The sequence below is a fragment of the Microtus pennsylvanicus genome, chromosome 5 (genome assembly GCF_037038515.1).
Source record: "Microtus pennsylvanicus isolate mMicPen1 chromosome 5, mMicPen1.hap1, whole genome shotgun sequence".
NCBI classification, from domain to species: domain Eukaryota; kingdom Metazoa; phylum Chordata; class Mammalia; order Rodentia; family Cricetidae; genus Microtus; species Microtus pennsylvanicus.
The window spans coordinates 134509136-134653314 of NC_134583.1; the positions used below are offsets into that span (position 1 = coordinate 134509136).

Consider the following 144179-nt stretch of genomic DNA (forward strand, 5'->3'; position numbering starts at 1 on the left):
CATCCTTCTAATTATAACCTTAACTAAAAACTTTAAAAGGTTTAAAACATCAAAACAATTGAAAATATTTTAAGCTTGGTCAACTGAGAACAGTTAAATCATGCCACCACAACCCTTTCCACTCTGTCTAACCTGGACCTTTTACCTCCCCAACAAAGTGAAATCCAAGCTCACACAAATGAGGCTCATGATGAGTATCTTTCTCATGATTAAAATCATTGTTAACTAACTGACCTTACTGAGAAAAGGCATCAAGCCACATGGCTAAACATAGACAAAAATTATGGGTTAATTAAAGTTGTAAGAACTAGTTAATAATAAGCCTGAGCTAATAGGCCAAACAATTTATAATATAAGCCTCCGTGTATTTATTTGGAACTAATGGCTGAGGGACTAGGTGGGACTGATACTTCCATCTACAGATGGCACTCAATGTGGGAGCAAGAAATTCCACATAAAGCCCGAGACAAACATAACAGACAAAAACAAAGTGCAGCTTCTTGGTAACCATCCTTACTCCAGTAGGTTCTGTTTGCTGGTGGTGAGCAGAGGCAGAATCATTTAAGAAAGGCTTCTTGAATCAGTGTTACCAGCAAAAACCTGGCAGCTCTTTTAAGAGCCCTGCCACCAAACACTTAAATGGTGTTTATGAACAGTCAGCAGCATGCTTCTTGGTGGTGGCAGAGACCTAGAAACTCCACAGAGTTGTGGCAATAAACCTGGCTCTTGCCAGTACATCCACCATAAAGCTAGACTCCCATGAAGCCAAGGAATGGGTGGACCCAGTCACCAAAACAGCAGCTTTAATCCTAGCCATGCTTCTTAGCAGATTAAAACCTCATGTTCTCAGAAAAAGATAGATATATACAGTAAAGACAGATTCAAATGGAAAAAATAACCTTTAAATGATTTACAGTGTGTTTAGTAATATATGTAGTCTTGGGAGAGAAAAGAAAAAGGATAGAGAAAGTCCTTTAAAATTGAAATAGAGTAGTTGGGTGTGGAAGCGCACACCTTTAATTCCAGCACTCAGGTGGCAGAGGCAGGTTGATCTCTGTGCGTTCAAAGTCAGTCTGGTCTACTGGGTGAGTTCCAGGATGGCCAAAAATACACAGAGAAACCCTGTCTCAATAAAACAATAACTAAAAAATAAAGATATAGAAGAAAAAGCCGTGTATAGACAGAAAATAAAAGAGAATCTGGATGTTGTATGTTATTGTGTTGACTTTGAATGTTTGAAAGCTGAAGAAGGAGCAACAATTGCTAAAAGACATTTGATTATAAATGCTGCTGGATTAATTCAACTTAAAGTTATTGAAAATGCCTTAACTTCAAAATTTAAGTCAAAAGGTATGTTATTTTGGAGAAGAGGATTTACTTTTGTTTTCACAGGAAATGAGAGGCTGTGGGTTCATTCTGGGTTAAGAAAATAAAGCTTGATTGAGGAAGACCCCCTGAAAAATCTCCAATGGAAATGGGTGGCTCAGATGGTCCAACATTTCAGAGTACATTTGTTACAGTTTCCTCTGAGCTCTACATCCAGAATTGCCTCAAGACTGCTGGCTGAGATGATCCAGCCTCAAAGAATACTCCAGTCAGGACTTAACCATAATCCTAAATTTTCTCTGGGTCCCCATAAGATTATCAGTGCCCCTAATTAGCAGGAAGTAGCCTAGAAAACCACACCCACATTCTTAAAAAATGGATTATGGATGTTTGTCTTGGTTTAGATTGTTGGCTAATATAGGATTCCCCTCTGTATACTGTGATTACCATTAATGAATAAAGAAACTGCTTTGAACCTATAGCAGGGCAGAACTTAGCTAGGCAGGGAACACTAAACTGAATGCTGGAAGAAAGGAGGCAGAGTCAGAGAGAAGCCATGTGGCCGCGGGAGACAGATGCTGGGAACTTTACCCAATAAGCCGCAGCCATGTGGTGATACACAGATTACTAGAAATGGGTTAAATTAAGATGTAAGTGTTAGCAAATAAAAAGATAGAGCTAATGGGCCAAACAGTGTTTTAAATAATATAGTTTCTGTGTAATTATTTCAGGTCTGAGCTGCTGGGCAGCCAGGAAACAAACAAGTGACCCTCCCTGCAACAGTTGGCTATAAATTGTTATGGATAATGGTCAGAAAAAAAGCTAAACAAAGGAAATTAGATTTGAGTTCTTGTTTTTTTATTTATTTATTTTTTATTGAAAAAAATTTCCGCCTTCTCCCAGCCTCCCATTTCCCTCCCCTCCTCCTACTCCTCTCCCCCTCCCTGCACTCCTCTCTCCCTCCCTCTCCAGTCCGAAGAGCAGTCAGGGTTCCCTGCCCTGTGGAAAGTTCAAGGTCCCCCACCCTCCATCCAGATCTAGGAAGGTGAGCATCCAAACTGGTTAGGCTCCCACAAAGCCAGAACATGAAGTAGGATCAAAACCCAGTGCCATTGTCCTTGGCTTCTCATCAGCCCTCATTGTCCGCCATGTTCAGAGAGTTCAGTTTTATCCCATGCTTTTTTAGTCACAGTCCAGCTGGCCTTGGTGAGCTCCCAATAGATGAGTCCCACTTTCTCAGTGGGTGGGTACACCCCTCACGATCCTGACTTCCTTGCTCATGTTCTCCCTCCTTCTGCTCCTCATTGGGACCTTGGGAGCTCAGTCCGGTGCTCCAGTGTGGGTCTCTGTCTCTATCTCCATCCATCGCCAGATGAAGGTTCTATGGTGATATGCAAGATATTCATCAGTATGGCTATAGGATAGGGTCATTTCAGTTTCCCTATCCTCAGCTGCCCAAGGAACTAACTGGGGACATCGCCCTGGGCACCTGGGATCCCCTCTAGGTTCAAGTCTCTTGCCAACCCTAAGATGGCTCCCTTAATTAAAATATGTGCTTCCCTGCTCCCATATCCACCCTTCCTTTATCCCAATCATTCCCTTTCCCCAAGTTCCCCCCATCCTCCCCTTCTTACTTTTCTCTCCCCATCTCCTCTTTCCCCCATCCCACCCCATCCCCAAGATCCCAATTTTTTGCCCAGCAATCTTGTCTACTTCCCATATATAGGAAAATAACTATATGTTTTTCTTTGGGTTCACCTTCTTATTTAGCTTCTTTAGGATCAAAAATTATAGACTCAATGATCTTTATTTATGGCTAGAAACCAATTATGAGTGAGTACATCCCATGTTCATCTTTTTGGGTCAGGGTTATCTCACTCAGGATAGTGTTTTCTATTTCCATCCATTTGCATGCAAAATTTGAGAAGTCATTGTTTTTTACCGCTGAGTAGTACTCTAATGTGTATATATTCCACACTTTCTTCATCCATTCTTCCATTGAAGGACATCTAGCTGGCAGCTAACATCAAATTAAACGGAGAGAAACTCAAAGCCATCCCACTAAAATCAGGAACAGGATAAGGCTGTCCACTCTCTCCATACCTCTTCAATATAGTGTTTGAAGTTTTAGCAATAGCAATAAGACAACATAAGGGGATCAAGGGGATTCGAATTGGAAAGGAAGAAGTTAAACTTTCGTTATTTGCAGATGATATGATAGTGTACATAAGTGACCCCAAAAACTCCACCAAAGAACTCCTACAGCTGATAAACACCTTTAGTAATGTAGCAGGATACAAGATCAACTCCAAAAAAATCAGTCGCCCTCCTATACACAAAGGATATAAGTTCTTGTTTTGAAAAGAAAAAAGGGAGAAATGTTGTTGGACAATGCTCTAATACACTGTAAAGATTTGTCACTCATGTTGGTTTAATAAAACCAATGATTGGCCAGTAGGTAGGCAGGAAGTATAGGCAGGGCAACCAGACTAAGAGAATTCTGAGAAGAGGAGAAACAGAGATAGTTATCAGTCAGACGCAGAGGAAGCGAGATGAAAATGCCTTACTGAGAAAAAAATACTAAGCCATGTGGCTAAATATACACAAGAATTATGGGTAAATTTAAGTTGTAAGGGCTAGTTAATAATAACTCTGAGCTAATAGACCAGTTTATAATTAATATAGGCCTCTGTGTGTTTATTTGGGACTGAATGGCTGTGGGACTGGGTAGGACAGAAACCTTTGTCTACAGCAAAGTATAAAATTGTTTTAAAAAATTAAGTCTACTAAAAAGAAAACGAAATGACAAAATCCATCAAAAGATGATTTAATAACATCTATATTAATTTTTATTTAAGAATGCATATCATATAAAAGTTTTATTTCATATTACTTTTGGTCTAGTATCCATTATCATGAATCTTTTTGGTTTCCTCCTATCAGGTTGCTGAAGATTACTATTGCCTCCACGGAGAAAGAATGAAGAATTAAAGGCATGGGGAAGACGCCCTCTCAGCTGTCCCTGAGGAATCTGAGAGGATTCAGTAGCATGGATACAGTATTCAAAGATGAGTTGAGAAACACAGTCCTGAGACTGCTTTCATAAGATGCATTTCCTGTTGGCTTAGATTTAACCATCAACACCTGCTGACTCTTCCGCAACAGCATCAGTATCCAGCCTCCAGTCTCCACTCTCTAAAGCACTTCTCCATCGCGTTCCGGGACTTAAAGCTGCCGACATTTACGGTGGGAATGATTTTCTGTGGTTTCAGCCACTGGACAAAACGTTTCATTTCTAGGTAACTGCTGTGTTCACTGTAGGGGATTCCTGTAAGGCCCAAAGGAAGAGATTATTTACTAGAAACCAAAATAATAAAAGTAAAAGAAAATAGAAAAGCAGTACAGAATATTGCTGTTAAAAAATTCTGGTGCTAGCTGGGAAATGGTGGTGCATGCCTTTAATCCCAACACTCGGGAGGCAGAGACAGGCATATCTCTGTGAGTCTGAGGTCAACCTGGTTTACAAGAGCTAGTTCCAGGACAGGCTCCAAAGCCACAGAGAAACCCTGTCTCAAAAAAAAAAATTCAGTGCTTTAGTTATGATAATAAAACTTGATGTTTTTATGATTAATAAAGATTAAAACATAAACAGAAAACTCAGGGCACACATGCAGATACACACACAAAACCCCAAAACAAAACTTTTAAATGCACATACCTAAAAAGTATTCTAGAATTATATTTAATTGGAATGTTTGGCCTCTAAACCAGTGGTTCTCAACCTGTGGGCTGCGACCCCTCTGAGGGTTGAAGAACCTTTTCACAGAGGTCACCTAAGACCTCCAGAAAACACAGGTATTTATTAGGATTCATAATAGTAGCAAAATCACAGTTATGAAGCAGCAAAGAAAATAAATTTCTGGCTGGGGTCAACACAACATGAGGAACGGTATTAAAGGGTCGCAGTGCTAGGAAGGTTGGCACCACGGCTCCAAACACTTCACTCACTGTGAATGTCAGGGCAATCAGAGGAAATGTGAGACAATGAGAAGGACGGCGAGCAGGAGACTTTTTGTTTCTAGCGAAAGCCAATGCCAGGGCCAAGCTTTACATACATAAAAAGCAAGAAGCAAAAAAAGAGGATTCTAAAAATCCCTTTGTGTCTTTTACAGTTAAAGTCCCACGGAGGAGGGTCATGGGAGTCTCTGAATGAAAGTCCTCAGTGGTCTGGAGACACAGCGCATGTCTCCCAAGGGACTAACAAAGGCAAGCCTGCACCAGCTGTCACCCCTAAGTCCCCACATCTAACCCACCTCTTCCTGTCACGACCTCACCACTTCCTGCCAGCTAAACTTGTCTATAAAACCACAGCATTGTCCTTTCGAGTACTTCTATCATTTCCTCTACTACCCTGACTACAGCATGTAGTGATCTGCCTTAGCCACCATGAGAATGTCACCAACTCTAGTTTGCTGGCTTGCAGGACTGGATAGGAATTCAGGGTTGTGGAGAGCCTCGAAACTCTAGAGCTGCTAAATTCTTTGCTGTTTTCCTTGGTTCTTAATTTCATAATGCTTTTAAGGAATGAACAGTAACAAACATTACAGTGAGAAATTCTGGACCAGAATGACAGTTCAGTGGGTTAGGACACTTGCTGCCATGGCTTATGATCCAAGTTTGATCCCCAGGACCCACAGGGTAGAAGGAGAGCTGACCCTGCAAGCTGTCTTTGAGCTCCATGGCTCCACATGGTATACTCGCACAAATAAAGATATAATAGAAAAGGAGAAATTGACGAAAATGAGAAACTTGAACAACTTTACCATATATTGATATATTTCCTTTCGTCTGGGGAGTGATATCCGCTATGCTTGTTATGTTATTGGAATGTGTCCATCCTGTAGGTCGAAAAGCCAAAATCTGATCATATTTCCCACCACACTTCTTCAGGTGACTCTGTAAGCCCTGTCAAATGAGAACAGTTGGTTTGCTGGTCAGCGTCAGCAGAAAGAGACCGCGTGGGGTCAAAGGGCGAGATGAGAGAGCAGCACTGGCAGCCACAGGCAGGCCTGCTGTTAAGAATCGTGTGCAGCAGCCCAGAGCCAGGCTTCTAGGAAGACAGACATGGGAAACACACACACAGCTTCTCTTTTTGACTTTCCTAAACAAGTAAGGCAACGCCTGGGGAAAGGTACAATTAATTGTTTGCAAGTTAAGTAACGGAGTCAAATAAATTATGACTGAGTTAACTACAAAATCCCACCTCTTCCCAAACCCCACATACAGAGACATTAATATTATAACAACAAGCATAAATGCAGCATAAGTCTTCGTGTGTAAGCTGACAAGGACACAGACGTCTCCAGCTAAGAGTGGTACTGTACGCAGCACGGATCCACACTTTAAAAATGTACCTAGCATTCCTCTTGGGCACTTGCTTTTCACCCTCAAATGTGAACTGGGCTCATCTTCAGTCTTCAGGCCCTGTAATCAGGAGTACCATGCTTCTTATCACTGTTCTATGGTTGTGAAGAGACGCCACAACCAAGGCAACGCCTATCGAATAAAATGCTTAACTGGGGCATCTTTACAGTTTCCGAGGCTCAGTACAGTATCGCTGTGGCAGGGAGCCGGTGCAGGTACGCATGGCCCTGGAGAAATAGCTAAGAATTCTACATCCTCAAACAGAAGCAGGGATACTAGCTTGGGTTTCTGAAGCCTCAAAGCCCACCCCCCAGTGACACACCTACTCCAACAAGGCCACACCGCCTAATCTTTTCAATAGTGCCACTCCCTGGTAACTAAGCGTTCAAATACGTGAGTCTAAAGGGACTATACTTATTTAAACCACCACATTCCACTCTTAGACCCCATTGGTTTGTAACCATATCATAATGCAAGTGTATTTTGTTTAACTTCAAAAGTTTCCATACTCTGACAGTCTCAATAATATTCAAAAATCCAAACTTCATAAGTTTCTTCTGAGATTCATGACATCTCCTAACTGTAATCCCCTATAAAATCAAAATTTAAAAACAAATCACATACTTCTAAAATACAATGGCACAGAATGCATATTGCCATTCCAAAAGAGAGGAAAAGGAGCATAGTGAGGAAATACCGGACCAAAGCAAGACTGGAAACTCAGCAGGCCAATCTCCAAACTCTGCAGCTTCATGTCTGATGTCAAGCACTCTTCAGATCTCCAGTGCCTTCCAGCTTTGTTGACTACAACACACTTCTTCCTCTTGAGCTGATTCCACTCTCCTTTCCTTGGCAGGTCTCCCACAACCTGGCATTTCCAACATTTTGGGGTCTCCAAGGCAGTCTAGGCTCCACCGTCACAGCTTCACACATGGCCTCTGTGGACCTCCACGCAGGGACACTCCTGACACACGCCTGGCTATGGAGGGGATTCCACACATTGTTCTTTTCTTGGATTCTTGACTCTAAAGCCAGAACCATGTGACGGAAGCTGCCATGTTCTGCTGCTTACTGGGCCTGGAACATGGCCCCCTCATTCAACAGCATCTTCATCAGCTTTCTGTTGTAGATGGTTTCCCTCACTGTGGAAGCTCTATTTCTTTTCAGAAGTTGGAAGCTAGCTGGGTGGAGTCTTGCCCTGAGGTCAGCACTCCCTTTCTTCCAGTACTATCAGGCTTTTCTTTACACTTTTCACCTCCTTGAGCACTGGACTTAGCGCCATTGCACTTCCTGGTGCTCTCTCTCCTCAGACTGTACATTTGTATTTTCCTTTGCTCAGTTTGTTCATATTCATTATAGAACTGCATATGAGTGACAACTAATGATCGCACAACACAGTCAATACTAGGCTGTCTTAAAACTTCCTCTGCCAATGCCATCAATTCAAAACTCTTTAACTTAGCCTCAGGAAGACTTTTTTTAGGACAAGGGCAAAGAGCAGCCATGTTCATTGCCAAAATACCACAAGAATGGTCCTAGGCCATTTACTGATAAGCTTGACCTCTGAACCTCCGGGAGCTGGAACCACACAGATCGATTGCCCTCAGCACTGTCTTCTAGGCCCTCCTGGGATGACCCAGTAACCCTTGCTCAAAGCACCCAACTATTTTTCTAGTCCAAACTCCCAAAGCCTTCCATATTTCTCTGACAAGCATCAATACCCAGTTTCTGGTACCAACTTCTGTCTTAGTTACTGTTCTATGATTACACCATATCAAGGAAAATTTAATAAAAGAAAGCCTTTAATTGGGGGCTTGCTTACAGTTTCAGAGGTTCAGTCCTTTGACATCAAGATAGGGAGCACAGCAGCAGGCAAGGCAGCCATGGTGCTGGAGAAGTAGTTGAGAGCTACATCCTGATCCACAGAGACAGAGGGACTGGGCCTTTTGAAGTCTTGAAGCCCACCCCCAATGAGGCACTTCCTCCAACAAGGCCACACCTTCTAGTCCTTATCAAAGAGTGTCACTTCCTGATGACTATGTATTCAAATATATGAGTCTATAGGAGCCACCCTTATCCAAACCACCACACATGCTCTTCTTGTAAGAGCTGAGTAGAATAAAGTGCCTCAGTTAAAGTCATAATGAGCTATGGCATTTGAAAACCCTCTGAGAATCCATTCCAAGGCCAGGCGGTGGTGGTGCACACCTTTAATCCCAGCACTTGGGAGGCAGAGGCAGATGAATTCTGTGAGTTCGAGGCCAGCCTGGTCTACAGAGTGAGTTCCAGGATAGGCTCTAAAGCTACAGAGAAACCCTGTCTTAGAAAACAAAACAAACAAAAGAATCTATTCCAAGTCAAATCTTTGAAAAGTGGTAAGAATGGGAATGGTAACATAAGGGGATTTTTTTTAAGGTCAACATTTCTGATTTTCAGATTGAAACCTAGGATTTCAAAAGCTTAGAATGAATCAAAATGCACTTCATTGATGAAATAGCCTCATTTTCGTGTGTGCGTGTGTGTGTGCCCATGCACGTGTGGAGGACATGGGTATCTTGCTCTGCCATGCTCTGCCTTGTTCCCTTGAGTCAGGGTCAGTCACTGAACCCGGAACAGGCTTGTGGCCAGCAGCCCCTGTCACCTTCACGTCTCTGCCCCACAGCACTAGGGTTGTTGATATATGACACTCCCACATCACACTTGCACCTATACCTGGCTTTTACATGGGCTCTGGATTTGAACCCAGGGCCACATGTTTAGGCAGCAAGTGCTCTTATTTGCTGAGTCCTCTTCCCAGCCTCCCCTCCACTGCCTTTGTAACAACCAAAACCTTTCATTAATGTGAAGCAAATATAAAGGTATCTATCATGAACAACTTGTATTTCTAATCAACTCCTGTAGCAGGAGCTACAGACATTTAAGTTTCCATTACATCCCTGGCATTGCCAATTAACAAGTTTTTGTTTTGGTTATTTTCTTATTTACTATTTTTTCTCACTTTGTGCTCCAGAAGAAAGGAAGCAACAGTAAACAGAGACTGTGAATAAGTATAATATATACATCATTCCATAAACTGGGGATAATAAGTATAATATATGCATCATCCCATAAACTGTGGATAATAAGTATAATATATGCATGGTCCCATAAACTGTGGATAATAAGTATAATATATACATCGTCCCATAAACTGTGGATAATAAGTATAATATATGCATGGTCCCGTAAACTGTGGATAATAAGTATAATATATGCATGGTCCCATAAACTGTGGATAATAAGTATAATATATACATCATCCCATAAACTGTGGATAATAAGTATAATATATGCATGGTCCTGTAAACTGTGGATAATAAGTATAATATATGCATGGTCCTGTAAACTGTGGATAATAAGTATAATATATGCATGGTCCCATAAACTGTGGATAATAAGTATAATATATACATCATCCCATAAACTGTGGATAATAAGTATAATATATGCATGGTCCTGTAAACTGTGGATAATAAGTATAATATATGCATGGTCCCATAAACTGTGGATAATAAGTATAATATATGCATGGTCCTGTAAACTGTGGATAATAAGTATAATATATGCATCATCCCGTAAACTGGAGATAAGTATAATATATGCATAGTCCCGTAAACTGTGGATAATAAGTATAATATATGCATGGTCCTGTAAACTGTGGATAATAAGTATAATATATGCATCATCCCGTAAACTGGAGATAAGTATAATATATGCATAGTCCCGTAAACTGGGGGATAATAAGTATAATATATGCATAGTCCCGTAAACTGGGGGATAATAAGTATAATATATGCATGGTCCCGTAAACTGTGGATAATAAGTATAATACATGCATGGTCCCGTAAAGTATGGATAATAAGTATAATATGTGCATCATCCCGTAAACTGGGGATAAGTATAATATATGCATAGTCCCGTAAACTGTGGATAATAAGTATAATATATGCATGGTCCCGTAAACTGGGGTTGGGTTTGCAGCATCGCTACCAACTTACCCACTTCTATTTGTTTCTTCAAGACTACCTGAAAGAATTAAATGAGAACCTAGGAGACAAATCGGTTATTCTAAAAATAGCATGTGATATAAACCAGTGCTACAAATAGAAAGCCATGGTTCCATGAGCCAAATCTGCAGAGAAGGCTGCCAGCAACCACTAGCTGTACGCTAGCTACAACTGCAGGACTTCTCACGAGGAAAGCTATTATAAACTATTCGGTCAACACAAAGTCCCTGACTTATGACTGTCTCTCTCTGTTTATTAGTAACCAGTTTGTGAGGAAAACGCCTTGGTAATGTCACCAGTTTCCTTCAGAAGGCCAACCATCCCCCACAGCATCCGTAGATCGTGTCTTACCACATTTAGACAATACGGGTTAAGTCTGAGGTGGCAGTCAACCATATGACGCCTGTAAGACCTTGGCATGAGCCAGAGTGTGAATTAAGCATCATTTGCAGGATTTCAGCCTTAACTTTCAGATACGAGAGTGCAAGTGATCGTGTATGTGTTCAGGTATGTGTTGTGCTTGTGCAGGCCAGAGGGTCATCTTGTGTATTGTTCATTGGGCTCCATCTGCTTTTAAAACAGGCTTTCTCACTATCTGAAGCTTGCCAAGTCGCCTCAGCTAGCTGGTCAGGGAGGTCTAGAGACTCCCCTGTCTGCTTCCCAGGGCTAAGACTGCAAAGCACATACAGGGCTCAAGTCTCCCCAGGCCCTCTCAACAGTAGTTACTGTCTGTCTGTTTCACTATAGCCATCCAAACGTGAGCAGGGGTTATTTCACTGTGGTTAGGGTCTGTAATGTCCTGACAGCTTACAGCACTGGGCCTCCTCCATCCGTGTGTGCCTTCTTTGGACGGTCTTCTCACTCCTTCCTTAGCTCCCTCCCATCGTGACTGCACTGCACAGCCCCTGTGCTGGTCAGCACGGCTGCTCTAGTCACAGTCTGCTTTCCTTCCCTCTGGCCTTCTCTGCAGCAGACAGCATCTGGGAACACCCTTTTGAAAAGTTCTAACCCCCCAACCTCCATTACACTAACTAGCCACCCTGACAATCTGCTCAGATGAAACAAACCAAGTAGGGAATTAAAAAGTGCTGCCTGTTGTCCAGGACAGTGCCACGCATCCTTCAGAGTAACCAGCGTCCCCTGAGACTCTCCACCAGGTAAGACAGTGCCACGCATCCTTCAGAGTAACCAGCGTCCCCTGAGACTCTCCACCAGGTAAGACAGTGCCACGCATCCTTCAGAGTAACCAGCGTCCCCTGAGACTCTCCACCAGGTAAGACAGTGCCACGCATCCTTCAGAGTAACCAGCGTCCCCTGAGACTCTCCACCAGGCAGAGCAGTGCCACGCATCCTTCAGAATAACCAGCGTCCCCTGAGACTCTCCACCAGGTAAGACAGTGCCACGCATCCTTCAGAGTAACCAGCGTCCCCTGAGACTCTCCACCAGGTAAGACAGTGCCGTGCATCCTTCAGAGTAACCAGCGTCCCCTGAGACTCTCCACCAGGTAAGACAGTGCCATGCATCCTTCAGAGTAACCAGCGTCCCCTGAGACTCTCCACCAGGTAAGACAGTGCCGTGCATCCTTCAGAGTAACCAGCGTCCCCTGAGACTCTCCACCAGGTAAGACAGTGCCACGCATCCTTCAGAGTAACCAGCATCCCCTGAGACTCTCCACCAGGTAAGACAGTGCCGTGCATCCTTCAGAGTAACCAGCGTCCCCTGAGACTCTCCACCAGGTAAGACAGTGCCGTGCATCCTTCAGAGTAACCAGCGTCCCCTGAGACTCTCCACCAGGTAAGACAGTGCCGTGCATCCTTCAGAGTAACCAGCGTCCCCTGAGACTCTCCATCAGGCAGGACAGTGCCACGCATCCTTCAGAGTAACCAGCGTCCCCTGAGACTCTCCACCAGGTAAGACAGTGCCATGCATCCTTCAGAGTAACCAGCGTCCCCTGAGACTCTCCACCAGGTAAGACAGTGCCGTGCATCCTTCAGAGTAACCAGCGTCCCCTGAGACTCTCCACCAGGTAAGACAGTGCCACGCATCCTTCAGAGTAACCAGCGTCCCCTGAGACTCTCCACCAGGTAAGACAGTGCCGTGCATCCTTCAGAGTAACCAGCGTCCCCTGAGACTCTCCACCAGGTAAGACAGTGCCGTGCATCCTTCAGAGTAACCAGCGTCCCCTGAGACTCTCCATCAGGCAGGACAGTGCCACGCATCCTTCAGAGTAACCAGCGTCCCCTGAGACTCTCCACCAGGCAGGACAGTGCCGTGCATCCTTCAGAGTAACCAGCTTCCCCTGAGACTCTCCACCAGGTAAGACAGTGCCGTGCATCCTTCAGAGTAACCAGCGTCCCCTGAGACTCTCCACCAGGTAAGACAGTGCCGTGCATCCTTCAGAATAACCAGCATCCCCTGAGACTCTCCACCAGGTAAGACAGTGCCGTGCATCCTTCAGAGTAACCAGCGTCCCCTGAGACTCTCCACCAGGTAAGACAGTGCCACGCATCCTTCAGAGTAACCAGCGTCCCCTGAGACTCTCCACCAGGTAAGACAGTGCCATGAATCCTTCAGAGTAACCAGCGTCCCCTGAGACTCTCCACCAGGCAGGCAGCTCCCAAACTTAATACACTCACAGGGATGACTCAATTAGCAATGTGCAAAACCCTGCCTTGGCGAAACCTGAAAATGTATGGATGACAAACCCAGAAAAATAGGTCCTAAACTTATCCTTTCACCTCCTGCGCAAAGGTGTGCGGGGAGAATCCCCGCTCAGGAAGTAGCATTCATTTTCTTGATAGCTTGTTATTTGTAAGGCACAGGCTTCCTAGTTTAAAAAGCTTCAGAAAAGCTACGATTAATAAAATTCCAGAGTCAGATACTGGGGTTCAACCTTAAGGTCAGAAAAGCAAAACAGCCAGCCACTGGCTCTTACCTCTACCTCAAACCGCAATGGGGCAAGATCCAGTCTCCACGAATCCTCAAACTCCACACCACCCCCGAGTTCCTGTCTCCTCCCCTATATATTCCTCTCTCCACCCAGCCATATGGCTCTTGTCTCTACCTCCCTAGTGCTGGGATTAAAGGTGTGTGATCCCAAGTGTTGGGATCACCTTATGTTTCTCTTTTAGACAGATTCAATTTTCTGTAGCCTAGAGTGGCCTTGAATTCCCAGAGACCCGTCTGCTTCTGTCTCCCGAGTCCTGGGATTGAAGGTGTGTGCCACCACTCCCTGGCCTGTATGGCTCACTAGTATGGCTAGTTTACTCTTTGATCTTCAGGCAAGCTTTATTTATTAAAAACAAATAATATGCCACTATTTCCTTTTTTGTCTAAAATAAAAAAGGCTATAACTAATATAAGAAAAACTATATACAATAAGTACAATAACTATATACCATAGAGGCAGTAAGTACATCAACAGTGTCTAGTCCATTTGCATTTGATAAGTTCAGAGAAAACACTCCATATCTATCCTATCTTGGTGAGTCCAAAGTCTTGTACCAAATTGACTTTCTATCGTAACTTGCTTTCTGCATCTGGTAAACTATAACTACAACTATCTAACCTTCAACCCCTCAGGACCTAAGAAGGAAATAATAACTCATTCAGGAGACACCAGTGTCTAATGACCAGGGCTGAATATCAGAACTGAACAGGACAGGCTTGAGGGGATGAACTTACACCTGTCTAACCCCCTCCCTCACCCTAGGAAGCATGGTCCTGGTACAGAAGTCTGGATAGCCAGATGGAGACACGTGATTCTGTTTGTGTGCCTTCCTTTGGGCTAATACTCTAGTGTTTAAATTCCTTGTAGGCATGTAAATTACTCTACAGAGGTACTCACACAGAAAAGCTAAAAGCATTAAATACTTCCCTTGGGGGGAACTTCATTCTTTCAGAATTCCTTAGAGTCAAATACTCTTTGCTGGTTCATCCTAAAAGACACACATCGCGAGTGCTTACCTTAAAATTAATTTGCATCATTGGGAGGAGGTGAACTGAAGAACTGGACATGTCTGTAGTTATGAGGGAACTGACTTCTGGTATATTGAGGCTCTGTAAAGTCCTATATTTTTCTTGGGACATGCCCACCTTTGAACCCAAAACATCAGCAACGGCTGTAGGCAAGCAAGAGATGAAAAACAATAAAATCATGGTTTGTTAAATAAACAGGGTTATAACTTACTCAAATTAAAAAAAAATAACTTACCAAATAAAAAACAAATTCACAAAAATAAACATTCACACTTTCATCACAAATAGCCAAATGACTTTGCTCTTTAGTTAGTGGAATTAGCAACCAAAGCCAAAGATTTATTTTTAAAGGTCTATACTTATTTAAAAACCACAGAAGTATAGAAGGCAGAGATGCAGAAAGGGCTCAGTGGTTAGGGGTGCATATCACTCTTGCAGAGGGCCCAAGTTTGTCCTCAGCATCCTAGATGGCGACTCACAACCACGTGTAATTCCAGCTCCAAGGCAATTGGGTGCCTGTCGTGGGCACCTGTACTCACGTGTACAAATATGTATACACGTACACATGATTAAAGATAAAATTAGTCATAAAAAAGTAAGCGGTAGTTGGAAAGGAAGACATGTTGAACCCTGGCCATATCATTCCATCTCTTGGAAGCTGACATAGTATGGTCATATTTAATAAGAAATGGGGAGCACTCCGCAGAGACAAAACAACACATCACCTATACAAACTACAGGAAGACAGGAGAAACCACTCAAGAGTGAAAGTTGTATTACTCTCCGACAGTTTGCTGGTGGTTACTGCAGGAATGGCGCAATAGGCTGTGCAGTAAGCCCCTTTCCGAGCTAATTAAAATCACAATGCTACACAGATTTTGCTGACAAACAGTCTGTACATAAGTGTCAACGTAATGCACTTATCAAATGTTTCTATAAATTTTAGCCTTCTGGTTTAAATTTATCAAACGCTACCCATCTTCCCTTTAACTTCAAAGGTAATACTGGATCATTTCAGAAAATAAATATCAAATGCAAGAGCAGAGACTGAAAGGGCCCTTTGCAAGAGAATCTGATCTTTATAATATATTAATGCAAATTAGACACCGCTTGCACCCACCTAGGAAGACTTTCTCCTTTCCGATACAGTACGTGCCACAGACAACAAGAGCTCGAGGGTTTAGAGTTACGGCCTCAAAGGCAGTGTTGATGGCAAACTGGATAACCTCCTGCTGGGACGGGAAGGTAAATTCTGGGCTGCAGTATCTGTGACAAGGAAACGCAGTTCTCGTTAACAGGGGAATATGAAACTGGCTCTATTGGATGCTGCTTTAGAGGAAAACAAACCAGCCAGTTACATTCTCCGCGAGTACCCAGTATTCAAAGGACTGCCTCACACTGCCTAGAATGAAAATGCTCATTTCCAGTCACTGCCAATTTATGGTAGGGTAAGAGTTTTTCACAGATATTTTAATTATGCTTTTATCATCCTCAAAGAAATTTCCTGTTGGAATATTTTCTTCTCAATAAGAATATTTCCACCCAGTTACCTATTTTAACTATGAATGATAAACCTCAGTACCTATTTTTAAAACCCAAATAACTATCAAAGAAAATATAATTGAAAGAGATTATATTTGTAGGAAAGAATTCTGACTTAATAAATAGGAAACTTAACATGAATTTTAATGTGGCATTTCACATTAACGGTGATGTCCACACGGCTATCACCTTTCACAGATATATAAATGCATACATCACAAGAATACAGCAGACATGGGGCTGGAGAGATGGCTCAGGGGTTAAGAGGACATGCTGTTCTTCCAGGGGACCGGAGTTCAGTTCCCAGCACCCATATCAGTCAGATGCCAGCCTAGCCTGTGACGCCAGCTCCAGGGGATCCAGTGTCGTAGGTCCCCACTGGCACTGCACTCAACTGCATACTCACACAGACACACAATTAAAAATAATGAAACAAATCATTTAAAAAATACAACAGCTCTATCTGGACCCAGATACAAAACACCCACTGAAGAACTGGCCCCCAGCTGTTATCTGCATATATTTTAAGATGAAAAGAGTGATTTTGCTAAAATATAACATACTGTAAACACCAAACAAATGATTTCCCATGACTTTCAGAATTGTTTTTGCTATTCAGCCATCAAAAACAGGAATCTGGATACTTTCTCTTATGAAAACTCACAAAGACATTCAGAACCATACGAAGAATAAACACTTCTTTATCTATTACTTAAAGGACACAGGAGGACACAACATCACTATGAGCCACTGGCTGGGACTTAGAGACACAGCGTCACTGTGAGCCACTGGCTAGGACTTAGAGACACAACATCACTATGAGCCACTGGCTGGGACTTAGGGACACAGGAGGAAACAGTGTCACTGTGAGCCACTATCTGTGGGAAGGCTTGTCCTTTGTGTGTCTGCTTTTTATATCTCATCCAAAAAACCCTAGAAATGTTTAATAGAATTAATTCCCAACAAATCAATGGGTTATTTTAATATATGACATTACATTGTATATAATAAATATTTATAATTTTGTCAATTACATCTTAATAAAGCTGAGACTACATAATTCAAATATAATCTCTTATGCAATTATATTTGTATCACTGAAGAATTCAAAGGTGCTACTTAAAAATTACCTTTTTAAGAAAAGAACAAAAGTAATTCCAATAGTCACAAACAAAACTACATTGTAGCCCATTTCCCCTTCACAATTATACCCAACAACTATACAGACCTTTGGAAAAAGAATAATTTAAAGGGGATTTTCTTAAAAATCTATTTTCCAAATTTTCTGGTTTTAGTAACAGAATTGTCCTATAAACATTTTCAAAAATAAAATAACAATAAATTATGACATTTAATTCTAAATTTGCCTTTTAGCAGGTATATTTTTAATGGCATCCTTTTGATAAACAGTCTTAAAAATAATTGGCTGTAAACCATCACTTTAATTATCTAAGCAAAAGCTTAAATTACCCATCAGATGTAGAGCAGAGCTCTCGGTGAGGAGAGAGCACCCAAAGAAAGCATGTCTTACGTGGTGTCTAAGTAGAGCGTGTGGACTCTGTGGCCTGCAAGAAGAGAGCGCTCCATGCTGGGGTTGGCTCGGAAGTCTCCCGTGTGCAGTATGACAGGGCCATTGGGAAGACGGAAAAGGATCATGGTAGCACCTGGACAGCTGGACAAAGACATCTTAGAGGAGCACAGAAAAAGCACTTGGACCAAGGGCATTTCTTTCAGCATCAGTGGGAGCATGAACTTTATGAGCTGAGCACAGGTATATGGTGGGGGGAATTATTGGCGGGGGAAGCTGCCCAGGCCTACAGGTAAACAGTCCTAAGAAGTCCTGGTTCTAGGACAGGCTGGCCCCTCAGCCCTCGGGACAGTTTCTAATTGATGAAAAGATACTAGCTTGAACAGTTATGTGAACTATGTCATATGTGGTAAATATTTCAATAACATCAACTCCAAAAAATATCAGAACTCAAACTGGCCATGAACAAAAGGAATACTAGCAAGGCTGGACAACAACTTTTTTTTCTTTTAAAGAATCTAACATGCTAATATAATATTGGCCTGGACTTCAGCAAATCTAGATTTAGCCTTTCTTCTTTCTCTAAATACCCGTGATCTCTATGGATAGGCTCACAGCCCAGAAGGAAGCACAGCTGGTAGCTGTGTTTGGGCGACATGAATCTTGATGGTACATTATACAGTCATAGAGAGGTGAAAAGATCGCACAGAGGGAGGGAGGGAGAAGAAAAAGAAAGAGACAGGTAGGGGAGAACAACAGAGACAGAGGAAAAAAACCCTATTTCCATGGGAAAAAGAAACATTCCAAATCTTTACAGTCTAAAATTGAATTATTATTATTTATTATTTAGCTTAAAATCATTTAGTTTAGGGTGGGAAGCAAGGCACCAATCCTCTGGTATCCAAATAGAATATAAGATTTCACTTTATGCAAATTATATTTAAGAACATGGAAAACATCTCTGAAGAACAGTGACAACGTACTTTTTAAAAAGATTAAGTGTCATAAGTCAACATCGGTTGACAACATGGGTTAGATAACAGATTCTCTCTATACTTAATCTGATACTAAAATTATTTTTTCAAAAGTAGAAATAGGATTTACTCCAGTTAAGAGCCAAGTTTGTTAGCTCCAGGCTCTAGACCAAGCCCGCCACTGTTTCCTTTGTCAACACTTTAAAACAAGCACCCTGCATGAGACTGCTGTCCTGCCTTCTGCGTCAAGTGAGAGGACGAAGGACTTCACACTTACTGATTGGCATCCAGCAAAACAACCTTGACACCGTCCACTACACACTCAGTGTCCATCGGCAACTGATGGACGTACTGCTCTTGCACACGGAGCTTCTTCTTCAACAAGTTGCCGGTTATCTGCAGATGGTGAATTTGTTACTGCGGCAGCAGGACAGAGAGCTGTGTGTCACCGCAGCTGAGAACCATGCTGTCTCGATAATCTCAGTCTCCCCACTTAGATGCCTGTGAAGGCTCCATCCACACCAGGAAAGAGTCTGTAAGACAGCCTTGCTACTCTTCTGCCTGCTCACCTGGGAAAGCTCGCTGTTCCCTGCAGGAGGCACAAAATGCTTCCTCACCTGGTCACGGCCCACTAGTATGGGTTTTCCCGTGTTTCTTCCTGGTATGTGGTGGAGACTCTGAACTTTCTGGAAACCTAAAGTACACATTTCTGAGGTGCCTGTGCTTCTCCACAAACTACCCGAGAGGACACTTCATGTCTGCTGTGAGGATCAAATCAAAATCCAGAAAAAGCCCCTGGGAACCGGAATTACAATGTTCACCGTCTAACAGGCAGTTGAAGGTATTCTGTACGGTGAAACTCCCTCTCTCTTTGGCTGGGGACAGGGTCTGAGGTAGCTCTGTTGCAGAACAGCCCCACCTTAGCATTATCTGTGGATGTTAGCCCTGGAAGCTACAAGTCCTCTGTGGTTAAGTGTACTGCCTGTATATCGGTTAGGCACTCCAAAGAGTGTTTGCTGAGTAAAACTATCGAGTGTACTGTGGGAACGTTTATTATTCTCACATAATAAAATTCATTGGTAAAAGCAGGTTGTAATTGTTGAGAGTGACAGTTGGATCTGCTTTATCCACCTTCTCCACTATAATGCTGGCTCACCTAGTTTTCAATATTCTATTTTCTTTGTTTTTTTTTTTTTTTACCATGCTTCTCAAAGTCACAACATTGCACCGAGCCAGAGTTTAAAACGCTAAAACTTACCTCACTACAGTAAATTGGGAACGTGGAGTCCTTAGACAAGCCGGCATAGTGATCAGAATGGAAATGCGTGAGGAAATAGGCGGTGCAGCCTTCAACCTCGCCGTACTGGAAAGCGTCCACGGTGAAGCCAGTTCCTGCAACGAGATGCCCCCGTGGGATGAACAGGAGCTAAGGTGGTCATGCATGTGTCTGGGTTCCCTCAAAGATCAGGCCCCTCTGATCGGTACTCTCATTTAACCCTCAATTTAACTAGGATTTACTTAAAACGTAAATTTACCAAAAGGTAAGAATAACTTTCGTGTCTACTAAACATCCCAGTATAGAGGCTTGGGCATAGTCTCACCAAAAACAATTAGTTAAAAGACACTAAGTTACAAACCAATCATTTCTTTGCCCCAATTAATACTTTTACAATGCTGATACTTAGGGGGCAATTGAAATCTCTCATTTCTACAAAGCAGTGAACGGAGAATGACTTAGAGGTCCAAAACCATGAATTCCCCATGGGATGACAATTATTCACTTCTCTAGGGTTGGAAATGGTAGGGGCCAAAGGCATTACAAAGGTTGCAGTTCTCCCTTGTAGGGCCACAGTAAGAGACAGACAGGGCTATCTACAGTCCTTGTTTCGTTTCAGGGTAGTGGGGAGTAAGGAAAGAAGAAGGGATCGCCTCAAGAGTCTCCCCAGAGGAACAATAACAAAAATTAAGTTGAGAAATACTGTTCCGATATGAGCTTATGGAAGAAAGAGCCGAGGGTGCCGGCAGGTGATGCGTGGGTAAAGACTCAGCTTCACATTTCTGCTGAGGCCACCAATACACAGCACACAGAGTGCAAAAGCAAATCGCAATCATCGCTGCAAACAAAACATCAGTGACGCATTTTTATGTGGTATTTAGAAGCTGAGGATATTACTGCTGTCTTATTGTATGCCACTGAAGAGTTAGTGGTTTCTTTAGTAACAGAATTCATTTCCATGCGCATTTTTGTATGAACTCATCTGTGAAGGCCTGGGCAGATACTCATTTGGAATATATAAACACACGAGTTCTGATTGCTCCGAAACTGGCACTTGAGGCAGCACAGCCTGCTATCCTCCCCTTCTCTTGAGCCGCTGTGCCGCCTCGGCAGTGCTCAGCCACGGGATTTTATGATATGTGCACTGACGTCGTCTTTTCTTTCCGGCTAAATGGAACCTCCACTGCTCACTGGCCTTCCTGTAATCTATAACAGCTACCTAATCATTACAGAAGCATATAGAAAATAAATGCTTGATAAAATTCTGGTGATAATGGAGAAACAAAAACAAAAAACAAAAGCCTCAATTCTGCTAAAAGATTCATAAAGTGTTATAAAGAGCAAATAAAATATATGCTGAACACTAATTATTTCAAATATATCCACCCAGGGACAAGGAAAGTGAAGTTAAACACTGCTGTGTCTCCGCTGGGAAGCTGAAGTCAGTATTTCAACTTACCGGGGATTCTCTTATAGAACGGACAGGTTCTTCTCGCTTCCCTGGCACCAGATGACTCTGAAATGCCTCTGCTCCCTCTCTGCCGCCTGTCAAGAGTCCGGCTTACAAAGGCTTTGCTTTGGTTTAAACTGACTGCTCCCACTTCTAACCTCTGAGGTGCTCCTTCCCACGGTGAATCTGACTTTTTATGTCTCTTCCTTTGACGTTGTGTCCTCTCTTGGGACAGTTCTATAGAGTGCTGACTCTCATTTAAATTCCCTGAATCCAATTCTAAGTCACTTAGGGAGTTTTCCGCTTTCCTCTTGCGCGGTGGGCGCCTCTTGTCCTTAGGACTTACACCTGGACTGGCATTTGGCCCACCTACCGCACTTGCCCTCGGGGACGGCTCTGCTTGTTTTTTGGGTGGTAATCCAAAAAACACACCTATGTCCATCTGCTTCATTGCCTTCTTGGAAGGTTGACTGGCATTGCACTTGGGACTGGAAGGCAAAGTGCTCAAAGATTTGGCGAGAGGCGCACCAGAAGGCTTTTCTCCCTTTCTGCAGGTACAGGCCGAGTTAGCGATGGTAGCACCCAAGCCCTTACTCCCTAACCCTCTTATTTGACTTTGGGTCTGATGCAAAGGCAGGTGATCTCCCTCCTTTTCAGGCGGCTTTGACATGGCACTTGTACGGAAAGGCAGAGAGACCTGACTGCTAACAGCTGACGTTTCAATTTTCTGTGTCTGATGGCTTGATCCAAGTGAGTGAGATCTGCGCTGCTCACCAGGTTTGTCTTTAGCGGTTTGATCATCAGAAGCAGCACACCCTGTTGTTAATGCAGGTGAAAACAAGAGCAAGCTCGTGTCTGTGTGTGGTGGAGCACCTCGGGACGGAAGCTGAAATGAACCTCTCACAGCACTGCCTTCACACAAGCCACTGAACTCAGCCTGAGTCAGCAGGCTTCTCGCCCGCGGGCGGACTCCCTCTCGCTCCTTCGGGAAGGGATCAAGAAATGTTTCAAATATGGCAGAGCCATCTTCTTCCAGGCAGCTGTCCTTAGAGCTCTGGGTAGAGAACAGCTCCGGCTGTGAATCATCTGGCTCTCGATTGAAGTCGTAAGTCTCCTCATCACTCTGCAGCGGGGAGTAAGAGATCTCACAGCTGCTGCTGTCGTCTTCCGGCGATGGCACCCTCGTACTCTGGGAGCTGCTTTGACCATTTAATGCATCCGCGGAAAGAGGCAAATCACCCCCCACAAGCTTGTCCTTCTTAACAAACCTTGCACGTTGTGGAGCCTGAGGGCCGGTGGAAGGGGGAATCTTTCTGTCAGTCTCGGCTGGAAGCTGGGATGTTTTTAGACATTGTACCAGCAACGAAGAATCCTCTAAAACTTTCCTTAAATTCTCCGTGTTCAGATGCACGGGCCATTTTTCCTCGGGGTTACAGGAAGGGTCTGGCTTTGCTGCAGTAAAATGTCCAGCCGGCGTGTGTGACGGGTTGCTGAGGGGCGCCGACACCTGTGTAGGGCTGCTGAGAGGTTCATTGCTAGCCCTACTCTGAGCAAGCAGGAGGTGAGTGTATTTCTTAAAATGAGAAGGAATTGTGCAGGTACACCGAAGACCATCGGGACACTCTGAAAATAGTTAAAAAAGAAAAAAAAAGATCATTTTACACATAAATTTTGACAGCACTAACAAAGTAACCTCTAAGGACAAACACCACTGGTCACAATTTTATTTTGTTTTTGAGACAGTTTCTCTGTACAGCTCTGGCTTTCCTGGAACTCACTCTGTAGACCAGGCTGGCCGCGAACTCAGAGATCCACTTGCCTTTGCAAGTGCTGGGATAAAAGGCATGCGCTACCACCCAGCCCACCGTGGGTAGCCTTGAAGAACTATGGCAATAGCTATGTCTAAGTGCATGAGGGCTGTTACTGAGACCAACATTAAAATACCAAAGGTTAATCCAACATAGTTTTACAATGTACTATTTATTACATTTAAACCAAATTCTTTTAGATTGCTTTTCAAATACTCTCTTGACAAGAAAATAATTTTAGATAACTTAAAAAACAGTCATAACTCATTCTCCATATAGATCAAGTAAAAATTTCTACATGTTAAATATGACATTTATCTTAAAATATAATAACATGGCACCACTTCTGCTGCTGGCACATTTTTAAGAGACTCTGAGTCATTTCAGACGACCTTCTAGTTCCTCTTCCGGTTACTAACACGCATGATGCATACACATACCCATATTTAGAAACTAAATGTGTTTATAATTTCTATCGAACTCTAAAATAGGATAACAAATTGGCCCGGTTATTTAGCTTGTAGGAATCTTCATCCATAAGATGTTAATGCCATCTACCTTATGCTGTCCTTGTAAGAGTCAAGTAAGAGAAAGCAGAGCGGCAATAGCTCACGCAAACTTCAGTGAACATTTATGGAAAGTAACGGAGAAGCTGGGATGATGGCTCAGTCAATAAAGTACCTGCAGCACACACAAGGGCCTAGGTTCATATTACCAGCCCTTAAATAAACAAGCCAGGCATGGCTGCACATTCTCATCTCCCAGCAATGGGGAGACAGCACTGGGGCTTCTTACCTGTGTCAGAGATTGGTGGAGAATCCAAACACTCAAAAACATGCCATTGGGGCGTCTGACCTAGCAAGGAAGAAAAGGGCATCTGACAGCTTGGGCAGTATCCATCGTAAACTGGGCGTACCCTTGGGGACACTTGTTTCTTTTTGGGCGTCCTACGGCTCTTTCTTGGAGTAGTCTCTTTGCTTTCAGACTGCGGAAGCTCCTCTCCAGTGCTAGAATTCTGACTGGCACCTACAGAAATCGGACAGCCTGTTTCTTCAAGGCATACGCCGGGGCCCTTTGGGTTGTCTTTATCGTCTGTGGTTCTTCTTTTGTTTCCTTTTCGTTTTGACTGGTCTTTTCCATCTGTTGCTTTTCCAACAGATTCTGGGATATTTTGAGAACAATTATTTGGATGTGCTGGTTTTGGTTTTCGTTTAGATTTATATTCCCAGATGTCTTTCTCCCAAAGTGTGTCTTCTTCTAACATGGCAAACGATTTTATGAGTATGTGAGCCTTTAGTAAATTCAGAGTCCTCTCCTTGCTACAGTTTTCAATAGGAACAAATATAACCAAAAGCCAACTAACTTGGTGGGACTCTAAACCTTTGGTGATGATCGATATAGGCACACAACACACTTAGCAGCCGCTGCTCCGTTTATACCACAATAAATAAGGGGTCCTACCACAGGCTAATGTCTGTGCTGTTTTCTTTACAGTGCGACACTGTTTCATTCAAGAATTTTTTTTCTTTTCCAGGACTTGATTCATAAAAATAAGAATCAATAATGCCTTGAAAATTAAGCATGGTTGAGAAGTATCGGCCCAACAACTTTAAGACAGGCTCCATATAACTGTACTGAAGCTATCCTGGTTCTCGTTCACGTGGGCAAGCAAGCGCCCACTCACAAGTTGGGTCACAGTTCCTTGTCAATCGGGTGCTTCAGGTCACTACTGAAACAAGCCACACCATAATCAAAGAGGTGTGTTGGTGACAAAACTGCCCCTATTCGTGACTCATGGAGATCCGATCGGCTTCAGTTTCCCGGGTGACTCCATTTCTCCTCCACCATAGGACCAAACCCTGCACAGGGAACAAAGTTCAAACGAGTGAGACTTAGGCCACACTGCACTCCAGACCGCAGGGCCTGTCATCAGCCCCCTGTCCAGACGTCCAGAGAGGTCAAGTACAAAAAACGCACACAGGCTCCTCCGCAGCCCCTTCCTTTGGATCGGGGTGCGGGAAGGCCAAGGAAGGGGGTCAGAAGTGACTCTCAGGTTAGGCACTGACAGCTCCCAAAGCGCGGTGCTCTCTGCGGCCCAGCGGCTCGCTCTGGCATCCCTGTGGGTGCACCTGGGCTGGCAGCCCGGGACCAGCTGCAGCTGCCTCTCCGCGCCGCCTCCCCCGCTGCGGGACATGCCATTCGCTCCGGCACTTTCAGCACCGCCAGAGTGACAGGATACTCTTGTTGTTATTGTTGTTGTTGACACAGAACCACTGGTCTCACTCCCTACAATAACGACCCTTCTCCTTTGAGGATTCCTTCGCCCCCTTTACCTTTCAGTTCTTTCTTGGCGGGAACTGCCGTGCCGAATCGGCTGATCGCGGTGTAACAGTGTAACAACTGAGGAGTTTTTTGTTTTGTTTTTCTCAAGTAGGATCTTTTTAATTTGGATTTTATTTATGTTGGAAACCCTTCCGGGCTTCAAAGGGAATGGGTTCCCCAGCCCCTCTAGGGCGCGACCTGGGCGGCCTTTCCCGTGTCGAATCTGGCTCTCCGAACGTCCAGACTTCGCGGCGGCGGCCCGGGACCTGGAAGGGGCGGGGAGGGCCGCGCAGGAGTTTGGTTACGCGCTGGGGAAGCACGGCCCTTTGGCCCCTGGCGTCAGAACGAAGGCTTAGGGTAGACAGAAACGTGGGTGGCGCAGATCGGGGCGGGCCGGGCACCGCTCCGAGGCTGGAGGGCGGCGGCCCGTCGGTCCGAGCCGCGCCCTCGATCCCGGAGCCCTAGGCTGCTCGCCCAACATGGCGGCCCCCGCAGCGCGCAGTGCGAGCCTCTCGGGCCTGCTGCCCGCGCAAACCTCGCTCGAGTACGCCCTGCTGGACGCCGTCACCCAGCAGGAGAAGGACGACCTGATCTACCAGTATCTGCAGAAGGTGGACGGCTGGGAGCAGGACCTAGCGGTGCCCGAGTTTCCGGAAGGTGAGGGGCTGGCGTCGGGGACGGGGCCCCTCGCGGGTCCTCCCCTTCCTCGGGGTGGGGGACGGAGCCCTTCCCGCCTGCTGGCAGGGGCGCTGGTCCCTGCGATCCGCCCACGTCCCTGAGGAGTTCCAGAGTGGCAACACGCGGGGGCGCGGGGTGCTCTGGAGGGTGAGGACCAGTGTTCGCATCTCTGCCTGGCCTGCCTCCCATGACCTCAGGGCCCCATGGATGTTGAGTGGCTTAGGTCTCCAGTGACCGGGGTACCCGGACCACCCTGTCCCTTCGTCTCTTATCCCAGCTTCACCGCTTCTTATTCCCGTCGATGTTTATCGATCACTTCTACGTGCAACACAGACTGTTTTAAGCATTCCGGGAGAGAGTTTCCCTGAGGCTCGGTACAACCTCCAGGGCGCTCTTATGTGTCTTGCCTTACAGTTAAGGAAACTGAGTCCCAGGAGGACTAGGGCACTTGCCCATTTGATAACACTAGAGTCGAACTGCACTACGTTCTGCAGACCTCAGAGCTGATACTTTTTCTAGCCCTGCCGCGCGCGCTTCCACGTTCAAAGCGGTGGCGGACCTACTGAGTTTTAAAAACTGGAGTCCGTTTTAGTTCAGCAGCCAGGGTTGAATCCTAGCTGTGGGGGTGTCAGAGCACGAGGAAATAGATACTCCCAGCAGTGTAGTTTAAACAAAATGCTGCCTTACCTTCGCTTGGGAGTGTCAATGTTTATCTTGCTGCTGTTGGCGTGGGTCCTGGCGGGAAACTGAAACCGCATGCATAGTTAATTGGTCACTTGTGGCAGGGTTCACGTCCCTCAGGATGTATCAGTACCTCTTCCATCCCACAACAGTCTTGAATGTCAGTGTCTTTCTTACCCTTTTGCACTTGACTTAAGGGGGGTTGCCACCTTTCCCCCTTTATTATTATAGTGGATTTAAAATAGTGTGGAATTGAAAAAACATGGCCGTGTAGAGGTTTATCCCATCAGAGAAACTTCAAAATAGCAAAGACATATATACAGGTGTATCCATATCGCCTGAAAGCTTTGTAATAAAGCAAGGAGGAAATACACTGTTAGAAACCAGCAAGCCATCGGCTAGACTTCTGGGAGAGCCTTTCAGTTTGCTTTACTACTGTGGTATTTGACCACTGTGACTCAAGGAATACTCATGAGAAATAATCGGACTTTGTTTTCCAGATAGCTTGATAGTCTGCTGGACCCGACTGTTAAGGACAGCTCGCTAAAAATGAACGAAGCGGTTGTAGCTCAGTGATAACTGAGAGAGTACCCATGCCTCAGAAGCTGCCACCTGCAGTCTGATGGGCGGGTCCAGGCCGACCAACACTAAGCCCCTGTTCCTTCTTTGTTAGCCTTTTGCTTTTCAACACATTGCTTGGCTTCTCCAGGTCTTGGTTTGTTTTTGCTTGTAAAGTGGAGCTAATATTTACTTCACAGGGTTATTATGTGGAGGGAATTCAGGCATATTCGAAGGGTAACAAAGAGACTTACTGAGTTGGCCAGTCATTGTTTTCGTTGTAATCATTGCTGCTGAAAATACATTATTATATCTGTGAACACCTAGCACAATAACTTCAATGTGATAACACTCTGTGTCCTCAATACGTCGCTTTTAACAATTTATAGAGACAGAATCTTAAATTTCTTGCATGTGGGATGTGAAATACGTGTTAATTAGTTGATTTAATTAATAGTTTTGTGTCATCAATTAGGTATATAATACTTATAAGGAGAAATAATTAAATGTTTATTGAACCTTGAGACCTTTAAAGTATTTGGTGGAAATACTAATTTGATTTGAGATAATCTTTTCTAGAATTTTGTTATAATGGAATAACTGTAGTTCCCGTTATTGGCCGTCCTCCTTGCTACCGTAGTCTCCATTTATGTCTGGTTTCAGGAACCCTCTAGTTAATCACCTCAAAATAGTAAATGAAAAGTTCCCTAAAAGAACTCTCCCTAAGTTTTAAGTTGTACATTATTCTAAGCAGCACGGTGAAACTGTGCTCTCCTGTGTCTTCTCCAGCATGTCCGTCTTCTGTCTGTTCATGACTAGCCAAACCTGTCTACATCTCAGCGTCCTTGTGCTGCTCCTCACCATGAGCCACTCAGTCGTTGTCTTGGTTTTCAGATCAGTGCTTGTGCCCAGATAATCTATTCCACTTCGTAATGGCCCAAAATGCAGGAGTGATGATGATTGTTGGCTGTGCCACAAAGAAGCCATGAAGTTCCTCTTGTAAATGAGAAGGTGACTTTCCTGACTCTACAGAGCAGCCCTGTGCTGTGGTTCTGAGATCTGTAGCGAGAGTGCATGTTAACCCATCAGATTGTAAACACGGAAAAAGAACTGCACAGTTTTGCTGTGTGCCTGGAACTGCGAAGGTGGCTAAGTAAGGCAACACGTAAAGATGCAAGAGGGCCACTGGCCAGGCTCAGTACCCGCGGAAAGGACCAGAGGGGACTCCTGTGTCTGTGTTCCCTATCCAACTATGGCTTTTAGTTTCTTTAAACTATTTCTGTCTACTTTGAGCTATAATTCGTGCTTTAATAGCTTTGTTTATTTACTTATAAGCAATAAATAGCCTTGTTTTCTTAAATGAGTTAAATAAGGATGCTATATCTTTTAATTTAACAAAATCTTCATACTAAAGGGTTAAAATTTTGAGTCATTGTCAACTAATTATAAATTCTGTATTAAAAAAACTATAGTTTAAGTTCCTATTTTTCTTTGGAGGGAAGGTAACATGATCTTCATTAGTGTTAATGTTTCTTCTAACTTTGCATTTAAAATGTTTTATTTTATACTTAGGGTTTCGTCCAACTCTAGAACATGGTAACTTCTCTTTTGTAAAATTATTTTAAGCACTTTATGTTTACCCTTGTATACATCCTGATCTTTTCCATATCTGCTTTTTAAACTTGATCTTGTTTTCGGTATTGCTTTTATATTTAATTATGCGTGTAGGGTTAGCCCAGCCCATTAGGGGGCGTGTTCGCCTCGGGCTAATGCTTATATATAAATCTGGCGGGTGTGAGCCCTGCCCCCTCTTTTTTTTTTGTATCTCCTGCTCATCGCTGGATCCCTGGTGTTGTAAGCTATCCCTTCATTAAAATTTGCTGTTTCATATTAAGCTAGCCTGGTTATTACAACGCTTACAGTTTGGCGCCCCGAATCAGAGCCTCCTGGGTGGCGACCGCTGGGAGCCAGCCCCCTCCTCCGGAGGCCTCTCCCTCCACGTAGATTGTACCCTCTCAACACAGATTGTACCCTCTCAACACAGCTCCTCGCCAGTCCGCTCTGCCCGACTACAGCGGCAGAAGCAGCTGACTCAATTTTTCCTGGCGCTTGTTGGAAAGTTGGCAAACGGGACTCCTAAAGGGCGACTTGGTGGATAGCTGAATCCACCCCCCCCACGAGTCTTTGCGTCCCACTTTGGGCGCCAAACTGTAAGCCAGATTTATATGTAAACATTAGCCCGAGGCGAACACGCCCCCTAATGGGTTGGGCTAACCCTACATATGCGTGCAGTTAGATTTTTAAAATAATTCCTATTTCCTCATGTTTTTGATTGACTGTGTTGATTTTATTCACTTCCCCTAGACTAGTCCACTATTTCTGAGAGAATTTAGTACTTTTTTTTGTTTGTTACTACGCTCGCAGTTGCCTCATAACAGCGGATTTTCCGTTCTCAGCCTGTTACCATCCCTCCTCCTGCTTCTTCCCTCTGAGCCTTTAATCTCCACATGAGCTTTTCATTAAATCGTACATAACCTACCTGGTTACAATCATGAAGACGTCCTCTTATTTAGTAATAGAAAAGAGGCCCAGGTAGAAACAGAATACTAATTCAGACTTTAGTGCTGTCCTCTCCTAAAGTGTGTGACTGCTTGCACTCATCTTGGAGAACAGGTTCACATTTTAATGGGCAGTATAGGTCAATTACCCCTGTTCTTTCTTGTTTTCTTCAGTGGTTGTATTTTGTGTTTTGTAAACCCCAGGGTTAGAGTGGCTGAACACAGAAGAGCCTCTCTCCATTCACAAGGACCTGTGTGGGAAAGTGGTTGTCCTCGATTTCTTCACATATTGCTGCATTAACTGTATCCACGTGCTGCCTGATCTCCACGCCCTGGAACGCAGGTTCTCTGATACAGGTATCTGCTTCTGATTGATTGCTTACTCACAGACGGTTGTACATAGCTCCTTTGCTCCAAGACTCTGGTGCGTACTTCTAGGCGTGGTCCTAACCTGTGAGCAGGAAGACGCCGTTTCCTGTGCTGTCAGGTTGGCCCTCCATTTCTAGAGCCCCTGATTTGCCTCCCAGCTGCCACTAAACTGGCTGTGCCTGGTTTCCATGGGCTTCCTCATGAGCATGGGTTAAACTTAGTGATAACAGTTCGCTTAATTGAGAACCAGAATTTAGAGTTCAGGCTTTGTCTGAGGGTTCCTGCCTAATTTACTTTTTCATGATGAGATATTTAGAAAAGTCTTTTTCTATCCCAGGCTTAACTAAATATGTTCTATGAGAAAAGTGAAGCATCTGGCCCCAAATTGTTGCTCCTCTCTGTGTGACAGTGCAAAGGTTTAAATTACTTCGCAGGAAATGCCATTAGGCCTCTGACGTGAAGCCCAGTGGAGGGCAGAGCACAGCAGATCCTTTTCCTTTGACCTTGCATCTTTGAAAGATGATTTGTTGCAGTTAATATTTTCCAAAGCACACTGGGAAATCCTCTTACAGCATTAGAGCTTCTGGAGGTAGGAAGCATTGTGCTTAGAGTTTGCTGTCCAAGTTGGAAAATAATCAGGTTTTGATTTTTTGTTGACAACACGAGTAAAATTAATAAAATGGTTTCATGTAGTTAAGTTTAAATGCATCGGTAAGCTGTGTGAACAAGTTGGGCCACTGGTCCTCTGAACAGATGTTGCCCTGGACCATGTGTATGCACAAATGCCAGATATCTTAGAATGTAGTCGAACAAGACCGCTGACAAAATCTAAAAATACAAATAAAGATTTAGATACTTTTAGCTATAATATATTCTATTTTTACAATACTAGTTGAAAGATTTACAAATGACTAAATCATCAAAACTTGATGTGTATAGATTTAAGAGCTGTGCTTTGTCATGCCCTGGGTAGTTTGTGCCTGTGTCTCTTATTCAAGCCAGCACATTTATTGAGCGTGCTTCAATTGAGTGTTTTTAGGAAATGTGGAACAAATCTGAATAAGAATAAGAAGCATTAAGATGACAAAATCCATTATTGTATAAAATTAATGTATGTAAATTTTTAAATTTTAATTACCTTAATAGTTTGCATACCAAATCCCAGTTCCCACTCCCTTCCCTCCTCCTATCCCCTCCACTTTCCACCCCACCTCCCCCATCATCCACTTCTCAGAGAGGGTAAGGCACATTGCTTTGGGGAAGCTGAGTGTCTTAGGGCTTCTATTGCTGTGAAGAGACACTGTGACCACAGCAACTTTTATAAATGGAAACATTTAATTGGGGTGACTTAGAGTTTCAGAGCTTTAGTCCATTATCATCATGGCTGGCATGGCAGCATGCAGGTAGGAAAGCAGCTGAGAGAGTTCTACATACTGATCCACAGTCAGCAGAAAGAGACTGTGTCCCACACTGGGCATAGCTTGAGCAAAGGAGACCTCAAAGCTTGCCTCAACAGTGGCACACTTCCTCCAACAAGGCCACACCTAATAGTGCCACTCCTTAGGGGCCAAGCATCCACCCACACGAGTCTGTGGAAAGGGAGGAGGTTGAGCACAGCCTGAATTACAGAGTGAAATGCCATTTCTAAACAAGGAGGGGGCGCTTAACTTCTGTCGTCACAATTAACTTTATGGAGGTAAACTTGTGCCCCCGTGGAGAAATCCAGTCTCTTTACCAGCAGTGGGGTCATTTGCTCTCTCTATATATAGACAGTTTTATGAGGCAGCTATAAACTTGAAACTGGCCATAGGGGAAGTATTTAGACCATGAGAATCAACAAACACTATAAATCAAGGAATTTTGTAAATTGTTTTTGATCGTTCCATCAAATCAAAGAGCTAGTTTGCTAGCATATTATGGGATGTGATTTGCTACCCAAGTGGCTTATTGCAAGGCTGGTAGACTGTAGACCAGTGGTTCTCAACTTGTGGGTTACGACCCCTTTGGGGATCACATGTCAGATATCCTTCATATCGGATACTTACATTACAATTCATGACACTAGTAAAATTACAGTTATGAAGTAGTAACGAGCTTATTTTATGGTTGGGGTCCACAGCATGAGTAACAGTGTTGAAAGGCTGCAGTGTTAGGAAGGTTAGGAGCCACTGCCACAGACTGACTGACTCCTCTGTGTCTCTGCATGTGGCTGTTGTGAATATTGTTTGTGGAATACATTTCTAAGCTTTGGAACCTGCTTTGGTAAGTGGTCTCAGACTTGTAATTTCCAAGAAACATTGCTGCAATAATATGCTACTATATGAAAATCCTGGTAACTCCAAACAAGCATTCCAGACTTTTTTGGATAAGAATGTTAGGGGCTGAGGTGATGCTTTTAACCAAACAATTTTACTTTCAATTCATTTTCTTTTTCAAGCCACCCTCAATGATAGTTCTTATAAAGGAGCAGTGAGGACTTAGAACCTAGGATTCCCAAGATAGTTGCCTTTGTGGCTCCAAGTGATCGCAGTGAAAGAACTCGAGCAAGGTCAAGAGGGGCTAGAAAGGACCAGATTTGGGGAGAGCACACGCAAGGTGTCAGGCCACTCTCCATGGACACACAACACACAGCTCCTCCAGCCAGGAGCCTTTAACACACTGCCAGCCAGGGAACACACTGCCAGTTGTTAGGTTCCTCTCCCATGGTTTGTACTGGAGGTGCTTGCAGGAGCAGCTTCTTTTCTGTGCCTGTTCCAGAGTACCAGACTCCCTAGATGAAAACACTTATTTGGCCTAAACCACACGGTTTCTGCACAGCTTAGACATGGCAAGCCCTCTGCCTGTGCTAAAGAAAGTGGGAGCCTGTCGGCGTAGGTGCTGGGCAAGAGCCCTTCTTCCTCTAGGCTTTTTGGGAAGTTGGGTCTGCTATGTTAACTCTTACCTATATGTATTTTCCCCAATCCATCTATTTCCTATGCTGTGTTCTTAGACAGCTGAGCTCCTGTAGAGCTGTCGGTCATTTTATGGCACATTTTCAGGGCTTTAGTCTGACCAAGAACCTAATAACTTTTTTGTCTTTTGTGTTTTGTTTCTGATCTCTGCTTCAATTTAATCTTGAGTGGTTTTGATTTCACTGTTTCCACTGCTTTAGGTGTTCTTACTGTCCAGTGTCCTCTGCCCATGGGTCCCCTCCTTGCTTTATTTCAGCCTCCCTAGCCCTGCCCCAGGCCCTCTGTATTACTGTTGTGTGTAGAGGCCAAGGTTGACTCAGGCTTCCTCCTCACTTGTGGAGTTCTCTTGTGAAGCTGGAGCTCACAGACTGGCTAAGCTGTTTGGCCAGCAGTCCCTGGGGTTGGCCTGCCTCTGTGTCTGCAGTGCTGTGATGACAGGGCCTCTGCTCTACCCTTTGCATGGGCACCAGGGATCTGAATTCATATCTCCCCTTGAGCAGCAACACTGCCAACTGAGCCGTCTCCCGGCCCTCTTCCTTTTTAATACTGTTACCCATCCTGCCCCTGTGCCTGGGATGATTTCCTCTCCTTTTCATGTAATAAAGTTATGCTTGTCGTTTAGGCTGCGGGTTTTACGTTTTTAATGTCTTCGGAAGGCTTCAAATATTTTCAGTCCCTATATTTGACTAGATTTTTGTGTAGACTGTTGCTAACTATACTTTCTGTTACAGTGTATACAATTGAATCTCTGTGTGTTTATCCTTCTGTCTTAGTCATCAGTCTGTTGCTGGGAAGAGACACCATGACCAAAGCAACTCTTATAAAAGAAAGCATTTAATGGGGTTTTGCTTACAGTGTTAGAGACTTAGTCCATAGTCGCCATGGCAAGGAGCAGACAGGCATGATACTAGAGCAGTAGCTAAGAGATTTACAGCCTGATCTGCAGGCAGCAGGCAGAGATAGAGACATTGGGCCTGGCATGCCACACCTATTCCTCCTCCTTCCCAAGGAGTTCCATTGCCTGGGGACTGTGCATTTAAATATTTGAGCCTATGGGGCCATTCTCATTCAGATCACCACACTTTCAAGTTTTTTAAATGATTTGTTTGACTAGATGGTGGTGGCACACACCTTTAATCCCAGCAATCAGGAGGCAGAGGCAGGCAGAGTTCTTTGAGTTCGAGGCTAGCCTGGTCTACAAGAACTAATTCCAGAATAGGCTCCAAAGCTACCCTGTCTAGAAAAACAGAAACAACAAAAGAAAAGAAAAGGTTTGTTTAGAAGTTATTTTGATACTGATACTTTGGAAAATGTTGTCCTTTCTTCTCTCTATTCCAGCCTTCTCACTCCTCCTTGCTTTCTTCTCTTGTTCTTTCCTACTGTGTTTCTTTTTGGTTTTGATTCTTATGTTGGAAAGAGTCATAGGGGAAGAATCTTCTCATCCTAACTTTTATGACCTATGTAATAGAAAAGCAAAATAGTTTAAGAAAAATATCTGTATATTTTAAGATTCTTAATGCTAAAAAGTGAGAATAAATACACGACGACCGAATGTATCTGAATCAGTGTAGACATCCTATTTGTACTACCTTCTATTTTACATGTTAGTGCCCCTGATTTGTGAGGCACATGCCCAAGGCCCTGTGGGTGCTGCTCACGACCTTTAATACCTGGGAGGCCCCATTTGTCATTGCTGAGTGCTTGTCAGATTGTGGCCTTCAGTAATGTTTGAATTTTAGATATAATAACAAGACAAGTACGGGTTTATTTTTCCATCTTCATGGATAATGCATAAATAGGCATTCTTACCATAGATTTTATTTTCGTTCCTTAAGTCAAAATCTCTCACCTTTTCACTGGGACAGTATATGACTTCTTCACTGACAAACATGAATTTCTAGCATTACTGTTTCTGAGCTTTAGGACCATAATCATATACTACGTTGGTTACACAAACTCAGAACTAATACAGCAAGTGACTGGCTAACGTGGGTAGTGGATTCAACATGGATACTTTGGAAAAGGGATTATAGACACCAGACATGATAAAGTGAGCCTGAGATTCCATTGTACTACTCAGGAGGGTGTGCAGTCTAAAACATGATTATTGACCTCTGTGATTTCCTGCTCAGTAATTTTAGATCACCAGAGCCATGGAAAGATGAGAAAGAAGGATGGATACTGTGGTGATATTTCTAAGGAACTGAAGGAAGGTCAGGTTGTTACAACACCTTTGAGAAAAGCAAAAGATGTGGAGATGTTTCTCTAACAGTGAAGGATTTTCTACAAGGTAGTGACTCAGCCATATCTGTTCTTTAAAGAGATCAGTCTGACTTCTAGGGAGCAAACTCGCTGTGGGTAAGAGCTGTGTGGTCTCTACAAACACCAGGGTTGGCAGAGTGACGATGGCAGTGTCTGCCGTTGGCTCAGACTTTTAGAAGCTGACATTGGGCAGTTCGTTTTAGGCATATGAAAGTGCAGTGCAATTTTGGGAAAAAGTTCTCAGGTAACAGTTAATTCTACGTACACAGTTAAGTTTAAAGCATGCTACATTAAAACTCTGCAAAGTATGTGTGACCTCTTCCATAAAGATGGTTTCTGTACCTTAAGGGCCTAGGGGAGGATCTGGTGAGGTCTTGGTCATACCAGCAGCATGGAGGTCACCAAGCTACAAAGTACATGTGGCATCTCCCCTAAGGCTGGGTTCTGATGACTGAGAAACGATGCTCAAAATAAAGGCCTAGGAGGAAGGGTCCAGGATTCAGCTGTGGCCTGGCCCTGCAGTTGGCACAGCTCACCAGGCTGTTAACCACACCCACTCCCAGCCTCTGAGTGACAACTGGTACACATCTCCTTTGTTGAGAAGACAGTCCTGTGTGTGTGTAACATCCTGGTTTCCCTAGTGCTTACCTGTGAGCACACGGTCCTTATGATCTCTACAGATGGATATGGAAGGCCTGGTAACGCTGTTCTGCTCTGTGAGATGGGGTAACAGACAGAAACCAGCTGTAGGGGGTTAGAGCAGTAGGGTGTAGTCATGAATTCAATATGGATTAATGAAGGCATTAATGGCATTAATGGGTTATTATGGAGACATTCTAGATGGAGTTCTTGCTTTTAGAATTGCATGTTTGATAATGTAGTTCCATAACAGAAAACACCAAAGAAAGTACTGATCTGGAGGGAAGGTTGTGATTCAGTTTGAAGTATCTCTGATACCTGTGTTTCATTTTCCACATAACTTCCATTGCACTTAGGATAAAGGGCTAAATTCTGACCATGATTTTCAAGGCAGGCTCTTTCTTCCTGATTGTTCTTAAGACCTTGAGCTTCTGTCCTCGTTGTATGTGCTGTCTTTTCTCCCTGAATCTTCTCCGTCACTCTCTACCTCATTTCATCTCTCATCGCTGAGATATTGTTTAGGGGAAAGTAGGTAGGAAGTATCATGGCACACTTTGATTAATATTATTACAGCTATATAATATGCATAAATGGCTTAACTTGTGAGTCCTTATTTGAATTTAGCTAATTTGGAATCATTGCTGTTATTTATTTCAGTGTTTGCCTTGTCCTAGATCTAGTCAGTGTCTTGCCCCGCAAGCTGCCTCCTGTGCTCATGCCATTTTTGGACTACTTCCTTTTCACACCAGAATATTTCTAGTTCCTCCTGTGCTTTCATAACCCATCCCCCAATCTTTAAGGAGCTCGTGGTTCCTAAGCTGACTTTGTATTTAGTTCAGTCCCTCTCAAAGACCTAAACAAGTCTTTCCAGCTGCCTCCCCCAGCAGTCACAGTGTTCATCTGAAGGGCAGGAGGAGTCACCTGTTACCCCTTATGTTTCATTTTAGCACCTCCATTACCGTGTGTGTGTGTGTGTGTGTGTGTGTGTGTGTGTGTGTGTGTGTGTGTGTGTGAGAGAGAGAGAGAGAGAGAGAGAGAGAGAGAGAGAGAGAGAGAGAGAGAAGATACAGCCTGGTTCTCACAGTGAGAACTAAACGGAAAGGTTTGCCATTCATGCACCCGTTTTCCTACCTTCTTCTGCCTTGTACTTTATCTCATTTCTTATTACCTTTTCTCTTAAACAGAAAGTGCTGCACTTGAGACATTTTGTGCATAGTATTTCACAGTATATGTACTGTGTCTTTCATTCAGCTGTTTCCCTGCATGCCGGCTCTCAGGTTCTTTCTCAGTCGTTATGGTGAATAATCTGATGGAGAGACAGGTTTTCATGTGATGATGGGCTCTCTTATGGTCATTTCCTACAAGTGAGATTGCAGAAGTCATTCTGTAGCATATTTCTAAACTCTCCATCCTGGGATTATGTTCACTTGCATTCCTGCTAGTTGAGAGTATGTTTGTCTGTGTGTCTGTCCCTCCTACTGCTTCAGCAAAGTGTCTTAACTTTCACCTGTCGAGACACCGTTCCACACACTTAATGTGGCAGTTTATCATGCGGGTAGCTTTTTCTTTAAGTTGATAACTGCTTATTGTTTGATATATAAAGGATATCTTCATGTTAATTTTATTTCAGAATTGCTGAATCTTTTAAGCTAATTGTCAAGGATTTTTCTGCTATACTGATTATATCACATGCATGCAAATGCTTTTGCAGTTCTTGTCTTTGATTCTCATGCAGTTATCTTTGCCGTCTCCCCGTCTGTATCTCAACCCCTTGTCAAATACAGTAGAGCAGGCAGGGATCTCTGACTTGTGCTTATGCTGGTTTCTCTACATTAAAAGACTTGTTCTGAGGCTGGATTATATTTATTTAATCAATTATTTTATGTAAATTATAAATATGATGTTAAACAGAACTTCGTCTGTTACTTCCAAACTTAAGGAGAATGGCAGCCACCTGTGGTAGTTAATGTTGTCGACTTGACAGGATCTAGGGTTATCTAGGAAACAGGTCTCTGGGCATGCTTAAGGGATTGACTGTATCAGGATGATTGAAGTGTGGAAATCCACCTTATCTTTGAGGGGCAGCAGTCTGTGTTGCTGGGTTCCTGGACTGAATAGAAAGGAGAAGCTTGCAGAATACCGCTAGTGTTTAGTACTCTTGGCCTCCTGACTGCAGGCGCCTCACTCTCCTCCACCAGGACTTTGGGGCTATCACAGACTATACCCTCAAACTGTGAAAATATTTTAAATAAAAAAGTTAAAGAAAAAATAAAATGTAACAGTTTTGAAAAAAGAAAGACAAAGCAGAGCAGTTCAGAAGACTGAGTCAAACACACAGAATAGTCCCTTCGTCCCTGGTAAGAAATGCCCTAATACGAGGTGCACACACTGAACATCGAGGTGAATGCCTGGATCACAGCTCTTCAGTGTTCCGGAGGGATGAGAATGGAAAGCTTGGAGAAGTGTCGGTTTAGGACAAGCATACAGGCAGGGCGTGGCTTCACTCGGATGGATCCCTAAAGCCAAAGAAGATGTAAACGATCCATATAAGTGAAGGAGAATTAGATACTGTAACCCCTCCATAAATGATGTCCACAAACGCACCTGCACAGAAAACAGCTGTCAGAAGAGGGCGCTCTCAAGCTAGGGACCTTGTCCTCAAAAACAAACGGTAAAGGTGATGACAGCCGTGTACAGTAAAGAGAATGTGTGACAGTTGTCATTAATAGCCACAGACTTGACAACTGTAGTGTTCCCTCCTGGAGTACTAGCTTCAAACAGCATTCGAGACTAATGGAAACCAACCTGGATCAGAAACATTACAAACTAAAAAGAAAAAGAAGAAATAGGTATTGATTGAATTTAGGAAACAAAAAATTCAAGATTCTATTACAAGATGTCCAAGGGGATAAATGCAGATGATAAAGGAGTGGGTGGTGCTGAATTGAAACACGGGGGTGGGGTCTCTGGGGTGGGAATAAGCTAAGCACAGGATAAAACAGTGGAGGGACAAAATGACAGAACAAGAAGACAAGCAAAGAAGGTGCAACATAAGACCACTTGGAGAACCTCAAAGTCAAAACAACCACCCCAAACTCATACCTGAAATTAGAACAGAAGGAAACTGAATATGGAGAAAAAAGAATGTTGACTCTTCATCTTCAGAGGGCCTGTCAGGTACCAGGATATTAGCCCAGAAAAGTCCTAGGGACAGCTTAATGGAACTGTTAAACTTTACAGACCACCCCCCAATAAAGAGAAAAGTCTTAAGAGCTCCAGATAAAAGGTTAGTTACAAACTATGTGCATTAGACTGGTTGAGTTGTCCCAATGGACTGCAGAGCCTACACTCTGAAGAAGCAGAAAGCAAGCATATTGTATCCATTTGCCCTTCAAGCCTCAAGGCTGTAACAAACAAACAAACAAGTTGAAGGATTCCGGGCTAGTGTGTACACCTGCCATTGCTGAGGAGTGTCCTACAGGGGAGCTCTCACCTAATTCTGGGTAAGGAGGGAAACTGCCATGGTTGGATGAAGGTATCATACATGAAGATGCAGAGCTGGGATGAAAATAGCAGTGTAGACAGAGGTTTGTGTGGTGGTCACCATTTGTTCTGACAAAACAGAACCACGAGAGGTAACGGGAGGATTTACTGTAGGAGCTGACCTACATAATGGCAGAGCTGGCTGAACAGTCTACACGGGGCCATTGCTTCTGTCTAGTATTGCCGTGCAGATGAGCTGTGGGTACCATTGTGCTAAGTCACTCTTGGCTCTTTGAAGGGCCCATCACCCAGCTCCTTGATAAATGCACAGAGGCTTGTTATTGCTTATAAATAACCTCAGTTTGGCTCATTCTTGCCAGCTTTTCTTAACTCAAATTATCACAACTACCGTTGGTCTCTGGGTTTTTATCTTTCTCTAATTTTGTATCTCTTTCTTTACTTCTTTCTTCGTGGCTTGCTGTGTAGCTGGGTGGCTGGCCCCGGATGTCTTCCTCGTTCTTTTGCTCTCCTTGCCTCGTTTCTATATTTCCTCTCTGCTTCCAGTCCTGCCTATTCTTGCTCCTGTCTCGCTATTGGCCATTCAGCTCTTTATTAGACCATCAGGTGTTTTAGACAAGCAAAGTAACGCAACTTCACAAAGTTAAATGCAGCATAAACAAAAGCAACACTCACCTTAAAATAATATTCCCCAACAGGGTACAGAAAGGCAGAAGGATAAACTAGAACCCTCGTAGGTTCTGCTTTAGATAAGGAGCGACTAACAGGTGCCCTTTTGTACATAGGTAGAGAGCTGGGGTGGGGGTGTCAAGTTCCCATTTCCTGGTGTCCCCCCCCCAGCCTGTTAAGATTTTGTGTCTCTTTTATTTTTAGCTTAATTCATTTCTGTAGGCTGTGTCTCATATACAGGAGAATGTTAGAGTCCAATCTTTTCCTATAACTAGATGAGCCCATGCATCTGTGCATCTTTAGTCTTGTGAGTGTACATATGTGTATCAGGTCACATCTTTAGTCTTGTGAGTGTACATATGTGTATCAGGTCACATCTTTAGTCGTGTGAGTGTACATATGTGTATCAGGTCACATCTTTAGTCGTGTGAGTGTACATATGTGTATCAGGTCACATCTTTAGTCGTGTGAGTGTACATATGTGTATCAGGTCACATCTTTAGTCTTGTGAGTGTACATATGTGTATCAGGTTACATCTTTAGTCTTGTGAGTGTACATATGTGTATCAGGTTACATCTTTAGTCGTGTGAGTGTACATATGTGTATCAGGTCACATCTTTAGTCGTGTGAGTGTACATATGTGTATCAGGTCACATCTTTAGTCGTGTGAGTGTACATATGTGTATCAGGTCACATCTTTAGTCGTGTGAGTGTACATATGTGTATCAGGTCACATCTTTAGTCGTGTGAGTGTACATATGTGTATCAGGTTACATCTTTAGTCTTGTGAGTGTACATATGTGTATCAGGTTACATCTTTAGTCTTGTGAGTGTACATATGTATATCAGGTTACATCTTTAGTCTTGTGAGTGTACATATGTGTATCAGGTTACATCTTTAGTCTTGTGAGTGTACATATGTGTATCAGGTCACATCTTTAGTCGTGTGAGTGTACATATGTGTATCAGGTCACATCTTTAGTCGTGTGAGTGTACATATGTGTATCAGGTCACATCTTTAGTCGTGTGAGTGTACATATGTGTATCAGGTCACATCTTTAGTCGTGTGAGTGTACATATGTGTATCAGGTCACATCTTTAGTCTTGTGAGTGTACATATGTGTATCAGGTCACATCTTTAGTCGTGTGAGTGTACATATGTGTATCAGGTTACATCTTTAGTCGTGTGAGTGTACATATGTATATCAGGTCACATCCTCTGTTTCTCAATGTGATGTCTTTGCTTTGCAGCTCAATTTTGCTGATTTCTTTTGAAATTTAGGGAAGTTAATTTTTTTTTAATTTAAAAAAACAGTGGTTAAATTAGGTGAGGTTTCACTGTATACTGAGTACTATGCTCAATTCCCTACAGAAGATTACCTCTTAATTCATTTAACCTAGGAAGTCATACCTGTTATTTTCTTCTTCTCCTCACAAGTGAGAAAGCTGATAAAGAATAAATAATTTGGCCAAAGTTTCAAATCCTTCCCACTTCTCTCCACTCTATCCAGTTCCCAGGCAACCACCCCTCACGAGTTTTTTTTTTAAAGCTGATTCCACAGTTGTCTGGTTGTCTTTTGTTTGTCTAGTCACTTTTTTGACAGTTTGGTTATGATCTACCAAGACATGTTTTTCTTCTAGTTGGGTCTTGGTGGTGTACTGACCTTGAGTTGTATAGGCTTCTGCTGTTAGCCAAAATCTGAAGATTAGACATTATTCAAATGTCTGTTTTTCCCAAGTTTCTTCTCTTTTCCTCTTGGATTCTTGCAACTCCTTAGATTTCCTAAACTGCTCTCAAGTTGCCTGAGGAAGTTGTGTTTGTTTTCATTTTCTCATAAGCTGCCTGTGGGCTCCAGGCTTTTTCCCCTGCACCTGTTTTCCAGAGAGCGTGTTCAATTTCTTTGTTTCAAGTATGTGTTTTCAACGCTTACTTTGTTTTGTTTTTTGACACAGGGTTTCTTTGTGTAACCTTAACTGTCCTGGAACTAACTCTGTAGACCAGGCTGGCCTCGAACTCACGGAGATCCACCTGCCTTTGCCTCCCGAGTGCTAGGACTAAAGGTCTATGCCACCACTGCCCTGCTTTCGGCTCTAACATTCTCATTTAGTTTTTCCTTTGCAGTCTCATCTCTCTGTTTATAGTTTCTGTCTTTTCATTCATTTCATTTGAGTTTTTCTTTTACTTCATGGGACACAATTTCAAAGCTGTTGTAAGTCTCTACTAAATCAAATGATTCTACATCGGCATCAATATCTTGCTTGTTTTTTATGTCCTTTGATGACAAAGCACATACCCTTTTTTTGTGGTACTTGTTTGAGTCGTGCTCTCACTGTGGCTCTGGGTGACCAGGAATTGGTTTACCATTCTTTGTAAAGCCATAGTTTCGAGTTGTCCCTGAGACGTTGAAATCGTATAATGTGTGGAACTTTGGAACATGGGTTCTATTGAAGTCCTGATAGATGTTTTTAGCTTCGTTTAGTAGCCATTCAGCCCAGTTACTTCTGATAATAAGTTCTCATCCTTTAGAAAAGGTATTTGTTTTTATTTTATGCATTTGAGTATTTTGCCTGTGTGTATGTGCTACACATGCCTGCAGTGCTTGCAAGACCAAAAGAGGGCACTGAGTACTCTGAATCTGGAGTTACAAATGGATGTGAGCTACCATATGAGTGCCAGGCGCCCGGTATGTCCTCTGTGAGAGGAGCAATCTCCTAACCACTGAGCCATCCCCTCTACCCCTCAGCTCATCCGTAGCTGTCTTTCCTGTCTACGCAGTAATTCAGTTCTCAGTGCTCAGCAGTTGTGTGCTCTGTTGGTCTTTCCTGTGTGCAAGTGCAGTTTCGTAAGCTGAGACATGAACATTCTCACTGCTTCCCCCTCACTCTCCAGCCTCCCTGGTTCTCTGCCCAGAATGCAGTGGGTTCAGTTAGAGTGTTAGATGCCCATATGGCTTCAGCTGACTGTGGAGCTTCTGGCTTGGTAACACCTGGCTCCTGCCCTGCTGTGCTGTGCCTCCCTATGACTGCCCTTAGTAGCTTTATCTGAAAAACAGTCCCGCACATGAGTCTGATCCTATGTGTTTATATGTAGAAATCAAGACTGTCTGTGATTGTGAATTTTGCATACATATGTTTAAATAAATTAAGTGCACTATTGTAATTCCTCTTGAATCTGTGGATTGTTTCTATTATTGAGCAAACTAATATATGGCTGATGTTTTTAAGATTTCATAGTGTCTAATGTACTTTCCATTTTCAGATGGTCTTCTGATTGTCGGTGTTCACTCAGCTAAGTTTCCAAATGAAAAAGTCTCAGACAATATCAAGAGTGCTATCCTACGATACGACATCACCCACCCTGTGGTTAACGACGCAGACGCCAGCCTCTGGCAGGAGCTTGAAGTCTCCTGCTGGCCAACACTGGTCATACTGGGACCTCGTGGAAACATGCTGTTTTCTTTGATTGGAGAGGGACATAAAGATAAACTATTTTCATATACTTCTATCGCTTTAAAGTATTACAAAGACAGGGGACAGATCAGAGATGGAAAAGTTGGAATAAAACTCTTTAAAGAGTCTCTGCCACCTTCACCACTGCTGTTCCCTGGCAAAGTAGCCTCAGACCATGCTACAGGTAGACTGGTGGTCGCAGACACTGGGCACCATCGAATCTTGGTCATTCAGAAAAATGGACAGATTCAATATAGCATTGGAGGTAAGGTTTGCTTCTAACATACTATGTAATATATTTTTCAGTTTAAAAATAGTTCAAATAAATATACAAAACAGCCTGAATTGGCTTCTGACTTTATCACCAAGTTATTTTGTTATTTAGTCTGTGGTATCCGAGTTAACCTCCCTTTCCTTTTCAGAACAAACAGAACCCAGAAGCTCCCTGTCAAAAGGAGGAAATCATTAAGTTATATGGTTTTTAGGTATATTTGTGTGTTCCATCCTGTTTTTTTTAAATAAAAATGTCTCATTTATTTACTCGTGGAAATATGCCAAAATTTTAGGTCAATGATGTTTTAAGTAGAAGTTTCATGTTTTCTTCTCTAACAAGATACTATTCATACAGTTTTCAAGACAGGAACTCAGGACAGTAACCAAGAAACTCGGTATCTAGATTATAAAGTAAACAGTCTAGGATTTCTACATGATTTTATTTTTCTCTTCTTTCGTCTTTAAGAACTAAAGCATGCATCTGGGTCCCTCCCCTTTCCATGAGAGTACAGGCCATCTCATTCCATATCTCTCTGCCTTAGACAAGAACATGCCTCTGGTTTCCATCTGCACTGTTAGTCAAAATCTCCTAAGTACATTCAGACTAATCCGCTTATCTGGGCTGAACTGACTGACACACAACAAATTAGTCAGGGGAGGGGTCATGTCCTTACTGCCAATCCCATCTCATGGCCTAGGAAACATTTTATATATGGAGTAGATCAGCTGCTCCTAAGCCATTGCTCATTGCAGTATGCCAAGTGTTCTCATCTTTTGTGTCAGCTGAGATCGTGTTGTTTTGTGGAGCCTTTTTGTTCGTGCTACTTGTTAGTTTTACTTGTAACAGGCAGTTATGAGAATTGTTGCTTGAAAATGTCTTGAATTTTACTAGTCTCTATGGGTCTTGGTGTGTGTGGTGTGTGTGTACATGCTCATGTGAGTCTGTATGCTGACACATGAGATTGTGTGTCCCCTCGAGTGCTCTCCACCTAAGCTTTTGAAGCAGGGTCTCCCAGTGAACCCGAAGCTTGTTGGTTTGGCCAGGCTTGCTAACCACTGAACTCTAGAGATGGCCTTGCTTTGGCCTCTAACCACCCCCTCCCCCACTGTGTTGCTGCTGCTGCTCTTGTTGTTTTAAAATAGGGTCAAACTATGAAGTCCTAGGTGGCCTGGAACTTTCTTTGCAGACCAGACTGGCCTCAACTCATACAGATACACCTTCTTCTGGCATTAAGAGTAGGTCTAACCATGACCGGCTTTTGTGTACACTGGCGATCCAAATGCAGATCTTCATGGTTGTATAGAGGCACATTACCAACTGAGCTTTCTTCTCACCCAGATTTTAATTTGTTATAACATTCAAAATGGCGTAGGTCTTCTTTCTTAAGATACAGGGTCTCACTATGCAGCCCTGACTGTCCTGAAACTCTCTACGTAGCTCAGTCTGTTCTGGACTCACAGAGATGCATCCACCTGCCTCTGCTTCTTAAATCGAGATTAAAGGCATGCGCTGCCATACCCAGCCCAACAGTGTTCTTTGTTAACAGACAACATCAGCAAATGGTGTTCTTGAGTGTGCCTCAAAGAATGCTGCTGTGTCCCGACATCCTCTTTGACCTGGTGGGTTTTAGACAGCGTCTCTGCCTCTGGCTCAGGCTGGCCTGGAACTCACTATGTCCCAGACTCACCTTGAATTCATAGCAGACCTCCTGCCTGCAGTGTGCTAAGATTTATAAGCATAAGTCACCACACCCACCTAATATTATTTCTTATATTTATGATTTATTGTGTGTTGGAGAGTAGAAGGGTGCTGTGTGTCCTGGCATAGAGGTCGGGATGCGGGTGGTCATGTCAGGAGTAGCAGGTGGTAACTGAAGTTCAAAGTGTCAGCCCACCAGGAAGAATCCCCTGATAGTCTCCAATAGACAAGGCCCCAAGACCCCAGACTCCAGAATTTCTTTTGCCCCTGCTGTGCCTTTCCATGTTTGCTACCAGGATATTTCTCTGGTATCTGGCATGGTGTGAATGGAAGTGGGGAGACCCCAACTGCCTGTAATGTAGTGTGTTTATCTCATGGAAACATCCGGTTCTGGGCATTTTTACCTGTGGATTACTGTGAAGATAATTTCTTCCTAGCTGATAATAATACTGTCTAATTGACAATAGTGTTAGCTTATACAGAGTATTGATGAGTAAAAATAAATGCAAGGAAATGTTACACAGCCAAGGCCTATGAGTTTCACCTAAGGAGCTGCATGGATTGTAACTCAAGTTAATGATTAAGAAAAACAATTGAAGCTGGGCAGTGGTAGCGCACACCTTTAATCCCAGCACTCGGGAGGCAGAGGCAGGCGGATCTCTATGAGTTCGAGGCCAGCCTGGTCTACAAGAGCTAGTTCCAGGACAGGCTCCAAAGCTACAGAGAAACCCTGCCTCAAAAAAGCAAAAGAAAAAAGAAAAACAATTGAGTCCCCAGGAGCCAGACTGGCTCAAATTCTCTTAATGCTGAGAGATGCAGTCACAGGCTTCGGTGTGCACCATTAGCTGAAACAAAACCTTAAAATAACTCCAGGTTGGATCAGATGTTTTGATAATAGCTTCGAGATGAAAAGCCCTGGAGTTCACAAGGACGCATAGCTGAGGTCAAAAATGCAAAGCAGCCCAGTTGTTACTAGCTGACGACTTTCCTTGCTATGGTTGGCTAATGACCAAAGGTGGTGACTAATTCCTTATACCTGTTTCTTCAGTCTTCTGATATAGAAAATCTTTTGAGAGTGGGTATGTGCCCTAAAGATTTAAAGTAGAGCTGAGTGATTCTTTTTTATGTATAAAAGTTTAGGTTTGTGATTCTTTTAAGATTTCTTATAAGATTGCCTTTCAAGATAAGTAATAAAGTGATTGGCCCTTTCTTTGTAACTGCAAAACCTAGCCATCCAGTAAAAGACCTGACTGAGAAGAATAGCTTACTTGCCACATGGTTAATCTATAACAAGTTGCTTGGGTATGAATGTATATGGGATGTTGGAATAATTTGTTTTTCATCTGTAATATGTAAAATGTTTAATTATGTAAGGGATATGGAAAACATACTATCTTTTTACTGTTTATTTTGTATTTATTATAATCATTCACTTAAAAAAGAGAATGTAACCACACTGTAATTTTTTTATTGCCTGAAAGATTTTGCTGGGGTATATAAGCTGTAAGGATAAGAATAAAGATAGAGTTAAAATGGGCTGGAAGGAAAACATCAAGAATGAAAGAGTTAGAAGGAACTAGAAGGAAAATATCAAGAAAGAGAGAAATCACCAGGAAAATCAAGACTAGAGAATGCAAAAGAAGACTAAGGAAAGGTCTGAAGGAAACCTTCAAGGGAGAATGTGAGTGTCTTTTTCCCTAGCCCCCTGATAGAAAAGTCCAGTATGTGCTGATGCTGTGGGTTCCTTTGAGCCCATGCCATCTGGAGGCTTCCCTGTCCCACCAGCAGCAGTAAGGAGACAGCTCATAGGAGCTGGTTCTCTCTTCCCACAGAATGGGCCAGAGGATCAGGTTTGGGTTGTCAGGCTTGGGAAGTTCTTTTCCTTGTGAAGCCAGCTTGCCAGTCCCCAGCTGAGTTTTTAAAAAGATTTCCTTGGTCACATGTTTTCAAGAACTACTGATTTCACATGACTTAACAGATTTTGGTGGTGGTGGTATAGTCAGGTTTCGCAGGCACTTCACTCTGGCAGTGTCTCCAGGATATTCCAGGTTGCAGATCTGAAGGGACTGCATGGAGCTCTTCTCCCATCTCTTACTTTTTCTGCAATCTCTTGAGGTTAACAACAATAATAGTGTTACTGGTAGTGGTGAGTGGTGGCCAGCCACATGCCTGCTTCATTCTGAGCACGCTGCCTGCATTTCCTCATTTTCACTCCTGTAAGGCTGTGAACCTGGGCATTACTAGTTTTGCTTTACAGAAGTGGCTACTGACCTATAGACTTTGGGAAGCAGCAGTTGTGTATTGCCGTGTCAGACTGTCCCTCCTTGGAGTCATGGTATTCCAAAACCTGAGAACGTTGCATGACTTTAGGAGAGGGAAGCAGGGAAGGAAGGAGTGTCCCCCTGGGCTTCTTGACTCGGGAAGACTGGTGGCTCTCGAGCTATGGTACTGTTTACAGCAGTTTTGAGGGCGAAGATTTCTCTAGGGAAGGAGTGTTTTATTGCCAAAGGAGTCTATTGTCCAAATTGTTTTTAAAAGATCATTCCTTTGGGGGCTGGAGAGATGACCCAGTGGTTAAGAGCACTTGTTCTTGCAGAGGGCCTGGTTTCCATTCCCACATCCACATAGCAATTCACAACCATCTGTAATTCCAGTTCCAGGAGATCTGATGTCCTCCTCTGATCTCTGTGGGTACCAGGCACACACATGTGCTTATACATATGTGCAGGCAAACATACACGTGTAAAATAAATCTTTTTTAATCCTTTTTTTGACTACTGATTAGGTTAGTTATTTTTATCTTTCTAGTCTAGGTAGCAGGTATTTAAAATGCTTTTAAAATTATTTCCTTCTGCTATATTCTACCCAGAATAGACATACAGAGAAATAGAGGGAAGTAGCAAACATCTTCATTTTTCTATGTGTGTAATGTTTTGCCTACACATATGCCTGTGCACTGTGTGTGCAGTGCCCTCTAAGGCGGGAGGAGACTAGTTAGCTAGCTGTGAGCTTCCATGTGGGTGCTGGTCGTTGAGTCCAGTCCTCTGGAAGAGCAGCCAGCACTCTTAACTGCTAAATCATCTCTCCAGCCCCATTTCTTAATTTTTAGACAGAAATACTGAAATGCTATGTTATTTGTTTTTAAAAATTCCAGCATTAAATGCAGTTTTTTAAATTATTTATTTGGAGGATGTTACTTAGAAGTTGCTTTTTATTGTGAAAAAAAAATGGTCTCACAACTATCTTGTCTTTTAGGACCTAATCCTGGAAGAAAAGACGGAATGTTTTCAGAGTCATCTTTTAATTCTCCACAGGGTGTAGCTATCGTGAATAATGCCATCTATGTGGCCGACACTGAAAACCACCTTATAAGAAAGGTAATTTTCAATTTATTTATTTATTAACGATCTCTGTCTCCTCCCCATCACCGCCTCACATTTCCCTCCCCCTCCCCCAATCAACTCCCCCTCTTTCATCAGCCAGAAGAGCAGTCAGGGTTCCCTGCCCTGTGGGGAGTCCAAGGACCTCCCACCTCCTTCCAGGTCTAGTTAGGTGAACATCCAAACAGCCTAGGCTCCCACACAGCTAGTACATGCAGTAGGATCAAAACCCAGTGCCATTGTTCTTGACTTCTCAGCAGTCCTCATTGTCCGCTATGTTCAGCGAGCCCAGTTTTATCCCATGCTTTTTCAGAGGTAATTTTCAATTTTAAGTTAAAATTTTAATAGTTCCAGTCAAGAAACTCTGATGTTGATCAGGTGTCCAGGGTCGTTGTTGATTAGCAAGTATTTACCCAGACTGTATAATAATATCCACTGTGAGGTATATCTTGATAAAAGCAATGCATTTTCTTTGCTACTGAGTAGGATTTGGCCTATTAAAATGTTCAGTAGATATTTGTTATTAACAAATTATACATACATTTAGTGAAACATTTTGTATGTATTTATTTTTATAAATATACATTGTGACTTAAAGAACTAAAGTGGAGTTTTTAAGTCTAGGAAACTCTTTCTAGACATTTGAATATGCTAATATATTATTGATATAGTTAGGGGAATATCTATTATTTATTACATTCCCTTTTTAGACAGCTCTTTGTTAATATCATTGTGCAAAGGTTGCAGGAAAATGATGCAGTTTTAATTACTGAGCTCTTCTGAGTAATTGCGGAGTTATCCTATGGTTCTGTCATAGCTGTCTGGTCATTCTGGGAAGTGGTGAGAGGACGAGTCAGCACGGCAGAAGTGCTTGTCCTTAGTTAGCTGTGCCCATTCCCCTGCTTCACAGCTTGGTGATTTCCAAGTACTGCACGAGATGCTATTCAAATGCTTGTTTATTGAAGTAGTATAATCACAAAAATGGTGGATTTCCTAAAGTCCGTACATTCTGTGCGACAGGACAGTGTCTGCGAAGACAGGAAAAGTAATAGTTACTGCATTTTAATTTGAAGACCTCGTTTGCAGATGTCTTCTAAGTTCATTACCCTCTTACAGTCTCTCACACAAACATCGCTCGTTTGTCTAGAACAATTTCTTGATTAACCTATAGGGTTGTTTGGGTGTTGTTTTTGTTGTTGTTTCTTTGTTTTGGCTTTTTGAGACAAGGTTTCTCTGTGTAAGAACCCTGGCTGTCCTGGAACTCACTCTGTAGACCAGGCTGGCCTGGAACTCAGAGATCTGCCTGCCTTTGCCTTCCTAATGCTCAGGTTAAAGGCATGCACCACTGCCGCCTGGCCAATTTACACATTATGTTGCCTCTTCACACTTCCCTTGCCATTCCCTCACACAAGCAAACCATAGATAGCCATTTTGATATGCTTTTCTGCATGGGACCCCGAAAAGCCTCAGTGTCCTGTGCTCGTGATTGTCTTAATGACTTTATTATGCAAACATCAAAAAGACCACCCAAGTAAATTAGAACTCACTAGTTTGTAATCAGTTTAACAGGTTTTGTAGTCATAACTTTAAGCTGTTTTAGAATTTTTCAGCTCCCAATTAAGAATTGTCACACAAAGATAATCGCCATACCCAGCGCTAGGATCAACTTTCTGTCTCTCGATAGGCCCTTCCTGACCTCTCACACAGTAGAATTCTGTGAGGGATGGTTTCCTCTTCAGTCTTGCATGATGTTGTACAGTTCATCCATGAGGTAGCATGTTGGGACTTCATTCCCTTCTATTACTAGGAAATGGGAGGGATAATTGTGTATATGTAAGTGACAAGTCTGCTGTGATTACTCTTTAAAACATTGTGTTTCGAATATTTTGTGTGTTCTATTAGAATTATTCACGTATTGAAAGCAAACTAACATGTATTGAATAAAGGCTTACTGAATTTTTTATAGATCGACCTAGACGCTGAGAAGGTGAGCACTGTAGCTGGCATTGGCATTCAAGGGACAGATACAGAGGGGGGAGAGAAAGGAGAGAAGCAGCCCATCAGCTCCCCTTGGGATGTCGTGGTCGGAACCTCAGGTACGAGAGCTTAGCCGCTGATGCCAGGAACGTCTGCTAATAAAAATAAGATCTGATATTTACAAAATTCTTTTCTGTTATGCAGGGGTGGCACACACCTTTAATCCCAGCACTAAGGAATCAGAGACAGGTGGATCTCTTGAGTTCAAGGCCAACCTGGTCTATAGAGTTCTAGGACAGCCAGGGCTGTACAGAGAAACCCTGTCTTGAGACAAAAAAATTATTTTCTAACTTTTTTAATTAAAAATATTCTTGAAATGATCATTTGGGTTAATCATGTAGCTTCTTTTATACATTTGTATTGTGATTTGGAACTTACTGATGGTGTAAAACAGAGGCAGCCATAGTAATGCGCGTTCTGCACGGTGGTGGTCGTGCATACCTTTAATCCCAGCACTTGGGAGGCAAAGGCAGAAGGATCTCTGTGAGTTCAAGGCCAACCTGGTCTACAGAGGAAGTTCTAGGACAGGCTCCTAAGATACAGGGAAACCCTGTTTTGAACCCCCCACAAAGAAGAATGACCTGTTCTATGTAGCATATTATACTTTACCAAAAACGATTAGCTGACTCACTCTTGGATCGGCTCAGTACACAATAAATTCTAATTTAAAGATTCTCATCTTATCTGCATCTTTAACTGTTGTAGGTCTAAATATTTTTAAATTGATGGAATTGTGGTTTCAGGAACTACAAAGATTATCCGTGAGTGCCATATTCCTTAACAATATCTTTGTTTACTTTAGTTGAAAAAGAAACTGAGATATCAAAGAGGAAGCTAACTTACCTTTTTCATTAAAAAAAAACCCAAGTATTGAAATAAGATAGATCTTTTGAGTAATAAAAATATTCCCTAATGAGTTAGGCAGATGCTGATAATAAACGAGCCATGCTGTTTGTGTGGTCTGTGTTACCCATGTCAATACATCAATATCATATCAATAGCAGAAATGCCAGGATTCTTGTCATTGATCCTCAGCAGTGCTGGGATGGCTGTTAGCTACATGCCTAAGATCAAACGTAGAGAAAGTAGAATATATTGGAACTAGAATTTGAAACTAAGTGGTTCATGTGATCATATTTGCTTATTTGAATGACTTTGTGTTGCGGATACTTGCCTTGCTTTGCCATGCTAGTACCATCTCTCAAGAGAGGGAAAAGTCTATGCTTTATATGTAAAATTAATAGCCAGTATTTAAATAGTGTTGTTCGTATTTGCTACTTTATGTCTTCTGTATCTGTTAGTAATTAACACAATGATGCTATGTTAAGAAGACTCGTCAAACCTAATTCCTTATTTCTTCCGCACAAATAGTGTTGCAAATGAGTCACCTAAGCCTGAGCTGACCTGGGCTTCTCTCAAGCTGTGTCTTGAGTCTACATCTGGTTTGTGTGGTCTATGTAGCATGTTTGATTTTAACAGAAGGTAAACAACCTAAGAAGACAAACTACAACATACATAAGATTTTGCTCATATTCTATCTACTTTGTAAACAGAATTCACCTTCATTTATCCACCACCCAGACCCAAATAACCACACAGAAACTATATTAACTACAGCACTGCTTGGCCAACAGCTTAAGCGTATTCCTACCTAGCTCTTATATCTTAAATTAACCCATTTCTATTCATCTGTGTATCGCCACGAGGCTGTGACCCACCAGAAAGGTTCTGGCCTCCTTCTCCTTCAGCAGCTACATGGCGTCTGCCTGACTCCACCTTCTTTCCTCCGCTATCTCTGCTTGGATTTCCTGCCTTGCTATATTCTGCCCTGCCATAGACCAAAGTAGCTTCTTTATGAACCAATGGAAATAAAACATATTCACAGCATATAGAGTACTTGCCTACTGTTACTAGAACAAGGCCTGGGAATTGAGATTTGTCATACGTTAAGAGTGCTGCTTGCTGCCCTTCTGAAGGACCTGTGCACTCACTCACGTTGGTGTTCACAACCACCTGTAACTCTAGCTCCAGGGCATCTAAGAGTAAAACAGAAGCACAAGGCATACAAGCTAGTTCCAAGTTGGAGGACAGGGATGTATACTTTACTTCTGTGAGGCTGTCTATGGGAAGGGTATAGACACAGATGGGCAAAGAACCAGAAATGTGCAACTTATATCATGTCTACCAGAATTTCATCGCTTAAAATCACAGTGCACTTAACTAAGAAAAATTACATAATGGCCAAGGAGTATTTTGAGTTTTATCCAGGCTAAAAGCTTTTCAGTTGTACCTTGTAGTGTGGTGTTGCTGGTTGTGTATCTTTGTATTAAAAATACACTCATCTTCTCCCTAAGAAAAATTCTAACTCTGTTGACAGGTATTCTGTTAGGTTCTAAGTCAAGTGACATGCCATTTGAGATATGCATTTATTAACCCTAGTTTTGAGTTCTGCTTTAGCTCAGCTCATAGCTCTGCCTTTAACTTAGTTCTGAACACATTTTGTGGTCGTTTGAATGAGAATGACTCCATATGCTCACACTTGAGTGTCTGATCCCTTAAGACACTTGAGAGCATCATCCACTCCAGAAAATGCTTCTTCTTAAGTTCTTTCTAATGTTTTAAAAAATTTATAGTTTCCTTATATTTTATGTAATTTATGAATGTGAGAAGACAGAATTACCAGAAAGAAAACATGAGAAATGGGTTAGCTTGTAACATCTTTAAACAGTGGATTGTGTGTGGTGCACATGCATGGAACACAACTACCCAGCATCATGGACAAGTGGCAGGGGTCTGAGGAAGTTAAGACGCATGAAGCCGTGGAGATACACCCGCACAGATATAAATTTAAAGAGAAGGGAATGAAAAGACCAATTTCTACACTACTGACTTCCAGAAAGAATAGTGGACATGTGACCGTAGAGGGTGCTTGGGGTCTTCACATGATGCTCTCCTCAGGTTTCACTTGCAGTGCCTATCGGATTAGTTACTTAAACTTTCGGTATTACATTTATTTCTCTGTGTGATGTATCTAATTAAAAGTAAAACAGTAAAGAAAAAAGAGGTAAGAAAAAAGAATGAAAAGTAACAAAGACAGATACAGTTGAATTTGTACTTGACCAAGAATCTCAGCTGGTAAACAGCATACCTCAAGGAGACATTAAGAAATAGACTTTAAATGCCTGCTAATTCTAAATATATATGTAATTTGTAAATGTGTGTATTTTTGAATAGTGCCTGTACATTTGACCTAATTATACAACTGCTACAAACAAGTAGAAATAATTAACAAAGTGAATTTTACAAAAGTGAATTTGATCTTAGCACATTACTACGACCTAATTCTCTGTGTGATGCTGATGTCTGTGATGGACTCATCTTTTAGCAACTGTTTACTATGATTCAACTGGTGCCAGACCACATGGGGTGGGTTTCCTGTAGGTCAGAACCTGCCAATGCTGAGCGCTTCCCATGGTCCCGGGTTCAGAAGCCTTTATAGAAAGGACAGTGTGCTTGAGTCCACCAGCCACCTCTGACTCTGATCAGCGTTTCTAGATACAAACCCAGCTGTTCTTCCCTCGCCTATAATGGTTAGAATCCAGTCCAAGTGTGCTCAGCTGATGGTCTGTAGACAAAATGTAATTTGGCCTTTACATACTGAGATATATCACATGACATTCATTAATGTTCTATGAAATACCAGTAAATTTTTTGTTTTAAATATAATCCAATGATGCAGGCATGTTTAAAGGGATACATTTTATGCATTGTGGCCAGTGCACTTTTTATTTTGAAAAACAGCTGTATCTTTATACCTAAAATTTGACAGAAGATTCTTTTTATATACCGTGATTTTATTGAAAAAAATTTGACATACAATATGCTCTAATCATTCTTTCCCCTGTCCTGACTCCTAATCCTCCCCATCATCCCAACTCCTCCTAGTCCTCCCCATCATCCCAACTCCTCCTAGTCTTCCTCATCATCCCAACTCCTCCTAGTCCTCCCCATCATCCCAACTCCTCCTAGTCCTCCCCATCATCCCAACTCCTCCTAGTCCTCCCCATCATCCCAACTCCTCCTAGTCCTCCCCATCATCCCAACTCCTCCTAGTCCTCCCCATCATCCCAACTCCTCCTAGTCCTCCCCATCATCCCAACTCCTCCTAGTCCTCCCCATCATCCCAACTCCTCCTAGTCCTCCCCATCATCCCAACTCCTCCTAGTCCTCCCCATCATCCCAACTCCTCCTAGTCTTCCTCATCATCCCAACTCCTCCTAGTCCTCCCCATCATCCCAACTCCTCTTAGTCTTCCTCATCATCCCAACTCCTCCTAGTCCTCCCCATCATCCCAACTCCTCTTAGTCTTCCTCATCATCCCAACTCCTCTTAGTCTTCCTCATCATCCCAACTCCTCCTAGTCCTCCCCATCATCCCAACTCCTCCTAGTCCTTCCCATCATCCCAACTCCTCCTAGTCCTCCCCATTATCCCAACTCCTCCTAGTCCTCCCCATCATCCCAACTCCTCCTAGTCTTCCTCATCATCCCAACTCCTCCTAGTCTTCCCCATCATCCAACTTTACCTCCTTTCTTCTTCTTTCTTTAAAAAACAAACAGGTTAACAAACCACAAGAAACCCACACCACACATACACACACAAAACCTCCACAAAAATCAGAAACCATAGTATTCAAGCAAAGACCAAAAGAAAACAGTTCCAAACAAAGCAAAACGAGGCATAAAAAGTCTACAAAAGAATGGTTGAGTTTGTTTGTCTTGATTACCTACTGCTAGGCCTGGGGCCCATCCTAAAGTGTGGTTTGTATACCCAGTAAGACTCCATTGGAGAAAACTGTTTTCTTTAGCAAGCAAGCTTCAGTTGCAGATAGCGTCCTGCTTAGCGGTGGGCATTCCATATCCATTTTCCCATCTTAGTGCTGGGACCCCATCTATCTTGAACTAATATGGGCCCTGTGCTGCCATTTTCTCTGAATTCATCTGTCCATCTGTCCTGTTGTGTCTGGAGGAGCCTCCTTCCTTGGAGGCTTCCACCCCTCTAGTCCTTAAAAGCTTTCCACTTCCTCTTATACAGAGATCCCTGGAGCCAAAGGGAGGCTTTCAGAAAGATTTCCCGTTTAGGACCAAGTGCTCCAAAGTCTCCCACTGCATTGTCCAGGGTTAGTTCCTGGCTCCTGTAGGAGGAAGCTCCTCTATGAGAAGATTCTTAAATTATCTCATTTCAGGTTAATGAGGTAAAATTTACAAATGCAAATTTTGTTCTTACTATGTAAAACTGTGATTTCTGATAAATGTGTATGCTCATGTCACTATGACCACAGTCAAGATAAGGGGTGCTGCATCATCCCAGAAAAGTTCTCTCATACCATTTGCTCAGTCTCCCCACGTCACCACGCCCAGTCTAGCCACTGGCAGCAGTGGTCCGTGCTCCCTCAATACAGTGCTCTGTGTCTGCTTCTCCACTGAGCTAACACTGCCAAGGTCTTGCCTGCTCTGGTTTGCTGTTTGTTGTTGAGAAGCAGTGCAGTGCGTGGCTCCTCACAGGCCCTTTGGTGGCTCTGGTTGCTGGGAGCTGTAATACACTAACCCGTTCACCAACATTTGTGGTTCCTATTGTTTGTGGTCATGATGCATTTGCTTCTCTTGGGTAGATGCCTAGAAGTGAAATAGATTGCTGTTGTTTTCCAAAGTGGCTGTTTTCTTCAGTCCCAAGTGTGTGCTTAAAGCTCTTTCCTCTGCCTGTAGGACTTTGCTTAAATTTCTCTTAACACAGTTGTGCTGATTTCTTGTGTGTTTCTGAGCTGAGAAAATGGTTAGCCTTCATTTCAGAAGGTAGTTCTACTTCACAGGTAAGTGTGGGCTGAGCTTGCATAGTTGCTGAGCAGTTTGCTCTACTTTTTGCACTTGGTCTTTTGTTTATAAGGTGTGTGTTTTCTCTGTTTTGAGGCCTCCGCTTTTGGTTTTCAGCAGGTTGGCTGTTAATCCTGAGTTAGCCCACCTGGACTGCTGTGGTGTGATGCCTTCCTTTTCAGTAGTTTGGTGCCCTTGATTCTTTTCTAGGAATCCTGCTATCTCTGCACATCCTCACTTTGTGTTCCTTTCTGACTTGGTAGACATGCAGCTGCTCAGGTCAGATGCCTCGGCTCTCTGTCCCAGAGCCTTTGTACCTTCCCTTCCTTTCTCCTTGTTTAGGTGACTTTGCTTGTCTGTCTGCAGGACTGCCTGTCTACAGGACTGCCTGTCTGCAGGACTGCGTGTCAGCTGATGGCCCTGTTTTGAAGAGTTCTTCATTTCTAGTTCCATGCATTAAAGAGAAACAGTTTGCTCTGCTGTTGGTTCTACAGAAAACTCCCATCCTTCAGGACCGCTGGCTCCCTCTTCCAGTCCTTTGAAGACTTTTAAGTCCGAGTCTCAGAACAACTCTTGTGAATTTAATTCATTGTTTTTGTGCCTCCTCTTCCTCCTCTTCTGGCTTTCATGTTTGTCTCCTGTCATATTTGACTAGAACTATAAAGGCTGCGATAAATAGTGCTTGTGTCATCATGGGGAACTACGTTTGGACGGAAGCTGTGCTTGGCCAGGTTTTATTATAGCTGAGATTACTGCTTGCCCTGGAGCGCCCAGGTCCTCTGGGTGGGCTGTTGGGTGGTGCCAGTGTGGGAAGTGGGGGTCTAGCGACCTGTGGGTCCTATTGATGGCGTTCTTTACCCTCCGTGTTGTGTTCTGTCATCCCACGACACGGAGCCACGTATGGTGCTCTCCATACGCTTGCATCCCCAGAGCAGTCTTCTGGATTGGCTCTGGACTTGGCTGTGCTCTCTGTACGCTTGCATCCCCAGAGCAGTCTTCTGGATTGGCTCTGGACTTGGCTGTGCTCTCTGTACGCTTGCATCCCCAGAGCAGTCTTCTGGATTGGCTCTGGACTTGGCTGTCCTCGCTGCTGCGCAGTCTTGGGAAGACCATTAGCCCAGCTGGGGAAAGAGGTGTGCGCTGCTGCTCCTTCCTCCTTCATGACTCCACCGTGCTTGTGGCTGGCAGAAGTCCTCCACTTTGCTTTTTACCCGGAGGCTTCAGAACTGTGGAGACAGATCTGTTTATACTACAGATTCTACAAGGCCAGCAGGAGGATGCTGGGCACAGTAGCTTAAAATAAGGCAGATTTTTCAAAACTGGACTTTGGATTTATTTTTTCAAATTTCTTTTATTGACTCTATTCCTATTTTTTAAACTGTTTTAGTAATCTTTGTTGATAATTAATGTTTTTAAAAAGGCTTTAGACATTAGAAGGGGTCAACTAGCTTCACATCGTGGAGTAAAAACCTGCAGGTAAAGCTGAGCATCTCGTGCATAAAAACTCCTCTAGATAGAGGGGCTGGAATGTCCACAGGCCAGAGGGAAAGATGCCAGCAAAGAGACAGAACACAAGTTCCCGTCCAAAATGCTTTCTTTCTTCTGCCAGCACCAACGAGGTAAATCGCCAATGAACTCAAGCTCCGGATCTGGCTGTGCAAGTTTTTAAAGCATTACTTAACCTCTCTGAGTTTCAGTTCCTTCATAAAGGAAGATGATGACAGAAGGATTCCCCAAGCTCAGCGCCTGTGCCAGAATGCATCCTCATGGTTATTTTTATCCCCTCACCGATTGGTGTTTCTCAGAAACTCCAAAAGACCAGACCATAAGCTGACAGCCTGTACATTTGTGTCTACCTCACTGTTTGAACTTGTAAAGGAAACCAGTGTGCAGGCCAAGAACAGACAGTTCCCAAACTTTCTGACAGACACACTTTGACCTTTCGTGTGTAGTGAACCACCTGAGCTGACCTACCCTAGTTAGAGACCCAGACTGCGGAGACGGCATTGATCCTTCAGGCAGGTGTGCTCCAGCAGAGCGCTCCTTTGCAAAGCTCCTTTGTAGGCTTTAGTCGAGAGACTCCGAAGTTGAAAGTAAACTTTGCCTGACTCACCCATCCTAACGTTTCATCTCTCCTGCGCCATGTTTCTCTTTTGGTTTGTTTGGGCAGAGTGTTGCTTGTGTGGCACAGTCTGGCCTAGAATTGACTGTGTCCCGAACCCTGTGATTTTCCTGCCTTGGCTTCTTGAGTGCTGGGATTACAAGTTTGCTCCACATACCCAGCGAGAGAGGCAGGGCCAGTGTTAGGTGTGAGCAGAGTGCCCCTATGGTGCCTTAGGCTCAAACTGATCCAATTCCTCATCCATTTTAAATGAAGAGCCAACAGAATGTGCTAGTGAATTGTGTGGCCTGTGAGAAAAAGTATCAAGGAGGGTGACGTCAGGGCTCACAACCCAAGAAGCAAGATGGGAAGCCAAGTTGTTCATGGTGGTCCTGTAATGGTGGTTGGTGAAGAGGGCACGTGCATACTTGTGCAGTGTTGTTGGCCCCGTTACAATCACGCACCGACAGTGTGCAGGTAGTTTATTCTCTGAGCGCATCCCTGACCTTGCTGAACTCACTTACAGTTCTAATCCTGTCACCTGCTGATACTTGCAGTTCCACTGAAAATATTTGCATTTTTCCTTTTGTTTTGCACGCTAGGCCTTCATCTGATATTATATAGAGGTAATGAAAAGACTCTTGTTTATCTCATTTCTGTTGGCAAGGATGTGTTCATAGAGTTTTCTTCATTAACTGTGATGGTTGCTATCAATTCTTTTGAAAGTATTCTTTATCAAATTAAATGGGTTATCTGTGGATCTTAGTTTCCTCAGGGTTTTTAAAACTAGAACCATTAAAAGGTACTGAGAGACTGTATTTTCATCTATAGCTTGAGAAGTCTCAGCCCTGTGAGACACTAAGCCTAGCTCCATTGTAAATTATCTGGAAAAAAAAAAAGCAAAGTGAAATCACTTTGTGTGTAATTCAGCTAGACTTACATGTCTTTAACATTTAAAAAAGAAATAGAAGTGATTTATAATAAAATAAGGATTCATTCTGTGACTGCTCCGGCCTGGCCTTGGTTACCATACAAGGTAATGTCTGTCTCTGTGTAAAGCTGGCTTTAGACTGAGATTTCATCCCCTTCAGTGTGCTGATCTTGGAGGAAGCAGCACAGGTTTGCATTGATAGCAGACTTGTTTAATTAGAGACAAATTATTAGCAGTATTAGAAAGATCAGCCTTCATTAGGATAACTTCAGGGCTTCTGGAAAAATGAGAACATTTTTCTGCTGTTGACCAGGGGAAAGGTTACTTACTCAGTAAGTGTTTGCCGAGAATCTGCTATGGGAAGCCACTGTTTTAGTTGTTGGTAGTGAAGCTGAATGAAGCAAAGCTTCTTCCCTCTGTGAAGTGCTGGATGGAGGAGAGCAGCAAGCAAGCTGCACATAGGATGGTGACAAGCACCACAGGAAACAGTGATGCAGGGTAATAGGTCAGATGTGTGTGCACATGTGCATGCCTGCGTGCTCGCCACGAATTCACTCACTCACGAACAAGCTGTGTTGGGTAGGGAAGCAAGAAAGAAGTCTTGAGTTGAGTTGAGTTCCATGCTAAGGGCTGAAGGTGAAAGTCCTAGGAGGAGGGAAGAGGAACAAAGTTGGTGTAGGAACTGAGCAGATGTGTGGTGCCCAGCATGTGCGGTCCTGTGTAGGAGCTGAGCAGATGTGTGGTGCCCAGCATGTGCGGTCCTGTGTAGGAGCTGAGCAGATGTGCGGTGCCCAGCATGTGCGGTCCTGTGTAGGAGCTGAGCAGATGTGCGGTGCCCAGCATGTGCGGTCCTGTGTAGGAGCTGAGCAGATGTGCGGAGCCCAGCATGTGCTGTCCTGTGTAGGAGCTGAGCAGATGTGTGGTGCCCAGCATGTGCGGTCCTGTGTAGGAGCTGAGCAGATGTGTGGTGCCCAGCATGTGCGGTCCTGTGTAGAAGCTGAGCAGATGTGCGGTGCCCAGCATGTGCGGTCCTGTGTAGGAGCTGAGCAGATGTGTGGTGCCCAGCATGTGCGGTCCTGTGTAGAAGCTGAGCAGATGTGCGGTGCCCAGCATGTGCGGTCCTGTGGTGGTACTTAACTTCCAGAGCCTCTGCTCATCGTTCAGGTCATCTTTTGAGATGGGCAGTCATAGCATCGCAGAAACTTCAGCCAGTATTCAAATTTGAACTGTTTGGCTCCTCAGCCATGGGAGCAATGCTTGTTTCAGAGGCTGTCACAACTCGAGGTGCATAATTTAGATCCATTAAGAGAATTAGGAGGGCTTCAGACTATAACTGTCTACAGTTCTTTGTGTGTTAGTCTAATATGTTACTGGATAAATACAGGCTGTGGAGTATCGTGAGTGGGGAACATTACTGATTATGTAAAGTATTATTCATTTCTGCCTTTTATTTGTATTTCTTACTGAAGCTTTTATTGTATTTTGTTGTTCATTTCCTTAGTTAATAATGCCACTATCTAATCAGGAGCATGAACTCATTGTCATTGATTGATGTGATGAGCTTATAGTCGTAGATTTGTGCCGGCTTTAGCACAAGTGAGCAGTTGTAAACTCAGTGCTTTGTCGGGTGTCGTCTGTTGGGGGACAGCAGCAGTCAAACTTTTGACTCTCTCTGTGGGAGACATTGTGTCGGACTCCAGGACGTGTGGCCTTGTAGACGCAATAGTGCTTGCCTAATGCAGCATGCTGTAGAGGTAAGAGCCAGTGCATGGAATAATGGTCATGACTGACATTTGAGTACTGTTGCCTGTAGGCACTTTTCATCCGAATGTCATCATATCTGAAATAATGAAATATTTTATTAGCTTAGATGACAGTCATTTTAGTAGTCCCAGAGAGTAGTAGACCTAGAATAACTGAAGGAGCAGTGTGGTGTGTAAAACATTAGTTGTGCACATCTTTGATCTGGTTTTAACGTGATAAAGCAGAGACTGAGCCCCATAATACACGGACAATAGTGTGCCTGTTCGTACACTTGCATCTGCAGGCGTGACTGTGTGAAGGAGGTAAACTGAGATACTTTCTATCGTAGCAGCTAAGAACAGAGGACATCAGCACATCAGAGCTCAGCCTGGCTTGGGCCCAGAGTTCAGTTCCTTCCTTTACTAGCCGCTGGCCTGACCTGCTTTCCTCTCCGTGCATAGTCGCTCTTCTGGAGTTAGGCTTTCTAATAGAGAAAACCATAATGAGTTTGGGGGAAGCACTTGGCATTGTAGCATCTGTAATTATTTGAGAACCATCATTATTGTGGGTTGTCTTTGTTGTTACTAAACTAAAAGATGCTTAAAAATTTTTACTAATTAAGGAAGAAATACCCTTCTCATCACAAAATACTTGAACTTAAAGAGATTACAAATAAAATAACTTTCTATAAGATAATGTGTTACCAGACTTCTTTAGTTAAAATGTCTGTTATTTCAAAATACCTCCTAGTTAAATTAAATGGGTTAACTGAATTAATCTGAGAAGTAGAACTTTGTTCCTTTCTAATAAGTGTTACATCATTCAGTGTCTAGAAGTAGAATGGAGAAAGCAGTGCAGTCAGCAGCTGTACTATAATGTGTTGTCCTCTTGGTCTGATAAGCCAAGGCTGCCATGTGGTGTGAGGATCTGAACTCGTCTGCAGCACCCACATAAAAGCCCGGCCACTGAGGCATGTCCCTATAGTTCCAGCACTGGGAGACTGAGACAGGAGGATACTTTGGGCTTCCCAGTAGTCAGCCATAGCAAGCTCCAGGTTCAGTGAGTGCCTGTCTACTAAGGGAATGAACTAGAGCATGACTGAAGAAGACTCAACATTGACCCCTAGCCTCCATGTTCACACGCGTGCACTTTCCCACAGACACGCCCATAAATTCTATAACCAACTAGACAAATGGATTTTTAAATGACTGTTGTTCTTTGTGTCTAAACGTCAAATCTCATATGGTCATACACATTCCTTATACTTTTTGTTGTCATTTTGTTTTAACACAGAGTCTCCACTTTGTAGCCCAGGCTTGCCTGGGACTCGCTGTGCAGTCTTAACAGGCTTCCAGCTTGAGCTGTTCCCCTCTGGCCCCGGGCTCCGGGCTGCAGACTTGTGCCACCGCCCTGCTCTGGAAAGCATCTTTTCTTGCATAGAAATTGCAGGGGTTTCTTACATAATATCAGCCTACTTTTTTGTGTCACAAAGTTTTGTTTATGAATCAGTGTTTAAAAGCATTGTTTCCAGAGGTGCAGGTTGACATTCTGCTATTAAGAATGTGTGGATTTGATTGAAGGAAATGGAAATGCTAATGGCTTCGATTTTGTCATTACAGTTTGTAAACATGTATTGAATTATCGCCCTGTACTGCATTTAATTAAAAACCATTACAACTTTGAGTTCTGGTGAAAGTGTTGCAGGTGAGAGGATGGATCTGTAGATCGATCTCTCACTAAGGAGCGTTTTCCAAAACAGCTGACTTAAAAATTAGTATCAGCCATTGAATTTTCATTTCTGAGAAGTGTCATACTAATCTGATAGATATATAATACATTCAACGTACTTTTTTGAAGGTTCAGAGGTCCAAAGAAATAACATCCTGTGGATAGCCATGGCTGGGACTCATCAAATATGGGCGCTCCTCCTGGACTCTGGCTCCCTGCCAAAGAGAAGGTAAGTGACTACTGTGCCTCTTTGGGGTCCTTCAGGTGCCCTTCCCCAGGTCATCATCCTCATAACACCTGCTGCTGTACTTGTCAGCATGTGCTGGCCACACACTGTAGGAAAGCTTGGAGCAGGGTTTCTTGCTCACTCATGTAGAGTCCCTGGGGAGCACTGGTCCCCAGGCTGAGGAAGCAGCTGCTGAGAGGGGGAGGCAGTGAGTCACTAACTGGCTCCCGAAGCTGCTGCTCAGAAATGACATACATCACTTGGACTTGTATTTCATCAGCCATGGTTAAGCTTTGTGGCTGCATCTAATTCCTAAGAGCCTAGGGGAGGCCTTTCTTCCAAGTACCTAGAGAGAGAACTAGAAATGATTAGGTAGGGCTTTAATTCTTTGCCACAGAACAAGTGTCTGTGGTCACTCCTTCAGGTGGCTGAGTGCTGCATGGTTACCGCTCAGACATAGTCAGGCCTGAAACTGAATCCCAGCTGCTACTTACTGTGTAAGCATAGGTGAGCCCCTTTAGCTCTCTGTCATTTTCTGTCACCGCATGTTCTTGGGTCACCTCATGGGATTGCTGCCACTGTTGAGCCTGTGAGGATGGGAGGCAGTATCTCTCCACTGTCTCTTACTTCTCCCTCAGCCTCACGCAGAGCTGGCCACTCTCCTCTGTGGCTTCACTCTGTGCCTTCTCTCTCACCTCTCTTCTCTTGGCTCACACTTATCTTTAACTTGTTCTTCTTACTAGACTACCTTGTAAAGAAAGCAGTCTTGCCCCATTATGGTTGTGTGTCTAGTACAGAACAGCTCAGTAAGAGCTTTAGAGTAAGAAAACAAGTGAAAGTCCTGGTGAGGTTTCTATTGGGATAAACATCATGCCCAGAAGCAGCTTGGGGAGGAGAGGGTTATTTAAGCTGACAGGCTAGTCCCTCCTGGTGGACCCTGAGGAAGGAACATAACAGTGGCCATTAGGAAATGCTGCTTACTGCCTTGCCCAGTTTTCTTTCTTATACACCTCAGTACCATGTGTCCTGGAGTGGCATCACCCACAGTGGGCCCTTTCATAATAGTAATCAGTCAAGAAAATGACCCATAAGTTTGACCACATGGCAGTCTGAAGGAAGAGTTTTCTCAACTGAAGTTCCTCCTTCTCTGTAACATGAAGGAGCAGGCTTGTTGGGATTTCTGTCCTGCCTTGTTCCCACAGCTAATAGCCCCAAAGAAAATCACACAGAGATATCCATAAGTTATAAAACTGATTGGCCCATTAGCTCAGGCTTCTTATTAGCTCTTGTAGCTTATGTTAACCCATTAGTATATGTTAGCCACGTGGCTCAGTACCTTTTTCAGCGGGTAGATCACATCCTGCTTCTTTCATGGTCTGGACAGGATTGGGGAGGAATAGACTTCCTCCTTCCCAGCATTCTCCTGTTCTCCTTTGCCCCGCCTCTACTTCCTTTCTGGTTGACCTGCCTATACTTCCTGCCTGGCCAACCAGCGTTTATTTAAAACATGATTGATAGAATACAGACAATTCTTCCACACCACTTCCCCCTCTTTTTTTTTTTAAACAAAGGAAAATATCCATAGTTCATTTTTTGAGAATGTGGGTATAGTATTCCAGGCTACTTCTGGCTGGTTGGGGGCGCTGATAAATCTTATGGGGACCTAAAGAAAATTTAAAGTTATGATCAAGTCCTGACTGGAGTATCCTGTGAGGCTTGATCATTTCAGGCAGCATCTTGAATCTGTTCTGGATGTAGAACTCAGACATCTGGGCCATCTGTTCCTACAGGAGATTTCTCAGGTGGTCTTCTGTGATCAAACCTGATTTTTCTTAATTCAGAATGAATCCACAGTCTTTCGTTTTCTGTGGAAACAAAAACAAAATCTCTTCTCCAAAGTAACATACCTTTTGACTTCAATTTTGAAGTCAAGGTATTTTCAAAATACCTATCTTGGATTAATTCAGCAGCATTTATAAGCAAATATCTTTTAGCAGCTGTTGCTCCTTCCTCAGCATTCAAAAAATTCAAACAGAGCATAATAACGTACAGTATCAAAATTCTCTGTGTGTTTTCCATCTTTATGCAGCTTTACTTTAACGTCTATTTCTTTTATTTTTACTTTTACTGTTTGAGACAGGTTCTCTGTATATCTTTGGCTGTCCTGGAATTCCCTCTGTAGACCAGGCTGTCCTTGAACTCATAGAGATCCTCCTGTTTCTGCCTCCCAGGTGCTGGGATTAAAAGTGTGTACCACCACACCCAACTACTCTCTTTCTTTTTTATTTTAAGGACTTTAACCTTTTTTTCAAGCCTGCATATATGTTTAACACACTGTAAACCATTTAGAGGTTTTTGTTGTTTTTTTTTATTCTCTCTCTTCAATTGATCCATAGTCAGACAGCCTGCCTGAAAGAGTCAGAGTTTGCCCTGGCAGGATGGCCCAGAAAGCTGGCATTTTAAAACAGCACGGCCTTTTTCCTGCTAATGGCTGAAAACCGAAAAGCATTTCATCAACACTATTTAAGTGTTCATGGCAGGCCTCTTAAAAGAGCTGCAAACTGTGAGAAATGACAGAAACGGCTACCTAAACAGTCACCCAAGGTTCCTCTGCAGTGTTGGGGCATCCATCCATCTTCAGCCTGCAGGCCTAGAGTTCTGTGAAGCAGGGTTTTGAAGGACTATCCTGCTGGTTCTTGGCAAGGTTCTGTAGTCACTCCCTTTTGCGTCCTGCTTGTGTCTGCAATAGAGGGAGGGGCACTTTCTTGCCCAGTAGGTTTTTGGGGTTTTTTTTTTTTTGCCACAAACAAAGTAAACTCCATGAAGAGTTTCTTCCATGCCCATCATTTTCTCTGAAGTAGATTCGTGCTGCCAGGAGCAGACATGTCTCATTGTCATAAAAGAAGGAACATATATGTTATTGAAACATCTTAAATGACATATTCTATAGACCTCTGAAGTATTTGAAGACCTATTTAAAATATCTCTGTTTAACCTTGAAAACATAATTAATATAGATACAAGGGGTATTTTTGTTTTTTGTTATTGTTGTTGTTGTTTGATCAGGACAGGGTTTCTCTGTATAGTCCTGGCTGTCCTGAAACTCGCTCTGTAAACTAGGCTGGTCTCAAGCTCAGAGAGATCCATCTCCCTCTGACTCCCAAGTGCTGGGATTAAAGGCTCCACACTGGGCTCATCACCATTATCTTTATTAGTAGAAAGGGATAGCTGTCTAGCAATCAAGATCTCAAAATGTCTAGGGGTGGGTGTAGAACACAGTTGTGGAATGTTTTATGACAGTCATGCATCTAGAACAGTGATTCTCTACTTGTGGGTCATGACCCCTTTGGGTCCAATAACCTTTTCACAGGGTTCGTCTAAGATCATTGGAAAACACAGATATTTACCATGATTCATAACAGTAACAAAATAGAGTTATGAACTAACACTGAAAGTAATTTTATGGTTGGGGGTTACCACAGCATGAGGAACTATATTAAAGGGAAGATGCATGAAGACTATTGAGAACCACTGATCTAAAACATTTCTGCTAGGTACCATATTAGGCAATAGAGATGAAATGATATGCTCTCTGTTAAAGCTGAAATGAAGACATGCCCAGCCTCAGAAGAATTAGATCAGTGAACAGTGAAAACTGGAGAAATCCTGTGTCGTTAGCACCTCTGGAGCAGGTTCTGAAGTACCCTGGAGGGCTGCTGCAGTGGAGGTCTTCTGAGCCACCACTCATGCCATGATGTCAGGACAAAGGTTGTCACACCTGGAGTCCTTTAAGAGACGAGAGCTTTCCAGAAGCTGATGTAGAAAGTTCTAAGCTGAGAAGTGACTTGGTTAGATCTGTATTCTTGAGAGAACCCTTCTAGTATTCAGAGTGGAACAAGGTGTGACTCAGGAGGCTATAGCTGTCTTCCAGGCCAGAGACAATAGTGACGTGAACACTGTGGTCACCAGTGATACATGAGGTGTGACTATACCAGCACCCACAAGTGACAGCAGCAGAATATGCTGTCAGGGCTGCCTGTGTCTCCCCGAAAGAAGGGGTGTCACTATTTATAATAGGAAAATGGTTGCTCAAGTTACATTGACCTGCATCTTAATTTTGTTGGTGGATTACTCCAAAGTTGGTACAGCACTGCACAGACTGTGTCTAGTGACCCCTAACGCTTTAGTGTCTCTTCTCATCCACTTTATTATCATAGGTTTCCTGTGTGTTGTGACTTCCTCCCTTGCAGTGTAGGTCTTGTACATATTTCTCTGGCCATGTTTCGTGCATTCTGTGCTCTTGCCTTCCATCACCTGCTTCTGCTTGCTTTAGCGTTGAGCAGGTACCAGTTCAGAGTCTGGTCACATTGGACTTCTGTGTGACGCGCCATGTTTGGAGATGGAGAACACAGTCTCTCACTTTGCACTTGAAGTCAGCTTCCTCTTTCTCAGTACCATGTCTTCTTAATCCTTTTGGCATAAATTTAGAAATCAAGGTGTAAACTTCCTCTGCATTACAAAAGGAATCATCACAGTCTTTCTTTTCAACTTTTTGAGACATGATCTCAGCAGCTGTTGCTCTGCGCTGCTCTCAGTAGGCTGTTCCCAGAGTGGAGAGGAGATTTTCGTACAGTTGATCGTTTAGTGCAGCAGAGTCATTATGTCGTTTCTGAAAATGGTCATGCTTGTAGAAGACACAGGCGTTTTTAAAGAAAACTAGTCTCTTTATTAATAAATTCCCTTCTAGAACTGCTGTTCTATGAAACTAAGAAGTTAAAATGAGAATAAAATCATCTCATTATTTCGTAACAACCTGATCGTTATTGTTGATCCAGGGATTTAGAGGGTGACTTCAGTAGTTAGTATACTGAAGAGAAGTGAGCACTGCACAGTGGCTCACCAAGAGCATGGCTGGACAGACACAGTAGTGGACAGGCAGTCATCACTGCTTCTGTGGGTCTGTTACATTCCTTTTGTAACTTGTGCCTATGCTTGTCTTTCAGTGAGCTAGAGAAAGGAACCTGCCTGCGTGTCGCTGGGAGCGGCAATGAAGAGAACCGTAACAATGCATATCCTCACAAGGCGGGGTTTGCCCAACCTTCAGGTCTCGCTCTCGCCTCAGAAGATCCCTGGAGCTGCCTCTTTGTGGCAGATAGTGAGAGCAGTACAGTGAGAACCATCTCACTCAAAGATGGAGCCGTGAAGCACCTCGTAGGAGGAGAGCGAGATCCCATGGTAAAGAAGTCACTATGTGCAGTTCCCTGGATTTTGAGTTATTCATAAAATTTAGGAGGTTCATTCCTAGCCTATCTGTGATAGAATGTAGTTAACCCAGAGACAGTGACTGTAAAGAAACTCAAGTGAGGCCTTGAAAAGGGACCCTGCCTGATTACACGTAATGCTGAGGCTCCCTTAGAGCATCTGATAAAGTAGCTGCTGTTGGACAGCAGAGAGACTGCTTTGGGTATAGCGGTGGACTGGACAGAGCACTAGACTGCAGACTTGGCCTCTTCCTGAGCAGACGCTGGCCTCTGTGAGTGCCGCAGCAATCAGCCCGCAGACGCTCGCTGCACTCTCCAGTCTGTCACACTCCCAGCTCCCCAAGGAAACCAGAGCTTCCCCTTTAGCTTTACTAACACGACGACCTTAGGGTTCACTTTATCTAACAAAACACTGAAAGTTTTTAATAACTGCTGTTTCTTTCTCTTTAAAAAAATACAATAAAAGAATTTATTTGCTTTTGGTGATATTGATGGAGTAGGCATCAATGTGAAGCTTCAGCATCCGCTCGGGGTTGCATGGGACGCGAAGAGGAATCTGCTCTATGTGGCAGACTCCTATAATCATAAGGTGAGTCTCAGCTGAAGACAAGGGGCTTGCTTTTGACCCAGGGGCTACCTGCCAGTGCCACTCTAGTGCAGAGAGCAGCTGTAGCCCTCGGAGCCTTGTGGTGTCTGAACTGAGGAAATGCTGGCTAATTCCTGTGCCTGTGACTTAAATGTATGAACTGTGACCCATCAAAGCTGCTTGGTAAGGAAGTCAGGAAACAAGGAGATGCGTTACAGAAAGTGTGAGCACAGGTGTTGGAGTTGCGTTTTGTTGCCATGGTAAATCTGACCAAAGGCAGTGTAAGAGGGAGATTCATCTGGCTCACACCCAGGTTAAGGCCGTCCCAGAGGGAAGTCAAGGCAGGAAGTGAAGGCAGGCCTACTTGCTACTTGCTCACAGACCCAGGCTCACCTGACCAGGGATTGGCCCTACCCATAGTGGGGTGAGCCTCCCCATATTAATAAACAACAGAGTCTCCTCACAGACATGCCCACTGGCTTTCCTTGATTGGAGCTCCCTTTTCTGTTGACTCGAGTGTGTCAGGTGGCCAGTTATTCTCACGGGGGCACTAGCAGATGAAGAGTTTTGAATTGTAGCATGGTGACAGTGACCATGAGCAGTTAAATCCATCCTGAGCACCTTTTCCTCTTCCATCTGGTTGTCTCTGCTCTTCCTGCAGAGTTCTATGTGGCAAGACTTCAGTTTAACAGAAGCAACAATCCTCAGACAGTGTTCTCAGGGAGTTGGGTTAGCTGTGTTCTCTAAGAGGCAGAAAAGACTGTTTTTAATTCCAGAGGGGAAATCCTGAAGTTAACAAGAAACTATGATATAACTAAGATTTTTTTAGAGGTTTTACTAGGGATGAAATAGCTCCCTTTTGATGATGTAATTCAGATGTTGGGGAAAATAGGAAATATCTACTGTTTGAAGATGTGTTTATCGAGGATGCTAATAACAGCCAGGAGTCCTGGCTTACCTGCAAGGGAAATGTTTGTTCGTTTTTCTTTAGATTAAAGTTGTGGATCCAAAAACAAAAGTCTGCTCAACGCTAGCAGGGACCGGAGATGCAAATGATGCAGCTTCCAGTTTTGCAGAGTCAGCTTTTAATGAGCCTGGAGGCTTGTGTGTCGGTGAGAGTGGTCGGCTGTTATATGTAGCGGACACTAATAATCACCAAATCAAAGTGATGGATCTGGAAGCAGAAACAGTCTCTGTGGTGAGTTATCTTAAGGCGTAGCTTAGAGGACGTGGGTGTGGGGCGACTGAGCCTTAAAGCGCTGCCGTGGCCATCTCTGATTTGTACTGGACACGCGGAGCGCGGGAGCCGGAAGTGGATGCCCCTGTTGTTTTCAGGGACTTGCTTTGAAGGTCTCCTGTTAGTCTTAAAATAGAAGTTTCCATCTGCTGTGAGTGGATGAGGAAAGTGTTGGATTTGGAAGAGAAATGGGTCTGTTTTTAAATGCATAGAAGTCATGACACACTGTATTTGGGTGCCGTGTGGCCTTGGTTTTTTTGTTGTTGTTTTGTCTTATTTTTTTCAGTGATCCTTAGGTTATTGCTGTCTGTCTGTTTCCTGTGGTAAATCCATTACCAAGTCATCTTCTGGGGGAACCTCTAGAAGTCACAGCCCCCAGCCTCTGAAAATGAGATAGACTAGTGCAGATGTGACCAAGTTCAAATTTGTCTTCAAAAAAGCAGTGTTTCCCACCGCTTTATTAATGTATCCTATTTACCTGGATGGAAGGGGGCTTTTTATTTTTATGAGGTACTTTGTTTAAAAATAAATGCCACAGAATGGCAGCAAAAGTACCATCTTTGGGTCCCTCCTGGTAGTGAAGGTTAGGAGCATGTGTCATCCTCACGGTCCTTAGATTTGTAGAGTGTTGCTTTAGTTTCCTGCCGTGTGTAAGCGCGGGGCAGGGGTTGGATTCTGTGTTCTCGTGTGATCTGACTGCCGAGGTGAACTGTTGCCCTGTGCTCTGGGGGGCACTGATGTCGTTGATAGAGAATGTCGTGTTTCTGCCCCATCTGAGGTCAGGCTCTCTCGCGTTGGTCCTAAGAGTGCTTCTGCTTCAATAACCCATCCTCTGGTCTTCTAGCTTCCCATCTTCAAGCCTGACAGTGCCATGGTGGATGGCCCCTTCCCCAGAGAGAAACAGAAGACAGTACCCAAAGTCCCCAAGTCTGCCCCAAACATCCAACTCGCCCCAGTGACTGTGTGTCCTGGCCAGACTCTGCAGCTGAAGCTCAAGCTGGACCTTCCCCCAGGAACAAAGCTGACAGAAGGGGTGCCCAGCTGCTGGTTCCTGACTGCTGAAGGTAGGGCTGGCTCCACAGACACAGGATAAAGCCCCGAGGCTGAGCCGATAGCTTTGTTAGATATTTTACTGTGTGTTTGGGCAAGATTTAAGGGAAATTATGTGAAAAGTGAAAACTGTGATTCTAGCTGTAACACCACTTTGATATTTTTCTCTTGGCCTTTGTTGTCCCCTCTTCCTTTTCATTAAGAAGATGTGGCCCGCTAGAGCCCTCTCATCTCTGAACAACACGGGCTCTGGGAATTAGACCTGCCTGCATGCTTACCTTAGTCTCCTTCTTCCTGCTGTCCCCTTAAACAGCATTTAGGAGGCTGGGGTAGGAGGACTGCCAGAGCTACATAGTGATTTCCAGGCCATCTGCCCACAGTGAGAGAGCCGGTCAGAAAACCAAAGTTAAATAAATAAGAATTGAAAGTCTGATGAGAAGACATGAAGTGGAGCTTCCTTGTTTAGGATCCTGCCTGGCCTGTGTGTCTTGTCTCATGTGGAGTCGGTGTTCTGTGTGCTGTGGGACAGCGGACAGCAGGTCTACAGAGAAGCCCTGGGCTCGTCTCAGATGCGCTTCCTCTGCACTCGTCTCCCACGCTCTTTGGCACATTCTCACTCACTCTCCCATTTCCTGAGCTCCTTCTCCCACACCCTCTCACACAGTTCTTCTGTGTCCCCCAATCCTGGCCTTGAGCCTGCCCACCTTCATACGTTCTCAGGCAGAAGCTGCAGATCTGTAGCAGTCAGTGTGATGTCCAGGCCAAGGGGATCTGCAGGTGGCCTGCTGGTTACAGTCTGGACTGGCCCCGAGGTGGCTCCCCGAGCCTGTGGGAACCACCTCCTCTGATCCCCACAAGAAAGAAGGCTGTACATGTGGCCTAGCTTTGGGGGCAAACTACAAACCCTGGGCACAGCATATCCCCTCTCTGGGCTCCAGGAGGTCTAGGAAGGGTATAGCTATTCTGCCTGTGTCTATACATAGCAAAGCACCCCAGCAATTGGGGAATCACAGATCACATATTTAATTTCTCTGTGTAATTAGAGACCAGTATGTTTTTAAAGTAAGATGTTGATAATTAACCTTTTTGTTTTGTTTTGTCTTTGTTTTTTTGTTGGTTTGTTTGTGTTTTTGTTTTGTTTTGGCTTTTCAAGAGGGGTTTCTCTGTATAACCCTGGCCATCCTGGAACTCGCTCTGTAGACCAGGACAGCCTCAGATTCGCCTGCCTCTGCCTCCCAGTGCTGCGATTAAAGCCATGTGCCACCACAACCTGACAACAATTAACTTTTTTAATTCTGCATTCTTAAACTTTCAAATAGTTGAATTCTGAATCATTGTCATATACAGTGAAGATGGCATTAAACTGGAGGGGTCAAATACTTAGATGTTTTATTACTTGTCTGCAATATTGTCTCTATTTTCACTATATAGAGCAAATAAGCTTTTAGGCAAGAATCCTAGTAATTCAAAGATTCTGACAGTATTATAGAGCCATGTCTTCACATAGGGATAGAAGATAGTTTATCTTGGGGCTGGTTCTTGAGAAATAGTTAAAGTGGCTAGAATATGTGAATGTTTTAAAGAACTACATGCATCTTACGTCTTTATAAGTCATAAATGTGATAAATATGAAAAATACACAAAGAAATAGTTGATGTCTTAATTTATGGATTTTAATGTTAAAATAGTTTTTTACTGTCTTGTCTGGATTTAGAAGTCACTGCAGAGTTGTGTGCATTTGTACTCTCGGAAGTTCATTCTGTAGTTTTTAGACGGTCCCTGGAGCTTTTCCCTTTGGGTGAAAATGATCAGCTGTCTCACTGTCCCTGTGCTTGGTATTCGGTGATAGGGTGATAGATGTACTCTGAGCAGGGGTGAGAAGGAGCTAAGGAGCCATAGCTGCAGTTCTCAGTTTCATTCCAGGAGAGATCAGTTGTGTTATAGATTTCACAGAAGGGAAGAGCTGCATTAACGAAATACAGAGATTGTCAGTCTGGGAACTTCTCGTGGGGGTCATTATGTCTCACTCCCGCGTGTCATTTCCACAGACCAAAATGCCGGCATTCACAGACTTGTAGTAAATACTTGCTGATTAAGAGACACTTTTCTTAGAATTTTCTAGTTTACTACTTTTATCTTTTCAAATATATGTATATTTCGTGTGTGAGTGTGTTACATGGTGTGATTACATATGTGTGTGTGTACGTGTACATGCACGTTTTTGTGTGCAGGTAGTTAACTGCCACATGTCTTTCTGACATCTCTGCACCTAAAGTGTTGAGGAAGGGTCTGCCCCTAAGCCCGAGCTCACTGTTTTGAGTAATCTGACTGGCCAGCCAGCTTGTTCCAGGGATGCCTTGTCCCTACCCCTGTCCTCTGGGATTGCAGGTAGGTGTCACCTACACCCAGCATTTAGGTGACTCTTGAGGTCTGACCACTGGTTCTCACATGGGTGAGGCCCAGAGCTGTACTGACCTCTTGTGTCTTCTGTAGTCTGTATGATACTCTCTCCTGTTTTCTAGGCAATGAGTGGCTTCTTCAGGAGCAGGCCCCGTCTGGAGACATAGAGAGTATTTCCAGTCAACCCACAATTGCCCTGCGGATTCCTACCGATTGCTTGTCACTTGAAGCTGTGCTCTCCGTCAGCGTGTTTCTCTACTACTGCAGTGCAGACAGCAGTGCTTGTATGATGAAGGGGATCTTGTTCAGGCAGCCTTTGCAGATAACCGATACCCAGCCAAGCTGTGGAGCTCCTGTAGAGCTCACACATGTATTCTAGGAGTCAGCCCCCATCCATCCTCCACCTGCCGTTTAGGGAAAAAAGCATTAAAAGTTCATTGCTTAGTTGTAACAACCAATCCCAAAATAAAGTTTCTCTCCTTATTAACATTTTAATTCTAAACAAATGGCTTCATTTTAGCTGTGTACTAGCCAAGTCATCGGGCATCGTTTAAACCACTGTAGCATTAGCTTTGCTGCTCTTGGCACGAGGCTGCAGTCCATGCCATAGTAGAGAATACTGTGTTGTGCAGTTACTTCTAATAGCACTGGGTGTTTTAAATAACCTCTCTGCCTTCATCGGTGGCGGTCATAGTCACGGGACTGACCTAAGCCGTGCGCCTTTATTGAGTCACCTCCACTTAGTGACTCCGGTCTGTCTGAAGCCAGAACAAAAGCTGTGCTCAGTAGACCCCAGAGAGCACAAGAGGGCTGCTTACTATCTCTTCCGTGTTTTCTCAGCTGAGGTATTTGTAAAAGAGAGTTTTAACCTATTTTTATTATAAATTATTTGTTTTAACATGCCATTATTAATGCCTTATAACTTTATACAGAAAAAAGAAAGAATTCCTGAGAGCATGCAGACCTCTTATATGCCTAGCAGACAATGCCTAGATCCCCAGAGACGTGCTGACCCTTGAGGTGGGATTCAGGCCATATTCCTTCGCATGATAGCTTATTGTGATGGTGTAACTTGATATAAGTATTATATTGTTTGGGGAATTTACATTTCAGTTTTAAGAGTTAAATACAGATTTATTGGGTTTGGGATTTTTGTTACTATTTTGGTTCCCATATTTAGAATTTAAATTATGATCATTAATTCTGATATTTTGAAAAAATCACATGTAAACCTTTAAATTGATGTGATCAGTGTAAAGTATTTCAGTGCAGCTGACGGGTATAATTATCCTTTCATGCTTTGATTTAAAGTGTTAGTGCTGAAGCAGTGGTTTGCTCACACTACTTTTGTATTTGAGTTCTTTAGCCTCGTAAGAAACATGACTGAGATAGAATACGGGGAGTGATTCTCATTGTTGCTGTAATTATCATAGAATATCATCATAATGGTTTAAAAGCCCATTTGTTTTTTAAAACTAACTTGGCACATATTTTATTTATTCAGATTATAAGATTTCAGAAGCATCTATAAATTCAATAGGTATCTGTAGACAGTCTGGCATAGCATGCCCTCCTTTTTCCCCAAAAGAACTAGATATGAAGTGTAATTATTTAAGTATCATTCTACACATATATTGGTTGATCTTTGAAGTAGTTTTCATGGGTAAAATTTGCTTGTTTTATTATTGAGTTAGCTAAAAGTTCTCTGGAGTAAGAACATATAGAATTTGCAGAAGCTGCTCTTTGAGAGAAATGCAGATGGAAAGGGGCAGAGATCTTGGTCAGAGCTGCACACGATTGCCCGGGAGACCTTGGCAGCAGAGCGGCCACAGCAAAGGGTCTGTAACTACGTCTGTAGCCCCTGGGCTGTGGACTGCCTCTTTGTTGGGTTTGTTGGGTTTCTCTTTTCCAGTTGGGCAGGATGAGAATAGTTTGGCTCAACTGTTGCTGATTGAGGACATAAACAGCATCACTCTCTAGAACAGAGTATATACGGTTTAACTAATGTAGAAATAAGGGTTACACAGTTTTCACTCTAAAAATACAAGTGTGTATTCTGTTGTTTCTGTACCTTAAAAATTCCCCAAATCCTCTTTAGAATCCCTTGGTTTTCTTTTGTCTGGGCAGAATGTTAGTTTAGTGCTCAGTGGTTCCCTGGTCTTCCGAATACACAGTTTACACAGTTTGACTCCTCAGCCTCACCCTGCCTCTCTATGCTCCTGTTGACGCTACAGTGTTATCAGTAGTAGGTTAGTGCAGGTTTAGAAAACTCACACTGAACAGTGCACATAGCTTCCTAGACTCATGGGTGACATAATGTCACATAGGAAAACACTGGAAAGTTTAAAAACTTGAGGACCTGCAGCAGCCTTCTGTTTTCTCTGTGAGCTGTTTGTCTCACAGCCTGTCTGCTCTGGGGCTCCTGATGCCGAGATAAGGATGTTGGCCTACTTTTTGCAAGGTTGGGAATTTGGGGAGCATAATGAGAATGTGTGACTACAATTTTGCCACAGATTCAGAACTGACTGCTCGTTCTTGTCTATCAGCTGAAGAGACTTGAGCTTACCTGCGGCCATCGGCAGGACAGTGTTGTGACTCAGTGGGAGAATGTTTCTTTGCCATGTGTAGAGACCCTGGGTTCAATCGTCAGAGGGAGAAAAAAATCATGGAGAGTGAAGTTTTGTAGTGGACAATAACAAAAATATTTGCAGGAAGACTGCATCATTAATGCTCATAAATGAGCAAACTCTTGGTGTTTATTTTCATTCTGCTTCTCTGTCTTTCAATGATCAGCACTTTAGAAATATCTAATATCTTTAAAGATAATCTGAATAGAAAGCACTAATGTAATAGCTTTTCTAAAGCCACTTCCATTACCAAAGATGGGATCTAGTTTAAAGTTTTTTCATTTACCAGTTTCCTTTAAAGTGAGTTGGTGAGAAAGGAGTAGTCGTGGTGTTTTTGTGGTGTGGCACAGTGTGGTGGCCAGAGCGTGGACTCTGTGGCAGTCTAACCCTGTAAAGCAGGGCTGCCCGGGCTCGCTGCCAGGATTCAGTGAAATGTTCACACGGCATTTAGCACGGAATAATTTATGAACTGCTACTTATCAGTTTTGTTACTAATAATGACAATAATTTATGGCCACAGACACGTGCTTGACATTTTTTTCACAACTCTAGTTTCTAAAGCAAAATATTTCTTCCCCGTCTGACATGCTAGTATACCCAGTAGAATCTGGGCTCAAGAAGAAAAAGGGCACTTAATGGTGGGTGTATTACTCTTTCACCACCTTGTGTTCATAAAGAAGGACCCCCTTAGTGGAGGGTTTAAAAAGATCTTCTGGGACTTTAACCAGTGAATCCATTCCATAGAGAATCCAGACATAGCTGGAAACCTCACCACACTCTTATAGTTTGTACAAGCATCCTGAGATTGTAACCAGAATGTCCCGGGAGGGTGCTGTCTCTCCCTGGGATGCTGTTCTCCGGATCTTCAAAGTGCTTTCACATCCATTTCCTGGGGTGGGCTTCAGTACAACATACAGACTAGATACGTGTGAGCCAAGTAGAGACGGGTGCTGCTTTGGCGTGGTGGTAGCCCATCCGCAGGTCAGGAAGCTCCTAGGATAGAGTCCAGGGCGTGGGTGGGTGTGATGAGCGTCCTTGGTGGCAATGTGACTAGTGAGCTGCAGGACCGACTGGGGCTCTCACAGATGGGGAGTGGAGGAGTAATTCTGCGCCCACCGCCTCAGGCTTTCAAGACGGGGCAGGGGAGTCACAATCATTGAGTTCTTGCCATCTGCTGGTGCTTCCCCGAGTGCTTTGTGTTGACTGTGTGTCCTCAGCACAGCCTCGCAGTGGAGGACGGGTAAACCCCAATCAGACGCTGAGGAAGTGGCAGAGCCTGGACAGTTGTCTGCCCGCTGCCTGCCGTGTTGTCTCTTAGACATGCATGGTTCACATATTTCGTGCCTTTATGTAGTAACTTATCAATCTGGAGAATTCCAGGAGCCCTAGGAGTGATTGTTTTTGAAATTCAAATAATGCCATTTAAATTACGTAGCTTTAACTAGACTCTTAACTGCCTGGGCCTTGGAATAGTATATATAATTGTTATTTCCCAGAGGATTTTTCTGTGCCCCCGATTCCAGCCATTATCCTCAGTTCTTCTCAGCAGGTGTGTGTACAGAAATAGCATTCAGGACTGTCCGAGTGACCTCGTCCCAAAGAACAGGGCTGGTGCGGTCCTGAGAAGTGAGGTGTAGAAGTGTGAAGTCCTCTGCCTTCCTCCATCCTCAATGGTCCTGTGCGGGCGGACATTCCGGTGATTCAGGAGTTGTTCCTGATGGCAGCTTAGCACTGCAAGCCAGTGCTGGTTCCTGACGGGCATCCCAGGGTGGAGTTAAGTGACATGGTAGTGAGGTAGGCTGTGTGCAGTGAGCATGCTCTGCCTGTGTCGTGAGGGTCATTCCTGGTGTCCGTGCCTGACCGTCCTGGTCACTTACCTTAAGGTAGACACAGTGCCAATCACCAGTTGCTTTTTCCACCTGTGTCCCATAGCCTGAATGAAGAATTGGCACTCACCAAACCACTGGTTTCACCCTGACCTTAATGAAGTGTGCTTTGCTCCCGTTTCTGTGCAGCAGGGTAATAGAAAGAATGGTCGTAAAAGTTACAGGCTTTGGGATTTGAGCCACATGGCATTCTATGGCTAATAAACCTCGGCTCCTGCATGTGCTGACTTGTGGCAGAGACTGGCGCTCAGCTCTCAGATGGCTGTAAGAGCGAGCACATGGGCTGGGAGACGAATAGGACGAGCTCTCCTGCAGGTTCTCCTGGTGCAGCTTTGGTTTAATCATTGTCAGAGGTGAGAGGTAAAAAGCTCAAACCCTAGACACTTGTGGAATGCGTGCTTGGGTGTAGTTACTCATTCTTGGTGTGTGCTCTCCTCCCCTGGCACGTCACTCGTGTGCCTGTGGACACTGCTGTTGACAGCCTTCTCACCCAAAGGAAAGGGCTGCCAGCATTTTCAAGAGCACTTCCCCCGTGTGCACGTCAGCTTTAGGTTAGAATGAACACTAAGCCAGCAGCCCTGTGCCACAAGTGTTCTGTCTGCCCTGCCTAAGAAATGGACTTGAGCAAAACTGCTTTTATATAATCTGAAGCTGTTAAGTGTAGACAAGCCGTTGGTACTCTTGGGATGCTTAATTACAGCTTTCCACTTGAAAACGAGGGTCAAGATCCTCTGAGATATGGGCAGTTCAACGGGAATTGTTATTCTGTACCTAGTTTCATGAGAAAATAAGTTGAGATAAATAAAACCTAAGGGGGAAAAAACACAAGTCCCTAACATAGCCACTGAATCATCCTTTCTTTTAAAAATTAGTTATCTTTCTTTTTAGTTCCACCAGGAACATGAATGGTTTTTGTTTGCATAGAGTTGGAATGTCTTGTTGATGCATGCCTGTGATGTCATCATTGCCGTTTACCTGCAGAAACCTAAGCCAGCACCCCTCTTGAAGTCCTTGACTTCTCCCTCAGGAGTAGCTGGAGTTTCTGGAGCCTTTGAGGAGCCAGCGTTCCACAAAGCTGTGAATGGGGAAATGCTGTTGTGATGGTTATTTTTCTAGAATCTCTAGTAATGTCTTATTTTTCAAAGGCAGGGGTCCAGGACCCTGTGTGACTCAAGTAAAGCATCCTAATTGTACATGGGCGGATGGTGCAGTTTTCAGTCCCTGTGTAGGAGTGCGTGGAGAGCCAGGGCAGACACTGTTACTGTTAGTACTTCATGCTTGCTGTGTAATCAAGATGTCTGTCTGTCTATCTGTCCTGTAAGGAATGTTTCCTAGACATGTCACATTAGAGACTTCCCCATCTTGGGTGGCTCCATTTTGTAGTTTCATGTGTGAGACGAGAGGTGGTCTGCCGTGTGACTTCATGCCTTAACAGTGCAAGTTCAGATACTGCTATTCTAGACATGCTTTGGTCTAAAAGAATTTATCTGCTGTGCATTTTTTAAGTGTTTAATAGAGATTGATTAATATATTTTTATGCAACTGTATTTTACATTTCTTTGTAGACCAAACTCTTGAGTGAATTTTAAAGTATGTGGTTAGATGGAATGAGAGCTTGGTGGCCTTCATCAACTCAAAAGAAATGCAGTTCCTGGGGTTCTGGGAAGTGGGAGTATTCTACTGTACATGGAAACCTAAACCTCTTTTACAAAGCTTTGTACTTTTTTTCATGAAATAAATTAAATATTTTCTCTCTAAAGTTGTGTTTCTCTTTAATGTGCTGTGTGTTTTAAGTATATCACTAATTATACTACTTAGAAACCTGTAAGCTGGGCTGGAGAAATAGCTTCGTGGATAAAGCTTGGAATTTGGGCCTCCAACCTCACATAGCAGCTGAGCTGGTGTGGACAGCGGGGGAAATCAGGAACTTCTCTCGAGTTCTTACTTCCATCAATTTATGATGGACTCAGATGGAAGCCCAAGGACAGTTGTATTAGAGTTTGGGAGAGAAACCCCAGGGCAGACACTGAATCTCAGCAGCTTCCTAGAGGAGAAGGAAGAAGCCACTGCAGCCCGCATGGAAGGTGGAGACATGGTGGACAAGTAGCCGCATGGAGGGAAGGAAATGTTGGGGAAAGGGAAGGCACACTTAGAAAGGAAAGGAAGCAGCAGCCATTTCTGGATAATTCAGAGGCTTTTGGAGCAGGCAGACTTTTGGCCTTTTCGTAGCTGTGGCTCATGAGCTACTGCATTAGAGGCAGGGATTCTGGGAAGGGAAAAGTACATCTCCTTAAAGACCTAATTATTCTGTCCAACTCTAGCATGGCTTAATGAGCCGCCTTCCTGGGGGTGGTCCCTTAGTCAGAGTGGTTGGACCAGCGTTTGAGTGTTGTACCTATATGATGGTGTATACTGTGTGTATGCTGTGCCTACGAAAGACCGGCAGAGGGTTCCTGGTTCCCTGGAACTGTGGTTGCAGGCAAGTGTGAGCTGCCATATAGTTGCTATGAACCAAACCCACATCCTGGAGAAAAGCAGCTGGTGTTCCTAACCACTGAGCAATGTCTCCATACACTGTAAGCAAATATTTAATAAGACAGCAGTTATAGTGGCAGATTTTTATACAGCTGAACTGAGAAAGAGGGAGCTATCTAGTCACTACTTGATGCTGGGGAGGAGTTTGGGCTCTACCTAAACTGTGAATTTGAAAGGAATTAATGACTTCAAAGAAATTACCAAAAGGGCAGAGATGAAGACTAGGATGGAGATGACATTACTGAAAATTACTGAGACACAAAAGCACTGATTGCGAAGATTGGTGCGTGTGACCATATACACATTGTAAGTATCTGTGTAACACAGTGAGCAGAAATGAAAAGTCAAGTGTAGTGTTACTGTTCTGTTGCATTAGTAAAACACCATGACCTGGACAGCTAGCAGAAGGAAGGGTTTATTTGGGATTATGGTTCCTTGGGGATAAGAGTCCATCCTGGCTAGGAGGCATAGCAGCCAGGGCAGAAAGCTGAGAGCCAGCACTCTAATTCACAAACACAAGGCAGAAAAAGCAGACAGGAAGGGAAGCAAGACACACTTCCTCCAGCAAGCTTGTTTCTCTCAAATGTCCCACAACCTCCCCAAACTGCCACCAGCTTGGAGACCAAGTACTCAAGTGTCTGAGCCTATCAGGGACATTCTCATGTAAGTCATCACATCAAAGAAAACTCAAAACAGGAGAGACAGAGAGTTAATATTGTGAAATATTAAATTGGGAATGTACCAGTTTAGGAAATTATCAGGGGACATTAGTATGCGATTGTGAGGAATTTGCAGGAATGAAATGATGTTCCCTCGGGAGTTAAGATGTGCCGATTCTGTAGGCTGCTTAGCGAGCCTGTTGATAACAAAATGGCTTTTTACCTTAACCAGACACAGGAACACCCAGACTCAGCAGCCGCATTTACCTTAACCAGACACAGGGACACCCAGACTCAGCAGCCGCATTTACCTTAACCAGACACAGGGACACCCAGACTCAGCAGCCGCATTTGAACAGTGAGTGATCTATTCCCACCGAAATCTGTGAGGAAGTGCCAGGCCACACATCCAGAGGTCCCACTGGTTACACCAGGACTGGCCACGTGCGTGAGGACCAGAGGGTCCTCAAGCTCTCCAACCCTGTCCTGTCAAAATTGATCACAAGATGTTGTCTCTTTATGTTGCTGTGACCACCAGCAAAGCTGAATATTTTTCTTTTAGAGATAGGGTCTACTATGGAACCCAGTGTGACCTAGAACTCAAGGATCCTTCTGTCTCAGCCAGAATGGTACAGTAATTCTCTTGTATTATTTGTTCTTTTGATGACCAATTTCTTGAGTTCTTTGTGTATTTTGGAGATTAGCCCTCTGTTCGATGTGGAGTTGAAGATCTATTCCCATTCTGTAGGCTGCTGTTTTGTCTTTTTGACCATGTCCTTTGCTTTACAGAAGCTTCTCAGTTTTAGGAGGTCCCATTTATTAATTGTTTCTCTCAGTGTCTGTGCTACTGGGGTTATATTTAGGAAATGGTCTCCTGTGCCAATGCGTTCAAGTGTACTTCCCACTTTCTCTTCTATGAGGTTCAGTGTAGTTGGCTTTATGTTGAGGTCTTTGATCCATTTGAACTTGAGTTTTGTGCAAGGTGATAGATATGGGTCTATTTTCATTCTTCTACATGTTGATATCCAGTTATGTCAGCACCATTTGTTAAATATGCTTTCTTTTTTCCATTTTATATTTTTTTGCTTCTATGTCAAAAATCAGTTGCTTATAGGTGTGTGGATTAATATCTGGTGTCTTTTTCAATTTCTTTCTTCAAAGATTTAAAGTTCTTGTCATACAAGTCTTCCACTTGTTTGGTTAGAGTTACTCCGAGATACTTTATGCTGTTTGTGTCTATTGTGAAGGGTGATATTTATCAAATTTCTTTCTCAGCCCATTTATCATCTCTGTACAGGAGGCCAACTGATTTTTGGGGGTTAATCATGTATCCTGCTACATTACTGAAGGTGTTTATGAGTTGTAGAAGTTCCTTGGTAGAATTTTTGGGGTCCCTTATGTAAAGTATCATATCATCAGCAAATAGTGAGAATTTGACTTCTTCTTTTCCGATTTGTATCCCCTTGATCTCCTTTTGTTGTCTTATTGCTCTAGCTAGAACCTCAAGTATTATATTGAATAGATATGGAGAAAGTGGACAACCTTGTCTTTTTCCTGATTTCAGTGGGATCACTTTGAGTTTCTCTCCATTTAGTTTGATGTTGGCTGTTGGCTTGCTGTATATTGCCCTTATTATGTTTAGGTATGTCCCTTGTATCCCTGCTCTCTCCAAGACCTTTATTTGACTTCAATCTTATCAATTTCTAGAAAGTATACTGTTCTTTATTACTTTTCGGTTTGTTTTGTTTGTCTGTTTTATAACAAGGCACAGCGATACGTCTAATCCTTTGTCATTGTTCTTCCGTTACTTACCTGGCCAGTGGTTAAGGGGAAGACTTACCCAGCAGGCTCCCCGAGTAACAGACAACTTATTTTCAGGCTCCTCCTGAATCTGCCCCTTCCTCTCTGAAACAGCAGCATCCAGGAACAAGCAAGGCCTGCTCATTTTCAGAGAAGGAAGATACCTTTAGAATAAACAAAGGGGTAAATCAGTTTAATAAAACTAAGATGGGAGAGAGGGCACATCAAGAGTGTCACCTTGCTTTTCGTCAGAGTCCTTAACAGGCTTTAGATGCTGCTCGGCAGTGATGTGCTCGCCTAGGTTCAATCCCAGCACCACAGTCCGAGAACATCCATGACTCTTAAAGAGTGCTTCTGTCTCTATTGTGATGGACACACGAATTACATGTATGCTGTGTGATTATCTCTACATGTGTGTAACAGTATGCATGCAGGTATGCATAATTTGCATGTGTGTTGCAATTTCTGGTTTTCTCTTTGTGTTTGCAGTCAAATCCTATAGGTTAAAGGATGTCCGTTTGGTAAGTAGCTGCTGTCTAGTCAAACTTTGCCAATGACATTTTTCAAAGTGTTTTAACATTAAGAGAAGCGAGCAGATAGCATTGCTATGTGGTGTGTCGGGGGTTCCTTCCCTTATTGAAAGGATCACTGCACTGCCATAGATGGGGGTTCCGGAGGAAGACTGAGTTCTGAACCCCTGCCAACACGTGAGAAGCATCCATTTCCCCTAGTGTTTATGACCTGAATTTGAAAAGAATCACCCAATGAATGATTTCTCTCTGTGTAAATTGAAATTGTTCTATATTTAGCATTTCATCTGAAATGTCACCTCAACCAAATCCCTTTATTAGGATCCATGAGATAAGAAAAATAAATATTTAGAGTGTAGTTTATCTCCCATCCTGGAAATGGAAAGACAATGGCTTAGTCATGTTCAGGAAGCTGGCGCGACCTCGGAATCCCAAGTATTGCCAGGGGCCTGGTGCGGCTGGTTGCCATGTCCTCCTCCTCCTCTCTTTAAGTGGCATGGCCAGCCACATCAGCCCTGCTGAAAGTCAAGGAGAGAAAAGCAGCTGCTTCTGTTTGCTTCACCTCAAGGAAGAGCTGATAGCCACGTGGCCAAGAATCTTTGGTTCTCTTGCTTCTCAGTATTATTAACTTCCAGGCACTCTGGAATGCTTTCGCCGTAGGCTAGGGTTGGATGTGAGCAGACACTTCTGAAATTATTTGAGGAATTCTAATTAGCAAATGTCTCTATCAGATTCGTCTAGGATGGGTGTAAATATAGGAGCTAAGGTTCTGTTACTGTGAGGTTAGCCCTACAAAGACAAGGGTCTATCATGCTTTTAAATGCTATTCTGGAAACTTCTGGGACACAAAGCCAACTGTTTAACAAGCCTGCTAGAGACTATTTCTTGGCTTTAATCCATATACTTTACTCTGTATCAGACACATTCTGTATTCAATGAACACGTAGCTAGGTCTTTATGACCTTCATTGGCCATGTGTCTAAGACTGGCCGTTTTAGCCCCTCTGATAGGATTGCCCACATGCATGCCCCTTGTGCCAACTTTCTGGTCCTCCTCCCAGCCCTTCCCAATCTGTTCACAGCTACCTGAAGCTGGAAAGCCAGGAGTGAAGCAGAACCTTTTGTAGAGAAGATCAATGATGTTGGAAGTAAAGGCATGCATGCCTCCTGCATGCGGCCCACGGGGCTCTGCGGTCCCTTTTTCTAGTGAATGGCCAACATCTGTTGAAGGTTATTTTTAGCCGGGCGGTAGTGACGCACGTCTTTCATCCCAGCACTCAGGAGGCAGAGTCAGGAGGATCTCTGTGAGTTTGAGGCCAGCCTGGTCTACAAGAGCTAGTTCCAGGACAGACTCCAAAGTTACAGAGAAACCCTGTCTCGAAAAACAAAAAAAGAAAAATAAAATTAAATAACCATTTGAAGTCTATAGAAATGGTTCCAAGGTTCTAAGGAAATATAGCAAACAGAACATAAATTGATTTAAGAGAATCTAGATTTCAATCTCAGAGTGCGACTGTGACCTGTGACCCTGTAGCCAGGACCCACTGACCCGGGTGGATATATTGGACAGTCCACTCAATGTGAGGCCTTGAAGATGGGATTCCCCACTCCCAGTTCCAAGTAAAGAGCTAGTTCCTTAAGAGGCCAAGGCCACCGGCATTCTCATCCCGTACACAGCTGGAGGTTAAAACGGAGCAATAACAAATGCATTCCCACGTGTACAACCATACAGCCCCTCCCCCCAGGATCACGCTTCATGAGTTATAATCATCAGCTCACATGACCCTCACAATCAGGTCTGCAGTTTCGGGTACATGCTTGGTGCTGTGCATTTAGTGGGTTCGGTAAGCATGCTGTCTTCCATTATGGTTACACAGAATTTCAGTGTCCTTAATTCCTCTGTGCTACACCAGCCGCCCTCTGTCCCCACTAATCCCTGGAACCACTGATCTTGACACTGTGTCCATGGTTTTGTTTTTGCCTTTTCCAGAATTACACAGTACAGAGCCTTTTTTCATGGCTTCCTGAACATAGTACCGTGCATTCCAGCCTCCCCCAAATCTTCTCATGGCTATGGTTCATCCTGTTACCTGGATGTGCCTCAGTTTATCTATTCATTCACCTTTCCTAGCATGAAACTGTTCATTTGAGAATGAACTTTGTTTTTATAATGTGCTCTTTCCGAAGCAGATACCCACCCATTCTTTCCACCAGTGAGGGCTGGACGGATGAGAGTGGCCACTTCTCTGCCACACTTGCCGATGAGCTGGGGACCAGGTGAGAAATGTTGACATCTCACCCGTCTGTGGAGAATTGGGGAAGATACCCTGTGGTCCCGGCAGCAGCAGGCTGGAGTGGGGTGCTTCTACTGGACTGTGGGACAAAGGAGGGATCAGCTAGAGTGGAGTCAGCTTCACAGGGCCGCGGGGTGAAGGACAGAGCAGACTACCTTTTAACCAAATTTTAAAGACCTTTTAAAAATGTGCATGACATGAGGCAGGCTGTGAGTTCAAGGCCAGCCTGGTTTACTTTGTGAATTCCTGGCCAACCAGAGCTTCAGAGGGAGACCTTGTCTCAAAGCAAAAGAAAAAGAAAATGCTGTGGTTTGAATGTTTCCCCAAAGTCTACTGTAATCTCAGTGCTGGGCGTGGCATTGCCCAGCAGAGGCAGGGAGGTTGCTGCGAGTTCAAGGCCAGCTTGAGTGACACAGAGCACGTTAAGTCAGCCTGGGGTACGTACTGAACCACATCTCAAAACAGACACAGACCCAAAGTCAGGCAGGTGTGTCTCAGCATCAACCACTGTTACTGCTAGTGGGTTTTCTTTCAGTCATGTTCTGCACGCAGCCGTGAGCTTCCGTGCGTTCTGTTTCCAGTCTGGAGAGAGCTTGGGACCTTATTAAGCATGCTGAGTTTACTTATTAATTCTAGCATTTCTGGTAGAGTCTTAGTGTTTTCTATATATAAGATCATGCCATCTGCAGAGAAATTTTTACTTCTTTCCAATCCGGATGCTTTTTATTTCCTTTTCTTGCCTAATTGCTCTGGCTAAGACTCTCCATACTGTGCTGAATAGAATTGCTTTTAGAGAAAAAGAAACTCGTCTTTCATTATTGAAGAAACTGCTAGCTGTAGTTATTATATACGTCATTTATGATACTGAGAAACATTCCTTCAATACCAAATTTGTTAATCATTTTTAGTCTTAAAAAGATGTTGATTTTTTTTTATATAACCTGAACTTCCAATGGCAAATATATGGATTTAAAATGTGGTATGTTCATACAAGGGACTAGCATTTGACTTTCAAGAAGGAGGAAATGCTGGCAAAGTGAGATGTGCCGGATACAGGAAAACAAGACTATGTGATCTTATTTAGGTGGCAGCTAAGAGAGTCAGCGCAAGCTTGCCCTGGTGTGCAAAGCTCTGGGTCTGACTTTTAGAACCAAGAAGAGAAGAAGTCATGGTCATCATCAGATACTCCCAGATATGTAGAGTGAAACGGCAGACACCAGGTTCTAGAGGGAGAAAATATGAGGCAGTGCTGGCCAGGGCACGGAATTCCAACAATGTAAAGTGGGTTGGTTCTGGAAACTAATGAATAACATGTCTGTAGGAAGGAGGCTGCTTGTTGGTTCCCGGCTGCGCGGCTAGCTTAGACCCAAAATAATCACACAGAAACTGTATTAAGTAAATCGTTGCTTTAACTCTAGTTTCTTATTGGCTAATTCTTACATATTAATTTAACCCATTTCTATTAATCTGTGTATCACCATGTGGCTGTGGCTCACTGGCTAAAGTTACAGCATCTGTCTCCAGTGGGGGCTTCATGGCACCTCTCTGACTCTGCCCTTTTTTCTCCCAGCATTCAGCTTAGCTCCCCCCTCCTCCCCTCCCGCCTAGTTCTGTTTTGCCCTTGCCATAGGCTCAAAGCAGTTCTTTATTCATTAACCAATAAAAGAAACACATAGACAGAAGGACCTCCCACACCACATGTCACTACACTACCCACTTGAAACTGGTGAGAAAATAGATTCTAAGTGTTCTCACCAGCAAAACAAAGGAAGGTACTCATGTTAATTAGCTCAGATGCAATGAATTCTCCACAATGCTGGGGTTTATCTAATAGACCAGAGTGCCGTGTGGTTAATCATTGATTTGGCACAGTCTAGAATCACCCTGGGAGGAGGGGTCTTCCCGGGGGATTGTCTAGACCATGTTAGCCTGTGGGCAAGTCTGTAAGGGGAGGCTCGTCTTGTGGTGCTAACTAAAGTGTGAAAACAGAGGGTCCCACTATGGGAGGCACCATTCTCCAGCCTGAACTGTGGGAGTAGAGACAGATAGCCGAGCGCTAGCATGCACGCATTAACTTACTCATCTATGACATAGATAGCCAAGCACTAGCATGCATGCATTAACATTCATCTATGATACAGATAGCTGAGCCTAGCATGTGTGCATTAACTTACTCATCTATGATACAGATAGCGCTAGCATGCACGCATTAACTTAATCATCTATGATACAGATAGCTGAGCCTAGCATGCGTGCATTAACTTACTCATCTATGATACAGATAGCGCTAGCATGCGTGCATTAACTTACTCATCTGTGATAGAGATAGCGCTAGCATGCATGCATTAACTTATTCATCTATGATACAAATAGCTGAGCCTGGCATGCACGCATTAACTTACTCATCTATGATACAAATACCTGAGCCTGGCATGCACGCATTAACTTACTCATCTATGATACAGATAGCTGAGCCTAGCATGAATGCATTAACTTATTCATCTGTGATACAGATAGCGCTAGCATGCACACATTAATTTACTTATCTGTGATTCTTGGTCATGGATGTGGTGTGACAAGTCGTGTCGAGTGTCTGTCGCTGCGACTTTCTAAAATGATAGACAGCGAGCTGGAACATTGAGCTGAAACACGCACAGTCTCCCCGAATTTGCTTTTGTCTGTATCTTATCTTAGCAAAAGGAAAAGAGACTAAGATGTATCCCGTAAATCTACATAATAATAAAGATATTTGAACTCAAAAGTTTCATTCAACAGAGAGGTAGGGTGATTTTCAGAGGTTTATACAGCTGACAAAATTTATTTAGTTTTCCTTATTTTCTGGCAAATTTCCAATGTTAGTCAGGCCTGCTCCACAAATAAGGTTAATTTAGCAGTCCCTTGGGACTGACCTATGGCAACTGGAGTAAAGATGAAGACGCGAGAGAGAGGCACCTGGGCAATGGGGGAGAATCTGGCAGAAGTTAGGAGGAGGCACGAAGAGTTGAATACAATCAACATACATTTATGAAACTCTCAGAGAACTAGTCATTTGTAAAGATTACAATGATATCAAACTAGGCTTTGTCATAGTATGGCTTCCCTGACCTCAGCCATTCTCAAATCTGGACATGGTCTGATCCACACAAGCTGGGGGAAGAGCAAATCCTTTCTTCCACACCTGATTTCTTGAGAGTTTTCATCTTGAAAGCATGTTGGATTTTGTTAAATAACCTAAATGTCTATGAGCAAACATGGATTAACAGCACTGTGTTCACATTGGGAAGAGCAGCAGGGAGAAAGGCCTGGAGGGGACTCTCATTCAGCCTTGGACCCTCAAAGAAAACCATTTCCCTTAGTGGTACTCACTGTCCCAAGGCTGGGGCCATCTCTACAGCTCTTGTTTTGGTGGCCTCAGCTGCCATTTGTTTTGTGGAAGGAAATCCGACAATGGAGTCCACTTCGGGGAAATTCCTGATTTTATTTACTGTGGAGCGAGGAATGCACACAGACAATGGTGAACATGGGCAGGGCCTGAGTCCATTCTGCTGCCTGGTGCAAAGTCAGTTTACTTGTGTTTGTACCTTCGGAGTTTCCTATCTCTTTGGAAGCTCCAGCCGCTTCCTCGGTGGCTCAGGAGCTCACCTCAGCCGTACGGAACAGGCAACAACTTAAACACATGAGGAACGGGGCTAACTTCAACGTGGGAGTTTGGAAATGTGAGCTTGTGTGTAGTCACCCTCACATGGCACTCTGATGTCAGTTGATAAGACTCACGATTGTGGCACACCACGCCCCTCTGTGCTTTATGCGCCACCATACTGTTCGTGCCCCGGGCAAGGGGCTAGAGACTGAAACACACAAAGACACATAGAGAGAGATAGACATGGGTCATCTTTGATGCCAAATGCCCCAAGAATGCCCCCTTTATTGTGTTCAAGGGAAAGCTTATATAGAGATAGCCACACCCCAGCCAAACCCACCAGAAACCACTCTCCTGCCATCAGGAACTCCTGAAGGTCTCGTGCTCAGAGCAGCTGTAGGCACTCAGATCAGGGGAAAACAAGTTGTTTACAAGAAATTCAGGATCTGGGGTCTCACTGCTCCCAACACACGATATGAACTAGAGTTATGCATGAATATAGCATAAGTGATGGACTTGTTCCAAGTCCTGCAGAGTCTCTGGACTCCCTGTTCATCTAGGCACTCCCCTGCATCACTACTGGCCTCTTCCCACCCCATCCAAACTTCCCATCCAGAGCTCAGGGGGCTGGATCATGTGGTAAGCAGATCAGTGGCCCCGCCAGGATGTCTACAGCCGGATATCCTGGAACCTGTGACACTGTCTTATGCAGGGCAGTGTTGTGCAGGTGTGATTAAACACCTCAGGGTGGGGCGATAACCCTAGATATCAAGATTTCTCGTAAGAATTGTGACCACAAAAGCAGAGATTGAGTGACGCTGAGGCTGGCAGGGGCCACAGACCAAGGGACAAGAAGCTGGAAACAGCCAGGAAGCCTGTGGCGGGCACATGACTGCTGATAGCTTGATGTTGGTTCTCTCAGGACCATTTGAACTTGTGGCCTCCATAACTGAGAATAGATGCACGGTGTTCTGAATCGCCATGTTCAGGATCAGCATGGAAGACTAATACAGACGGGACGTTCTGGTATAGAAAAGACAGGGAGATCTGGGTGTGGTGGAGCATGCCTATGCTCTGTCCCAGCACTGGGGAGGCTGAGGCAGGAGGATCACAGGTTTGAGGCATGCCTGGAGTATGTAATGAGACTGAAACAAGAATAACTTCCTAGTGAGCAAGAGAATAAGGAGGGAGGGAAGGAGGGAGGAAAGGAGGGAGGAAGGGAAGGAGGGAGAGAAGGAGGGAGAGAAGGAGGGAGAGAGGGAAGGAGGGAGGGAAGGAGAGAGGGAGGGAGGGAGGGAGGGAGGGAGGGAGGGAGGGAGGAAGGGAGGGAGGGAGGGAGGGAGGAAGAGAGAGAGAGGTCAGTTGGCAGAAAGACTCCCTCCACTAAGGCTACATGTAAGGGACATACATGTGCAGAAAAACATTCCCCACCCCCCCGGATGCTGACTGTGACCCAGAGGCTTCTATCTCTTGCTCATGTCCAGCCTCAGGGCTCTCAATACACTGTCTGTATATCTACCTCTGGCCATAAGTCCCTGTATTCTTTGTACTATGACCCTAGGAAATCCCAGGTGCCCTTGATCCACATCATTAACAAAGGGCAGGAAAGAGAACAGGCCTCCAGCCTCAGCTTCTCTAGCCAGCAAAGATGTGCGGTAACCCACAGCACCAATCTACTCTGACAGGGCTGCCCTCCTGGAGTGGACCGGCAATATGAGTCTGAATGCCAGGCCGGTTCCCAATAACCCAGCCCTGGACCTGGGCAGAGGTGGCCCTCAAGTCACCGATGGCTTGTCATTGCTGCCTAAATCCAGCATTTAAATCACCCTTTGCCACTATTTTTTATTGTTTTTATTGAGATATACATATTTCTCTGCTTCCCTCCCTTTCTCCCCCTCTCCTTCTACCCTCTCCCATGACCCCCACACTCCCAGTTTACTCAGGAGATCTTGTCTTTTTCTCCTTCCTATGTAGATCCATGTGTGACTCTTTTAGGGTCCTCTGTGTTGTCTAGGTTCTCTGGGGTTGTGGACTGTAGCCTGGCACTAATAGCTGTCGTCCCAGCCTCTGCTTGAAAGAAATGAAGAACTAATAAAGCCTCCTAAAAAAAATCAGAAACAACAACAACAAAATAAAAACAAAAAACCCTCAGCCCTTTCTGCCTAAGAAGATGAGAAGAACAAGAGGATCACTCGTTTGTGGGAAGCAAGGAGGCCTTGAGGCAGATGCTGCAAGCACCGGGGAGAAGACAGAGGAAGAGGGCTGGAGAGAGGAGTGACTTGCAGGGCAACTACAGTCTGTACTGAGTCTGCCGGTTTGCCACCACGCTCACGCTCTACTTACACTCAAAAGCATTGTCTGTATCTTAACAAATAAACTGTCAGACCAGACTCACTCACTGCTCAGTGGCTGCTCACCCTCTGACTGCAAACGGCAGCTTCAGTGTCTAACAAGGAGCAGAGATGGACTCAGTTTGCAAGCTCCTCTTGACAGGCAGAGTGGACATGGCAATTGCCGGTGTTGGAGAAACACGGATGGGGAAGTCACCGTGGCATGCACTGCCACTGAAGGACACCTGGCATGCTTGCAGTACGGACTCGAGGGCCTGCAGTTTGGAGCTAAGTATGGAAAGTTCCAGAACTTCTCCTAAGAGACCATCCATTGTTCCAGTCAATAGTAAGTTTTGTCAGGCTTGTTTCTTCATCAGACAGGGACCCCATTCCCCGGTAGCCACAGCGCCGATCAGAGAGACGGGGCTGCCCCACTGAATGACACATGACAAAGATGCATGAGGTGGTGGCCGGCCTGCCTGTGGCCGGTCACTCCAGAGCACAATGGGGAGGGGTCCTTTCCAAGGACATAACCTTAGGGGGAATCCTAGCTTACCTTGAGCCTCTTTGCAAGATAGGTGTTTTTAGATGACCCCAACACTACCATCTGAAGCCTTCATTAACTCCAAAGTGGGAAATGCCAGCCTGTGAGGGCTGGTCAGTGGCACCAAGAGCTCAAGAAATCATGGGGTTCAACTCAGAAACGTCACACCTTAGGGGAAAAGATACCCACAAGCCATATTTATGGTCTGAATAAATGAGCACCCAAATTTATTATTGTTGCTGCTGCTGTTGTTGTTGCTGACAGTAATCTGGAATCCACTGTGTAGACCAGCCCAGCCCTAAATGTGCAGTGACCCTCAGCTCTGCCTCCGGTAGCGGGGTTACAGGTTTGAGTCACCTGGCTCTACAGCCACATGTTAATTAAGTCCCCAGTGCAATCATGTTAAGAACCAGGGGCTTTGGGAAGAGATTAAACCATGAGGATTTCTTTGCAAATGGAATTAGAGCCTGTGTAAAGAGGCTCCGACGCTACCTCTACCCCCCATCCCCCCCAAACCCCGGGTGATCGCAGGCACCTCTCGGGATGCCACATCTCCCCCGGTCGTGCCAGGCAACTCACAAGGTATCTTGGACTACCCAGTCTTCACAATTGTGAGCAATGCATTTCTGCCATTTCTAAACAACCCCGTCTGGGGTGTTGTGTTTCAGCACCGAGAACAGACTAGGCAAAATCAAGCTCAGCATTCAGGCACCCAGAAAGTCCCCTGGGGAAGCAGCAGCACTGCAGGGCTCAACCATGGCTCCGCAGGCTGATCAGAAACTCTCGGGCAGTTTTCTCTTCTGCACAGCCCAAGAACTGTGGGGGCGGTGTCCTTTCAGCTGGCGCTTACCGCTTACCGTCTGAAGAGTGAGAGAATGTGTTTGCGCCCCTGACAAAATGCCCTTGCTTCCCTTGAGAGGAAGCCTGTCATTTACTCAGGGTTTAAACTGGCGCAGCAGGAGGCGTCCTGTCACCTGGGCTCCTCCTAGGAAAGGTGGCGTTGAGCACGGAGACCTTTTCCGACTCTAACGCTGGTGAGTCAGTCTTTGCCCTTTCGCAGAAATCCCCTGGTAGCAGCTCCTGCTCTGCCCTCTCCAGCCCCGCCCTGTGGTAAGGGGCAACCAGGAAGCCAAGGCCAGCATCTTTCTGAACCCCAGAGAAGGGAAGGGCATGCCCGGAGTCACCCTTCCAGTGCTGTGGTGGACATTGCTTCCTCGTGGACGACCAAACCCTTTTAGTGAGGTATTATCAATAGAGCCTGCCTTTGCAAAGAGAGAAATCGACTATAAAAAGATCATAAGAGACAGAGTAAAAATTACATAAGAGGCTAACACCAGATATTTGGGTCCATAAAAAGACACATTAATTACAAATGCTATTTTTCCATGTAAGCAAGCTCTAAATACCTCCCTCTCCCAAAGTCTTTCTTGATTGCTAGAGGCTGCAAGGAATGAAAGTATATTTCTTTCAAAGCCTCCAAAGGGAGCTTCTTGGGTCCTCCATCCCCTGGACTCTTACTCACTGCCTGCCTCCTCTCTTGCAGGATTCCCTGAGCCCCGAGGGGAGGGGTTTGCTGGAGGCGGCCTATTTAGGGCTGAGTGTTCCAAGGTCTCTAACTCTTTGCATAATGCCTGTCTCTGCGTTTGTTCCCATCTGCTGCAGGAGGAAGCTTCTCTGATGATGGCTGAGCGAGGCGCTAGTCTATGGGCAGAGCAGAAGGATGACTCACCCCTTCTGAGCAGTTCTTCCAGAGCATCCCAGTTCGACTCTGGACATTCACGTGGGAGCAGTTCATAGCCACCTGTAACCCATCGGCCCTTTCGGCCTCCTCAGACAGCTGCACTTTTGTGCTCATACCCACACACAGGCACATAGGCAGAATTAAAATGAAAACAACCTTCTCTTAAAATAAGCCTTCAGAAACAAATCCCCAGCAGAGTTAGAGACAAGGCTCATCCAGCTCTCCTTATAGTTGCTAACTGTCCTCACCTAAGAAACAAACATCAGACTCCCAAACAAGCCAGATGTCTTCAACGTCTGTAGCCAGCATTTATTTCTGTTTGCCATCCAAATGGATCCTTTCTTTGATGTCCCTTGCTTGCTTTCACATGTGCACGTACAATTTAACTTAATTTGAGCCCTCATCCGCCTGATCCAACAACACCACCTTAGTTACATTAGGATTAGGTACTTGAAAGGGTGCTTACATTGTGTTTGAAAATTGGCATCTGCGACAATCTTGTTACAGTTTTGGGGAGTTGAAAGGGCGGGGCTGCTTTCTGGATTGGAGGAGGCTACATCGCCAAGCAGAGCTCTCCTTTGGCCAGGGTGTGAGAAGTTTGCTGCAGAACCGTAGGAAGGAAACGTATCATTGGGCAGCTGGGGCTCAGCAAATGTGCCTGCTGACAGACCTTTCATCCAGGGCTTAGCGGTGGGAGAAATGGGTAGGAGGGAAAGGAAGGCTCAGTGTAAGCTTGAAACCTTATTTAATTCAAAGAGGTGGAATTCCTTGGGATTTTGTGTTCTAGGGACTCTGAGACCCATAGACCAGGACTCCAGGTCTACCAGATGGCCCAAGGGAAACACACACACACACACACACACACACACACACACACACACACACTAACCCTATCTCCAAATGCTGTGCAGTGAAGAGCCGGGGCGTACACCCTAGGAGCAGCTAAGGGCTGAGGACAGAGAGAGGGAGTATCCTGGACAGAGAGGGAGGTATCCTGAGTTCAGAGGGCTAGGTCGATGGTCAAGGAGCAGTGAAGAGACCAGCCTGGAAACACTAGAACACCTCCAGGGATCCCATCTACAGAACTCAGAGCATTTCCTCCCTCCTTTGTATTGAAATATAAACGCAAATGACTTTGAAAAGAAGTGTGTGTGTTTGTGTTGACACCACACTAGCCCAGTACAATCCAAACCCACCTTGGCTGGCTGACCAAAGAGCCCCAGAGGCTGCCTGTCTTGCCTTTACAGGCCCAGGACTACAAGCTCAGGTCGCCCCACTTGACTCTTGTAGGTGGGAACTGGCGCTTGAACTCAGGTCCTTCTGCTTGCTGAGCAAGCGCTTTATGGACTAGGCTTTCTTTCCAGCCCCAGGAATTTTTTTTTATGCCAGAGAATCCAGAAATCATCTGGAGTCATGGTATAGACTCCCTGGAGGTTAGCATCAGAGAATCTTGGGCATCTACGAAGCAGTGGCCTTCGGCATTGCCCATCAGAACAATGTCTCCACTAGAATGATGAGGAATAGACACTTCCCCCACCTCGCTGTCTCAGAATTAAGGCTAAGAACCAAAACCTGCAGGAACAGCAGCATGGAGACCCTTTCCTGTGCGCTCAGCTTGCAGTTTCATCTTTCTCTTTCTCTGGAATCCTCTGCAGTCTCTGCAGCCAAGACAGGGTCTGCAGCATGGTGGCTCCGTAAAAATCACAAAGTCGCTTGCTTCTTGAGTTTTTCTCTTTGTTCCTTTCAGCTAATCCCCCTCCCCGCTCAGACATTTCCCACTTCAAGGAAAACTGTGACAACCCCTCATAAGCCTGCATATTTTCTGACAGATCTATGATTATAGCTAAGCAGTCTTGTCAAGAGACACACACTCCAGCTTTCTTCTTTGCCTTGATTCTGAAGAGGGCCCTGAACTCCCAGATGTTCTAACGAGAGCTTTCTACACCCGAGGAAAAGGCGGTGGGGGTGGGGGTGGGGAGGTGACTGGCACCTGTAGACGGGGATGTTTCTCAGGAAAAAAGAAAGAAAAATTAAACACACACACACACCAGGCAAAGCCACACAAATTTAACTTCCCAGAAAAACTGAAGCAAAGAGAGGGCCACAGGTGCAGTCCAGGGATGACATGGGGTAGAGGTGAAGGTTTGGGGGCCACAGGGACTTGGAAGACACGGACTTTATTCGGGCAGCTCTGCACCATAGCATCCATGGGTGCAATGGGGAAGTGGGTCTCCTCTGCTTACAGAGTGGAGCATGACAGGACTCAGTCACATCTGTGAGTGGAAGGACAGCAAACAAATCAGGGCAGATCTTTTCCCAGACATGGGCAAGCCCAGGCCCAGTCATCGCCTGGCACCACCAACACAGGAAATGTGTCTTCCTTGAATCGGTGCTGTGACATTAAAGAAGAGAAATGGAGTACTGTCCGGCTTGCAGACTCCATGTGTCAATAACCCACGGAGGAGCTCGGCTCCTTCACAAGGAAAGCCTTGTCACATAACATGTTGTTCCCAACCTTTCCCACCTGACGATGGTACCCACTACCACCCTCTGCACGCCTGAGGCTGGAGGATCTTTGGCAGACTGGAGAGTGTTTTTTGCAGGGTGGCAAGGGCAAGCCCTGAGCAACTGTCTTCAGATGGCTCTTCGGAACTTCGTTTTAGATAATACTAATCAAGACAAGCGTTTGGACCAGCGCCTTGGGGTTTCTCGGGAAGAAATCTAGGGCATTCGCCTTGTGTCTATTCATGATTTGATTTGTAGAACACTTCAGGTCCAGGCGACTTGTTCTGAAAGAGGAAACCTCCCCCAGGAGGGAGGAGGCACCCTTCTCTTTGTTCCAGGAGGACAGTTCCTCCTCACTTCCTCACCTCATTCCAAGGACTCCTGACCTTTCAGCTCTGGAAGGGTTTGGTTCATAGTTGGTGCTCAATATGTGTTTTATTGAACAGAGTAAGTTCCTTTTTTTTGAAGGAAAATTTCTGTTCATAACAGATTTAATCTAAGCTTGTCTATTATACCTGGAGTATGCATATAACATACTTATTAAATGGCTTTGACAGTTCTAATTAAGAGCCCAGAAAGACAACGTCTATGAGAAGATGAGAGTCTCTGCGAGAGCAATAGGGCTACCACAGAGGCCACACAGGGAGGGCCAGCAAGTTGGAGGAAGGCCTGGTGTCTTCAGACCATCCCTGGCAAGCTCCCTGACTCTGCTTAAGTTTGTCCATGGTTACGTGGGGGCTGTCTATGTCCAAACACAGAAGGAAAAAAAGCATTTTCACTAAAGGGAAGAGTTCACTTATTTTTCTTTCCAAATTGTTGGGGAAAGAAGGCAGGGGTTCTATTATGAATAAAACAGAACTGTGACGACTTTAAAGACCCCTGCCTGTGAGCTTTAAATCTTCAGGCCCCATCCCTTGAGCTCTGGGCTAGCAGAGTTCACACCAGGGCAAGTAATGACAAAGAGAAAGAACACTAGGACCCCTCCCCATCTCCTCGAGACCTTGTCCTGCCTCGCCCCCAGCACTTGCGGCCCTGGTGAGAAGAGGTCTTACGCAGTTTTGGTGCCTATCCCTCAACATTCCTTGCCTCCCACTCACAATAGTGCTCTTCCCGTTCATGTAGCTTCTCGTGTGCATCCCGTGGAAATCTGTTCTGTGATTGATAAAGATATAGTCTCTACAGGACTGTTCTATACTGAATGGATACACTGGACCAGGGGACTCTAGGATTGAAGTCCAAGGAACCAATCTGAGATGTTAAATAAAGTCATGGAGAAAGTTTGAGTTCAAAAGCCATGATTGTAGCAGGAAACTGAGTAACATCCAGGACACATGAGCTAAAAAGAGAATAGAATATTTTAAGTTATTTAAAATCTCAGGATGTCCATTGCTAAATATATAGTTCACAAACTTTTCAAATTATATAGGTCAGTAGATAGTCCTACTTATAGACCTGCCTATGCTCCCCGCCGCCACCACCAACTTCTCTGGTCCTTCAATGGGGAAGAACTCTCCAGTTTTGCCCACTGGGGAGCTACTGCTTTGAAGGGGATGAGTTTGAGACTGTCTGTTTGCATACATGGTTTATCTCTCTGATTAGACTATTGTTTGTTTCTCTGGATCTCGCTCTAATAATCTCTGCATCCATTAGAGATACCAACACACATAGTGGTGTATCCATAGCTGTCTGCTCAATGAGTATGGGATGGAGTGGGTGATATTCTGGTTTCATGTCTGTTTCTGTGATAAAACACTATAACTAAAAGAAATTTGGCAAAAAAAAAAAGATTTATTTGGTTTATAGTTGCAGATAATGGTCCCTCATTATGGGGAAGTCAAGGCAAAAACTTAAGTAGCTAGTCACATCCACAGGAAGAGAAAGAGGGCATGTGTGCATACTGTGCTCAGACCCCTCTCTACGCTTTCACGGGCTAAGATCCCCGCCTAGGGAGTGGTACCGCCCACAGTGGGCTAGGTCTTCCTGTATCAGTCAATGGAATCAAGACAACTCCCCACAGATGCTGCCACAGACCAACCTAATCTTTAGCTCTCTTCCCATGTGTGTTGTCTCAAACTGACGATTAACATCAATCACCACAGATGTGAAAGTAGATGGATAGATAGAGGGGGTGGAAGGAAGGACGCGTGAGTAGTTGGATAGTTATACCCTATTGGAACCTACAACTTAAACTGTAGGTAAGGTCTAACTCTATAAGATGGAGGGAAATCTGAAGGAAAGGACAGCAGGAATGGAAGTAAAAAGAAACAGCAGAGCCCTCTGTTCACTTGTTTGGGGAAGGAACTAGAGAGAATCGCTGTGCTCAGGCTTCTCACTCTGCTAAAGGAGGGTATTGGGTGCATGTCTCATGTTCCTTCCATCTGACCAAAACTATAAATTCCCAGTTACTGGGCTCTGGTGAATATGCCCTCCCACAGGAGGAAATTCGTGCTTTCCGTGTGCTCAGCAGATGTGAGCATCCCTGGCCATGGCATTGAATCTGAAGAGTGTCCCCTTGGCTTCCCTTTTCTGTGCCCAGCATTGTTGACCTCCTCTGTGTGAACCTGCCAACTTGAATGCACAGAACAGCATGTCCCACAGACGTTCCCACCACATCCACCCCCTCGTCTGGCTGAACCTTGACCTTAGCTTCTTATTATAAGCTAGCACAGTTACAGGCGACAGAGATGTGGACGTACAGAGCTGCTGTTAGCAAGCTGCTCAAGTGCATTCAAGTTCAAGAATATGAGTGGGAGAAGGGCAGAGAGATTTTCATCTTTGGCCTGTCACATAAAAGAAGAAAAAAAAACCTCACGTTCTCAAGCCTGTGTCCTGTAATATTTATCATTTGGCATCACAGGCAATGACTCCACTGTGCCCCTTCTCTTACCCCAGCCTTGGGTGGGACTTTGGCTTCAGACCTAGAAAAGATAGTGTATGTGGGTTGGTCAGGGACAGAACTGAGTTCTATATGGAGCCTCTGGAGGAGCAGGGAGTAGAGGCTGAGCCTGGGGCAAGGTGGGTGATCGTGGGCATCTGGGCCTTCTATTAGAGGTTCCTCCAGGACTCTGCAGCCATTGGGAGGTTAGTCACATGAGAGATTCCACCTGTGTGTGCCTTCTAGAGGTGCTGAAGTAAGTGCACACAAACTAGACTCCTAGGAGATGGTTCACATAGTCATCCTCCTTCAATTGGTAGTTCTACTGCAAGGGTTGTGAGTGGGGGAGGAGAAATCCCTGGGCCTTGTTGGCCAGGAAACACAGCCTACTTGGTGAGCCAAACAAAAGCAACATCAAGGTAATGACTCCTGAGAGACAACGCCCAAGATTGACCTTTGTTGTCCACATAACACCCCCCCACATGTGTGTACCTGTGTATACACACACATATGCACACACAAGTACACATGCATTCATACACACACACATACACACACAGATGCTGTGGGATAATGTTCTTGTATACTGCAAAGATTTGTCACTTGTATTGGCTTAATAAAATGCTGGTTGACTAGTAGCCAGGCAGGAAGTATAGTCAGGGCAACCAGACTAGGAGAATTCTGGGAAGAGGAAAGGCAGAGACACAGTCATCAGCTAGATGTAGAAGAAGCAAGATGAGAATGCCTTACTGAAAAAAGGTTCCAAGCCACGTCACTAAACATAGATAATATTTCTGGATTAATTTAGTTGTGAGAGCTAGTTAATAATAGTCCTGAGCTAATAGGTCAAACAGTTTATAATTAATATTAGCTCGGTGTGTTTCTTTGGGACTGCTGGACCAGGTGCGACAGAAACTTCCTTCTACACACAGACACACACAAATTACAAACTAGGTATCTTAAAGCAGTGCACACTTACTCTGATATTTTCTAGACACAAGAAGTCTGAAATCTGTGTCAGCAGGAACATACTCCCTCAGAAGGTGCAAAGAAAGAATTCCCCCAAGACCCTCACCAGCCTCTGGTGAGAACAGGAGGTCTTCAGCATTCCACTGTGGTCATGTTGTTTAATTCCCCTGCTAACAAGAGCTAGTCCTCAGATGTGGGTTCATCTTAACACAGTATGTCCATCCTCATTGTTAGTTAACTCACTACATTTTCAAGTGTCCTAGTCTCAAGTAGCATTGTATTTTGAGGTTCTGGGTGCGTGTGTGCATGTCCGTATGTGTGCGTGTGTGCGTATTGCTATTCAACCCAGTACAACATAACAAAAGGCCAACCCCATATCCTAGAAGTCTAGAGGTCTGGGTTCAAGGTCTAGCTCTTATTACCTATATGGAGCTAGACAATTAAGCTCTTAATGCTTCGGTTTGCCCAGAAATAAAATGAAATGATAATAATAATAACTTAATCTTGCACTTACTCCGAGACTTTGAGTGGAGAAGGCTGAAAGTTGTGCCACATCTTAAATGGTGACAGAAACAGACGCTGGAACACGGTAACCTGTATCTGGGCAGAGGGATGTGAGGAATTGCTGTGGGGAGGGGCTCTAGCTTGTGAGATGGAAACGTCCTAGGGAAGTCTTGTTCCTTGGTATGCCTGTTATTGGTGGAGCTGTGGTGTGCTATGAGGTTTGCCACTAACCTCTCCTAAAGGAGCCACACCTCTGCTCACTGCTAGCAAACAGAGCCCTCCAGAGAAAAGATGGTTACCAAGAAGCCACACTTGACTCTGTTCTTGTCTGTCTAGAATTCTTTTTCTCAAAGGTTTCTTGGGCTTTATGTGGAAATTCTTGCCAAATGTTTGGGCACCATTTGTAGACGGAAGTTTCTGTCCAGTTTCTGTCCTGCCTGGTCCTGCAGCTGTTCAGTTCCAAAGAAACACACAGAGGCTTACATTAATTATAAACTGTTTGACCTATTAGCTCAGGCTTATTACTGACTAGCTCTTACAACTTAAATTAACCCATAATTCTTATCTATGTTTAGCCATGTGCCTTGGTACCTTTTCTCAGTGAGGCATTCTCATCTGGCTTCCTCTGCATCTGGGTGGTGACTGTCGCTCTGCTTTTCCTCTTCCCAGAATTCTTTGAGTCTGGTCATCCTGCCTATACTTCTGCCTGGCTACTGGCCAATCAGCATTTTATTAAACTAATACAAGTGACAAATCTTTACAGGGTACAAGGGCATTGCCCCACAGCAGTGGCACACACCTGATGAGAGTGAATGTGTTTATTTATTTAAAAGTGTGATTGTACATTAACTAAGGAAAAGTGAGAATGAACTGCAAAGAATGTGAAGAGTTCCAAGAGAGAAATACCATAGGGTACACTAAGAAAAATCAATACATTTTAAAATTTATTCCTTGAAAATGGTATGCGTATGTATACTTTGATCATATCCATCTGCTGTTGATGAGTTTTCGCATCCGGTTGGCTCTGCCCACATATGCACATGGGCGTGCGGTCATCCATTGGAGTATGGGCAATCTACCAACAGCCAGGACACCAAAAGAGTCCCTCCTTCACCACCATCCACTGTCAATAAAACCTTCATGACAGGTGGGGTCTCAGGGCCCTCTCTCACCTCCATTCTGGGATGTTGACTGGCTTAATCTTGTGCAGGTCTTGTTAGTACAACTTTTGAAGAGGGGCAAGTGGGTTAATCTTCAAATTGCAAAACCACGTGGTTCATAATGTGACTCTAGATGCAGTATACGACAATAATCTCCATGCCTAATCTAAACATTCATGGACAGTCTGTGCTCTGGAGACATCTGACCTCCACACCACCACCACTGGAAATAAGCGGGAGTTCCAATTAACGCGGTGTCTCATGGGGCTGCTTGTAGGGCTGGGACATTCTGTACACTGCATCGTCTTTTCTTACAGACATGAAGAGTTTCCCCCTATGTCACAAATGTGTATGCAAACAGTAGGCACAGGGAAGGGATGTGTCATATAGGGATTGCCGGAGAAAGCTAGTTCCTCAGATCATCATCCAAGGATGGCCAGCAGCCATGGATACCTAACTACTCAGCGCACCACAAATATGCTGTTTCAAGGTCCATATTGACTGCTTTCTCTTCAAGGAACACTTACATAAACAAACTAAAGAATGCTTTAGAAGCTAAATTGTGTCTGTAATCCCAAAATAGGTGTGATCAGTTTGCACCATTAAGAAAGCTGCTCATTGTCATTGGCTGCTTTGATATCCCTTGTATCAATGAAAACCTTTTTTCACTTTGTCCCTTACTTGAGAAAGGGGAACCATGGATGTTTGAGACGGGGCCAGACCCTGCCGGCAGCCAGGGTTCCTGTGATTCCTCAAGGAGAAGCTGCCCTGTTTCTGCCTGGTGTCTACAACTTCAGACTCATCTGATTGCTGGGAGTCAGTCTATGTCAGTAGGATTTGGGGCTGAGAACATTCCTTAATAGGGTTTTAATATTCTTGAGAGATTATCACTGAAATTCTGGCAATCACTCTCATTGGGAACTTCCAGTCATAGTTGAACAGTGCCTATCCAGCTAGAAATGGGAGCACAAAAACCTTAAACTGGTTTAATTGCAGGATCCAACCAGATGTGGACCGAACTTTGTTGTCAATGGCACCAAACACTGTACATCTGGGCAGCTGGAGACCCCAAGTGGCTCTCCAAGGCCACAAGCCTTCCATTGACTTGGCCTTTGGAAGAGACCAGTTTTTTTGAAAGTGCACTTCAGGACACCTCCTGAGCCTGAAAACATTTATCAAAATGGGGTTGAAGTCCAAATTAACATCAGATGATTTTAGCCATTGTGTCCCCCTCTTCATGCCATAAAATCACCCATTCGTAGATCTGGAAAAGATCTAGTTCAACCCCATCATTCTAAAATGTGGTAGCTGTATGGGCCATGAGTCCTTGAAGGTCATGGAAGGACACACTGTTGGCTGGTAACAGAGACCAGGCCAGAACCCACTCCAATGCTCTCCCCTACATCCCGTCAGTTTCCAGAGAACTCAAACATTGACAAGACCCTGCCAGCGGCTCAGCAACTTCAATCGATATTTGCTATCACAAAATTCCAGCAGAACCTAGAGACAATGGAATCTGTATTCGTGTGATTTCACGTGCTCGACTGGAAAAAGACGAATTTCTCCACACCATCAAGGCGGACTGTTGACTCAGGTTGGCCACGTGGAAAAGAGCTCCGTACTTTCCTGGAGTTCCGTAAATGCTTCATAAACACCCCTCCTGTTTCTTCCATTTCGTCACCCGCAGAAAGGGCCCACGTGATAAACACTGCTGGCCCCGTGAGGCATGCTGACTGGGGGTGGCAGAATTAGAGTAAGGACTCTTGGCATTTAATCCTGGGGCTTCAATTAATGCAACCACTGGACCCAAAGCTAAGAAGGTTTTGATCTGGTCAATACCTAACCACCTCTTCCAGAAGGGTTCATTTCTGTCACAACGTGCAGAGGCCAGTAGGGATTTAAGAGGTTCTGTGCTGGGTTCCCCATATTAGGTAAGTGACTTCTCATTTCCCTGTTTGATGTTCCTCTTCTGAGGGGCAGCCTGCCACGGTGTTATCTGCTGGAGACTGTGCTGGGGTGAGTCCTACGAAACCGCTCGCTCACACTTTGTCTAGAACAGACTTCCTGGTCCTCGACCTCGAATGTCCTGGCCTGACCCTGTCCTCCTTTTGGGACCTAAGAGACTTTGATTAGGCACCCCACTCCCACCCCCTTCCAGTGCTGAGTTGAGCCAGGGTGAAGGGTCCCTTGGTTCTGATTCTGGGATGTTTGTGTGCATGAAGATCCCCGAGTTGACGTCCCAGTGGGATAGGGGAGCACTAGACAGAGCTTTGGCTCCCCTCCCCATCTCAGCTGGACCTTCTCCCCTCCCCTCTCCTGCAGCCTGGCTCTGGAGCAGCCTCTCCTGTCTTGTCAAAATAAGGAGACCTAACCAAATATAAGCTTTGTAGTTGCTACACACTCACAAACACGCCAGCACAAGCTACACACTCACAAACACGCCAGCACAAGCTACACACTCACAAACACGCCAACACAAGCTACACACTCACAAACACGCCAGCACAAGCTACACACTCACAAACACGCCAACACAGGCTACACACTTACAAACACGCCAACACAGGCTACACACTCACAAACACGCCAACACAGGCTACACACTCACAAACACACCAACACAGGCTACACACTCACAAACACACCAGCACAAGCTACACACTCTCAAACACGCCAACACAGGCTACACACTCACAAACACGCCAACACAGGCTACACACTCACAAACACACCAGCACAAGCTACACACTCACAAACACGCCAACACAGGCTACACACTCACAAACACACCAGCACAAGCTACACACTCACAAACACGCCAACACAGGCTACACACTCACGCCAACACAAGCATGGTTGCCAGGTTGCTGGTAAAGAGATGTGTAGGACAGAGTGAAGAACTCCTCCATCCTTAGAAAAACGAGGTTGCCAGGACTCAAACATGAATTTGATTATTTACTTATATCTTTAAAAGAACTTCCAATGGGAATTGAAATGAAGCCGCTCAAACAGAAAGGCAAACTTCTGAAAGCCTGAACACCCTGATGTGTTACCCTGACCCCAATTACAACGCACCGAAATTCTGAAACCCGTTGGCCAGCGACCAGTACAAGACTGACTTTTGAGGACCTATTGTGTTCTCCTTAAGCACGAGTGTGTTTCTTGTTAAAGGCTCTAAATCTAGCAGCATAATGAATAGCCTCCGATTCTATTTCAGTTTTGTTGATCAAAAAACTATGGATTCATGATCTGTCCCCTTGACAATTTCCAAGAGCACGTGCCTGTTTTACACAGTGCTCTGCTGAACCCCTCCCAGCCCTCATCCTGTGCCGGGAACTCTGTCTCTCTCCTGGAGCCCTGAGAAAGGTCACCCAGGGAGTGCAATGGGAATAAGGCAGCGACCCCTGGGTGGACCAGAACACTCAGGCCCCCAGAGGCCCGGCGAGATGAAAGCTCTGTTGACTTGACTGTGGTGGGGTTCATGCAGAGTTGGGGTGTGGTTGGATTCACATGCAAGGATACACAGTGTACTGCCCCACAGGAATGGGGGTGGGGGGAATAGGACAAAGAGGTGGGAAGAAGCCATCAAAGGTGTGACTTCTCCTGAGGAGATCCTGGAACAGGACTTACTTAATGGTGTTTCGGTGACCCCCTGTCGGGAAGGGTCCTACCTGAGGACGAGGTAGAGGGCCTGGCCATCTTAACCTGTCTGGAAAACAGGCTTCAGAATAGATTGCTGGTGCTTTGTTTTGTGGTGTGTGTGTGTGTGTGTGTGTGTGTGTGTGTGTGTGTGTGTGTGTGCAGGGTGTGTGTATGTACTTGCTTTGGAGGTCAGAGGACAATCTTGGCTGTCATTCCTTCAGCATCGTCCATCTTTGGCTAGGTTGGCTGGCCACCCAGCCCAGGGATCTGCCTGTTTTCACCTCAGCTGCACCTTTCTCCTCCTCTTCTTCCTTCCTCTTCCTCTTCTTCCTCCTCTTCCTTCTTCTTCCTCTTCCTCCTCCTTCTTTCCTCAAGACAGGGTTTCTCTGTACAACCCTGACTGAAACTTGCTTTGTAGACCAGGTTGGCCTTGAACCCACAGAGATCCGCCTGCTTCTGCTTCCTGATTAAAGGCCTGCGCCACCACTGCCCCTGCTGTCTTTGCTGCTTTAGCCTGGCTTCTGGAGGTCAAACTCGGGTCCTTGGGTTTGCACAGCAAGTGCTTTACCCACCCAGCCGTCTCCTCAGCTCAGTGTGGTTTCGGTTACACACTGCTCATGTGACTTGCATTGTATTTACCCACTCCTCAGGCCTGTGCCTCCCCATCCTGCCTTGTAGGGGCTCCCCTATTCACTTCCAAGGCACAACCTTCCAGCAAACTGCATCACTCCTCCAGGCTCTGGGCAGGACTTAGCAAGTGGCTCTGACCTCCTTAGAAATTGGTTGTGCAGTATTGTAGGTCATACGTCAACCTGCCTACATTATTCCTGGATGTATCTGTCTGATGCAAAGACCTGATATTCAGGACTGGATTCATATCAATGCCACGTTCACTAATCTTCCGTCGTGCCCAGTGTATTCAGGCCGGTATTTAGGGCTGGATGCGTACCAGATGCCACGTCCCATGTACCTTCCCTCATGCTCAACACAACAGAACTCAGCACTCCTGGCACTCAAGAGGTGGGTACGGTGGCCCTAGCGTGGCAGAGGTAGGAGGACCAGCAGTTTGAAGCCAATCTGAACCATACAGTGAGGCAGTCTTAGGGTTTCTATTGCTGTGATGAAACACTATGACCAAACACCAGCCGGGAAGGAAAAGGTTTATTTGGCTCATACTTCCACATTGTAACCCATCATCGAAGGAAGCCAGGGCAGGAATTCAAACAGGGCAGGAACCCGGAAGTAGAAGCTGATTCAGAGGCCATGGATGGATGCTGCTTACTGTCTTGCTCCCCGTTGCTTGCTTGCTCTGTTTTTATTTTTATTTATTTTTTATTTTATTTTATTTTATTTTTTTTACAGAACTCAGGACCACTAGCCCAGGGATGGCACCACCCACAATGGTCCCTCCTCCGCCAATCACTAAAAATTAAAAAGTGCCCCGAAATAGTCAAATGTTATTCTTGTGTCAAGTTGATATAAAACCACCCAGCACAGAGACCCTAGCTGTCTAAATGAATGAATGAATTAGTGAATGAAAAAGTTCACTGTGCAGTGTCAGAAGAGAAAAAGTGGAAACACAAAGATTCTGAGTTGGCAGAAATGCTCAATCGGGCAAGTCTTGTCAGCCTTCATACGGAGCTTTTCCATCTGAGCTTGACGCCCTGTGTTCAAGTCTATCCACTCCAGACGTGGGAGACAGGAGCAGGGTCTGGAGTCAGCCTGGTGTTAGCTGTGTGGCCTCTCCAGGGCGTAGAGCACTTTCCCACACAGCCATGCGACATCTGTGTCAAGGCACTTGGGGAACAAAATGACTTTGATGCGTAAAGACTGGGAAAGGTGCAGGGGAGCTAAGTCAACTCCCCTATTGCTGTTAGCGTGCGTTGTTTTCCGAGAAGCAGAGGGTTAAGGCGGTTTCTTCAACAGCGCACATCTAGAAGATTGTATATAGGTGTCGTTTATCAGCAAGGTTTCCTTCTGTGCTTGTCACTCTCTAACCTTCCCTGTACCCCTTTCTATCTGCCCTCCTCCAGTAGGGTAAGGGGCAAGGGCAGGAATTACAGACTTGTTCTTCCCATCACCTCCTCCGGTGCCTGGCACACGGCAGGGATGCAGGAACAATCGTTCAAACGAGAAAAAGGCAAACCCTTGATCAGTGCCACTTCAGTGGCTCTGAGTACCTCCCTCCCCCCCACTACCCCGTGCTCGACCTTGGGTGTGGTCCCAATGCCTAGTCCTCTCTCTAAGCCTTCCCTTGCCACAGCCACAGAGGTACAGCATCTCAGCAGGAAGCCACACAGGCCGTACGTGTAAGTAAGCGAGGCCAGCAGCCAGGCAGGTATTTAGCTAGTTCCTGGATTGTCTTCCAGGGTAGCTGTGAGGCTTGGAGCATGGCTCTCTGCCTTCAGCATCCTCCTCTTGGACAGGGAGATCATTAGGTTTCTAGAAGTTTCCTTGGTCCTTCTAGTCTCCACCCTAGAAAACCCAAGAAAGCCTGGGTGCCTGGTCTTCCTTGATTGAAATGCAACCTTGGCAGCAGAGGAGACCAGGAGCAGGCCTCTCTGCAAGAAAGAGCCAGTGAGCTCCCGTGGACTGGGGCTGACCCTGAGCATAAAGAACACTTGCTGAACCCTTTGAAGCTGGGATGGTCCTTTGGGTGGGGCAGGAGTCTGGGAAGAATTTTTCTTGTTGGCAAGCATTTCCTCCCCTCTGGCATCCCTTTTCCCCAGGAATTCCCTTCAGCTAAAAGAGAAAAGAAAAAGCAAACAAAAGCCACCCTCTCTGCCCATGGAGGCCTCTTCTCCAACTGTGAGTCCCTGATAAGAGAAGCCAGCTGCTAATGGCGGCATCCTGTTGCAGGACCTGCAGCTCCTCTGCCAGGCAAGGCCTCGTTGGCCCGTGATTAATGAGCGGCCACAGGGGTGGAGTGGTGTGTGCTAGGGCTGGATGGCCTTCAGGTAGTGGCTGCAAGGTCAACAGGAGGTGAAGGTTTGGAACGGGACAAGAATTCAATCTGCCAGCCAAGCATGTAAACGTGCCCAGCTGAAACTAATTTACGTCTCTCTACCCATTCCCCCCCCCCACTCTGTTTAGGTACTGAATTCTTATTAACAGCTTCCAGACCGTGCCCAGCCTGTGGGGCTGGCTGCACGCACCCCAGGAGAGCTGTGCACTGGGCCCAGCTCAACAGGTGAAGGAGGCCTCCGCTGTGGGGCAGCTTGAGTTGGATTTCCAGGAACCGCAGGTGGGAAAGGAGAACCAGCTTCCACTCGTCTTCTTCTGCCCTCCACAAGACCCCCCACAAAACATAAATAAATAAAGTGTAAAAAAAAGAAATTAAAAGTTGGGCATTTCTTAGACACACAGACTGGTAGACATTTAAAAGAGAGAAAAAAAAGTAAAGCTGGGTTGTGGTGGCACACACCTCTAATCCTAGTACTTGGGAGGCAGAGGCAGACAGATCTCTGAGTTTGAGGCCAGCATGGTCTACAGAGAGAGGCCAGATAAGTGCTCTTTCTCTCCCTTTCTTCTCTCCCTCCCTCCCTCCCTCCCTCCCTCCCTCCCTCCCTCCCTCCCTCCCTCCCTCCCTCCCTCTCTCTCTCTCTCTCTCTCTCTCTCTCTCTCTCTCTCTCTCTCTCTCTCTGTAGTGGTTTGAAAAGGTATGGCCTCCGTAGACCCATGTCTTTGAATGCTTGGCCCATTCATAGGGAGTGGATCTATTAGGAGGTGTGGCCTTGTAGAAGAAGTGTGTCACTGTGGAGGTGGGCTTTGAGGTCTCACATAAGCTCAAGCCACACCCAATGTCATAGTTTCCTTCTGTTACCTGAGGACCATGACGTAGAACTCTCAGCTCCTCCAGCGCCACTTCTGCCTGCACGCCGCCATGCTTCCTGCCATGAAGATAATGGATTAGACCTCTAAACTGTAAGCCAGTCCCAATGACATGTTTTCCTTTGGAGTTGCTTTGGTCAGGGTGTCTCCTCACAGCAATAGAAACCCTAAGATGATCCCCACCCCACCTGTCTGTCTGTGGTGTATATGCATGTGCATGAGGGTGTGTATGCACACGTGTGTGATCATGTGATGAACAAAGGCTCACGTAAGACGTCTTCCTCCATCACTCTGGTGTATACGCATGTGCATGAGGGTGTGTATGCACACGTGTGTGATCATGTGATGAACAAAGGCTCACGTAAGACGTCTTCCTCCATCACTCTGGTGGTGTATACGCATGTGCATGAGGGTGTGTATGCACACGTGTGTGATCACGTGGAGGCCAAAGACTGACGTAAGATGTCTCTCCCCAACACTGTCCACCCCATTTTTAGGCACTCTCTCACCGAGGGAAGCTCGTCTGCTTGGCTAGCTGGCTGGCTAATGAACTCAGCATCTCCAGTCTCCCAACACTGAGGCTGCAGATGCCAGTCACCTCTCTGTCCTGTCATGTATGTGCCGGAATCAGAGCTCAGCTCCTCAGGGTTACGTGGCAGGGACTTTGCCATCTCCCCAGCCACCCAGATCATCCTCTATATTCTAAGGGACTTCTGCGCTGGAGACCTAGCTGAGACTGAATCCTGTTATCAGAGTTCTTCCATGTAACAGAGGCCGCATGTAGCTCCTGTGCCCTGGGATGTGGCCAACCCCAATTAAGATGGGCCAGAAATGCAAAATATGCCCAGGACTTGAAGACTTTGTGTGACTTCCCTTAGCAAGTAGAAGATCCAGTAATCATTTTTACATCGATTCTGTGTTAAAATGATCATACTTGGGATAGAATAGTTCAAGTAGAATATATTACTAAACCTATTTTGGAATTTTTAATATGATGAAGAGAAATTTTAAAATTATGCATACAGCTCCCTTTGTGTTCTGTTGACTACCGCTGCTGGTCCAGATCTTGGTTGTCTTAGAATCTGAGTCTTGAGAGTCAAACCAGGAAGGCCAACATTTCATCTTGCCCACCCGCCTTGCAACCTCAGAACATTTTCCTCAGATTCCAAGATAAGCAACTTCAATACTCTACACTTTTCTCGTTCATTCCAAAAGTCTTGTGAAGGGAGTCGAAATTAGGGCCCTTATCAGTCAGCAGCTCCAAAAGGAATTGAATTCTTATTTTTCTGTTAAGTCAAGACGCAGGAGGTCCTCCATCAGGTACCTGTCCTGTTGCAAACCTCAGCTCGTATAGTTAAGTGTTAACCAGCTAGTGCTGGTTTTGTGTCAATTTGACACGTTAGAATCATCGGAGAGAGAGAGGGAGGAGCCTCAGATGAGGAAATGCCTCCAAGAGATTCAGCTATAGGGTGATTTCTCAATTAGTGATTGACTGGGAGGGACCAACCCACTGAGGGTAGGGCTGTCCCTGGGCTGGTGGTCCTGGGTTCTATAAGAAACAGAATGAGCAAGTCAGGGGAAGCAAGCCAGTAAGCAGCTCCCTTCCATGGCCTCTGCGTCATCAGTTCCTGCTTCCAGGTTCCAGGCCTGCTTGGGTTCCTCTCCTGATGTCCTCCAAAGAAGGACTATGATCTGGAAGTGCAAGCCAAATAAGCTCCTCCCCCACTTGGGTTAACAGAAACCCTAACTAAGACAGTTAACCAGCACAGTGCCTGGAAAGCCCTGATTGGCAGTTCCATTAGGGGTAGCCTTGGAGGGAAATGCTTGGGAATGGCATACCATCCTCCCATCTGCTGCCGTAGCTTGATACTCAAGAGAGATTTCTCGGAGTAGAACTCTGGAGATTTGAACACCAGCATCAACCCTCACTGGTAATCACAGGACCTTGAGAAACCCACTTCCCTAGACAGAAGTTTTAGCATCCATAAGACTGGGCAGGTGACCGCTAAGAGTCCTTCCGTCTTTTGTAGTGAACTTCAGTCATTCCACTTTCTACATTACAAAGGCAGGTTCCCTGATTTATCTCATAATTGATAAACAACAGTGGCTCAGCAGGAACAGATATGAAGCATGATTAATAAAAACTCAGAGAGAGAAATTGGGGTTCAAACTGAAGTTCAGAAAAGGAAAACAGCCAGCCACTGGCTCTTCCCTCTACCTCAGTCTGAAAGGGCGATCCTGCCTCCAGGAATCTCAGAATGAGACTTGACTGAGAGCTGTCTCCTCCCGTTTTACAATCCTCTCTATGCCTGGTGTAAAGACATGTACCACTCGGTTTCTACGGCAACTAGTGTAATTACTGGGATTAAAGGTGTTTGTCACCACTACCTGGTCTGTAACGCTGGCCAGTGGGGCTGTTTCACTCTCTGATCTTCAGGCAAGCTTTATTTGTTAAAATACAAATGAAATGCCACTACACAGGTAGTTGCCACCGTACCTGACATGTTGAAAGGACAGAACTAATTTTTGGAAGTTGTCCTCTGATTTCCACTTGCACATCTTGGGGCACACATAAATACGTGCAATTTAAATATAAAAAAATTAACAAAACGTTGAGAATATGATAATAAACTTCCAATACTGTACAGGAGTTTTCTGTCCGAAGAAACTTTGTTCTTCTAAGTTTGGGATTACGAGATCTAACCTGCAAAGGGCCTTCCCTTCATTATTTTATAGTGAAAGTCATATCTGGTCTGCGCAATCACCCCAGCATGGTTGTCCGATAGTGTCTCTCAAGAACGGAGAAGGTGGTGGAAATGGTGGCGCACATCTTTAATGCCAGCACCTGGGAGGCAGAGGCAGGTGAGTCTGAGGCCAGGTTAAGCCCCTGAGTTTCAGGACAGCCAGATCTACATAGTAGGACCCTGTCTTGAAATAAAAAGGAAAAAAAGAAAGAAAAACTGTAAAGCTCATCTCCCACGGTCCTATAGTTTCTTTCATGAGGAAATCAGAAAACTGAACCAAAGTTTACACCGCCGACGGATGAGCCCAACTGCTTACACATAGCGAGTTCATCCTAGCTGTTAGGGGCTCCACGCAGGTAAGTGGTTAGACACAGAGACAAGATGCAAAATAATGTTATCGCATTAACAGTGTTTTTTTGTTTTTTAAAGCTGCTAGACATGAGAAAATCCTCCTAATACTGTTTTAAAATCAAGATGGAAGAAAAGTCCTTAAAACTGAACCAGGGACCGTGATGTCCACCTTCAGACGCTGCAGGCACCTGCGCTCACACGCGCCGCTCCTGGAGAGCTACTTAGTTCTATATAAATAGATTCTTTCGGGTAGAAAGAAGGAAAACGACTTTGAAGGAAACTCCCTGTACTTTTGTAGGTCTTACAGGGTTAGAGGCAGTCTTTGGTTCTCTGGTGAATCCACAGCCAAGCTAGAGAGCTTGGCAGCCCTCTTTAGGAAAAGATCCCTCGCAGAGGAGTTAGTGCCCCAGGAGGCCCCAGATAAACCAAATGAAGACTTGAAACACAGCTAGGAAATAACTTAATAATACAGGGAATAGTTGGGGTGTACTTACAGAGGTGGGGGCGCCAGCTGGAAGGGAAATCTTCCTCAGGACCTGTCGTCTGTCGTGACAGAAGACACTTATGGTGGCGGAAGACACACACGTTTGTTTCTTACAGTGCTGGAGGCTTGAAGTCCAAGGCATGGCAAGCCTGGTTTCTCCTGGCTTTCTCCTTAGCCAGGAATCCCTCTTAGTCCCTCTAGCTGTGAGTTTTCTGTGGAGTTCTTTTTATACTTGCTGTCTATGTTTGGATTTGTTGCTTGTTTTTAATGATTTTATGTCCATATATGATATATTGCTATCCTAGTCACAACCCCCCACTTACTCTCTTAACTCTCTCCCATGCCTACTGGGTCCCTTCTTTTCTCAACTAGTCACCTCCTGTTTTTATTTTATTTGTGGGCATGTGTACATGAGTGTGTGTGTGCTTGTGTGTGTGTGTGTGTGTGTGTGTGTGTGCATGTGTGTTTCTGTGTGCAGGCACCTACAGCTACTGCATGACTTCAGCTCTGCCACGGCCAGAGGACACTGCTTCATAGCAAACCTCCTCATCCTCCGGTTTTACGATCTTCTGCTCTCTCTTCTGCAGCATTCCCTGAGCCATGGGGTGGGGAGATGTCCTGTTTAGGGCTGAGCATCCAGCAGCCACATTTGTCTTTCTTCTCATGAGGACATCTGCAGGTGACATTAGCACCACCTTCAGGTTCCTCATAATTCAGGTTCCTTAGGACTTCCTTCTCAAATGCAGTCACGTGGTGGTCTACTAGGAGTCAGAGCAGCAATGTGTGTGTGTGTGTGTGGGGGGGTGATTGGGGGAGGAGCTAGTGCAGCCCGCAGTCCCACCAATCCCACAGAGTCTAAGTGATCCCTCATCCATGGTGAGGGAGCCCTGCAGGAGTTTAGTCAACCTTTGGCTAAAGGCTACATGATGGTTGGGGGAGGGGCACGGATTCTCTGCTGCTCTCCGATTGCCCTCCAGGGGTGGCAGATTTGGGCAAACTAGATCTGAGGAACTTACTGAGGGTTCCTGAAATTGGGATGAAGCTGAGTTGGTAAAGTGTTCGCCAGCACACAGGAAGCCTTCCTGGGTTTGATCCTTGGCAACACATAAGCAGGAAATGGTACCCCTGTAATCCTAGCACTTGGGACTGGAGGCAGGAGGACCAGAAGGTCAAAGTTGTCTGACAGAGAGCTGTGAACCTTCTTGTGGATGCTGGGAATTGAACCCAGGTCCTTTGGAAGAACAGTCAGTGCTTTTAACCACTGAGCCATCTCTCCAACCCCCCCCCCCCATAAGACTTGTTTAATTTTTTTTTAAGAGAGAAAGAAGGAAGAAAGAGGCAGCTCTAAGGACCTTTGGGAGGAAGGCCAAGGTGTCAAGTTCGAAGAGTCAGAGAGCAATCGACCCTTTGTTTTGCCAAAGCCCCTGCTGATTTGCGGGGACCCCTAGATGGGCTTAACATTATGTCCTTGGGGCTGCTGTATTTTGTCTGTTTTGACTCTGGAGGGTAAAATGACTATCGTGCTTGAGAGGACGGAGGTGTTGCTGGTTAACACAGAGCATTTAAATAAAGACAATCTTGGCAAACAGGTCTCGGAGTTGAAAGAAAAGATAGCCTTTGTTCTCTAAATAAAAATCCCCAGCGCTGAATAAACACAGCGCTGTTTCCCGTGCCCTCGGAGCCAGATCAGGAGCTGGGCCCATTGTGCACACAGTTCTGCTTTGGTTTGGAGCTGTTATCGGGAAGGGCGCCTGCCTGGTCCTGTTCCCTTCCAGAAAACCATTAATCCAGAGCCATTTAAATGCAGAGGATGACAGAAATGGACTGTGCAGATATTCTTTCCTGAAGTGTGGAGTTCCTGTGTTAGGCAGCCGCCTGATTCTTTCTTGACCTCTGACCCGTCCTATGCTCCCACGGCTTGCCAAATGCACTAGGAAAGGACCCACCGAGGAAGGTAGTTCCGTGGAAGCTGTCCACAGGCTGTGACAGGGCCTGATGTTCTTATTGAAATGGAGATTTTGGGTCGGAGAGCCAAAAAGAAAAAAAAGAAACCCTGAGAAGCCAGAAGAGACTCATCAGAATGCAGGCCCCTAAATGGAGAGGGACACTATTTAATTCTTAATTTAAAAGGGAGATGGGACAGCATGCCGCTGGCCTCCCAGAGAACATGGCACCACTCCCTAGGACACTGAATGGACTGAATTTGCTTTCTATTTTTAGACTTGGTCCATATCTTGCTCTTCCTCGTTGTTTCCCTGTTAGTCACAGCGAGGCACCTCGCGTCCTTCTCGGGAACAGGACACACTCACCCCACTGTGTGCAGCAGCCCCAGCTTGGCTGCGCTACAGGCTGAGTCTGTCTTCTTTCTCCTACTTTGTCCCCAGAAGACGGGACTGTGGGAAAGGAAGCTGCCCAGTCTTAACCATTTGTAGACTTAGCTAGCTGTTGGTAAAGGCAGCTGTCTGCAGAGGGTCCGTCACCCACGCCCTCGAGAGTGGTCATGTGCTCTGGGCCGAAGCACGGGGACATCAGTGGCCTTTGGGGAGGGACTTGTGTTTTGTTTTATAATGACAGCAGAGTCCCCTGGATGGAATTAGTGTCCTGTCCTCTGTCCCGTGAAGACAGTAGGAAGAAGGTCGGAACCCCAAGCAGGGCCTGCGTGCACCTTGACCTAGATGACCCACTAGAACTAGTCAATGGCTGCCGTGTAGCGGAACTGGTGAGGATTCCGTGATCACGCCGGCCCCTAACTCAGCGGCTCTCCCAGCACACATCCCTCTGAGCTACCTGGCAGGTCGGGTTGGAGATGACTAACCTTGATGGCTTCCGTCAGTTACTGGTCCTTGTCCGCTCCAAGGATCCCACTGTGTCTGCCCCATTCCTGAAAAAGACCACACACCCTAGCTGCACAGCCGCGGCAACCCAGACTCCCACAATATTCTCCTGCACCCAGCATCACGGAGTTGCACAGGAAGTACATTTTCCTCCTGTGTGGCCCCTTGGGAGCTGACCTTTAGTCTGCCTGCGGATTCTGGCAATGACCACAGTGCGCCAGCTCTCTAAATTTATGGCTCATTTACTCCTTCCCCCGTCTCAACCCTGCTCGGTAGCTGGGCAGATATTCGAAGCTGATGACAATATGTTAATTACAAGAGCTTGTCTTGTTCATCTAAATGAAGACGGATAAGACCTCTCTCCCTGAACGGGAGAGACACAGGAGTTCGGAGGAGTAATTCCCAAACCCTTGCTATTGCCAGGATCTTGGCTGCCTACTCTACAAGCTCGTCACGTTTCTCCAAAGTGGTTTACATAGTACAGTGAAGCTAGGATAATTACTCTGAAATTAATCTGTGTGGAAACCTGTGGAAGCGGCGTGATGTGTGGATTGCAGTGAAAACACCACCTTACTCCCTTTTCTCTTGGGGGTCGTGGTATTCGACGGAGCTCAGGTGAGATTCGCACACAGCTCAGTCCTTTGAAGACCTAACAGCTCTGGTGGCAAATGGAATAGACCCAGCTCTCGGTTCTGTGCAGTCTGAACAGGGATGGCAGGTAGGGCCTGAGCACGCAGGCAAGGACTCCACCCACAGACACCCTCGCCTTTTCTTCTCTGTTTCAAGACAAGGTCTCACCAGTTGCTCAGGCTAGCCCTTGCAGTCACTCCATAGCCCAAGCAGGCTTTGAACTCACCATTCTCTTGCCTCCCCTTCCCTGATAACCGGGATTGCAGGCCTGCACCACCAGGCTCAGCTGGTGACATGGTTTTTGAGCGAGAAGTGAGGCTGGAGGATCTTATAGTAGCGGGGACTGAAGGGACCAAGAGGCAAAGGAAGCAGAAGCAGGAAAGGGCCTGTTAGAAAAGAGACTCCTAGGCTGGGTTTGACAACCTGCTTGCAGGACCCTTTGAGGCAGCATGGGGCAGTCCACACTACCATGGTTTCTCTGTAGTCGCGTTTCTTTCCAACATTCCCGATTACCCGACAGCAGCTACTTCAGGGAGAAAGAGTTCGCTTTGGCTCACAGTTCAGGGGATACAGGCCACCACGGTTAAGGCGTGGAAGTGGGAGCTCATTGCATAGAGCTCAGGCCAGAAGCCAGGAGGGTTAATAAGGTCCTTCGAGTCTCCCCCCCGTCAAAGACTCACTTCCTCTAAGTAGACCCCATCTCCTAAATGCTCCGAGCCTCAGGCCCGATAGCTGGCTCGGCATGTAGGTGTGCTAATGCAGATGTGTATATAGCACAAGTCTGGAACCCAGGGCAGGAGTCAGCCTTCAGATCGCCATCCTCTGACCTGGTGTGCACACCAGAGTGGCGTGTGTGTACTTCACCTCGGCACCACCCACACGGGATAATAGTGCTTTAAGAGAAGACTCGATAACCTCCTAAAACACCACCATCAAGTGTGAACAAAAAGTTCGGGTACACGAGCCTGTGAGAGACATTTCACATCTGTAAGAGCCCCCCCTCACTAGCCAGTGTGGGGAGAAGCCAGCCCAGGGCACAGCTGCCCTACCCCATATTTCTATTCTGGTCCTAACTTTCCTCCCTGTCCCCCTATCCAAGGCTGCCTGGACTAATTGTCACATCGGGCTAACAGCTGACAACATAACAAGGCACATTGTGTTTCAACTTTATGATTCAATCCCCTGAATCTCTAAGAGTGGATTTCAGATGGTGGCCATGACCTGGTAAGGGACAGCCCATCTGCACAGCCCTTCCTATGTCTGCCCTACTGGAACCTGCAGCCTCAAGTCCGCATGAAGCCTGTCAGTCATGGGGGCTCTTACGCGTGCAGTGTGAAATAGGAAATGTCTCTCACAGATTTGTGTATCTGAAGTCTGTTCCTAGCTCTTGGTTCTGTTTTAGAGGTGATGGAGTCTTTTCTTTATTCGTTTTTTTATTTGTTATAATTAGTGTGCATGGTTGGTTTGTGTGTGTGATGCATGTGTGTGTGCATGTGTGTGCATGTGTGTGTGTGTGCAGAGGCACAGACATGTCATGGTGTGTATGTTTAAGTCAGAGGACAACATTAAGGAGTCAGTTCTCTCCTCCGACTGTGGGTTCCAGGGATTAAGCACGGGTCATCAGGCTAGTGGCCATATCCTCGCCTAATGGATGTACCCTGTGGAGAATCCACTTACTGAAGTCAAAGTACATCTACTGAAGACCTTTGTCTTCCTGCTCTGTGCCTGCGTGGAGACTCCATGACTGCTTCTACCAACAAGGCAAACCTCCGAAGGGAAGAGAAGAGGAGGGAGACTGGGGTTGGGCATCTGTGAACATCTATGATACCTGGTAAAGCCATTCAGTTCAGAGCTCTCTGGGACCACTGATCCTGAGATCTCTGCACCGGTTCAGTCCCAGAGCCAGAGCAGTAACTGAGACAGGATCCCCGGACATGTGAGTTGTGAGGGAGACAGCCCTCCAATACCGTAAAAGACTGAAGAGCTGAGCAAAGACAGTTGTCTCAGATAGCTCTGAGCTGCAACCTGGAGCCCCTGCAGCGTTCTCAAATGGTTGTCATGCCATACTTTGGGGCAGGAGGGGCTGGCCTTTGCGCCTTCTCATGGCCTGCTGCCACTTTCGCTGGTGGGACTGACTTCCTAGGTCCTAGCATCTTGGGATGAGATCCCTGCCTGGTGAGAGCATCTGGCTAGTTCTTCTGGGAGAATGCAACATCTGCATGACTCATGTATGCAGGCCGCCCACACGTTAACAATCTGAAGTGGTTGCTCCTAGAAACAGAAGTAAACTACGATCCAATTAGGAAGAGCTCTCCTGGCTTTGAGACAATCCTGGTAAGGAACTTTCCAGTGTGAAAAAGGAGTCTGAGGTTTAAGGTAAATAATGGTTTACCAAAAGGCAACTCGATAGTACCTGTGAAAACACGGACACAGCACCGTTTTAAAGAACGAGGGAGAAACCACTCTGTATCCAAGCTGGCTGGCTGCAAAACCCACACCATAAAACTGGCGGGAGCAGCAGCAGGCAGGCGTCTGAATGCTTAGCGTCTTCTTGGTTGTGTTACAGCTCTGCTGTGTGCATCTGTGTCTGCCTCAGCGTATGCTCCAACAGGATGTAGTGTTACTGATTTCAGATCTGCCCACCTGGTGTTTGAACCCTGGTAGGAATGGGGGCGGGGCCTCTGGTGGCGGAAAGCCTCCACTAAGCTCTTCAGCACTGAGGTAGGTACCCCTCACTCTGCCCTGCAGCCCCTACATCGAAGAGACTGCTGTTGGCTGGGTTTTTGTTGTTGTAGGTTGCCTGATTTACGATCCTTCTGGAATACGCAGCGGTCAGTCTGCTGTGGCATTGCTCAAGAGTTTAGCAATGACTTATGTTGGAAGAGCTGAGGGACAGTAGCTGCCTGTTGGCAAAGTGGGTGGCCTACAGTGAGGTGTGTTAGGACAGGACCGGGCCATCTGCAACTGTAGTTCACAGCATGAAGCCAGCAAGAAGGCAGGCGTGGCCAAGATTGCACTGGAGAACTTGACCCAAGCCTTCTAACTCAGCAAGGCAGCACGGCAGGGTTTCCCTGGCCTTCTCAGGACTTGTTACCAGCAAAGTAGAATTGATTCCGAATAACTTTGCATAACATTGATTCGGTATAACTTCTCTGCTTTCTTACAGTTTGACCTACCCAGTCGTTTCAGGGGATTAAGACTGGGACTCATTACTGTTAGCTGTGCCACTTAAATGCCTCCCCCTCTTCTGTGATAGGGGTTTCTCCATCTCCAGCACTCAGCCTCTATGGGTACAATAGGTGCTAGGGGCCAGCCAGTAAGCACCCTTGATCACATGAATAAACACCCACTTTCTGTAGGATCATGAGGTGCCAGTGGGGGTCCCAGGGGGTCTGTGCTTATGATCTCCACACCAAGACAGGACAGGCTGGTGCATGCGGAGACTGTGACTCCAGGCTGCTTCACCCAGCCTCATCCACAGGCACTAAAGGACTCTCTGGGCCCCGCTAGAATCTCTAGAGCATTTTAGAAACCACAGTAAGAGGCTCAGCAGTCCTGAGTCCTTCCTGTCACCCATACAGTGGTCGCCTGCCTTCTTGCTGGAGGCATGTCCCCTCTGCAGTCACCTCCTCTCCTCTGTCACTGCTCAGTACTCAATGCAGCTGATTGTCCCCTGCTCTCAGACCCCTGTTTTCTTCAACCCCACCGTCTCGTGTCCCCAGCCAGGCCCTGACCCAACCTGTCTGTGATCTGGAGGGGGGCACTGTTTATCTTGTTGAGGCAGAGGACGAGGGCGACTTCCTTTGTTGGCTGTTGCTATGTTGTTAAGAGAAATGAAACCCCAGGTTTGGCAGGAGGCTAGAGATAATGGACAGCCATGGTGGCTGCCGCAGACTCTGCAGACTACGAGACGGAGAAGCAGCAAAGGATGGCACTGTACTCCTTGCGAGCTTCTGCATCCACTGCTTTTCGAACACGGGAACCAGGGCCGCAGCTCCTGGCCCGAGTCATCTTCCTGCCCCGTCCTCTGTCTTTGGCCTGTGGCTCACAGCTATCCTTTATTGACTGGCGTTGGCTGGAGGACCTCTTCAGTCTGTCTTCTTCCTCTCCCCTCTTCCCCTTTCTCTTTCAGTTGCACATGTGAAGCACACGTATTATACACACATGTACGTGTGCAACCCCATTCCAGACCACAGTCCTAGACCCACGGAGCACTACAATAGAAACGTGGATACACGAGACACACACAGAGACAGACATGACTACCAACAACCATGTGCAACTCCTGCGGTCCTGCACAGCTCACACAGTCATGCACTCATATATACACGGATGCACACACACTCACGAATGCAGGCACGTATGTATACACACACACACACTTCACCCCTTTCCTACTGTATTTAAGCTAAGTGAACTCGGAAGAGACAAGCTCTGCACCCACGGGATTGACGACATCTTTTACCTGGAGAGATTGGCAGACCAGACATGGAGCTGCAACTGGGGCCATGGATCACATAGGTTAGTTAATAAACTGGGAAGCTTCATTGCAGAACTGAACTGGTTCCAGCCACCACGCGCGCGCACACACACACACACACACACACACACACACACACAGAGAGAGAGAGAGAGAGAGAGAGAGAGTTTCTTGAGCAGGTGGTGATCTTAGCAGCTGCAAACAGACTGCTAAGACATGGAACTCCTCAAATGCCTTTTGGAGATGGTTGTATTGATGGCTTGGTGGCCCTTGCTGGTTTAGGTCTCCTTATACTGGATTTAGAGTACTAGCATTTTATAGTGGGGAGATGGATGGGGGTTTCTTCTTTGGTTTAAAGGGTCTTTGGGTGAGATTCGGGGTCTACCACTCAAGCTGAAAGCAGGAAAACAGGTCTGCCAGGTCAAAGTGCAATTGCTACAGGATGGAGTCTCTGTCATGGCTCAGCTGCCTGACACCAGTCAGTCACCTCCTTGAGGTCTTGGCTTCTTATCTCTCCTGCCAGGAACCCAGAAGTCAATTTACTGACTGGAAAAAAAATCTGTGCAGAAAGTTCTTTGTCAGGATTGAAACGTAACAAACAGGAAGCTGTGAAATATTTTATTTCTTTTTAACATATGCAAGGAAATGCATGGTTTAGAGTTCCCTGTGAGTCAGTAGGTTGGGAAGGTTTATTGGGAAAACTGATTTTACAACCACTGACCATAGTAATTGAACTGGGGGGGGGGAACCCAAAAAACAGGAAAGGCAGTTTGACAAAAATAAGGAAAGAGGACAAAGTTTCTAAAACTGGGATCTTGCCCAAAATTCTGTAGTACATGGTGTAGTTTTCTGATGGTCAAACACAAGAGTATTGCCACAGAGCTGAGTAACGGAGTTTTCCCAGCTGTCAGGAGGATGCTAAGTCAAGTTTAAATATTCTATTTCCATTGAAAGGTGTGTGTGCGTGTGTGTGTGTGTGTACATTATATATGTCAAGATTAAAGAGTGTATAAAGACATAGATGTGAGGGCATTTATTGTATAAACATAAATATATAAAATTTATGTTATATTATTTATATAATTAAGAAAGGCTTTAATTTTTAGTTAAAAATATTCATCTTAAAAATTGCATAAAATTTTAAACAGGGCTTTGAGCCTTAGATAGGCAAATTCTCATTCATATGAAAACCCTCAGTCATATTTTGCAAGAGTCCTAGACTTCTAACACAGCATTTGCAAAAAAATCTCCAAGCACCTCTGAGGTTGCTTTCATAGCTTTTGAGGGCATCTCAGCTTGGACTAGGGCCCAGGATTGGCTGTCTAGTGTGTTCATTGTCGAATTACAAACAACTGTGTGGCTTAACACACATCGTCCTAGAGATGGGAGATCAGAAATCAGAAGTGGCGTTGCTAAGAGACAGTCAGCCCTGATTTACTTTTTATTTTAAGATGAAGCTGTCCAGGCAGGTTTTACAATGTTGATCTTCCTGCCTCAGGCTCCCAAGAAGCTGTGATGGAGCCCCATGCCATCAGACATGGCTTGTTTGGTTGGGTTTTGTTTTGTTGGTGGTAGTTTTGTGGGTTTGGGTTTTTAAAAGACGTTGGTATGAAGTCGTCATCCAGTCCCATCTAGGCTCATAGCAACCTTGCTCTAGGTACGTGAGAAACGGTCTTCCCAGGAGAAATCGCAATGCTAATGAGCACAAAGCCATGCCATTCTAAGCAAAAGAAAAAAAATGTTTCCTTATAAGTTGGTGAACATGTATGAGGGTAACCAAACACTTGCTGCTTGGACCTGTGGCCAATCCATAGGAGGGAACTCATATCTGTACTGTAAACCTAAACCTATTCAAAAGTCAAGGCTGTGGAAGTCCTAAGTTTTGGGGAGGAATCTGGTTCTACTGTTTTGCAAAACGGACAAGTCAAACTGCCTTCTAAATATGTTTAAACCTGTGCTTAGGGCTGTTGTCTCCAACCTCGGTCAGAGAGGCTTCTCTCTGCAAGGGCAGCAGCCAGTACAGAGCCTGCCAGCTGCCAAAGGGCTGAGAATAGGTGACTGACAAATGCTGGCGAATTTATGTGACTTCCCACACCAAGACCTAGGAAACAGCTGGATGAAGGGGTGGAAAAAATACAGGAGCCAGAGGAGGGGTGCTGTGAACTGCTGTTTTCTGAACCCGAGGGCAGTGACAGCATCTCCCAGCAGCTGTAGTTACCTGCACACAGGCCCCGCAGGAGGAACACAAGCTGGTCAACTGTCCAGCACAGGTGAGGAGGGCTCATGAGGTCCCACCCTTGTCTGAGGAGCAACTGGCAGTTGACAGGGAAAGGGGAGTCATTTTTCCTCAGAAGTACAGCCACTGATCGGCTGTTCACGGTTCAGAGGGCGGCTTCACGCCCAGGTGCATGTGGGCAGAGCTACTGGACTCAGCGGGTTAGAAAAACTAAAAATCAGACATGAAGGGGGGAGGGGTCGTGTTGGAAGGTGTGGGGGGCTTGGAAGTAGGTATGGTTAAGATACATTGTATACATGCATGAAACTAGCAAATAGTAGGTTTGAAATATTCTTTCTCCAAGAGCAGGTGCCCAGTCATGAAACACTCTGCTCAAGTAAACCGAAGATGGAATTTCTGTTCACAGTTAATTTTTACATTCTTATGTCTGTATTAAATCAATGTCATTTCACGGGTCAGTTCACAAGGTCACAGGTTTGACCGAGTCACAGGTGCTAAAATAACAGTAAATTCTTTGTCTGTATTACTAGTCAGATCATGGACTGCATTTGCTATCTAGACTTTTCCGGTTGGTTCTGAGCCTAAGGCTCTTGTGGTGTCTACCCTAGATCAGGGCTCTGTACCCTGACATTCTCCTTCAGATTAAAGTCAAATTGGCTTTTGAGGCAGTCCCTTCCAGGCTTCCGGATCTTTGGCTCCCTTCTCCTTACTTGGAGAGGTCCTGGTTTCTTTTGGGGGGGCAGTAGCCTGGTGATCCCCTTCTTAATTAGCTCCTGGAGCTCACTCTCAAATTATCACCCTGGAGTTGCATTACAATAGATTGCGCCACGCTAAACATGACCTTGGGGCGTTTGCGAAGCCGAGGCGATTTGCAAAGAGAAACCCTGAGAACATTTAATCCCTCTGGCATAGCAGCATGGCACTGGCCCCACAAAGACAGCTCTGTGGAGAGATTTTCAGAGCCATTTTTAGCACGGCACTTGCATTCTGGCTGATTGAAGGGCTAAAGCTGAGGAAGTGCGTGGGAAAGCGGGGGATTACGGCTCCCGAGATCCTGCGTGAAGTTCATCACTCCTGACAGATCAGCAGCAGAGTAATCCCATCGTAATTAGCTGACCTTCCATTGATCCTGTGTCTACATCCTATCTCCTTGGCCGGTCTTTTAGTCATCTCATTAGCATTCTTTAGGGTCAGTTCACAGACACACACACGCATGCACACGCACGCACATCAGTGAAGCCCTTTGGAGCACCGCGTGCACCGGTGAGCACTGTACCTGAGAGGAAGTGAGGCTCGTGCCCGTGGTTCTCCCACTTTTGATAACTAAATAAAGGCTTCAATGTCAATCGGCGAGCACAAGCTTACCGCGGCGTCCAGCTCTGTTTTCGGCACGGAGCTGGCAGGCTCATGCTTCCTTCTCGCTGTCCTTTGACAGGGCCACTGTTGTTTGCTCTCATTGGACTGGAACTCATCCTGTGGAGCGGTCTTGCCGGAAACTCACAGCAGTCCCGCTGCCCTGTCCCCATCTCTAGCCACCCCTCCAAGAGGTAACTCACCCCTGCGCTGGTGCAACTGGGGTCTTGACTGTCAGCGTGACACAAACTGGAGTCGCCTAGGAAAGGGAACCCCAGCTGAGGAATTGCCTCTATCAGACTGCTCTGAGGGCATGGCTGTGGGGCACCGTCTTTACTGATGATTGGTGTGGGAAGGACTAATCCACTGTGGGCAGCTCTGTGCCTCTGCAGGTGGGCCTGGGCTGTGTAAAAATGTGTGCTGAGCAAGCCAGAAGGAGCAAATGTGTAAGTGTTCTTCCTCGCTGATTCTGCTTCAAGTCACTGCCGACCTGGGTTTCCTGCCTCTCTTTTGCTTCTGGTCGTGGTTTATCACAGTGGCAGAGAGCAGGTAGAGCACGCCCTGGAGTAGCCCTCCTTGTGTCTCTCGGTTATTGCAGCTGCTTCCATGCTAGTGTGTTACTTCTGGTGTCAGCCATGACTCCCAAAGAACTCCAGGAACCCTCGAGGGAAGAAACCATGTGTTCTCCACCTGCTTCATGCAGTGGAGGAGGCATGCACTCAGCATGCATGGTGACTCATGAACAGTGGATCCCATGTACTCAGCATGCATGGTGACTCATGAACAGTGGATCCCATGTACTCAGCATGCATGGTGACTCATGAACAGTGGATCCCATGTACTCAGCATGCATGGTGACTCATGAACAGTGGATCCCATGTACTCAGCATGCATGGTGACTCATGAACAGTGGATCCAATGTACTCAGCATGTGTGGTGACTCATGAACAGTGGATCCCATGTACTCAGCATGTGTGGTGACTCATGAACAGTGGATCCAATGTACTCAGCATGTGTGATTCATGAACAGTGGATCCCATGTACTCAGCATGCATGGTGACTCATGAACAGTGGATCCCATGCACTCAGCATGTGTGGTGACTCATGAACAGTGGATCCCATGCACTCAGCATGCATGGTGACTCATGAACAGTGGATCCCATGTACTCAGCATGTGTGGCGATTCATGAACAGTGGATCCCATGAACTCAGCATGTGTGGTGATTTATGAACAGTGGATCCCATGTACTCAGCATGTGTGATTCATGAACAGTGGATCCCATGAACTCAGCATGTGTGGTGATTTATGAACAGTGGATCCCATGTACTCAGCATCCATGATGATGGATGGACAGGATCTCACACTTCAGCTTGCTATGCACGGTCTCCCTGGACAGGCCAGCTGCAATAGCAGCCGCATAGGGCAGGCAAGTTGAGCTCCAGTTACACTTAACCTACAGATGGCTTTGGACTGTGTTCTCTGGTTCCAGAATGCCAGCTGTGCGCATTCTTGAGGTTTTCTGCAATGAAATTTATTTTGTAAGTTTAGATTGAAACACGATGTTGATGCTACTTATGACCTCAGTTGGTAACGGGGTTTACAGATGGCAACAGAGTTGTCATACCCCAGTCTCTGGAAAGAGGCACCACACATGGACCCAGACACCCGTTATGGCCCCTTCCCTGATGCTTGTTTGGCATCCGTCTGCAGAGGACACTGCTTGCCCCTTGGCCTTTCTTTGATCTTCAGGAGACTGAGTGTTTGGAAAGGGAAGTCTCTTCCTTTCTGGTAGCCAAGAGAGTGCTGCTCTGTGTTGTGTAAGGAATTAAGGTCTTAATTCCTTAATTGTTTGCTCAGTATGGGCCGCTTCTAACAGAGAAAGAAGAGAACTGAGCAACGCTTACCCTGAAGCTATCCATTCGAGCCAAATCCTGACACCCGCACTATACAAAACAAAATTAAAGTTGTCAAACAATCTGTCCTTGATTTTTTTTTTCTAAGACAGGGTCTCACTATGTAGCTGTCACTGACTCTCAATGGTGTGTTTCAATCTGAGAGGAAGCTGTTATACAACACACGAATGCAGAAACCAAACTTAGGTCTTCTTGCCTGCATAGCAACCGCTTTACTCTCCGAGCCACGCCCCAGCCCGTGTGTAGAGTGTTGTAAACTGTTTACTGGCAATACAACCCCTTCACTGGAGCCAGCTCAGTCTTGAACACTGGGGAAATCTGCAGAAGGCGGCTGTTACATCTTCTTCATTACAGTGTGATTAGTTCTTCAGTTAGATCTGCTTGGGTAGGGGGTGTGGTGACCTGCTCCGGGACAATCTCTTTCTAACATCGGAGCCATGATCTCAGCTCAGAGGAAACCCCAAGGAAAACTGGGATGCATTCATTAGCAAGTCACTCCACACAGGGTAGCATCTCCCAGAAAGAGGGCCTATGAGCTCCAGGCCATGTGTTGGGAGAAGGCTACCCCTGCTGGGGACCTGCTGTCTGTCCCTGGACTTGGGACTGTGCCTAATTGAAGGTTGTGGTCTCCTAATGGGACACACTCTTGTCAAAGGTCCCATTGAACTGCAACCTGTAAATGCATCCTGCCCTGGTTTGGCTGGGCTAGAAGCTGCCCAGACTGACCTCCAAGGTGAGATTGAGCTCTGGTCAACGGACCCCCTCATGCTCATCCTGAGGATTCAAAGCCCTGAGTTCTGGCAGTGAAGACTCCCAAGCTCTTCTGTTGGCTCTAAAATGTGCGCAGATGCTCTTTCTTTCTGCTGCTTTCACGCTGAATGTCAGCTCTCAGTGCCACTGAGTCACGTTCACCCAGGGCCACCAAGGATGAGTGGACATTTCTTGAAAACTAAGCAAAGCCTGCAGGTTTCATCCCCGGAGGTGCCTTTACCCAGGTCACTCACCTTCCAACCCAAGGTTGGAATTCCTCCCTGACCCAAGATAAAGAACCAAAATAAGTCTTGAGAAAACTTGGTTTTGCCCAGTTGGAGACTTATTTTTTTTTCCCACTCTGGGAAATGTGAACTGCTTCTCTCTGCTTCCTTTGGAAGAGAAAAGACCTACGCTAAGCTCTACATCATAATGTCTCCTAATCTCGAGATGGGATCTAGGACAGTCTATATTTTCAAGATTTAGTTCAAGTTCATGCCCTTCGGTTGCCTCAAACTCAGCATTTCCCTCAACTGCTGCCGTAGGGAGAAACGCATGTTTTGCTCTCAAAAATAAAATGAGAAAAAAAGGGGAAGGAAAAGAAGGCTCAAATCTCGGTGCTTGGTTTTGTTTAAGGTTAAATTTATTCTCTCTGAATAAATCAGTTGGCTACAGTATATCTTATTGGTCTCACCTCTTTATACCAGATGCTTAAGGTCTTTTCTTACTAGATTCAGTGAAACTGGAGGTGGAGGGATGCCTCTGTCACTAAGGTGCTTGCCACATAAGCACAAGGGCATGAATTCAACCCCCTACCATTCTTGTAAAAAGGTTTATGTGTGGGGGTCTGCACCTGTGCACACCTGTGGTCATACATACACACTCACCCACGCCAGACACCACACACACACACACACACACACACACACACACACACACACACACACGACAATAAGAAGGAATCAACAGGATTTACATAAAGCAGACTTTTCCTTGAGTTGTTGGCTTAGTACTTCACGGCCCACGCAGGCTATGAATTTGGACCAGCCCAGCACTTCAGATAGAAAAACAACAGAGAAGAGCTGAGCATAGAAGCTAGCGTGGGCTTTTCCAAACTCTACCCCTCTCCTGCTTCAGCTTCCGTCTCGAGTTAGGCATTGACCAGAGTGGCCCTGGAGGAGGAACGGTGCTGCTGGGTGGAGGATGTCACACCGCAGCTGTCAGGCTCCCAGTCGGCCCCTTGTCTGAGTTTCTGAGTTCCCCCTCACTGTTCAGTGCTAACCAGCTTTTGGTAAAGAGGACAGAGTTAGAAGCCAGAGTGGACCTGTCTTAACAATCCTTCTGAAACAAATAAGTAGGCCTTCTTCAAAGGTGACATCCTGGGAAGCAGTGGACTTTGTTTCCAGCCCGGCTGCTCCAGTTATTGGCAAATGCCTCTTTTGGAAGCACTTTGAAGGCTGCTCCAAAAACACGGCAGGGCAGTGGCTGGAAGGAATCGCACCAAAACTCTCCCCCTCGGAAGTTCTCCCGTAGCCACCCTAGGTGCGGAATCGTCTGCATGTTATTGTCGGTGTTACCTTAAGGTATTCGTGAGCTGTCCCAGTCAGGGGACCGTGGGCAGCAATAAGTGATGTAGCTGGCAGAACAAGAGCTGTTTCTAAAGCCCAGCCCCCTCCCTCCTTATAGGGAAATGGCTCTCATGGAATGCTGATATTCCGCACCCCTTGCAAGCAGGTGCTCTGACTGCCTCCCCTGACAACTTTCAAGGCCGAATGTGTAATGAGTAAAACTTGGGGAGGACCACAGCCACCCCCCCAAAAGGGCTACTTTGGAGAACGGAAACTGTGTCTCCCTTCAGATCAAAGGGAGTGTTAGCTTATTAACTAGCCCAACTAAGGTGGTATGTCCTTAAGGAACCACAGAAATGCATGGTCACTGGTCAGGACAAGAGATTCAGGGCAGCAGTAGAGGCCTTGTGTAGCATGAATCAGGCTCTGAGTTCAACACTCAGCACTGGAAACAAAAATTAAGCTTTGGGCTGGCAAAGATGGCTCTGCAGGCAAAGGTGCCCAAGTCCAAAGACCTTGAGGCTGAGCTGTGCACCCACATGGTGGGAGAGGGAAGCGCCAGCTCCCCAACCTCCACACACATGCCACGCATGCACCAACTCTGTCTTTCTCACTCCCAAATGAAGACGCAAATGAATGGGGAACTTTTAATATAAATTTGGCTGCTTCTATTATGAGCATTCCTTGTTGGGAGTAGGTGACATGGAAAAACTAGGAAGTCTAGAACTGTTCATCACTGAATTTATATAAAGCTATTAATTTATATAAAGCTGTTACAGAGCATTGGTTATGGGTGGATGCCCAAATAGGCCACGCCCCGGAAGACACTCCTCTGTGAAGCCAGTCCCGTTGTGATAAACCCACCCACCCTCTCCCCCATCCCCACATTTTTTCCCTTTGATGGAGCCCACTAGCACAGGTTAGCACATAATCATGTGTCTCTTTGTGTCACTCAGTGGGAACTGGGAGCACACAGATTCCAACACCCTGACCACTGTTCTCATTGTAATAAACCCTCCTTGGTTTCTGACCTAGGAATTTGTCCGTGTCTGTGGCCCTGTGGCTGACTAGATGGAGTCAAATGGATTCTGGAGTTTTGCTATTCTTTGCCCTAGAGAACAGTACAGATTGTTGTGTTGGTGCTGAGGAGGGCAGGAGGGGAGAAAGTCCTCGAGAGACTGTAATAACAGGCAAACCTTTATATGGGCTGTAGTGTATTATTCTCCTACAGTTGCTAAGACAACCATCCAAACTGCGTGAATGGCAGATATCTTATTGACAGTTCTGGAAGCCAGAAATCTGAAACTAAGGTATTAGTGAAGCTGTGGCCTCTCAGGGAGCTCGGGGGAGAGTCTTCTCCTCGCTTCTTCGGACTTCTGAGGGCGGTCAGCATTCCTTGACCTGGGGCTGCATCACTCCAACCTCTGCTTCCTCCTCTTTGTGTTTCTCCTCTGCAGCTCTTCCCAGGGCACTTGTCATGAGATTTAGGACCCAGGACTCACCCACGTTATTCAAGATGACCTCGTCCTAAGATCCTTCATCTTCATTTTATAGGCATAATCCTTTCCCCAAATAAGGTAGCATTCCTAGAGGCAGGGATTAGAAACAGTGTATCTTTTGATTTGACCCTTAGTCCACTGCAGTGTTCCTCATTTGGATAGTTTGAATAGTCAGTTAGTCTTCAGCCACTGTGATAGTTGAGAATGGACCTGGACCAGCAGACTCCCTAGGTTCCTGAGAGACACCAGTGCAACTTCTTGCCTTTTGGCAGGGTATAAACCCCAGCTTTTCTGTCCTAGGCTTCAAAAAACCCACAAATAGTATCTCAGGGCAAATGGACGTAGTGGAACCAAAGGACAATTGTGGACATATGACTATTACACGGAGCTGGGATAAGACCAAAATAAATTCCCTACTGCAGATTCCAAAAACGAACCAGCAAGTAGATCACAGAGGTCTCAGGAGGAGACGCTGAGAGTCTCCGGGAGTTTTACGCAAAATTTTTATTCGTGAGTGTGTACACTTTTCTTAAGAGAGAATTCCTAGACCTCATCAGAGTTTTAAAAACAACACCTGTCTCAAATGAGCTTTAAAAGAATTCCGAGCCTAGCTTCAGTGAGACGATGCAGAAGATTAAACTATTTACTGCCAAGCCCTGAGTTCTATCCCCAGGAACCACAACGGAAGGAGATAATTGACTCCCAAAATTTGTCCTCTGACCTCCAAACACACACTGTGGCATAGCCCCAAATTAAATAAAAATAAATAAATAAATAAATGAACAAATAATTATAGAGCTAATGTGTAGTGAGTAAAAACTAAAAGGACTGTGGCAAGTGAAGGATTGTAGGACTGTGAGAGCCAAAGTTACATTTCAAGTTTCAATTACTGTGCCTAAGAGATCAGTGAAACAAAAATGTCTCTGCTCTGCAAGCCCCTTGCCCAAGAACAGACAATTCCTGAAATGCTGGAGGCTGTTGTTTATGGGAAATAACAAGTCACATGTTTTCAATCCCCTAAACATGTTTTTTTTTTTGACCCATCTACACCAGATGTGCTTGTGTGTGGGCAAGAGATTGATGGGCAGGAAATATATCAGGATGTATGCTTGCCCCTGATTGGGTATAGGCAGGAAATACATCAGAATGTATGCTTGCCCCTGATTGGGTATAGGCAGGAAATACATCAGAATGTATGCTTGCCCCTGATTGGGTATAGGCAGGAAATACATCAGAATGTATGCTTGCCCCTGATTGGGTATAGGCAGGAAATACATCAGGATGTATGCTTGTCCCTGATTGGGTATAGGCAGGAAATACATCAGAATGTATGCTTGCCCCTGATTGGACCTGATGGACACACTGCAAACCTTGACTCAAGGACATTTTCTGGAAACCCAAAGCTGGAGCTGGCCAGAGCCCATCCACCTGGCCAGTGTTTAATTAAACCTTGCTTCAAATCTGGCTTTAAACTGTGGTCTTATTCTCAACCAGTGGGGTTAACAGGGCATCGTGTTATATGAAAAGCCTTAAAATCACGGAAATCAATGTGCTGTGAAAATCAAAGCTGTTAGGTGAGGATGTAGCTCCACGGCAGAATGCTTGCTCAAAATTCATAAGGCTCTGATTCAATGTCAACAATACAAAAGATATGACTGCTTTTATTATGCCTACTCCTCCCTCTTGGCAGTGGGTTTCTCACTACAGTGGCAATATTAAGTCCATTACAGAACTACTGTAGAGACTTGGTTATAGGTAAGATGCAACAAGAGCCCTCGTCCTGGAAGGAAGTCTGTGTGAAAGTCAGTAGATGAAGTAGCCTCTCCTTCCCCCTAAAAGCTAAAACATGGCAGCGCCTACCTTTGTATCAGGTCCATTCCGTCACCTCTTTCATGCTGTCTATGTCCCCTGCAAGCCCTCCCGCAGCCCCGCCTCTTACCAGTTTACTTTCTGTCCTTTCCATGAAGTTCTTCCTGGATTCTAGTGCCCCGCCCCTCCCCCCTCCTCCCCATCTCCGTCTCTCGCTCTCCTCTATGACTTTCGGAGTTATGTTCATTCTTTGACAAATATTTTGTCCCAGTGACTCACATTTAGCGTTTGTTTTCATTCCGAACTCCCTTGGTTACAGAAGCTCCACTTAGACCAGCTTAAGCAAAGAAAGGAAGAGAGGGCAGGAGGGAGGGACACGAGATAGAGAGCCTGCGGGGACGGAGTTGATAGCACAGGGAGGCTGTTGGGGGGGGGACTGTCTAGGTCCTCCTGGAGCCTCCCACCCCCACTTCTGATTCACTGGGGTTTCCTTCTTGGAGAGAGGACATGGCTGCCGTGTTGAAGACCAGCTTCGACAAAACTCGTATGTTCCAGGGCAGGAGCATGAGGATTAAAATTATTAAGCAAGAGGGACAGAGATATAAAAGAAATAAGAGACAGAAACACAGAACAGCATCGGGAGGGACATTCAGTGACTACTGAATCCTCCTCATTTAATTATTTTTTAATTATTTATTTATTTATTATGAGTACAATATTCTGTCTGTGTGTATGCCTGCAGGCCAGAAGAGGGCACTAGACCTCATTTACAGATGGTTGTGAGCCACCATGTGGTTGCTGGGAATTGAACTCAGGACCTTTGGAAGAGCAGTCAATGTTCTTAACCACTGAGCCATCTCTCCAGCCCCCTCCTCATTTAATTTTTACACGCTTATATATTTTACTCCTAAAGGGGAGGAGGGAGGCAACAGACTTCATTAACATGATATAAGAAATAGACTCGAATTCTCCGACCTTTGGTCCAGGTGGAGCAAATCCACCTCTATACTCAAAATACTAATTAACCTCTCGCTAGGTCAGAATCTCATTTGTAGCCACACCTGTTTTCAACAACTTTGAGAGCAGAAATAAGCTCAGACTCTCTGACCTCCAGTCAGGGTGGGAAAGGCTCACGTCTGTGGGCCCTCGTACGGCTGCCGGCCTGTCTCTTTCACACCTAGCAGCTCTCTGAACAGGCACACATCTGTGGGTCCTTGTACTGCTGCCGGCTGTCTCTTTCACACCCAGCAGCTCCAAGACCACAAAGGAGACTGATAGTCCCTTCCAGATACCTGGTGAAAACCTCAAGGAAGACCTCGCTGGTGAGTTTGCCAGGTGCTCACCCTTGACCCAGACTTGAGTTTACCTGCCTTTGCATGGGCCACAAACTCCAAGTATAAAACAGAGGGAGGTTTCCTCAGTACTCGGGGTTGGGGCACAGCTTTGGATAAGATGAATAGTTCTCTTGTAGAACTGGAGTCTGCAGCCAGCTGCGTGCGTTTGTAGAGAGTGCTGTGCGGAGATGAGATCCATCACTGTTAACACGCCTATGCTGAATCCAGAATCTTCTCCAATCTCTGTTCTCTGACCCATAACCCTATTCTTGTCTCCACCAAGGTGGTATTGAATAAGGGTCCATTCACATAGTCAAGAATCAAATCCAAGCAGCTAGTTTTCCCTTCTGTTCCTTCCCTTAGTCACTATGGTGAGCACTGAACTGGCTTTTGGAAGATGTGAAGCAGAGTGAGTTGAATGTGGTCAGAAGTCACCTGGGTTGCTCCATCAGCCTCGGAGTCTTGGGAATCGCACATCACTAATATGGAAAAGGAAGAACTTCTAATAACTTCTCAAACTCCAGCTCAGCCCCAGAGCAAGGTCTGAACTGGGGGCTACCTTTCCATTCCGCTATCACTAAATGATAACCAGTTTGTGGTCCTTGTCTCCCAAGAGTATGCATGAGCCAGACCGGGATTCTTGCTGGGATACACACCACACGCCCCCAACATGAGCTGCACCGTAGAGGTGATGAACCTGTTATTCTGCACACCTTGGTCTCTTCCCAAGTCTTCTGGAAACAGGATTGGTTTTTTTTCCTTTGAGAAGTTGCCCTTCTCTAGTTAAGAGGCAATCAGTTCATGCCCTCTTTGGTTTCTGACACTCTCTAGCCAAGAGACCAGGGAATGGCAGAGGGTTACACTGCTTCAGGGTCTGCCTGCGACAGCCTGAGAGTGAAGATGGGATTCCTGACTCACTGTGGAGACAAATTTCAGTGCCTCAGTGTGGCATGCAGCTGGGTCTCCGTTAGGGGGAGACTCGGTGAAAACTCAACACGTGATTAATAGAGAGGGAGACAGCAGCAAAGGGAAGACATCTAACTGGGGTGTGGCGGCTCACAGGAGAGCCGGACCAGTGCTTTGGTAGCAGACAAATAGACACTTTTGGTGACTCTCGAATTGAATCACAAAGAGTTATTAAAGAACCCTTTGTGAACCCAGGTGAGCCCAGGTGGTCACCTCTGAGTCCAGGTAGTACACCTCTATGAATCCAGGTCTGTGAGCCCAGGTGGTCACCTTTTGGGAACCTAGGTGGCGCATCTTTGTGATCCCAGGTGTTGGGCCTTTGTGATCTCAGCACTGGTCAGGCAGAGGTAGAAAGATCTCCTGGTAGAGAGAGTTCCAGGACAGTTAGGGTTACACAGTGAGACTCTTTCTCAAAACAAAAAAACAAAGACCAAAGAGTCCTCTGTTTCGGTAAATGAGATTATAGGTGAGGTGGCCCCAGAGGTTCCTCACATAGGATTAAAATCTAACAGCACAGAGCCGTGGGCCAGGGGTTTAAGGTCTATCCTTCCTGTGAATGGGGTTCCTTGTGAGGTTCCTAGGGAGGAGCGAGCATACCCGGAAGGAGGAGGGCTGGGCTTCATCACTGCTGTTATTTGTCTGACATCTCTGTGTGAAGGGATGCTGAAGCAGTAGTCGGCACACCAGAACTACCTGGGCTGCAATTCTCAACTTACAGGTGGTGGGAACTTCAGCCAGACCACAGGTGAAGGGCCTTTCCCTCCTTGTGGCTCCCTCTCTCTAGCCGGTTCCTCTTGGTCCAGTCCCTGGCTGCGGACTCATCTGGTAACCAGGGAAAGCCCGTGAACTGTAAGGTTGACTTCCTTCTGAGAAAGTGACCCAGACTCATAGGCCCTAGGTGTGAGCACGGGGCCTGTACAGGCTGTATGTTGACATAAGAGATTAAGTTGTGTTGGGCCATTCTACCTGACAGCTATTCGGAAAGAACAAGCCAAACCCCAAACACAAACTAAACAAAAACTCCTAATAATAGTAATTATGATTCATCTCCCTCACTAAGTTATATCTCTTAATAAAGGCAATTGAAAACGTAGCTCTCCCTTTGTGTGGATGGGAATGGGCGGCCCGAGCAGGCGCACTGCGGGCCAGGGTTTATGGCGGTCCCCGTTGGATGCTCTTAGTACTCTCAGAAACACATATTCCTCTGCTTCTGTCACAATTTATCAGTTTCCTTTTTTAAAAAAGCGATTAGATTCTTGCTATCGCTTTTTAAAGAGATTAGGAAATTTCAAAAGCTCTGTTACAGTGTGGAATACCAAGCGTCTTCTCTTGCCAACAGGATGCAACCTGGCACTGGGTTCCTGTCCTTCCTTCTCTGGATGGACAGGCATTTTCTGTCCAGATGAGAAGGGAGAGGCCCACAGGAAGTCATGCAAACATGCTGACTCACGAAATCTCCTAGTGACCCATGCGGAGTGAAAAGTCCCTCTTTCCTCACAGAGGGCATGGAAGAACCCAGTCCTGGGCTAGGGAGCACACTGTCAGTCCCCTCATAGAAAAGAAGAACCCAGTTCTGGGCTAGGGAGCACTGCCAGCCAGTCCCCGCATAGAGAAGAAGAACCCAGTTCTGGGCTAGGGAGCACTGCCAGCCAGTCCCCTCATAGAGAGTCCTGCCTGAGACCAGCAGAGGTTCCCTTCTGTGAGAACCATGGGGTTGCCAGGGGAAATGCTTGTCTAGCCTCCTGGGTAACCGGCAGCCGGAGTCCCTTGACTGCTGCTGGCCTAAGCCGGAAGTGCCAGGAGGAACCTTTTCCAAGTCTGGCCGCCAGGCCACAGGGTGTCCTGTGACTTTCCAATACTCTGAGGACAGCACAAAGCAACCATTGTGATGTCAAAGGCCCTGACAGAGCCCTGAACTACCACTGAACTCACCTGGCTGTCCCTGCACTGGGCTCGGAGCAGAAACAGACTGCTGTAGCTTTTGCTGTTGGTCAGAAGCAAGAGCCCTAGTCTCTGTCTCCCTGCTCCACCCCATCTCCCTCTTGCACTCCCTCCTCCATTTATTACCATATTTCTTCCCAGCAGATGCTCGGAAGAGCCGGGCAGGAAACTTCCAGAGAATCCAGGGCCTCACATGTGCCAGTGCTCCATCTAGACGGCTGGTCAGCAAAGGGACTTTGCTCGTCTGCCAAGCTTGCCTTTCAAAGCCACCCTTCAGCCTCATACCACAGAATAAGGCCACTGTCTGAATGTCCCCCTGAGGCCTTGCATTCAGGACCATAATTTCTGCATCATACCTTCCCCAAAGAAGGTTTCAGTTCAGCCTGCTTGCCTGCAGAGGATGCAGGGCTTGCCAATAGTCAATTGCTCTGACCCAGCAGGACTAGCCAATTTCAAGACAACTATTCTAGGGGCCTCTCATCAATCGCTTTTTCTTTTCCAGGCTGGACACTTCTTGTGGAGCAAGGTAGGAGGTTGACTCATGTCCGGTGAATGCTCTGGTGGGGAAAACACCACAGTGCTAAATGAAAAATACACACACACACACACACACACACACACACACACACACAAACACACACACAAATACATTCTGTCACCCCCAAACACCTCAATAGTTAGCTGCAGCAAGGACTTGATTTACCTACTGTTATTTCCTGGCAACTTGGGGTGAGTTTTTCAAAACACAAAGACGTATAGAGAGTTTCATCATCTTGATCATTTCTGCCGTCGGTTAGAAGGCAGAAGGGAACAGGTACCTGGATGCACCAAACTGTGGGACAAACAGAATTGTAAAGTGCATGCAACCAAGTCCTGGATCAAACCGACCCCTCTTTACATGTGGAAGAAGAAATGGCTTAAAAGCAAGAAACAAGGAAGGGCTAGCCAGCTTTGGGACTAAAGTGACTCTTCACAGCTCTAAGAAACACAAGTGTTGCCTGTTAACTGCCCAATACTTAAGAAAAAACGCCACCTATGAAATTAACTTGGGGCTGCAAATTAAGAGAAATATGGGGAGGAAGCATCCCACTTACTGGTTCTGCTAGGATGAAGGGACACCTGGGTTGTTGTTCACTGCCCCCGCCCAGTCCCCATGAGCACACATACTTCCTTCATACCTGAGATTTAGTATCACTTGAAAACAAGCCCTCGGGCAGGCCTGTGAGGAAGTTTCTAGATTAGACTCATTGAATTGGAAAGACTCCACTGTGGGCAGCACCATCCCCTAGGCTGGGTTCCTGAGCTGAACACCAGCATTCATCTCTCTGCCTCCTGGAGGACGATGAAATGCGACCAGCTGCCTCAGCTTCCTGCCACCATGACTTCAGTGTAAGCCGAAATAAACCCTGCCTTCCATGAGTTGTTTTTGCTCGATATTGTATCACAGCAAGCTAAACATTACTCTTAAAACTCTATAATTTAGTTTTTGCTAAAAAGCTCCCCCACTTAAAGCATATCACATATGCGTGTATATCCACCATCCCATGCAACTCAAAGTCCTGCTTTTCCATTTGCTGTGTCCCCTTAGGGTCCTTCATACCAGGTTATTTCTACCTCCCAGCCCTTGAAGCCCTCCCCTCCACAGCTTCCTAGTTTCCAGGATTACCATCCACTCCACCCTCTCTCCGCAGCCAGAGCAAACTTTCTGAGCTAGAAGCGTGCTCATATCACATTCCTGCTTAAGCAGGTCGTTCTCAGCTTCCAGGAGACGATATAAATTCCTTTCCATATCACACAGGGTTCTTCGGAAGCCAACCTGCTGACCCCTTCATCTTCATCTCTCCCTTCCAAGACAGCTCTCCTGGCACTTGCAATCATCCCAGCGCTTCCTCAGGCAAAGGTCTTCGGCCATGCAATTTGCATTGCCTAAAACATTTCCTCCCAGGGTGGCCTTGAAAACCTGCTATATATATAACCTACTACACACACACACACACACACACACCCTGCTACACACACAAACACACACATATACAACCTGCTACACACACATAAACACATACACAACCTGCTTACACATACACACACATATATAACCTGCTACACACACACATATATAAAACCTATTACACACAACACACACATTAAACCTGCTACACACAACACACACATAAACCTGCTACACAAACACACACACACACACACACACGCATTGTGGGAGCTGCGGGTTGCATTCCGCCAGCCTGGCTCCCAGCCGCCTAGCTAGCTTATACCCCAAAATAACAACACACAAACTATATTCATTTAAACACTGCTTGGCCCACTAGCTCTAGCCTCTTACAGGCTAATTCTCATATTTTGCCTAACCTATTTCTAATAATCTGAGTAGCACCACTAGGTGCGCTTACCGGGAAAGATTCAGCATGTCTGACCTGGCGGCTGGCTGTATTGCGTCTGCCCGGGAGAGGGGAGCATGGCCTCTGAGCTCACTTCCTCTTCCTCCCAGCATTCTATTCTGTTTATTCCTCCCACCTATGTTTTAACCTATGAGGGCCAAGCAGTTTCTTTATTATAATTAACCAATGACCTTCCTCCATCACGCGTGTATGCATATATAAAACACAGGCCTCTATGAAGTCCAACACTCCACCCAGTGAGAAGCTGAAGGCCACAGCCTGCTGCCGTCACCTGTCAACACTGACACCCAATTGTGGATGTGAGCACCCACGCATGTGTCTAACTAGAGTGTGGGCTCAGCAGGAGCTCTGGTAGGAACCCAGTTTTATTCACTTCTGCTTTCTCAGCACCTGACTTTGTTTTGGGACAAGGTCTCACTATGTGACCTAGGGTGGCTTAAAACTCATCATCCGCCTACCGCAGCCTTCTGAGCTGTGAGATTACAGGTGTGTGACACCATGCTGACCCAGTAGGAAAAGGTTGGTGTGGTACACATTTAATGAGAGGGGGAAATAAAATCGAGGAATTAATATGAGACTTTTTGCTGTACTTTCCATTTCAACTTAATCTGGGGTAGGGAGGTGACTTGCTCAGTGAGGCAGGTGCTAAGGCGTGAAGACCAGAGGTTGGATCCCCAGGACCCACTTGAAAGTCTCGTGGGCATGATAACCAGGCTGTAACCTTGGGATATGGGAGGCTGTGACAGACTGAAACAAACTGGCTATCCGGAGCAGCCAGAACGGAGCTCCAGGCCTAAAGAGAGACCAGATCCTACCTCGATATATAAGTGGAGAGTCGTCTCTGAATGTACATGCACATATATACAAACACACTTGTATGCCATACAAATGCACATCACACACATACATACATGCATATATGCATGTGCGCGTGTGTGCGCAGGCGCACACACACACACAAACCTAAAATGGGACTATCTAAATGCATAAGAAAGAGCAAATTATAAGTGATTCCTGAATTCTACATTCTAAACATTTTTCCTTGCAGACTGTAGACTTGGTATTCTGTGCCTTCTAGTGCTCGCGTTGCTTACTGTTGTACCGAAACTCCAGACAAAAATGTCCAAGGAAGAAACTGGCAAAGTTGCCTGGCACCTGAAAGAAGATGCACTTAGGACATCATGGAAAGGATTGTGGGTGACAGAATGGGTGTGGTCAAAGTTATAGTGAGAGCATCTTATTTACAGGAAGGGTCATGTCTTGGAAAGTCATGTCTTGGGGCCAGTCAGGTGGCTCCATGGATAAGGTTCTGGTGGCCAAACTTGATGACCTGAGTTCCAACCCTGGAATCTACACAGTGGAAGCAGAAACCTGGCTCCTGAAAGTCACAATCTATCCCATGGCCTCTGCGTGCAGACCATGGTGGGAGAGAGTACACATACATGTGTGGGCTCATGCTAGTGCACACTTGTGTATACGCGTGCGTGTACACACACACACGCACACACGCACAAACGAAATCGATGTCTAAAATGAAGCGTTCTCATAGAGATCTCCATTGCAGGGGCTGAAGCCCTGACTTAGCCCCCTCCCCTTTGCGCGTTACAGATCTTGGCTTCTTGACATAAGTAAGGTGAGGTAAAGACAGAGCAGAAGTCACCACAAAAGAGACGGCTCTCGAGAGAGAAGACTTAGATCCCTGAAAACATATGGAAGCTCGCAGGAATGAGGGCGTGCTAACGTGTGGAGAAAGCATGTGGAGGCCAGCCCAGCTAGCCATTAGTCACGTGAGCCAGTTACCTGTCACTCAAGAGTCCTGTTCCTCAGTGTAGAATGAGAAGGGGGTTGATGCAGTGCTCTGTGAACCACTGAAACTCTCAGAACCTTAAAATGGTCCCTGACCTATACATGAGAACCATGGCCGTGGAGCAGGGTCAGGGGTCAGTTCCAGCATTGTTCTGTGTAACTTGCGTGTCTTCGTATGTCTTTGGTTTAGATTTTTTAAGCTTCTTGAGCTTCAGTTTTGTGATCTGAGTAATGGGCTGTTAGAACCAAACTTTCTATCAAATAACTGAGTGTCATTCACATGGTAAAGGGGCCTCTGGCCACTGCCTGGTGTGAAAACTGTCACACAGCCATACAGAGCACAGACCCTCCCGTGTGTGACGCCAGTGCCTCAGCACTGTCCTCTCCTTCGACTTCAAACCCTTGCTCTGCTGGTGACCTGGAAGAAGTTGACCACTTTTTCTGAGCTTCTATTCCTATCCACAGGAGAGACAGTGGTTGGACCCCCTCATAGGGTGGTGGGGAGGATCACGTAAGGTAAAGGTGAAAAACCAATTTAGAGACATCGACCAGATCCTAGCAGACATTTCCCCCATTTTTCTGTCTAAACTGAGTCTCTCAATCAAGCCTTCCTCCTCCAGTCTCCTTCCCAGCCACATAAATGGAAGAGGAAGGAACAAAGCAGAGTGGCCAGAGACAGGCCCAAGGTGACCTTGGAACTTCCCTGAGAGTTGGCCTGGAACTCATCTTGCCCCAGGAGCCCACTGTTTCACCCTACTTCACCTCCCTTGGCTTCCGAAGCTTAAAATAGACTGAACCAGTGTGGCCACATTTCACTGTGCCACTCAGAAAGAGCCCCCAGGGTGTTTGCAAAGCCCATTCGCTGCCACCGGCTAGGCTCCGGTTCTGAGCTTTTCAGACACACCCGGGCTCCACCAGGTCTGCCTGAGGAAATGCTTTCTGAGAGGGCTCTGCCGGGCTAGTCTGCAGGCTGCCTGGTGGCTCCGATCGATCGATGGCCACTTTAGAGTGTGTAGAGGGGTTGTGAGACCCTCCTGGTGGCAGGTGTGAGTGCCACTGGACAGATAAAATAGCTCACGAGTCTTTAGGCAGCCAGGCAAAGACTGAAGGTGGGCAGGGTTCTATCCCATCTCCATACACCCCATCATCATGCCAAGTCAGCAGCTCTCTCTGAGCTTTTGAGAGGCATTAAAAGGCATCCTCAGCAGACTGGCTTCTCTTGTCCATTACCCCTTGTGGTCTCATTCCCAGGCCTTCTGGGAAATCAAGATGGCTTCCTGCAGCGTCAAGAATATTCAAGGTTGTAACCAGCAGGGAACGAGAAGGTCTCTCTCTCCCAAGTCTGTTATGACTGTCACCTGAATCAAACTATGTGCTTATCTAGCATGTAGGACAAGGTGAACTGGCCCCCAGAGTCCATTCTGACCCTTGTCCAAGGCGCTTCCCTGAATTGCCAAGGCTACGGGGTGAACTCTACAGTAACATTCTCCTCAAATAGAGTCTGTCCTACCTGATGTCCTGCCTGGCATTTCAGACGGTTGCTACCATGCTTGTGGCTTCTGGCAGGAGGGGCTGTTTCTTACATGTGGGGGTTGGTGGGTGTTTGTGGAGGTTGAGGACAACCTCAGGTGTTGGCCTTGGGCTCTTTCCAGCTATGGTGCAAAGTTTGAAATGAAATTTCTCATTTGCTCTGGAACTTGGCCCCATAGGCCAGGCCAGACAACCTGTAAGCACCCTCCTACCCCAACAACATTCCTGGGGTTTCAGGCACACATCACTGTACCCAGCTTTTTATGTGCATTCTTGGGATTTGAACTCGGGTCCTTATGCGTGGGAAGGAAGCCCTTTAATGGCGGAGTCCTCTCTCCAGTCCAAGAGTGTCTCGAGTGCAGTGGTTCCAACAAGGCCTTATTCCTTACTTTCAGGCTTCATCTCGGAGGGCAGTGGACATTTTTCCCAGAAATTGGTTGAGAATTGGCTCCATGAGTCCTTCCAGGAACAGCCATTACCTTTCCCCTGAAAGACTGTCGGGAGGCTGCTTGGTCATTCCAGCTGCTCTGCTGCTCTGACCTGAAATAATCACACAGAAACTATGTTATTTAAATCACTACTTGACCCATTAGCTCTAGCTCCTTATTGGCTAACTCTTACACCTTAATTTAACCCCTCTCCATTAATCTGTGCATCACCATGAGGTTGTGGCCTACCAGCCAAGTTTCAGGGTGTCTGTCTCTGGTGGCGGCTCCATGGCTTCTCCTCACTCCACCTTCCTTCTCCCAGCATTCAGTTTAGTTTTTCCTGCCTACCCTCTATTCTGCCCTGTTCTGCTATAGGCTCAAAGCAGTTTCTTTCTTTACTGATGGTATTCATAGCATACAGAGGGGAATCCCACATCTAAAGACTGCTGAAGCAAGCCCTCGTCTCAAGGGCACTGTCTCTGTTCCCACGGTTAAGTGATGGCGGACGGAGACTCTGGGGC

General features: G+C 45.4%; 2 protein-coding genes across 3 annotated transcripts; one reads left to right on the forward strand and one right to left on the reverse strand.

Moving 5' to 3' along the window:
- Window positions 1–4149: 4149 nt before the first annotated feature.
- Dclre1a (DNA cross-link repair 1A) lies at window positions 4150–25900 on the reverse strand. Of its 2 annotated transcripts, XM_075974500.1 has the most exons (10): window positions 25687–25900; window positions 24149–25212; window positions 21555–23168; window positions 20078–20211; window positions 19097–19215; window positions 17849–17989; window positions 15896–16041; window positions 14764–14918; window positions 6150–6291; window positions 4150–4654 (listed from the first exon to the last, which is right to left on the reverse strand). In XM_075974500.1, the coding sequence occupies exons 2-10, from the start codon at window positions 24615–24617 to the stop codon at window positions 4494–4496; spliced, it is 3081 nt and encodes a 1026-aa protein (XP_075830615.1). In that variant the 5' UTR covers window positions 24618–25212; window positions 25687–25900; the 3' UTR covers window positions 4150–4493. The 2 variants fall into 2 exon arrangements, with proteins under 2 accessions (XP_075830615.1, XP_075830616.1); XM_075974501.1 differs by lacking the exon at window positions 25687–25900 and having other exon boundaries at window positions 24149–25541.
- A 116-nt stretch (window positions 25901–26016) lies between these two features.
- Nhlrc2 (NHL repeat containing 2) lies at window positions 26017–75445 on the forward strand. The gene is made up of 11 exons (XM_075974502.1): window positions 26017–26332; window positions 30355–30507; window positions 43802–44257; window positions 49220–49341; window positions 51311–51440; window positions 63883–63982; window positions 68983–69214; window positions 69707–69829; window positions 70818–71024; window positions 71908–72127; window positions 74636–75445. The coding sequence occupies exons 1-11, from the start codon at window positions 26155–26157 to the stop codon at window positions 74890–74892; spliced, it is 2178 nt and encodes a 725-aa protein (XP_075830617.1). The 5' UTR covers window positions 26017–26154; the 3' UTR covers window positions 74893–75445.
- Window positions 75446–144179: the final 68734 nt, after the last annotated feature.

Bases quoted from the DNA above. Each gene is read 5' to 3' on its own strand.
- Nhlrc2 (XM_075974502.1), top strand. From the start codon at position 26,155: ATGGCGGCCCCCGCAGCGCGCAGTGCGAGCCTCTCGGGCCTGCTGCCC. The intron at 26,333-30,354 runs GTGAGGGGCTGG...TGTAAACCCCAG, and splicing joins GGTGCCCGAGTTTCCGGAAG to GGTTAGAGTGGCTGAACACA. The intron at 71,025-71,907 runs GTGAGTTATCTT...CTGGTCTTCTAG, and splicing joins AAGCAGAAACAGTCTCTGTG to CTTCCCATCTTCAAGCCTGA.
- Dclre1a (XM_075974500.1), bottom strand. From the start codon at position 24,617: ATGTTAGAAGAAGACACACTTTGGGAGAAAGACATCTGGGAATATAAA. The intron at 17,990-19,096 runs GTAAGTGTGAAG...GTCTTTGTCCAG, and splicing joins GTTTTGCTGGATGCCAATCA to CTGTCCAGGTGCTACCATGA. The intron at 14,919-15,895 runs GTGGGTGCAAGC...GCTTGCCTACAG, and splicing joins AAAGGAGAAAGTCTTCCTAG to CCGTTGCTGATGTTTTGGGT.